Consider the following 117,147-nt stretch of genomic DNA (forward strand, 5'->3'; position numbering starts at 1 on the left):
TATTGTTTCGTATCTGTTAAAAACACAGTTGGTTAAACTTGATTTCAACAGCTAAACCAGCACAGCGGACACTGACCAGAAACAATGACGTGGTCAGAGGTCAACATTCATCACGGAGATAAAACAGACAACTCTAAAAGGACTTTTCCAATGACGACTCAGTGCGAGGAATGCCGGTTTACTATCAATCATGCTACTGATCGTGTAGGAGATCTCGCCTAAGATCTCAGGCCTTGACTCAGCTCAGCTGTACTGACACACTGTGCTGAGAAGATGCAGAATGATCTTCAAAGTTTCTATATCCTTTTGTTCTCCTCAGCCCTCCTCTGCTGACTATAATCCCACCCTTCTTTTCCAAAGTCCCCTGGGTTTTCTCAGTCAGAAACACTGCTCTCTGAAGAATCTGGAAGCACCCAGATGAGTGGAAATGGTGCCAGGGTGCTTTTCTGTCACTTTTACTGACCCAAAAACACAGCCAAGTTCAGTTCACCCCGAGGGCCCGTATAGAAAGAGACAAATAAACAACGCACTGATAAAGAACTGGGGTGAATATCTGCATCATCGAAGTTTAGATTTTTGACAGCCACAAAACATAGAGGACATGCAGGAACCTACTGAGCCACATGCGAAACTAGGCCGGACAAACGCTGAATGCTAAAAATGCCGAAAATGCCAAAAAAACAAGAACATTTAATGTTTTATGAAGAAAGTCCATCCAGAGTGCACTTATGACTTAAATTCCTAAAAAATCTGCTGTTTCCTCCCTTGCTCTAAAACAGGAAGTAGAACTTTGCTTGCCTTCCGCTCGTCTTGTTTATTGGAACCCGCCTTCCTGTTTTCAGATTCATCCTGATAATGGCTGAAAGTCCCCAGCTGAAAGCTTCTCTCTCTCTCTCTCTCTCTCTCTCTCTCTCTCTCTCTCTCTCACACACACACACACACTGTCAAATCCCCCTCATTCCTTTTTTTCCCTCCCTCCCTGCACCTCTTTCTCCCTCTTGCTGTCTCTCAGATCACTGCTAGATAAGTCATTTTGTGAGACCTTCCAATCACCAGCAACATTCAGACCTTTCAGCACATTCCAGCTGTCCGTATGCGTGTGCCGACTGAGGTGGTATTTATGTGTGTGTGTGTAAGTGTGCAAAAAAAAAGTCCCATGATTGATTAATCCAAAGTGATTGGAAGGTTCAAAGAGTCAAATGTCAAAGCGTTAGCTTGTAGGATGAGCTCAGATGTGTGTGTGTGTGTGAGTGAGATTTGGGGATTGTGCCATGTGCACCCAAGCCAAGGAAATATGCAGGTCAGTGCAGAGGGAATGTCAGGAATGTCAGTGTAATTCAAACTCTTGTCTGCCACCGGAGGCGAGTGCTACCTGGAAATACTTTTTACACCAAAAGTGGGCAAATATGGGTGTGTGTGTGTGTGTGACTTTACATCAGAGCATGGTCATGCATAAGGAGTCTTATACACGGTCGTGACAGCCCACTGGCTTCTCATGCCAGCAATCGGCGCCATCTAGGGACATGTGCTAAAGTTCCACAGTGTTTTCCAAACACCTGCACCGAAAAACAAGATTTCCCCGACTTCCCAGCTGTTCTCACATGACCTACACCTCCCGAATCCAGTTCCCAAGCTTTTAGTAAGCCTTTCATTTGATATCACAACATATCGGCCAACCCCTCCCTCCCTCCCTCCTTCCCTTCCCTGTCTGTCTGGCTTTTTCACAGCAGCCTGTTTTCACTCAGCAGCTTTGACAAAGACTGGCGAAATAATTACAGCTGGGCCTAAACTGGGTTTGTCTCCAGTAATCTCCACCAAAAACCAATGAGTGCGGACCGTGTCATAGGAAGAGGAGGAAGAGGCTGATTGTTCTGAAAACGAGAAGCCAGTGACATCATTTCAAAGAGCTCTGTTCCGAGTGTTCAACACTCGGGGTAAATGGGCAACAAAATAAACTCGCTGTAATGCACGCGGCTCGCCAGACACCAACAGAACTTATCATTTCAGGCAGAAGCCCATCTCAATTCATTGCCCATTTCCCCGCTTTCTTTTCCCTCATACAAGATGCTGCTTTAATGAGTTTATTTTCCAAAGATCAGAGGCTGCTTTTTCTGTCTGTACAAACCAGATCTGAGCTGAAACATTTGTCCCATTTCAGCCAGGATGTCTTTTGTGATGGCCCGGGGACAGCAGGAAGACTGCTTGGGGTTCTGAGGAAGTGTGAGTAAGGGGAGGGAGGAAAGGAGTGAGGGACTGGAGGCAAAGGAGAGGACAAAGACATAAGTTAACTTTATGAGAAAAGATGAACAGAACACATAAGAAATGACAGAAGGCATTAATTTAAATCAGTCAAATGTAGCCATTAGCTCAGCAAATGAAGACGTGACCTAAGATGCTCCATCGTAAGAGGGGGTCATATGAAGATGAGGTGGCTTTAATTCGCAGTGACAGCTGCTTATGAGTTATCTGGGGAAGTGTAGCATGTAAATCACCGTCTTGCTGCTACTACAACCGCTACACCCTGGAGCACTCGAGGGACAGCAGAGGAGAGGAGTACGGCTCCATGGGCAAGCAAGGGAAGCATGGACACGCAGAGATATTTACATACAGTCAGACAGACTTCCTGGCATTGTCAGCCCGAGAGCGTTGATGTCAGATCCACTCCTTCCTGTGCAGAAGGGAGAATGCTATGCGATGACAATGGGCCCAAAAACAGGACAAAGAGGAAATGTTTAAATTTAGGCCCCCTTCTTCCACCATCTCCTCTTTCACGGCTATGGAGCTCTGGAGCTGTTTAGTTTTGTGAATTCCTTCAGCCCCCCCACCACCACCACCTCCCTGCCTCTCCAGAGCTCCCTCTCCCCATTGTGTCATTTCAATAGAAGGATTTTCACATTCAGAGCAAATCCCAAAGGAGGATCAGCTAGTGAGACCAGAGTTCAGTCAATCACTTGTTTTCACTGATGTTCCTTTAGAAATTATAAGTGCTTTCTCATAAACCCACCCAACAAATAGAAGAAAAGAGAAAAAACAAAAACATACATAAATATGTGCTTAAAAAGCGAGTGGAAAACAGATGAGGGGTTTTTAATGAGCTGAAGACTTAAAATGGGATTAAAAATGTGATAAATATTATTTATAAAATGAAATGTTTCCAGCATAATTTAGCTCTAAACGCGTTGTTATGAGCCTGTTTAACTCAAATAATTACAGCTGCTCTGCTGGTGTGCAGGCATGTGTGTCTAGGTGTGTGTGTGTGTGTGTGTGTGTAGGGGGTGTTGGTGTGTGTTTCTCTGTCTGCGTGAGAGCTTTATCACAAATCAGAGTGTCGGCGTCTGTAGAATCTTACAGGGCAAGAGTTCACCGGTTTGTCCAACTCGTTCTCGGAGTCTTGAGGATAGCGGACGGACTTTACAAGCCCCAAAACACACGTGATCGGCAAAGGAGTCGCTGCAGTCCACGACTTAACTCATGGATAGAAGTTAAGCCCGCAGAGGACGGCGGATCAGTCTGGCTGACGTTAATAGCGACTGCTGTTATTGACTTTGACGACAGCAGCGACGATGCCTGTTTGACACGGAGGGGGGAAGCTTTCTGCTTTCAGGTAAGTTGTGAGCTCCAACAGCTAACTTCTCTTCAGGAAGACTCGGGAATTGTAAGGGAGAAGAAGACAGTTCGTTTTTCGCGGGTGTTACTTGACAAGCAAGTTTATGAAGTTCGTGAATTTCACAGCGAAGCCCACATCGGCTGACTTTTGCGCTATTTCCTTGTTTTCACTTTTTAAAACACTTTTAAGGTGGTTAAAAACTTAAAAGCCCGTTTTACACTTCAGTCTAGCGTTAGGCAAAACGTTAATTTTATTGACGCCATTTTTTTTTAAAAATGACTTAAACGCCCAGTGCGGCAGCCGTCTGTCGTTCACTGACAGCGGGGTAGAGCGAGCTGCTGGTGCCCTTAAAACTTTTGTGACACGATAAATACTGAAAGCCAAAACTTAGTGAAACTTAGTGTATATCTCATTACAGTATAACTACCAAGCAGGGTGTATAACACTGAGCAAAACTCATAATGCTGCTATCAGAGAATAACAGTCTTTTAAAGCCATTTTAAAAAAGTACATGAACTTTTCTGTTTAAATGCTAAAATAAATACTAGCTAATGTGTGTAATTAGACAGCGCTTGTAAAACTGTCATTTCTTCTTTTTCTAATTATTTTTTTCTTTACTTTTTGCGCAGCTACTGTTTATTTAAATAGCCCTCTGAAATGCTTATCAGTAAATTGAATTGTAAAATTGTGCTGAGAGGCCAGCTTAATTGAAACGCATCTTTCGTTGTGATCTGAAGGAACAACAGAGATTTGTGCTGGGGGGCCTCCAATTACACAAAATGCTTCCATACATTTAAAGGGATTACAGTAGGAAGGGGTGCTATTAGCATGTGGTGGGTTCGCTGTGTCACCGAGCATCTTCTTCCTCAGAGGGAGCTTATCTGAGCTCTGATGATGTCACAGCTGGAGCGGGCCTGAAATAACCACACATCTCTGTAGTGGGTGTTTCCATGACAACACATCCTCTCGGTTTAAATGGTGGATGGCAACTGTGTCTGAAATAATTACTTTGAATAATATGGGCAAAATACTGGGAAAGTGGGGCGCTGGGTGTTGACTTGTTGCACAGACGTCTGCCTCTCGCAATCACAGAATGAGACTTTGAATACTGTCATTGTGTTTCACTATTTAAGCTCATTGTATTGGTTATTCTTGAATGTTTGACCTGCGAATAAAATTTAGTTTATTTAATATCCTCCACTGATATTTCCCACATTTGTGGTGCCCATCTACAGGCAGGCATTCTGAGCGAGTTACATTGGAGTAAGGATGATATAAAATGACAAGACAGTCAGTTTAATGTCAAACTCCTGAATAAAAATGTGGTTTTGTTCCTCTAGGTGATTGAGAAAGGGAAGGGCCTGAAACATGATGTCCATTGGAACTGATAGCTGACACCGTAGAATGAGAGAGGATGGAGCAAACAGGCAACCCTGCCCTTGAGAGCAACAACCCTAATGGGTTTGTCAACCGTGTGTTTAATGTTTCTCTGGATGTGGAGAATGAGACCAGCAGTGTTTATATTCAGGAGACTGGAACAGGGCCTGCAGAGGGGCAGGGAGAGACCCAGGCTGCCTCTTCTCAGACCCCTGTCAAGGACAGACAGGAGGTCAACAGGAGGCCTCGTGCCACAGGGGGCATCTGGAGGATCCTGAACCGAAAGCGAGCTGTCTCAGAGCTGGAGAGGAGACCCCACTCCATGATTTTGCCAGGGGAGACTTCCATCCCGAAACTCTCATTCGCTGACAAAGTTCGATCCTTCAAGAAGCTTAAATCCCCAGCTGTATTCAGAGGGAAGGCAGGGAAATTGTCCACTGCAAAGTTTACCAGCTCTTTGGTGGATGAGGAGTCTTTCTGCCGTGATATTGGCACACCTCAGCAGCCCAGTGGTGGCACGCTTAGACAGCGTGGCCAGAGGCATTCGTATGCTGGCTATACAGCACAGTTTGACTGTTTGTTTGAAGACATTGACCTCTCAACTTCTATGGATGGCCATCAATCCACTGTAACGGGCGAGGCTGTGACTCAGAATGGCTGCGAACCATCTGAAAAAGTTTCCTATACTAAAAGAAGCCACAACAATTCAGCCAACTGCAACAAAACTGCTGCAGCTTGTGAAGAACTAAGCACTAGAGATAGCTCGAGGACCCACCGGAGTGGAGGAAGGAGGCACAAAGATGTGTGGAGTTACCTGAGGAGGATTTCCCTTTTGGGGAAGACCAATCCTGTGTATTCAGAGAGGAGCTTTGACTCTGAGCTTCCCTCACTGGACAAAACAATAGACTCAGACTATGGCTCTGTGGACTTTGAGAGTGTCAGAGACTTTCAGCCACCTCCCCCAAAACAGTCCGACACCAAGGGGCACTTTGGTGGTCTCTTCAAAATTTTCAACAACTTTGCAGAGACAGCTAGACGATGGCGAACAACATCACGCTCCTTCTCTCCTCCGGAGGGGGAGAAGACTCCGATGAGCTCCCCACGGGCCCCACAGCGCGCAGTGGACAATGTTCACAGTGTGTCTCTGACACTTCACAATGAAGGACTTCCAACATCCCAGCCTACCCCTTCATCACCAGTGACTAGTAAATTCTTACACTCCAATAGCTTTGATGGTGACACTCCAGCACCTGTGACAGGTGGACGATCACCTACAGTGGTCCTTAAAGCCTTTAGGCCCTGCTCAGGACCTCAGGCTGTCAATGGCCTTCAGAGTTTTGAAGTTACAGACAAACCTGCTGACAGAGAGACAAACCTCCGGTCCGAGGCCATAGTAGAAAATCATGTCCCTCATTTAGGCTTAAACACGGAGGCTGAAAGTGAAGCAGAAGTTGAAAGGGACCAATCAGATCCTCTCTGTCAAGAGGAAAATGTAGCGGGACAGACAGGAAATGAGCAGGATTCCCAAGATGCTCCGCTTGACTCCCACCAGATACAGGAAGTGAATGTCCAATCACAACAAGGTGATAAAGAGAGCACAACCAATAGCGTACCAGCATCAGATTCCACAGAGGAAATATTTAAGGTAGGTAACTTTAAATAGCTAATGAGCCACCGAATTCAAATGAATGCATTCAGTAAACAAGTGTGTACTTTGTGTTGTTAAACCACCTTTGTTTTTCTGTTATTTTTTAGAGAAAGGCTTTTTCATGTGTAAAGGGTCACGTTTTTATGCCATAACTACATTCCATTGCAGGCTTTTATTCACAATATTAACACTGCCAGAAGCATGCGTCATGTCATTACTTCATAAATGCTGAAAATATCATTTATGTAACTGCTTTAATCATGGTCATTCTTTTGCTTCTGAAAAACAAACAAACGTAGAAGCTAAAAGGGACCAGGGGTGATTTGGTTGCATGCAGGTAGCATACGTGTCAGAAAAAAACAAAAATCATTCAAAGAGCTAGACTATGACATGATTTGGGCACCTGCTTTGCAGTTGTCCTTTTGCCCCATCTGTTGGAGAAAAGAGGAAATAGTAATTGTAAAGGTGCACAACACCATAGTGGAGGAATTTGGCCTTTTCTTGCTTAGTCGGCCTTTTGTAGCCTGCAACGAAACCCCATGTTTCCCACAGAGCCAGGCGTGTGTGTGTGTGGGACTGCGGCAGCCCAGAGTTCTGTGACATCCGCGCATCATGACAGCACCCTTCCCTTCTCACTCCAGTGGCAGAATTAGTCATCTCCCTTCTAGTCACAGCAACGAGTCAGGACATGTTGGCCCCAGCTCCTAATGACAAAATCAGATATGACATCTCAGTACTCAGCACACTTTCATAGGGGCTTATTATGCAAAGGCAAGGGCTTTGGGAGCATGTGTTTTGGGAAGGGTGCTAATGTTTGGTCCCACTGTAAATTAGCAGGGTTCTACGCTGATGCCACTCTTAAATGGAAAAGATAATAGGGGCAGAAGGAGGAATTAGCAGATAAAAAGAATTCATGTTTAACAGTATTACAAGATGTAACTTAACTTGAAGCCTACTGAAGAATTTCAAGATGGAAAATGTTTTGAGCCTTAAGAAGGGCAGAATTTCACTTATTTAACCCAAATCCTTTTAAAGGGCTTAGTAAACCTGCGTGTGTTGAGAGTTCTGCTTTTTGACGTCAGTGAAAAACTAAACAAGTAAGCCTTAAAAGAGCTAGCTGAAATCTGTAGGGTGATAAATGTCAGCCTAATTAAGGTTCACAAGCCAAGTAGCTGTGGCATGAAAATGGAATAAAACACAACTTCATTTTTTTGCAGAACTGTTTGTGCCAAATGTGTACACAGATCAGCAGTAGAAAAAAAACTGCAAACACTGATTATGTATTCACACACTGACTTAACTGCAACCCACTGGCTTTGGGGGAACTTGTTTCCCTACTAATATAAGTACCATAATACTTAAAGCCTTGCTTCAAGTATTGTGGTACCTCATTAAGTGAAATTGATCTAGTTAATTCAGCCGTACACTCATGATTTTGAACGTGAGAGGCTGGTAGTTACAAAGTTTTTGCTGCTATCAGGTTTGTATCACCTGCTGTCAAGGTGATACAAACCTGACAGCAGCACAAATGTGTTTTGGCCTGTCATCAAGATAAGTTATTGAATTAACACAAGTTTGGCAAGAGCATTGCACATGGACAGCAAAAACTGTGAAGCTGTGTACACCGAGCTTTGCTAAAAAGAGCGTTACAGCTCAAAGTTGTGCCAAAATAATTTGTCACATTTACACTGCAAAGCCCTGTTTAGGGGACGTGATGGCGTGTGACAAGAAAATCCTTCTCAGTAATCACAAATTATTTAAAAATGAAATCCACATGTCTGTTGTGCTGATGTTTCCCTTGATTTGCCAACAGTCTTGGCATTCAGTTACCTACTGATCCACTGCAATTATGCTACTGGGTAGAAACTTTAAAAATAAAAAAAAAATTGAGGTATATTTTGTTGAACCTGCAGAGACATTTTTCTCAATTCCCTACACAAGAAATGCATTGTTGCACCTTTATCTGGGCCAAACTGCTGAGTATCTGTGCCAATCGCAGCTGTGTGAGCAGATTGCCAGCCAGACAGGCTGCAGTGTAAGACAGCCTGGCCCGGCCTTGCCCCACTCGAGCACAGAGAAGACCTCTGTACCTCAGAAGCGCTTGTGCCCTCGTCCTCGCCCGGCATCAGCTGTCCTGGACCTTTGGAGACCCAACCCGGACCGAGATCTCGACAGCCATTACAGTGAGGTCGGCTCACTTTCCCGAAGGAGACGCAGGCCTGCTACCACAGTGCAACACTCTCTGGGGCAGAGAGGGATGGCTTCCCGCGCCAGGCCTTGCTCTGTCATAGAAACCAGTGTTACTAGGGAGACGCAGTCCACGGAACTGCATCACAGAGTAAGATGTTAACACAGGCATTCATTCAAAAACTCACTAAAAGCAAACATATAAATATGAACATAGACACGACAAGTAGTCCCATAAATATACCAACACATGCAGCTATATAAAGTCTATGTAGGTGTGTCTATTACACATAAATATATCTCATTTTTACACTGAAAAAGGGAAAAAAGGTAGGCCAAGTCTCACTAGTAGTCTCCACCAACTCACTGACAAATATAGCACAAGCCCATAATGAATCAAAGACACACCACAGACTATTAAGGGCATCCCAGTACTGACCCAGTATTTATATACCACTCACTGTTTAGCTGCAACAATGCTCAGCCTCTGCCTGCACTTTTGGATGCAGCTTTTATCCCTAGCTCTCATACTCCCTTTCTGCCTTTCTCTCTTTCTTTCTTTTTACTTTCTTCTGTCCTCCCTTGTGGTTCCCCTTTCTCTCTCCTTCACTCTCATTCTTTTTCTGTGGCCAATTTTCTGCCTCATCGCTTCCATAAGCTCTACCTCTCATTGCCCTAACTCAGAGTCAGTTCATTTTAACCTGAGAGACTGCCTGGTTGGCATGATGTATAGTCTCTCATGGTTTGCTGCAGGGCATGCACACTGACCAATGCACCAGAATAGACTTGCTGGATGTGAAATACTTTAATTCTCTGCACAAAAAAAGAAAAAAAAGGGGGACAAGGCAGTAATGTGAAGGGCAGGAGAGAGTGTGCATTCAGCCTTGTGTGTGTGTGCGTGCATCTGAGTAACCGTGTATGGAATATTTGAGGTGTCCTGACTAGTCAGTGTTCTCCAGGCCTTGTCTCGCCCCCCGGGTGTGTCACCGTTAGAGCCCCCACACAGGGCGTCTCTCCAGCGGTGTCGCTCCCTGCCTCTCCCCCCCAGCACTCTCACTGCATTGGCCCTGCTCCTGCCACAGTCAGGTATTGTTCCATATTTTTATTTGTTTAAATATGCAGATTGTTAATTGATGTGTGCTCAATTCTGCGTGTCTTCTTGTCTCTATCCAGCAGACATGGGGCAGTCCTCATCTTCAGTGCGCCTGCGGTCTGGAGGTTCTGGTAGCTGCAGGAGGAGGAGGCTGTTAAGACCTGGGTCAGAACCGCTACAGGTCAACATAGTGAGTATGATATACACACACTTGCAAATAATGGCATTGCGTATTTTTATTTCTTTTATTTTCTTTTAGACTTTTCAGGCCTTTGGACAGATTTATTTTAAAAAAAACACTGCACACAGTGGACGGTGTGATGACTGATAGCTTCTCTCTGATACCGTTAATATTGGAGTTTACAAGGCGTTGCTCAGTGTTTCATCAGATAATGAAGGGACTGATCCGTGAAGATGGTGGCCACGTGGATTAATGGCCAAACTCTTTGGCCATTACTCATCCTGAGTTGCACACCCAACATTTCAGATGTGTTGTTTAATGTGTCGAGTGCAATTCACTCAGACCAAATTGTTAATTTTCACAGCAGATAGAGAAATAGCAGTAAATTCTAAATAATACTCTTTGCATGCTGGATTCTCTAAAAACTGTCTAGAGTGTCAGTTGTGTAAAATTGGCTGTAGAGTATGCTGGAATAACGCTGCTCGGGAGGTGAAACCAGGCATTTCGGAATCGATGCTTTGAAGTGGAAGTGGCCTCTAGAGGATTCTAGTGAAAGGAGATACAGAGTCTTCTGATACATCCTGACAGGGTAGTGGCACACATTTCTAGTGCTGGGTCCAGCAGCTCTACTTACAGAACTATAATGCACAAGACAAACACTGTTTTTTGTTTTGAAAAATATTAAGAGTAAAAATAAAACCATCCAGAAAACAAAGAAAAGGAAAACAACAGAAATAGAGGTCAAGTGTCAGGAAACCACTCCTCTTTTTGATACATGTGACCCAATATAGCAAACAGTGCCCAAAAAGAGTCTGCAAACCTTTTCATACATTGTCTGGTTGTCTTCTTTATGTTATTCTTTCTACCCCCCAAAACTGCCATGATTTGTCTAACTTTGAGCAACATTTGAGGGTTTTTTTCTACCACTAAAATTATGCTTTTAGCTTTTTGACACAAAAAAGGAAAAAATTAGGTTCCCTGATGTTTGTTCCTTTTTTAATATAACTGTGCTTTTGTGGGTACAATCCAAGTAGAAATGACTTTGGGTCTAATGAAATTTTTAATAATTTGCTCACATTACTTTTTCCAGAATGTTTTAATCTCTCTGCACTCCCAAACTCACTGTTCCTTTCACCTCTGTGCATCATTCATTTATTGTAATAATTAAAGTGCTTTAATCTGAAGCGCATCTGAGTAGCTAATTTCCAATCCTCCGCTGAGATTTCAGGTTTCAAGTCTTTGTTCCATGTGTGTTCAGTTTTTCTAGGTCTCTAAAGAACTCAATATAAACTCGTAAAATATGTTTTTTCCCCAGAAACAGTCGTTTGTCATCATTATTTCGACAAGTGTAGTGAGTGAATTATGTTTATGTGTTTTTAAAAAGCTCAAAATAAAAAAAGGCTTCTTTTCAGATCAGATGTATCCTTCAGGTCTTTAACATCACAGTTTGGATGAGACAGCTCTTAAGCCTTTTCATTGCTTTAGAGGGCCAAAATTTGAATGTAGAATCTGAATTTCCTGCGGTGTAAAACCGGTTAGACCATACTGTGACAGTCTCTTTGTTTTAAAGATTTTTCTTACGTTATATCAGAATGGAGCTACATGTTTAAAAGTCAGCTTACCAGCCTGCTTTGGGGTAAATATGGAAACTTCAACGAATATTATTTATTTGTAGTATCAGAAAAGTATTTTGTTTTACTCAGAAATCAAATAATTCAATTCTTTTAGTTGCAAATGTATATTGCTACAAGTTGCATTTTCCACATCAGTCTCAAATTTCCAGTTATTTACAAGCAGTCAATGAGGACTGACTACAATATATGAATTACATTAAGGTGTCTCTTCTCATAGCAGTAATGCTGTCTGCTCAGTTGCTGAATTATGATCCCCGGGCTTTCGGTCCTGGCATGTCTTCCCATTGAAATTTTGTAAGCTGTGCCTTTGAAGAAGTGACACTACTGCATTTATAGGCTTTGATTATAACTTTTTTCTCCTGCTGATCTAAATAGTGTTTGTGAAACACTGCGCACTGTTGCCATGACACTCACTGGCTCCAGTTCATCTTCTTGCTTCTATCTTTAGGCAGCCTTTTTAAGCGTGAGCTAAATAGAGAAAGTGTGTGGGTGAGAGAGAGAGAGAGGCAGAGAAAAAGGGGTGGGAGAGAAAAGAAGAGAGATGCTCCCTTTGTCGTGGTCCTCCCCTGGGGTAGGAAACATGGACACATAACACTGGCAGTGTCTTATGTGTGCGGTTGAGTGGTGAGAAAAGTTTATTTGGAGCAGGCTCAAACGCTGGGATCAAAAATAAAATCAGTAACGATAGCTTTATTGTCATTATAGTTACTGTTTAACAAAATTTCATATGACTCCTTAAAAAGCAAAGGGGTGCATGGTGACTTAACCTGATAGTATATAGATGATTGATAGATGGATCTCTCTGGGTCTTCATTGTTAAAAAGCTCTTGTTTGTGATACAGCGTAGTGTATATTATAGTCTTCCTGTTAGGATGACTGGTAGAGGCCGGAGGCCGCAGGCACAGAGAAAGCATTCTCACTGCAGTGGATTAACTGCTAATGCTGACGCCTCTCTTCTCCCTTTCATTTAAATGGATTTCTCCCCCAGTCAACCTCCTCTCCTCGTCTCTCGTCTCTTCTCTTCTCCTCTCCTTTCCTCTCCTCTGACAAACTCTGGCAATAGGCGTCTTTAATTCCTATGCAGATGAGAGGACAGTTTCCTGTGTGTTACTAATGCTGTGCCTGAAGCTCTGCTGTCAGCTTGTCAGTGAAGGGGACTGTCTTATTAACAGCTTCATGCAGATTAAGAGTTTCAACAGAAATCTTCTATGATTAAGTTTGGGCGAACCTAGGTCTGTCTGGACATAATCATATGCAATGCTATCTATTTATTATGAACGCATGACTCAGCAGGCAGTGGTTAGCTGGGCAAGAAATGGAGCAATGATGAAAAAGGACAACGTCCTTATGCACATACTTAAACACACGCGGGGAGTACCAGTGCTCAAAATTTCTGTTCGCTAATTTAATCGGACACACTTGCAGATTTCGTTTGTATTTGCATCCTGGGTCTTTGGCCCCCATGTGATACACCCTCTTTGCAACCCTCTGATGCACACACACACTTCACATGCTCTTCTGATGTATTCAGTATTCATCTGTCAGGATGTATGAGTCATTGCATTGACAACTTCATTATTTGGTGTGGAATGAACAGCACCAGCTAGTGATATTTCTGTCAACCACACTATGAATGTGTAGCGTTTGTTTCACCCTGGGCTTTATTTTAGAGTCCTGAGAGAGAAACCATGGGAATAGCTCCACCTCAAAATAACTGCACGTTTGTTCAGTTTGCACTCAGAGCCAGTGGCGACCTAGAATCCTTTATCAGTGTTCATTCAGCATTGTTCCTCAGTCAAGGTGCTGTAACTTACCGCAGCCACCAGCTAATGCTGTTTTGTAGGACGCTGTAAAATCTGATAAATAGCGGTGCCACTGACTAAACCCGAGTAGATGGTTGTGTCAGAGCCTCCCCAGGCTGTTTCTTCTTAAGAATGATTTTCTGCCTGTCAGGTGTGTGCATGTTGTTGTTAATGGCGCATAAATGCCCATGTGACTGTGCTTACATGTATGGGTGTGTGTTTCTGCGTGTCAGCGAGTGAGGCAGAGAGGCTAAGGGCCTTTCTCTTATATAACTGAGGAGAGCGTTGCCTTCACTCCCTACAAAACCCATTTCCACTTTTCAGATGGCTGCACGTTCCCTGGGACTGGAAGAACAGTGCCTGCGTATTAATTCTCTGAGTCACTGGTGTATCCTGTTTTACAGTAGCTCTGCATTACACTCTGTATTTTGTCAGAGCATGCATGCCTGTGCAAGTACTGATTTGCGTTCATGCTTTCTTGAAAAACACTCCACTGTTCTATCTCTCAAGCTGTGATATGTTGTTGACAGTGTGGGACAATGGAGAAATACTGGTGGATGATTTCAGCAATATCACAACATGCAGTCATTTCACCTATAAGACCGTTTCAGACCTAAAGGACTTAGCGCTTGTTATCCAGCACCAGTTGTAGTTTCATGTGTACAAGTCTTCCCTGTCTGATTTTACCCACAGCCATCACTGCTAGTGCTAGTGTAGCACCTTGAAGGTACACTGCATTGTCCTGTATAATATATAAAACCAGTTAAACTAAGTTTATGAGAGAGACTTGTAATGATGCCAGGTTTAGCAGAGAAAGCTGTAATTTGAATTGCCTATACAGAAATAGGTTAGAAAATACAAACGTCAATAAATAAAAAGTAGCTAACTTTCAATATGACACATTCATAAGGAATATGTATAAAATATATTTATTACATTTAACAATTTATTAAAAGAGCTGACCCTGGATGTATTCAGTTAATATTGATGGTCAGCTCTTTGAAACCCCTATGTTATCTGTGATTCTTTACTCTCTCTGTGCACATTTAGAGACAGTCACTCTGATTTGAATTACTTTAACTAACTTAATCTGCTGAGTGTTTGGAGTCTGAATAAAGAAATAGCTCCGGCCCTGGTCACTTTATCCTGCATTAAAATAATGAGACAGAAGCTAACTGTCTGTACAGTGTTCTCCTAGTTAGAATGTATCCTGCAGGCCTCTGTGAAAGATGGGGTGTATTTTTCTGGCAGCTGCCACTTCTTGTGTACATTATTTAGCTTAACTTTCTGCCTTTGACCTCCCTGGCTCCCAGCTACGCCACATGCGGCATCAGAGAAAACCCTCCATCACATCCACGTATTATGCAATCTCCTTGCTCCTTGTAGTTCTTCTTCTTCATCCCCCCCCCCCCCCCCCCCCCCGTCTCAATCCGCCTCCCTTTCTTCATGACCTCAGCGCTCGTCATCCCTCCCTCCATCACGTCCATCTCTGTTTTCTCCTGTGTTCACATCAAGTCCCCCCCCCCACTGCTTTCTGTGCTTGCTTACCTTCTCCCCCCTCTTCCTCTATTCCTCCCTCCAGGCATGTGAAAACACCTGCTTCCTGTGGCCTGTTGTGTGGATGTGAAAGGTTGTGTGTGAGCACAAGAGCACAAAGTTTTAGTGCGCATCCATGGCTGTGTGCAGTCGTATATTTTAGCTTTTCAATGGAAGATGGTTATCAGACAGCCTATTAAGTCTTTGATGGCAAGAGCTACCCTAACAAAACAAAAAAAAGAAATAAGGTGCTCAGAAACAGAGAACAAGCCAAACAAGTTTTCACCCAAATATGGTTTCACTGCAGAGTTTTGCATTTCAATCTGCTGTTCTGCTTTTGAACTCTTGTGGCGTGGAAGCAGTGAGAATGTAAAGTTTTCGCTCAGAGGACAGGTGGAGGTTTCTAACCATCCCTGCAGTTTGTAGCTAGTCACACATCTATGGCATGCACTGTGTGATAGTAGATTAGAGTGAAAGCATGGACTCATCACTGCTAACTGCTGTCCCACAGACTATGTGAGAAATGTTTTACAGGAAAAATCTAAACATGGACGTTTTTTTACTCCTGAAAAGCCGTACCCAACAAGCATCGCATGCAAATCATCCTGAGTTGGAAAAGTCAGGAAGAACAGGAAGGCACTTCTCTCTACATGCTTCCGGGGGGTCTGGGCTGCAGGTGGCAGCCAGTGGCTCTGATGAATGGTGACAATAACACATGCTTACTACACACACAGCCAGCACAGTGAAGTAGTGAAGCAATGCCAGTTTATACAACCAACCTAGCAAAGGCCACTTGACTTTATCCCTCACACCTTAGCTGAGGTCTCTCCAGCGACGAGTCTGTGGGCTTCATGAAACCACACACTGACTCTCACGCTGAACAGAACCATAACTAAGAAACTGCAGTTACAACAGTGCTTCCTATTGGTTGCAATGTCTCAAAAGCTGCCTCACCATTACACACTTTGTTACGTTAAGTAAATATTTTAACAGAAACAGAGTTCTCCCCTCTATTAGAAGACATTTGAAAGCGGTCATTTAAATGCATGTTTTATCACTGAGATGATTCAGGGAGGCAGCTTAATGAGTGAAAGGGATATCAAGATGATAATTTAATGGCATCATTTGATGAAATAGTCACTTCTGTTATCTTCGTTAATCGTCTTTAAAGAAACATTTTTTCTGTTTGGGAAATTACACGTATTTCTCAAAGAAGAGAGATGAAACTATCGTTACAACTCACATAAATGTGAAGCTACAGCCAGCAGCTGTGTGGCTTACAGCAAACAGTGACAGCTTGAACAAGTGCTTTCAATCTCATTAGGATTTTTTCTTAATAGAGGTGCGGGAGGATAATGCTGAGATTCATTTGTTTATTGCATTTTTGAAGCTATAAATGCACAATTAAATTACTCTGTGTTATACGGTTATGACAGTAGCGTGGTCAGCTTCTGTCACAGAAGTGCGGAAAACAGGTGAGGCGTGCATCAAATGAGTTTCTAATTTTATATGTTTCAAAAATCTTCAAAAGCTTGCTTTCATTCCACAGAGAGACTTGATGTGGCATTCCCTAAGTTCAGCCTGTGTTTATTCAAAGACTTTCCATCTTTAGTTCTGCTAGCGCTGCACAATGCTATGCAGTCTCACCAGGGACTGACCCAAAGACCACAGTCGCTGGACAGATTCAGTTTGTTTTGCAGTCTCAAGAACACACAGATACTGTATTGATTTGTCATTAAATAGCAATTCATTCTCATGACTGTATCATGCATGAGCAGGACTATTTCTCTTGAAGCTATTAGGCCCTGGAGTGTTTTGATATCACTTTTGAAATATGTATCCGTGATTTTGTCTGCCCTACTTGGCATCTATCTTACTCTATTTCTCAAATCTCTCCGTGCGCTGACCCACTGACTCGACTTTACACTAAAAGCCAAATTGAGCTGAACGAATAAACAGCTGATGCCTGAACAATGGTGACAAAACTGCGTTCAGGAAAAGTCCAGCACTTTATTTTTAGGGCGCTTTTGTGGCTGAAAGGCCTGGGAGGAAGCAGGAAGTCAGTGTGGTTGCCGTGGGGATGGGAGGAGAAGAAAAGAATTGGAGCAGACAGAAGGGAAATGGGTGTGGTGGGCTTTGCCTCCTATTAACTAAATACCTACTGACCACAAACAGATTCATTTGCTAGCACTGAAACTTTGCAGTCTTTTTCAGAGAGAGGTCATAAGATAGTGGCGGCTTTTAACCCTCTGGCCTTGTTAAAAATCACTACCCTTTCAGCTTGTTCGTGGCCAAAAATGGCCACCCCTTGTTTACGTTTACAAAATGCTATAAAATTCATATATATTAAGAAAAATTCCCACTTTTTTTGACATGATTTTTTAGATTAGTACCAGTGCTGTTCATGAAAATCAAAATTTCATTCAAATTCATAATTTTAACCCTTTAAATACCAGTTAGATCACATAATCCTAGGAACTCATAAATGGAAAAAATCACAAAACCCCAATTTTTTTCCAAATAAAACATGCCATCTGATTTACTTTCTAACCATGATGGAGGTTAGATGCATAGCAATAATTAACAGTATCAATGACTTTTATACATCTTTGTTTTTTTGTGCAGTGACAGAAAAACATAAAAACTTCCTCTCAGCTTGTTCGTGGCCAAAAATGGCCACCCCCTGTTTACATTTACAAAATGCTATAAAATTCATATATATTAAGAAAAATTTCCACTTTTTTTGACATGATTTTTTAGATTAGTACCAGTGCTGTTCATCAAGACCAAAATTTCATTCAAATTCATAATTTTAACCCTTTAAATACCAGTTAAATCAAATAATCCTAGGAACTCATAAATGGAAAAAATCACAAAACCCCAATTTTTTTCCAAATAAAACATGCCATCTGATTTACTTTCTAACCATGATGGAGGTTAGATGCATAGCAATAATTAACAGTATCAATGACTTTTATACATCTTTGTTTTTTTGTGCAGTGACAGAAAAACATAAAAACTTCCTCTCAGCTTGTTCGTGGCCAAAAATGGCCACCCCCTGTTTACATTTACAAAATGCTATAAAATTCATATATATTAAGAAAAATTTCCACTTTTTTTGACATGATTTTTTAGATTAGTACCAGTGCTGTTCATCAAGACCAAAATTTCATTCAAATTCATAATTTTAACCCTTTAAATACCAGTTAAATCAAATAATCCTAGGAACTCATAAATGGAAAAAAATCACAAAACCCCAATTTTTTTCCAAATAAAACATGCCATCTGATTTACTTTCTAACCATGGTGGAGGTTAGATGTATAACAATAATTAAAAGTATCAATGAGTTTTATGCATCTTTGTTTTTTTGTGCAGTGACAGAAAAACATAAAAACTTCCAAAAATGGCCACCCCCTGTTTACATTTACAAAATGCTATAAAATTCATATATATTAAGAAAAAGTTCCCCTTTTTTTGACATGATTTTTTTAGATTAGTATCAGCGCTGTTCATCAAGACCAAAATTTAATTCAAATCCTGACTTTTAACCCTTTAAATCACAGTTAAATTACGTAATTTTAATGATTTACAAAGGGATAAAAGCATAAAATCCCCATTTTTTTCCTAAATAATACATGCAAACTGATTTATTTTCTAACCATGATGGAGGTTAGATGCATAGCAATAATTAAAAGTATCAATGAGTTTTATGTATCTTTGGTTTTTTGTGCAGTGACAGAAAAAAAAAAAAAAATCCCTCTAATTTTGTTCGTGGCCAAAAATGGCCACCCATGTTTACGTTTTCAAAATACTATAAAATTCATATATATTAAAACATTTTTCTACTTTCATTGACTTGATGTTTTAGATTAGTATCAGTGCTGTTCATCAAGACCAAAATTTAATTCAAATCCAGACTTTTAACCCTTTAAATACCAGTTAAATTACATAATTTTAATGATTTACAAAGGGATAAAGGGATAAAGGGATAAAAGCATAAAATCCCCATTTTTTTCCTAAATAATACATGCAAACTGATTTATTTTCTAACCATGATGGAGGTTAGATGCATAGCAATAATTAAAAGTATCAATGAGTTTTATGTATCTTTGGTTTTTTGTGCTGTGACAGAAAAACAAAAAAAAACTCTCATTTTGTTCGTGGCCAAAAATGGCCACCCATGTTTACGTTTTCAAAATACTATAAAATTCATATATATTAAAACATTTTTCTACTTTCATTGACTTGATGTTTTAGATTAGTATCAGTGCTGTTCATCAAGACCAAAATTTAATTCAAATCCAGACTTTTAACCCTTTAAATACCAGTTAAATTACATAATTTTAATGATTTACAAAGGGATAAAGGGATAAAGGGATAAAAGCATAAAATCCCCATTTTTTTCCTAAATAATACATGCAAACTGATTTATTTTCTAACCATGATGGAGGTTAGATGCATAGCAATAATTAAAAGTATCAATGAGTTTTATGTATCTTTGGTTTTTTGTGCTGTGACAGAAAAACAAAAAATCCCTCTCATTTTGTTCGTGGCCAAAAATGGCCACCCATGTTTACGTTTTCAAAATACTATAAAATTCATATATATTAAAACATTTTTCTACTTTCATTGACTTGATTTTTTAAATTAGCACCAGTCCTAGTCATGAAAACCAAAATATAATTCAAATTTAGATATTATACGCTTTGAACTGGGTGTGGTTCCCAATCAGCCAGAGTTCACACCCAGTTTCACACCTTGGCTCAGGCGATTAGAGGATCATCAGGGGGTCCCTTTGTCCCTCTTGGGGTGGGGGGGACACTCCCACCTTCTTGCCATATTGCCAGAATAAATGGTCTGGAAGCTGTTAGGTTGACTTACAGCAGTAGCAACGTCTGCACCTGCATAAACTCCAGGACACGTTTACAAACAGTGTTTGTTGTTGTTTGCGCTGCAGCTGCAGGTTTGAACTGTGCAAAATGTCCTGTGATTGGGGTTTTTTTTGTTTTTGTTTTTGTTTCTAGAGTTAATATTTTGGGTATGGTCTCTTTTTATGAAAAATACAAGAGTAAAAGTGCTTTTCACATGTGCTTCAAAGCTAAGTTTGACTGGGAACCTCAAAGCTCAATATCCTGCATCCACAGGAATTCACTGCAGCCTATGTAATGTTTGATGCGTCATTATTTATTCCAGTCTATCTTGCAAATACATGTTTGTGCTGCAATGTCATGCACAAACACAAACTATCAGATCCTTAAGACCAAACCTATGTCAAAATTGTTTCATTATATTGGTCCATTGGAGTGTGGTAACCCATCAACCCCACCTAGTGGAAACCAAGAATATTACATGAAATTGCTTGCTTGGCAGAAAATGGGCCAAGGATGTCATGTGGTAGAAAAAATGAAAAACTACAATTTTCATGTGTTGAGTTTAGAATGAAAGCAATTTTACCTAAATTGCATGCTATAGTACTGCCAGTAACAAGGAATCAAAAAAGGTGGTTATAATGGGTTTCAATTGGCCAAAAATGGCCACGATCAGTAAAACAGGAACAAATTGGTGTATAGTGAATATTATTGACATTATTAAGTTGAAATGTTGAAAATTAAAAAATTTTTAAAAAATGCACACCTTTGGAAAGTTTCATTCCATTTGCATTAACAGAACAAAAATGGTTGAAAACCGAATAAAGAAAGTGGCCAAAAATGGCCAGATAGAGACCAGAGGGTTAACTAATCCAAAAATGAAAAGTAAGAATTAAAGCAAGTCTCAAAAGAGCTGATCCCAGAACAGCAAATGAGCAGCGCTTGTCTTAAACTGATATCATGTAGAATCCAGCTTTTACCCTGGGGCATAAATTACGGGTTAATGTTCTGTCATATGCAGGGTGTTTTTTCCACATTGTGCCAGCCTTGTTCAAGGACGGCAGTTTTTACTTAGCTTTATTCTAATATTATTTAACCACCAAGTTGATATATAAACATACACTGCATTAGCTGCTGTTCATTGGACCGCCGTGTTTACACAGCTACCATATTGTTCAGGGGCATCAGTATCCCCTAATGTATTCAGACCTGTAGGAAAAAAGTCTGTCTACCTATAATAAGCAGTTTATCTCAAACAGCACATGTTTAGTATTAGATTTAATAAGCATTACACATGTTAGCAATTTACACTGTGACAGAAGAACAGCAGCAAAAGTGAAAGGGATGATTTACAAGATGGTATTGAGACCTGCTGTGATGTATGGTTTGGAGATGGTTGCACTGACATAAAGAAAGGAGGCCGATCTGGAGGTGAAAGATCTGAATATGTTAAGATTTTCATTAGGAGTAAACGGACAAGAATATTAGAGAGACGGCTAAGGTTAAGTGGCTTTGAGACAAAGTTAAAGAAAAAAGGCTGAGATGGTTTCGACATGTGCAGAGGAGGGATAGTGTATATACTGCACAAAGGATGTTAAAGATGGAGTTGCCAGGCAGAAGGAAAAGAGGAAGACCTCAAAGAAGATTTGTGGATGTAGTTGAAGAATGACCTGCAGAGGGTTGGTGTGACAGAGGAGGACGATAGGGTTAGGGTTAGATGAAGGCAGATGATCTGCTGCGGGAATCCCTAAAGGGATCAGCCGAAGGAAGAAGAAGCAATTCACAGGAAATTTGTAAAGATGCTTAGGAAATGTAAAAATGCTCCTTAATTGCATTGAGTTGTTTGTCAAGTCTTTGGGTGTGTAATGACAGCAACAGTTGACTGAAACGTTATGTGACTCACTGTGTTTTTATCAAGGCTGCTGTCTACTAACTTCTGGGAATTTACACAGTAAATGAGTCTGTGTGAATGACGCTTTCTACATGCAGTTACAACTTGATCACTTGCATGCAAATGGATTGTCAACAGTGTGTCATGGACATAGTTTGGGACTCGTTAGCAACATGACACAATATTTTACAAAAACTTGTCACCATTAGAATCTTCTTCCTTTGGTGCTTAGTTTTGGCTTTTAATTTTTAAAAAATATTAAAACACAGTAAGCAGAAAAAACATTTTACAGTAATAATATCTTCAGAGAGTACAAAGTCACTGTGAACATGAACATCATGTTATAAGGTTGTATTGATCTCATATTTTTATTTTTTTATTTTTTTGCCTGTCCCGTTTGGATCTTTAGCCATCAGAATTGTTGTCTGAAAGCCAAGAAAGATGCCAAGTGGATTTACTTTACCAAGTGGATCATCATGGCCTTGCCATATTGGTCCATTTGATTGACCTTTATTATAATTATGTATTTATTTTATTTTCGTTTTTTTAAAGACGGGACAGACATGACTGGGGGATAGGACAGGGAGAATGAATGAAAGAAAGAGAGGGAGAGAAAGAAAAATAGAGGGGAGAAGAGATGGTGAGAAAGGGGGGAAGAGGAAAAAAAAACAAAGAAAACAAACAAAACACCTGGATCACCCGTATGGAGATAAAAAAAAGCCAGAAGAGAAAACAAACAACAAAGAGCAACATAATGAAAACAACACCATCACAATAAACTAGCTAACAATAAATAACAGTAGATACCTTTTTAATTTCACCTGTTGAGAATGAAAAAAGAAAACAAGCAGAAGAAAACGAGCGCAATAGAGTAAACAACATCACGATGATATATGGGAATATAACTGTAAATACTAAATATTAAACATTATTATTGATCTCATATTAAGATCTGCTGAGGTCTTGGGTTGGGTATCAGACGCCACCTCTCTGAGGACATCTCAGGCCCTCCAAGGTTTGGAGGCCTATCTCCCCCCACCACTTCCCCTGCCGGGGGCGGACTCCCTCAGACATCGGTGCGTTGGTGGTTCTTTGTGTCCGGGGATGGGTGTCCAGGTACACACCGGCTCACTCCTTGGCGGCTGCTTATCGGGGCCTGGGGCTCGCTCGGGCCACTTCGGAGGTGGGGTGCCCTCGGCCTCTCGGCCTGGGGCTCGGTCGCTCAGGCACAGCTGGCTGCCGGCGGAGCTCACGGGCACGTCACTGCAACCCCCCCTGGCTTCTGCTCCGTGGCTGCTGAATGACCCCTCATCTGGGACTCTCCTCAGCTCTTTCTGGGACAGTGGCACGGCTGCCCCTCTGTTGGTCTTCCTTGGTCTCTTGTGTTCTGGGGGCCTCTGGATGTCTGGAGTTTTGATCTCCTCCATACCTGATTCATGCCCTGGAGGACGGGGCTGTGGCCCCCCACACCCTCTAGCAGATCATTACATGAAGGAACCTTTTAAAAAAAAACAAACAAGCGTGTCCATGCTCACAGGTGTACACACGGGTGATCACACACACAAACTACACCCTTTTTGGCTCCTACCTCAAAGCACACTGCGCTGTCGATCTTACGTGCTGCACAATAATGTTTAATATTTAGTATTTACTGTCATATTCCCATATATCATCGTGATGTTGTTTATTCTATTACTCTCGTTTTCTTCTGCTTGTTTTCTTTTTTTCTTTCTCAACAGGTGATCCAGGTGATCGATATATGTATTTTTTTTTTCCTGCTTATTCTATTGGTTTTTGTTTTTTGCCCTTCTCCCCCGTCCCTCTTCTCAACTGTTTTTCTTTCCCTCCTTCTTTCTCCCTTTTTTTTTTCCCCCAGTCAAGTCTGTCCCGTATTCAGCAAGTGAAAATAAAATAAATAATAAAAGGTGAATAAAAAAATAATAAAAATAAAAAAAAATCTGCTGAGGTCTAGACAATGTTTTTTTTCTTATCAATAAACCCATAGAATAGAAAAAGGGTGCACTTTCTTTTTCACAACTCGATATACAAATGAATCAGTAGTTATAATCAGACCTACTGAGGCTGGATTTCACCCATTTAAAAAAAAATTCCCACAATTTACCTTTTATAAATTTCACTCATCTCTCCTTCAAGGTCATCTTCTGATTGCCCTTTGGACTGCTTTCCACACAGATGCTATTTTTAGATCACTCTGCTCTGTCCCCTTGCACTTGTGTCATTGGTATGCACAGTGGATCTTCCACTGTGCATGATGTGAAAACAGCAACATTTCAACTTGAATTTGAACCCTGAATTGTGTTAGCGTGGCTTAAGTAACCTATGTTTTCAGTGCACAGAAAGACGATTGTCTCCCTCAGATGCTGCAGTCTGACCCTCTAGAACGAATTAATACTGTACAACCCTGTGAATACTTCATAAAAACAATAACCATGGTCCTGGTTTTGCTTCTAACCTTAGCTGCAAATTTGAGGTTCACTGTAAAATTGCAAACCGTGCAGTGGAGGTAGTCGTGATGGGATCTAAATATAGCAGCAGTCCTGGAGAAAGTCCAGAGGTGCACGATAAGATCACCTTTGGAGTAGGACCGGATAAATACTGATCTGGTTTGGTTTTTAATGTCTGTGGGCAGAATCCCAGAACTTCCTAATCGTTACTTGGGTAAATATGAAAGGCAGTTATTTGTAGATTAGTAAAATAGACCTTTGTTTGTGTGAGCTGTTCTCTCATGGGTAAAACATGTCCCAGTGAAGTGGGGAGCCAGCAGCTGCTTCTGTGAAAGCGGTTCAGGGTCATTTTCACATGAGAGGATGAAGAGTGATGTCATTAAATTGACTGTCAGTTCGGTTTAGTGGTTGACAGTCCTGAAATTGGTGCAAGTCATACGACTGAGCAGCGTCTGTGCTCGTTCCCTAAGTAATGCACATTCACTAAGTGTAATTTCAGACTCATTTAACGTAATTCTCTGCCAGTGGGAAATATTCTGCCGTTTATACCGTCTCTTTTTTCCCCTTCTGTATATGTATGAGTATATTAGCATTGGTGTCTGTGCAGATTTAGACTTTCAGATGTGACCTTTGTTGTCTAAATGTCAGGGAGATTGGAGAGGGAGCCCACAGAGGTAGGGCAGGCTTATGTAATCTCCTCACTCTGTGTTGCACACACACAAGCAGAGAGAAGGGGGGAAAAAAGCTTGTTTGAGGACGGTTGTCATATCTCAGCTGTGATGCCTTGTATGGCTCTCTGTTCTCTGAAAGCCAAGCTTTCAGGAGCCATTGCTTTTATCAGCATGTATGTGCAGAAAGTGCCCTGGAAATTATTTATGACTTTAAAAATACTGATATATTGCACTCCTTTGGTGTTATTCTCTTAAACTTATTCTGAGGTCTTTTGATTCATTCCAAAGCTGACAGCTCAATGTGAAGTTAGAGTGTAGTTTGGAAAGGGAGTGTGTATCCGTGTGTAGGATGGTTGACTGAAGTGATTCTCCTATGTTAATTTATTCACAATTACGTCGTGCTCCACTCATAATCTGCCAACAATCCCGCAGGCTGGGATGTGCTCATGTTCATCTAAGGTATCACTGTGAACATAAAGGCCAAAATTATGTGCATGCCAATGGCAAACATGTGCATCAGATCGGAGTTTGGGCCATTTTGTCCTGTCACTTTCGATAAACTTAAAACAACTCAACACTGAAAAACATTGCACTGCACACCAGACACTAGTCTCCTTTAGGTCTGAAAGGCTTCTCTGTAGTTGTAGTAGTTGTTCCTCTCTCTTTTTCAGAGGACTTCACCTGTTTCCTGCACAAACTTCTAGCAGTTAGAGTTGATTCTGATCCGCAGAAACTTAACAGAACAACCCCACAACCACAGCCCCCCTTTCAACCATTCAAACAATATGCTCAAAATGCTCCAGTCACACTAAAAGCTATCAAACCACAGCTGCACTTGTTTATGTTGGCCATGGGTGTAAAACACTAACTAGGCTAGCAGTTACAGCCGTCTGTATTTCACTTATTTCTGTTGTAAATGTGACAGTTTAGAATATATTGCTACTGACTTTTAAATACTTTATTTCTACAGTGGGCTGCTGTTGAAATCCTCCTCATTTCCCAGTGACCGTAGAGTCAGAAAGTTGTTCTTGAGTTTTGTTACTTATGTTTCACCTAATCACAACAGTAATCATCTCAAGGTACTTTACAGTGTAAGCTAAAAAAATAACAGAAACGAGAAATGAGCAGGCATTTGGCAACAGTGTAGAGAAATAACTCCAGCAGAACCAGGCTCAGGGAGGGAGGCCATCTGCCACGAGCGGTTGGGGGGGCAAAAAGAAAAGCACAGAGATCACAAGTAACAAACAGGACAACACACAAACAAGAGGAGAGAGAAGACACAGAGAAACGACATGCAGTTGTGGCATCTAAGCACATTTGGTATCGAGGGGAGGGGATCGAAGGAGAAGTGATTTACAGGGAGCCGCTGAGCCAGTGTGGGTGGGAGATTTGTGATCTCCCTTTCTAGTGCCTGCACGTTATTACTACTACAGAAACATAATTTAAGACAATAATGATGTCACATGGCTCATTATGGCCTTTAAAATACACTTTGGGGTATAATTACAGTTGTTGTTTTTTAAAATATCCTTTATTTTTGGGAAACAGTTACTATGATCTGGTTCTTTTACAAGTGATGTATATTGTTTAGTTTTTCGCAACTCTAGCTGGGGGTCTGAGGTCTACCAGCACTGTCAGGTTTGACATATCATGTCCATAAATCCATGTTTGCATAGATCATTGTCAAACAAAGCGCATCAAATACCCAATCATTTGATGTCTAAGATATTAAAATGTAAAAACGTCCAATGGGTGATTTCTTTTAATTAGGCACCGCTTGGAACTGACATTTCCTCCGTGAGATCAGTTTCAGCCTTTTTATTGCAGCAGGAAACTGAAATAATTTTTCAAAAGTGGATACCATCGCTGAAATTTACACATTTGTCCCTCTGGAGCCATTAGTTTTATAAATCCCAATAGCCGCTTGAAGTTTCAAAGTTTTCCAACTGACCCATCATTTCTATCTAAGGAAACTGATTTATTACAGAATTTCAACCACTGGATACATTTCTTGATTTAAAATTTGATTTAAAATTTCTATGAAGTCAAATTTATAACTTAGAAACCTAAGCACCTAAGAGCTTCTTTTCAAGTAAAATAAAATGATGGCAATGACACATACAGCATGTTCATTAACGTTCATGTAGTACCAGTTTTCCCCTTTTTCCCCCTCAAAGCACTTTTTACACTGCAGGCTGCATCCACAGATACATTTTCAATGCTAACACACATCAGGGGATTCTTGGGGTTCGGTTTCTTGCCCACAGTCACTTCAGCATATAGATCCAGGAGCTGGGGATCAACTCACCAATCTTCTGAAAACTATGCAACCCACTCTAAATCCTGGGCCCCCATGAACAGGATATCTGGGGGGCATAGGTGAGAAATGTGCCACCAGTGAGGAGTGCAAGGGTCCACCCAAGAGACGTGACAAACACCATAGAAATAGTGAGACTACTGAAGACTTGTACATGGCTAAACGTGTATGATTTAACAATAAAGTCATTCAGAAAAAAATCTAGTTTAGTGGAAAAAAATTTACTTTGTTGCAACTTAATTGATTAATACTACATTTGTGGAGGCATCTTCCATTTTAAAAAAGCAACAACAGCAACAGGTAACATTAAAACAGTACAGAAATTGAAGAAAAAAATAATTGCAAGGAAATGGTGGTCTTAATTTTATCTCTGCCCTCTATGGAGAGTAGTGTCAGTGTCCTTTTATGTAAGGAACTCTTTCTTTATGGATGCACTTCCTTTGTTTTTGGAGCACTTTATTAGATACTAGAGCAAAGGTAAGTCTGCATCAGGCAGAATTAATGTAGCATAGATGTGGCTTGGATTTTGAACTGCATATGCAAAAAAGGTTGCACTGCAAATGAAAGAAATAACTTTTAAGCTTAGCTCCACAGAGTACATCTAGTCCAAGTTCTCCAGTTAAGTGCACGCTGGACCGGTCTTCACACGATCTTAGAACTTAAAACTTGAGGTTCATCTCTTGAGGTTCATCCACTCCAGCAGGACTGAATTGGACACCTTTGATCCCCAAGAAACCGTTGCATGTCCGAGAGATGGCACCTTTAAACGGTCTTCTTGCATCAGTGAGATGCGCCAGGTGCACCAGTGGTAATGCAGAAAGTGCATTTATTTGAATATCAAACCAGCTCCTGTCTGATGAATCTGCTGCCACTGATAAATTGACAGACATTATGCCAATAAAATTATAAGATGGTGATCACTTTGAGGAACATGCATCCATTACTCTGACATTTATTCTCCTTCATGCCGGGGTTGTTATTGATAAATGATAAATCACCACGGCACCACCACGATATTTTTAGATGGGGTGGGAGATGAATGAGGTTATGATTCTGGTCTCAGTGGTCGATGTAGTCAGCGAGGGGCTGGCTGTGCCCCTCCCCCGGCTGTAGGTGATGGCTGACGCCGGTAGTCTAGCGGCAGAGAGCTGATCACTATTAACACAGGACCGCCTCTCAGGCTCACAGCCGTTCTCCCTGGTCCCCCACTCACCGGAAGGCAGCTCAGCAGCTGCGAACAGCCTGCGCACAGCCTCTCTCTTGTGTGCTCTGAGAATCTATTGGCCTGAGAGACGGTCGGGTTGAGGGAAGAGGCGAAACACCGGCAGGTGTTGACTAGCGGGGAGAAATCGCGGTGCAGACTGATGACGATGATGATGGTGAGGATGATGCATCTCTTCCCGTTATCTTTATGAATCGCATCGCGCTGTGTGGAGAGAAGTAGGGGCATCTTTTCGTCATTTCTTGCCTAACTGTAATGGAGGATTTCTGGTTGCTTTGAGGCTGCGTGTCTAAGTGTGGAGAGCTGAATACCGCCCGTAACTGAGAGCACAGCTCAGCATCGGCCCGCAGCGCTGCGCCATGGCCTTGGACGTCCAGACTTGCGCGGTGTTTACGGTGATCGCGGTTCTGGTGCTTGTGAACGTGCTGTTGATGTTCATCCTCGGTACTCGTTAAATGGATCTGCGCTTGGGGCCCGGTTCGCAGCGCAGCGCACTTTCACACAGGAGAGGAGAGAACAGCAGTGCGCGTTGGTCGAGAGCGGGGACACCCGGCGCTCCATCACGGCTACGCGTTGAAATGAATGATGTTGGTACAACATAATGTATTTGTTTCTTCCCACCACCCTACCACCACCCCCACCCTCTCCCTCCTTCCAATCCTTCGTTATGTTTTGTGTCCTCCTCCCCCCCGTTTGTGATAGCTAGTGTTGTCTGGTGGTGGTCGTAGTTGTGCGGATACAGATCTGTGATGCGCTTACCTTTTTCTGTGGTGACTGGAAATTCATTTCCCCCGCATAATAGTATAAACATCTCCCCTCCAACCCACCTTCCCCAACCCCACGTCGATCTTCCCCTCTCCTCCATGTTGAATATTGTGGATTATGCGCATTGATTAATTTTATTCTATAATAATATGACTTTATGATGGGAAATGAATGTGACGTGTTTTTAAAAATCATTCTAACAACATCCTACTGCTGCGTAAGGACTTGTTTTTTCCCTCCCTTTTGTGATCCACTGTAGCCTCATCCACAATATGGCAGCTAATAGCTGTGCTGTGATATCTCCCCACAAGTCAGTATGATATTTGTAGCAAATAGCGGTGCAAGTGAGAGGTTTGTGCTGCTGATCACACACTGTAGAACATCATTGTAGTCTCGGCTGAACAGTAACCAACAGCATGGCAGGGTAGGCCTAATAAAGCAGGGCCTCATCACTCCAGGTTTCCCCCATTTTAGATTCAGATAAACTGAGCTCCCATTTCACAGCCCCCCCCCCCTCCCCCCCATATTGTGCCCTGTTTTCTCTCTTGCACTTGTAGCACCTGTTTCTGAAGCCCACACGTTATGTCACCCAGGCACTAAATGGTGACTAATAAAAAATGTATCATTATATATTTCTTTCAGATGAAATGCAGTCCAAGTGAAAAGGCTTGTCAGCTGGAGATGACAAAAAAAAAGTCTTTTTCCTTCCATTCCCTTCCAAGTGCACCGCCATAGTCTAATAAAGGATTGGAGGCAGGTGTCATGAATGTTGAATGAATGTCTGAAATAGATATTCTGAAAGCCCTATCCCAGAGCTGTCCATGACAGTCCTATTAATAGGGATGTTAGACTCGCCAGGTTTTCTGAAGATACTGTATGTGCTTCCTCACACTCACTGCTAAGTGCTGTGTGTTTTCTGTGCGTGTACAGTTAAGTGATAAATGTTGGACTGCAGTGCTGTGAGATGTGTATTATGAACACAGATACCTCCATCACATGCTGTTGCATGAGGGCTGGTGTTTTCATCTCTGTGGCTGGTACAAACGCATAAACAGCATCCCCCTTTCGGAGACCCCCGCAGGACTGTAAGCATGCAAATCGTCACAACGTCACAAGATCGTAACGTACACCGCAGTGGTTATGGGTCACATGGCCAACAAACGGAGTGCTAATTACAGATGTGATGCTCACATGTAAGTATGCGAGCATGTTAAGTGATGTGGGTGAGAGGTAGTCTCGAGTGGGTGTTATCTGCTGTGCCTTTTCAGTCTGCATCCTGCGCACATCCCGAGCGTTCACACGTTTGTAATTCCTCCAGGGCAGGTGCCTTCTAATAGAGTTCTGTTAAATGCTGTGCAGTCAGAAGTGTCAATGTGCAGATGGTGTGCACGAGTGGGACAGCGGCGTGTGTGAGGATGTGTGTGCATTTCTCACCGGTTTTAAGCAGAGCATCTTTGATTGGCTCCCAGACTCAGGGTATAAGTGTATTACATAACAGGGTTGGCAGACACAGGGAGGACGAACCGCGAGACTCACTCGGCGCATTGGAAAGAGAAGCCTCTTTCTGGAATACACTACCTTGTTACTTTACGGCTCAGGCTCTCGCGGAGGACCGTCACCTATTCCAAAACAGGGGTTCGATTATCATGATCGTATGAACCGGACTTCTCCATGCATACACTCTCCGAACAGTTACATGCCACAAACATGGTAAGGTTGGCTAAAGGCGTATGTGTGTGTGTATGCGTGCTTGTTCAGGGATGCTATTGGTACTTTGGTGCAGCTGTGCTAAGGCTGGATACAGAGGAGGATGTTGGAATGCAGTGGCTTTGCCAGTGCAGTGAATGCTGATGTGTTGCACTGCAAAGATGATATAAGCAAGTGAATCTGCTTTCTATTCGTACACATTTCCGTGTCAGGCTCCATGTCTGTGCTCTGACATGTAACAGAAAGCACTGTCACATACGCCTATATAAAGGGAAAGATTCCTCTGCATTCATTTGCATTGACCCAAATACGGGTTTTGCGGTTCAGAGATATCTGCTTAGCCCTCTGATCTTTCATGTAGGAACTGCAGTGTGCCCATAATGATGACATAGGTCATGACAGCTGATAGACACACATATAATGATGAGTATGATGAGCAAGCCCTCTCTGTGCTTGGCTCTGTGTGTTTACTGTATTATCCAGCTAGGTATGGGGCCGTGCTTAGGCGGGAACGGGGGAAGATTGATTATGTAATGCTTTTAATTTATTCAGACATGTAGAGGGAAAAAAGGATGCAATATATTGGAGAGGGCAGTACTGATCTCATTAGAGAGATGGAGGGATAAACGGAAAGAACTGAGGAGGGAGGAACACTGTGAATGGATCTCCATCCCTCTTTCCTTTGCTCTTTCTGTCTGTTGCCCGTATTACAGCAGATTGATGGGGACAAGAGAGATTGCACTTGTAGTGAATGGGGCTGAAAATGGAGTGGTGCTGGAGGGACGACGAGGGGGTGGGAGGGCAAGAAGCAAGGCTGACCTCAGTGCCAGGGCTCATCTCTTCTATGGGCTTCTTTTTATGGTGTAAGTCAAGTGGAGCTGATTTGGCTTCCACTAGTTGTTCCTTCAGGTGTTTTTTCCCTAATAGATCATTTAAATTCCCTTTCCTGAACCAGCAATGATTTTTTAATGTTTTTGAGCACTACTTATTGGTCCTGTTTCCATGGCAGCGTAACACATGTTTTTGCGGTAACCCTCCTCTCTTCCTGAAGTGGAGTGCTTTGAGATATAGGCTACAGCTATTGTTACCCCAGCTACCTGTCCAAAGTGATGCCTGGCTAAACATCTTTGATCTCCGAACTGTCTGCAGAGGCCCGTGCTGTTTTCCTTAGCATTTTTAGATTTAATTTGAAATTGCAGTTTGTGATTGATTTTAATATTTAATAGCTGAGTGACACTGCAGTTATTCGGTGGTCACTCTTTGTGTGTGACTACTCTCTCACACACGCACACGCGCCTAAATGTGGAAATATTGTGGTGCACCCTGAATTGTCCTTGCCTCATCCCATCATCTTGTCAATATCAGTGAAGCATCCTCATCTGTCACCATGACGACGGCTGTTCTTTCACTTCCAGGCATGGAAGTCTGTCCCTCCCTGTATTCACTTCTCTGCCCTGATTGGCTTATAGCCCCTGTAGCTGTCTCAGTAATCCATCAGGGTGGTGGTCTTGTCTACAGGTTGGAGGGCCCATGTAGCTGCTGAGTTTGACACACGCACACACTGTGTTGTTTCTTATAGACACACTGCAAACTCACTGCATCGGCAGGAAGGTAGAAAAGCAATTTTGTGCTAGACTGAGGTAGAGGTAGGAGGGTCATTTTTGTCTTTTACATTAGACAAAATAATCTTAGATAATTAAAGAGAAAGAAAAACAATTAGCTAAACGTATAAAATGAAAGTAGCTCAATAGGATTACGCAAAGGCCTTAAGAGAAGTAAGGAACTAATTTTGTAGCCATCCCTGTGACAGCTATTTCTGCAGGCCTTTGATAAGTCCTTACCTAGAGCCACAGCATCCCTTGTCAGGGTTGGTTAGCGCTGGCTGCTCTGCCCACAGCCCCAGGGACTGGATGCGTGGTTAAGCTCCGGACTGGAGAATGCTGATGAACACTACTGTGGAGAGAACAATTGGGACAAACAGTTGGATTTGTTCCACGGATGCATACACAGGTTTCATGCATACAGAGTAAAAACGTGGGGCTGCACGCATGCATGGGGTTGTGCTTCACAAGGTAACAGAGCTAAGTGATCAGTGTGACAGATGGTGACGCTTTAGATTGATGATTTCAGGCGCTAAAGAACATGTCTTTTAATGAGAACAACCTTTAGCTTCTCCGGTTCCCCCTAAAGATTACCGATCACCTTACGATCTCTAATTGATGCACATCAAATAACTTTGCTCATGTACGTTGCACAAATTCAATCTTTATTTTTAGTGTCGCATAATGTCCACATTATTTATTCATGATTTTAAAGTCAATAGAAAAGATTTGATGAGTCATCCTTTCATGTTCGGTAGAAGACTGCTGCAGATAAAATAACAAGCCCCAGTGACAGCATGAAGGAAAGGAGATTATCCCTTCACATTTGTTTGCTCCTTAGCATTTATATTACATTAACACATGTAATTATTCTAATGTCATAATGGGCCAATTACCGTCCCTGTGTGGAGACTGGTGCTGTGCTACTGAACACAGAATGTTTCCTCACTAACGGCTCTGCCTTTTTTGTATCATTGTTTTATTGTTGTGTTGTACTATGATCTGTGTTGGCTATTGTGCCGTTCTATTTGCTGTGCAGTCCCCGAGCTGCTAGCGGGCCCTGGCTTTGAGGGCCTATGTTTAACTCCATTAGAAATCTGAGTGGGTTTAACAACAAGGACTCACACATACCGAAGCCAAAATCTGGCATATTACTGTACTGCATTCAGTTTCAGATTTGATTCATTTACCGTTTTGGATCACGTTGGATTGTGTTCTGTTGATCAATGTTTAGTGTTTACTCCTGCTTCACAGCTTCACGTGATCAGAATAATACATAAGGTATTTCTTGTCTCTCCTTCCAATTCCTACAGTTGATAAGTGGAGGTTCAATCGTCAACGCTGAGGCGGTATGGGACCATGTGACCATGGCGGACCGGGAGTTGGCGTTTAAGGCCGGTGACGTCATCAAGGTGCTGGACGCCTCCAACAAGGACTGGTGGTGGGGCCAGATTGATGAGGAGGAAGGATGGTTCCCTGCCAGCTTTGTACGGGTGAGTTAGCTGCAGCCATGGCTGGCCAGCGACCACAGACACAACAGACACCCACACACGTACACAAATGGAGGCACATGAACATATGCACCCGAGCTGATAAATAAACATACTGGAAGGTACACATGCACAATTATTCTGCCTTACACAAATACACTTTCACAAAGCACACACATTAATATGCTTGTTCCACAGTTGCACTGTTAAGTGCTGCTTTATTTTAATAATACATAACACTGAAGAGAGGAGAAAACAGCTAGCGAGGTGCCTTTATCGGATGTTCAGGGACAAGAAAACAAAGATGCTGATGAGCCCCCCCTTTTTTTTTTGTAGCGTAGCATCACCTTCAACTTCTATCCTTGAAATCCAATTAAATTTACAACATCCTCGCATTACATCATGATTATGTAATAGCACCCATGTCTTAGTTCAGCTGAATCCAAAAACTGCACGCTGCCGCTGAATGCCTTTCCCTACTACTTTTACTTCTGCTTTCTGTAATTGCACTTCTCTTGGAATGGTGAAGCGTGACTGTACAGGAAGATGTATATTCATAGTTTAACGTTGCGATATGTTTTTGAAATTTCTTTGGATGAAAGCGGAAGGCTTCTCGCCTAAAGTCTTAGTCCAAGGCATATATTTGCGACTATGATATTTGACATCACAGCAAATTTGGAAGCAAGCATGGCAGTGGAAATCCATAAAATTGTGATGCTGCAACCCTGAAATATACATTTCAGATATAGCAGGAAAAGGCTTTTTTCTGAAAATTAAAAATTTGAAATGAAAAATATTTTAAAAAGACACAATTTATGATGCAAAGTAGAATATATCGTTGAACATTCCTGATATGGTTTAGTGTCTTTATGAAGGAAGGAAGAATTAGCATCTTTGCTGCAGTTGAAGGGATCCCACAGCAGAGCACCCACCCAGACACTTTCCATGGTCATTCCCACCTGTCCACCCTTCCATATTCACTCCTGAGAGGGCAGGGCAGACAGGCTGACTGACTGTCAACCAAAAAGTATCTTTCTGTTCTGTCATTCTCTCTTTCCAAGGTGGAACCCCACCCTCCTCAGCCCCAAACAAAACAGGTTTTCTATATCAACCCCATAGCAACTCCACGGTTCCAAAACACCACGTCAAAGGTGCGTTTTTTTCCCCAGCTTCATCTACCCATCCAGCCTGCCCGCCCACCCGCCCGCTCCAGTCTGTCCACGCAACGTGCCCTCGACATTACCAAACATTAACGTTATCACATCATTCCTCAACGGGGTCGATAGAGAGGCAGAACTGATGAGTCAAAAGTAAAGCTAATGTGAAATGTCTCCTTAAAGGGCCATTCTAAAAAAAAATTGTACAGATGTATTCACATAGAATTAGATGGATTTTGGAAAAATTACTCATGTTTTTTTTAATAGTTCAATTATGGATCATTCTCTTCAGTACTCTATTTACTATTGACTCTGACTATTTCTCAGTCTTAATGCTGTGCTACTAGTTCTCGTCTGCAGTCAGTGCTCTACCACCCGTCACTCTGCTTGTCTGTGGCGCTACATTTCTCATCTTGTGTTTGACATTCTACCCGTCGGTTCTTTGATGTTCTCTTGGCAAACTGTGTGTCATCAGGTGTTGGCTGCTGGGCATCTGAAAACACGCTCACTTGGCCCTTTCTATGAGCGAGAGTTGAATACACGATGTATGTGGATCTCTATGTGTGTGCGTGAGTGTCGGTGAAATCACGAGGTGGTATTTGAGCGTGCATGCATATGTGTAGGGGGCAGATTTTGAGTCACACATTAAATGCCCTCAGAATATGTGCTCGGTCTCTGAGAGAGGCTTTTTTATACTCTGGAGTGTTTGGCAGTGTGTTTTTTGACATGCTGGACCAAGAGAGCGACTCACTGTCTAAACTACCAGAGGACCTCTTAATGAAGCGCTGTGTTTATGTGTGGCATGTTTGGGTGTGTATGCTTTCATGTGTGACTGGTAACACATTAGGAGAGCTAATATTACTTGTTAATACTAACAATAATCATTATATATGAATATGTTGTCTAATCCTTTTTTCCCCCACCCAACCTTTAAGAAAGCTCTTTACTCATTCGAATGCATGTGGCTCTTGTGTGTGCATGAATGTATTTGTCCTCAGCTGTGGGTGAACCAGGAAGATGGTGGAGCAGAGCCAGCTGAGGGAACCAGCGAGGTACAGAACGGGCACCTGGATCCAACCAATGACTGCTTATGTCTGGGCTCACCCCTCCAAAACCGAGACCAGATGAGGGCTAACGTTATAAATGAGATTATGAGCACAGAGAGACATTATATCAAACACCTCAAGGACATCTGTGAGGTACTAAACATCGGCACACATTCATAAATCACACATCTATATACACTGCTGTTCCCGGCTTTGCTTTAATATGTCAAGTAAGAGCAGGACAGGTTATAAACTATATGGTATGAAGCTGAATTAATTAAAAAGCAGCAGTCTTTTTGATGCTACGCATCTAGTATCTTGCATAAATTCGTAACACTCCCACATTCACACTTTTATTCCAGCCATTTTTTTTCTTTCTCGTTTGCTAAACAGGCCAAAAATAATGCTTTTTTAGCTAAATGCAAAACCGCAATATGTCAGCTGTACACAGTGGTCCCAGCAGTCCAGACTAAATTTGTCATTATATTATGAATCATCCTGAAGTGACAGCTAAAATTCACACCTAATAAAAATAAACAAAACCCTGGCCATTTTTTATATTATTAGAATTGCAGCTCTTTAAAAATGCTCCCAAGCCAGGAATCTCAGTCTAATATATAATAAACAGACATGTATCCTCTATAAAGTGCACACATTCTAACATTTGAATATATTAATAACTTAATTTCTAAAATATTTAGAGCTAGTACAATTTTGCCTCTATATGCTGCATCATTTGATTTAAATGTCTTTACAACATACACTACATACAGCCTGCTTTTCCCTGGCATGTGTCTGGTCTTTAAACAGTGGTATCTAACTCACTAATCTAAGTGACAATCACTGTTATTTACTGACCACCACACTAATGATAAAAGGCACTTGACTGATTAATCATCAGCAAGTGTGAGCACCTAAAAGAAGATGTTTTGGCACTTTGCTGTTAGGGTGTGTGCTCACACAATCCCACAATCTTCCCAGCAGTAAATGTCCCAGCATATTCACTCCATCATCAGACTGCGTGATGCTCGTAAAACCAAAAAACCCCAACGCTACATCTCAGACTCTGCAGCCCCCAGTTAGCATGTTTAAAGTTCATGACAGTGCAATCAAAGAAAGACTGAACAAGTATGGCTTGTTTGCAACGTTTGCCAGGAGAAAGCCTCTTCTCTTTAAAAAGAACATGCTTATGTTTTCATAAGCATCTGAAAAAACAACAAGACCTCTGCAACAATGTCCTTTGAACAGACAAGACCAAAGTGGAGATGTTTAGCTGTAATGCACAGCACACAGCAGTGCTATATGCTAGAATAAACAGTTTTGAACTTAGACAATTTCCATCACATATTTTCCAATCATCTTTCCCTAAACTGCTCTATACATGTTTGTATTCCAGGTCATATCTAGGTAAGCATCTTGTTTAAGAATAGTTGCAATAAAGCGTGGATTTTACCTCTGCACGTCTTGCTAATGTAAACAACTTTGATCTTCCAAATATTCAAGGACACGCACGGGCAAAGGATATTTCTGAGCTGAGGAACAGATTTGAACAAGCTCACTTTTAAATAATAAAAACTGAAGTTGAAGAGCTAAAAACCAGACCAAGCAATCAAAAATACAGATGTAGAATATTCTGGATTTAAAAAGCCGGTCAGTTTATTAAAGTAAGTTGCTTTGGTGTTTTAGAAAAGTTACAAAGAAGAAGAAATTTTGCACTGCTGAATTCAAAATGATGCTAAGATTTTTTTTATTATTTAAAAAATTATTTATTAGATGCCTGTAATGTTTTTTATGTTTTTCAGATGTTTTAATTTGTCACCAGTAAATGACTTGATCGTTGAAATGTCACATTTCTCAGATACAATAATGTGAAGTCCCTGTTGTGATTATGCATATTTGAACTGAGCCTGACTTCAAGAAACAAAACAAAAAGGATTAGCATGCATATTTCACAATGACAGCAGGGAGAAGTCTGGCTATCTTATATCAGATCTGTTCCCAAAGTGCCAAAGCTTCAGGGCATTTAATTAACTACAAGCAGCCATGGCACAGTTCGAGACCTGATACTCATTTTGAAAAATGTTTGTGCTCATCTGAACAGGATCATCTGTCAAAGCCTCACTGTAGCTGTAACCGGTGTTGTTTGCAGGGCTACTTGCGCCAGTGCAGGAAGCGCGTGGACATGTTTAACGACGACCAGTTGAAGGTCATCTTTGGAAACATAGAGGACATCTACCGCTTTCAGATGGGTTTTGTCAGAGATTTGGAGAAACAGTACAACACAGAGGAGCCGCACCTCTCTGAAATCGGGCCGTGCTTTTTAGAACATGTGAGTATATTTTAGACAAACTTAGACCAAAAATGAAAGAAGAAGAAGAAGAGAATAGATTTTTCTTTTATCGTCTCGTTATCTTGTGATAATATTTAAATTGTGGAGCTAATTAACCAGCTAACAGCATCCTAAGATAAGAAGAAATTAATGTTTTAGAAACCATAATCACTCCCCTATTTATATGATTTTTCTTTTTAATTATCCTGACGATATCCATCTCTACTCCTTTGCACTACAGCAAGACGGTTTCTGGATTTATTCAGAATACTGTAACAACCACTTGGATGCCTGTATGGAGCTGAGCAAACTGATGAGGGATGGCAGGTACCAGCACTTCTTCGAAGCCTGTCGCCTCCTCCAGCAAATGATTGACATCGCCATAGATGGCTTCTTGCTCACGCCCGTCCAGAAAATCTGCAAATATCCACTCCAGTTGGCCGAGCTTCTTAAATACACCGCACAGGAGCACAGGTACAGTACGCCGAGGCCACAAATAACTTTTCAGCTGTTTCATTTGTTGCCCTTTCATAGAAATGCATTTGCTTCTAAAAGTGAAGTCATTACTGATGCACCATTTTGTTCCAGATGCATTGTGTTGCAATGCAGCTGTTGCAGGTGTTGGGTTTAAACCACTGAAGCGGTAATTATCCATGCATTAACTGAAGCAAATGTTGTTTTGTACTCTTTTTTTTCCCTTTTTTTTTTTTTTGAAGAAAACCTCTACAGACTCTTAAGTTGTCTTGAAAATACTAAATTCCACTGTTCATATATGCAGTATTCCATTCCACACACACACACACACACACACACATATATATATATATATATATATATATATATATATATATATATATATATATATATATATATATATCGAGAGAGAGAAAGAGAGATAACAGGTTAAATATGAATTGAGGATTATTTTCTTCGGGTGTTGGCACACACACAACAATCTATGTTTTTGCAGCACAGAAGCAGAGTATGTAATCTAAACATTTGCTGATGAGCTTTCATGCATTAAACGCATATGTGCGCATCCAGATGTGCAAACTCATGCGTGCAAACCCACGGAAACATGGTGTAAATGATTCAGCGTGTCTCAGTCAGCTCCAGGTCATTCACAAACCACGCGTTCTCAGCCAGAGAGGGATAGGTGCCAGCTCTGCCAGCGAGGCCTGCCAGATCGCAGTGTTTGACTGTTAGGAGCAGTGGAGAATCTGCCAGATATAGGACTCTCTCTGTCACACAAGCACACACACACACATATTATCTTCCAAAGTGAGGATTGGATCTGCAGCACATCTAAGCCAGAGGGATAAATCCAGCTCAGTTAGCAAAGACGCAGCCGGAGTTAACTGTGAATAGAGAAAGTGGCTGATTAAAATTAAATAGCAGTGTCTTTTTTCCCTTTTTTTTGAGTGTGTTCCAGCAGATTTACTACTGTTACTTGAGTTTATAACCCCACTCTTTAATAGGCTACTCTGTATCATTAACTACTACAACATTACATGCCTTTGAGTGGCCAACCACCAAGAGCTACAACACTCTTAAACACCCAAGAGTAATTATGTGTGCACTGTGTCTGTAGTGACTATCGATATGTGGCAGCAGCGCTGGCAGTAATGCGGAACGTCACCCAGCAAATCAACGAGAGGAAGAGACGGCTGGAGAATATTGACAAGATTGCCCAGTGGCAAGCCTCAGTTCTGGACTGGGAGGTATGTGTATGAATGTACCGTACTGTACTGAACAAAAGCTTAATGTTTATGTTTTTATGTTTCCCCAAATGGTGCCATTAATTCCTAAAATGTGGGGCGTAGACAGCATTTACACCCAAAGCATCTCAGACTAAAGAAAAGGGTCCATCAGCAACACCTATGCCTTTGTTTTCATTTTACCACCAGAAAGGGTCTTTGCACAAAGGGCAATAAAAGAAATCCAGCCATGGCCAGCAGCCCATAGTAGCAATGTAAATTACATTGAATTGTTGTGATATGCTACAGTAAGCTCCCCCGCCGCTGCTTTTCCCTGTGGGCTTTTCTCTAATTTTTTCATGGCAGATTCGGGTCGAGTGAGTTTAAAATACTGAGATATTTTGGCGGCATTTTCAGACGTTTAGTGTTAACTATGAGGTGCCAAACTGGAGAAAAAATGTTAAGAACAGCGATACAGAGAGATTAAAGCGGTTAAATTGCCCGTTAACGTGCTTGAGACTGACGTGTTTGAGAAAGGGAAACAAATGAATGCAGATGATTTGATCTGCAGACTCTTTTCAAGAAACTCTGCGAATCAAGCGCAGGCCTTCCTGGGGGCAACAGTGCTGCTCGTTGATAATAATTAATTTACTCTGATGGTAGTAGTTTCACTTGCAGAAATTTACATTGCGACACACACTTACTCAGAGCATACTTTTTATTTTACCACCAACAAAAACAGTAACATACAATAATAACAATAAGAATATATCATAATATATTTATGCTCTCTCTTTCATAAACAAGCAGAAGAAAAAGAGCAAAAACGCAAATTTGATTTTTTTTGGATTTTATTTTTCTCCTGCTACATTTCAGATGTGTCCTTTGTATTTAATGTGTGTATGAGACTGGATATAAAAACATTTACTTGTGCGGGTAATTTTTTTTATTTCTTTGCAAAAAGTGTTAAATAATAAAGAAAAAATAAACAAATAAAATCTTTATAACTACTTCAAGGCATCCTGGTGCATTTAAGTTGACAGATGAACACCTGTTGGGAAGTTTTAGTTGTACTTACAGTAACGTAGTGGCTTGACTTGAAGTTGAGTAACATCTTTCCTCTGCTCCTTTTTCATTGTTACACACATAGTCGAGACACAGTGAAACACAGAGCAGAGGAGACTAATAAGGCAGAGACTCTCACGTTGGGCTACAAAGTAATGACTGCAGTAAAGTAATGTAAATAACATAAATAAGGTAGTTTGTTTTGACTCGCTTTGCCAGCTGAACACTCTGGACCGCCATCTTATGTTTAAATGATGTGACTGTCTTAGTCTCTTTTTAAATGCCTGTAGGCCGACGAGTGCTTTTTTACTAACATACCAAAAAAACAGATGAGCTAGGATTGAAACACACACAGCAGGAAAGCGAGTGTTTAAAAACTGAAAAAGACACCTTGATTTTCAGAGCAGGACGTGACTGTGTTGACTGATTTCCAAAGGATTAATCCAGCAGTTTACTACTGCACTTTGCAAAGTTGGGCAGCTCGTAATAAGATTTGATTTTATTTACTAGTTGGTTTCAAGATTGGTTGGTTTCCAGCACTCCCCCTTCCTACCTGGAGAGACATTTAGATGTTTCAGCCTGTAAAAAATGTTCCATAATTCCGATTTATCCCTGATGACATGATTATGACATTATCAGGTTTAATTTCCAAGACTTCTTTGTGAACCACAAAATATATTATGTAACTGTTTCCACAGGCTGAGTGCGACTAACGGTGATGAGTAAATGAATTTTTGCTGTAGCAGGAGTATTCTTTTCATTCGTTAACTTTTTAACTGTTGTGTTTATGTCTAGGGGGATGATATATTGGACAGGAGCTCAGAGCTCATCTACACTGGGGAGTTGTCATGGATCTATCAGCCGTATGGACGCAGCCAGCAGCGAGTCTTCTTCCTCTTTGATCACCAGCTGGTCCTCTGTAAGAAGGTAAGGCTGTGTCTCTCTCTTCAACGTCTTCCCTTTATTTAAAGACTTTATTGAGTGAAAACATGCTTGGAAGCTAAAATGTAGCCTCCACTCGTGTTCTTGGAAGTTGCAAGATCAGATGGCTGGTGACAGAGACGCTTGAAGACAATGTGAATTCTTACAACCTGAGTCAAGAGCTGAAAACAGATTACATAATGCTGCATGAGACGCACCAGCCCTCGCTGAAGATGCGTTCAAATCCTCAGTGCCTTTCACAAAATGGAGCTTTGGTAGTTTAGGCTCTAATGCACCAAGGCTGTGCTCGCCTGTCAGACGAATGTTCACGCCTGGATTGACTCAATACACGCACAGAGATACAGACACAAATGCAGGCAGACACTTAGACACAAACACACACAGAGGCTGAAAAACTGAATCACGAACACACACGTGTGGAAGCAGAGGAACAATAGTTTTATCACTACACAAACACACACACAGAACAAAAAACAAAGACTTGGAGTTATATTGTCTTTCCACGCACACACAGACATCCTCCCCTGACTTGTCACATTTGAACATCTATGGCACCAGAAATGAACTCAGGTATGTCCTCAGACCTCTCTGTGTGCCTGCTGTTCTGGTCCACTAACAAAAATCTGCTCCAAGTCATTCTACATTATAAATTCCAGTCTTTGTTTTTATTCTTGCTTATCCAGCATCCTCAGTGCTACATATGTATCGGCTCCTAAGAGCCCTCGGGATGCGTGAGGAGCACATTACATGTTGCCTGCCTTCTTTTCCTCTCATCTCTTCCTTATCAGCACAAAGATGCACATTTGCCTCTGCATGCTTATTAAAAGACGTCCGATCCTTTCTTTGTACCTTCGTCAACCTCGCAGCGTAACGGGATGTTCATTTCCTCTTGAGGGAGGGGTCGCGGCGAAGAATTTTTCATGTGGCCATCTTGTTCCTGCAAATGATGAAAGTTAGAAGGGTTACAGTTATTGTGCTGCGTGTGCTCGTGGAGAGCTGAAATGCAAAGCAATAACAATATCAGTCAATTCTCATTCATTAGTTGTGTTTGTGTCTATTGCAGTATGTGTTTTATAGCTGCTGGTGTGTTGGGCTCAGGTACTCAAAAATCATGTTGCTCAGAAATTAATAGATAGAAAGTTGAAATTTCAGAACATAAATTTTGAACCTTTAACTGAAATTTCTTCTTACTAAAAAGGACATATTCCATGACCTGACATACGCCAAAAAAAGCCCTTTTCACAATTTACAACAGAATTTTCAGTTTTACACAGTAAAAAAATATATGATATTTTCTATGAATTCACATGAGATGTATTTTTTAAATTTCAGGTTCTTTTATTTCTTTATTTCCTTTACAGTGGAAACCCAATGGGTCGTCCTGAAACATTTCTGATTTAATAAAATGGCTTTTCTTTTCATGCGAAAAAACAGAGCTATTGCTAAAATCAAGCTTTTTCATCTTAAGATAGCTCAGGAATTACATTTGTAGTTGAACGTCTTCATGTGCTTAGTAAATGGACATTTTTAAAAAAGTTATTAGGCACCTTCACTGATGTGGCCCATTTAATATGAAATTACAGTGGATGCACCCTGTGATGTTAAATGAGTTTGAGACCCCTGCTATACAAATATTCATGGCGGTGTCATTTTACAGTCATTCGTCTGGTAATGTGGTGTATCTGATAATCTAGTGCCATGCGTCCTTTTTTGTGATATTAGGCAAAGAACTGAAAAATAGGGCTGTTTTCTGCGGCGTGTGAGTGAAAGGTGTCGCGTAAGGCAGACTCTCGAGATACCATGTTTGTCGGCTCCTCTAAGATTCAGCATACACACAATGACAAAAATCTATCTGCTCTTCACCAGGATCTGATACGCCGGGACATCCTGTACTATAAGGGCCGCATTGACATGGATCGCTACGAGGTGCGGGACACTATAGACGGGCGTGACGAAGACTTCAACGTTAGTGTGAAGAATGCCTTTAAATTGTGCAACAAAGACAGCGAGGAGATCCACATCTTCCTGGCCAAGAAGCCAGAGGAGAAGATCCGCTGGCTCAGGGCCTTCGCCGAGGAGAGGAAGATGGTGCAGGAGGATGAGAAAATCGGTTAGTTACACACCACTCTACACCTCCCTGTTTGAAAACTATTAGTTTTGTTCACAAAATGCTAGAACTTCAGTTTATTCTTTTGTATATTTATCACATTTACATAGATGAGATCATCAAGCACATTTTAATATTTTACTAAGAAAATCTGAGTAAATCCAAAATGCAGTTTTTAAATGGTGGTTTCATTCATTAAGGGAAAAAAGCTATGCCAGTCTACCTGGCCCTGTGTGAAAAAGTAATTACAAAGCCATTTCTAAGGCTTTGGGACTCCAGCGAACCATGGTGAGAGCTAATATTCAGAAAGCGGTGACAGTGGTGAACCTTCCCAGGAGTGACTGGCCTACCAAAGTTACTCCAAGGACGCATTAGCGGCTCATCCAGGAGGTCACAACAGAACCCAGAACAACATCAACAAGAACTGCAGGCCTCACTCGTCTCAGTTATGGTCAGCATTCATGATTCAACAATAAGAAAGAGGCTCGGCAAAATGTTCAAGGCAAAAACCGCTGCTGACCAAAAAGATCACAAAATTTTCTGTTGCATTTGCCAGAAACCATCTTGATGATCCATAAAACTAGGAAATATCTTCAAAAGCTGAACTTTTTGGAAAGTTTGAGCCCCATTGCATCTGGCGATCCTGGCTCAAGAGTTGGGAGTTCGCCTTGTAATCGAAAGGTTGCCGGTTCGAGCCTCGGCTTGGACAGTCTCAGTCGTTGTGTCCTTGGGCAAGACACTTCACCCGTTGCCTACTGGTGATGGTCAGAGGGCCCAGTGGCGCCAGTGTCCGGCAGCCTCGCCTCTGTCAGTGTGCCCCAGGGTGGCTGTGGCTACAATGTAGCTGCCATCACCAGTGTGTGAATGGGTGGATGACTGGATGTGTAAAGTGCTTTGGGGTCCTTAGAGACTAGAAAAGCGCTATACAAATACAGGCCATTTACCTTTGCTGCTTCAGGACCTGAATGACCTGCCATAATTGATGAAACCATAAATTCTTCTCTCTACCAGAAAATCCTGAAGGAGAATGTCTGGCCATCAGTTCATGCCCTGAAGCTCAATAGCACTTAAGCTATGCACCAGGACAATGATCCAAAAACACACCAGCAGGTCCACTTCTGAAAACACAAAAATTAAGGTTGTGGAGTGGCCTAATCACTTCAGCCTGAATGAGATGCTTTGGCATGACAATTCATGCTTGAAACCCTCCCCTGTGGCTGGATTAAAACAATTTTGCAAAGAAGAATGGGCCAAAATTCCTCCACAGTGATGTGAAAGAGTCATTACCAGTTATTGCAAGCACATTATTACAGTTCTTGCTGCCAAGGGTCACACGGTCAGTTATTACGTTTAGGGGGAACTACTTTTTCACACAGGGCCAGGTAGGCTTTCAATAGCTTTTTCCCTTAATAGATGAAATGCTCATTTAAACACTGCATTTGGTATTTACTCTGGTTATTTTTGTCTAATAGTAAAATTTCCCTGATTATCTGAAAGATGAAAGTGTGACAAATCTGGAAAAAAAATAAGAACGAAAATAAGAAAGGGGCAAATACTTTGTTGGAATTCACTGCAAAAAACATGAGCTAACATCAAATGGACAGTTCCCCCAAAAAGTTACATTTTTTCTTCCTCAGCCATTTATCCATTTAGATCGTTTCAGTGCAAGTTGCCTAGTTTTAAAAATACAAGTTTTAGAACTATCTGCCTTCCCTTGAATTGAATTGAGATGCAGGTAATCAAAGCTTTACAAAACAATGTTTGAAAACATTGCAGCAGCGCCCCTTCCTAGAAATCATGACCTGCATAGCCCACAATGTCTACAAACCTTGTTGTCAGCAGTTTCATGTGCGACTTGTTCTTTCCAACCAAAAGGAGCGTGGTTGTAGGTAATCAGCAGATGCAGACATCAGTGTTGTTTTCTTGTCACAAGCATGAGCCTCTTGTGATGGTTACAGGGCCATTGCTGTCTGCAGGCACCTTTTTTTTATCTCTGAGGTTTGTAGATTTTGAATCTGAAAGACCCAAGTGATAATTGGGCTTTTTCTCTGGCTGGTTGGGCTGTGATCAAAATGTAGCAGAAGGTGATAAACTACAAAGTGTTTTTCAGACTGGACAGGATTTTGTTTATTGCTGGGACTGAATGATGCTTCCTCTAGTTTCCACATACAGTAAAATTAGCTCTCAGGAGCTTTGTGAATTCCAAATTAAAGAAGTTTTACTGTATTTTAAAGTTATTTAAATAAAGCTTTTTTAATCTGCAGACCCTGTGTGAAACTTCTCTCCAGCACATAACGCTGTTGTCTTTTAGGTTTTGAGATCTCTGAGTACCAGAAGCGACAGGCAGCCATGACAGTGAGAAAAGTGACCAAACAGAAAGGTGAGGCAACAAGAAGATATCAGGTGATTTCCCTTTTTTTTTTTTCCTTCGCTGGTGTGCTCTGTCTTCTCATCGCTGTTTACTCTTCCCTTTACCTGCTCTGTTTTTTTGCTTTCTACACCTTTTTTGACACATACTTTGTTTATGGATGGACCTAGACTAGCCTTGGAAGTCTAAGTAAGCTAGAAAAGTCACGAGCGTTCACGCGTTCTCGCTATATTACTTCAGATGTATCTCCTTTTAAGTTAAATGTCTTGTCAGCCTATACATGAGACTACGTTGAAGATATGACCTGATATGAGTTGTAAAGCAGCTGTTAAGCATCAATGAAAAGACAGAGGGCTGTTTGCATGAAGTATTGAGTTTAAAGGAGGATGCCGGTGTTCATGACATGTGGGTCCTGTGTCACGCTTGCCTTGAAAATGATTTAAAACATTGCACAGAGCTTGAATTTTTCTTCTCTTACTGAGGAAAGGCCTCTTCCCACTGCACATGTTTTGCAGAAGGTGCTGAAAAACGTTTCATCACTTGTAATTCTAATGCTGAAACACTCAACACCCTGTTTTAGATTTAAACAAACTGCTTGGTTTCTGAGCCAACTACTGTTTTGTCTATTTTTATTCAATGCAGACCTTTTATGTATTTGCTTATTCGAATAAGGACTACATAGCATGAACCATGTCGCACAGCACAGCATGAGCTAATAAGTTAATTAGCATTGCTAAGTATAGAATATAAGAACTTCAGGACTCGTAACATAGCAAAGCACACACTGTAGTACAGTGCCATGAAGTGCCATATGACAGGGATCCGATTATTCGGGAACAGCAGGATTGATCCCTCTTTGAAGGAAAAGTGATCCTAATCCGGATCCATTCTGTCCCCCTTATACGAAAAATCTTGAAACCTGTTTTTTACAATTGAGGATATAGACTATATTGCCAAAAGTATTCACTCGTCTGTCTTCACACGCATATGAACATGAGTGACATCCCATTCTTAATCCGTGGAGTTTAATGTCGGTCCAACGTTAGCAGCTTTAACAGCTGGGAGGGCTTTCCACAAGGTTTAGAAGTGTTTATAGAAACTTTTGGCCATTTTTTCCAGGAGCTCATTTGTGTGGTTGGATAAAAAGACCTCCACCCTAATTCATCCCAAAGATGTTCTGTCAAGTTGAGATCGGGACTCTGTGCAGGCCAGTCAAGTTCTTCCACACCAAACTCGCTCATGACTGTTCACTGGTGCACAGTCATGTTGGACTACGTGAAGAGTTCCTAAGGGTTCAAGCCCAACTCCTGAAAAACAATCCCACACCACAATATCACGCCCACCAAACTTTATACATGGCACAATGCAGTCAGACATGCACTGTTCTCCTAGCAACCACCAAACCCAGACTCGTCCATCGGATTGCCAGACCAAGAAGCGTGATTTGTCTCTCCAGAGAACTGATCGAGCTCTCTAGAGTCCAGTGGTGGTGAACTTTGGAGGTCTGTAGCGATTGACTCTGCAGAAAGTTGGCGACTTCTACCCACGTCAACATCAAGTGACCCCGCTCTGTGATCTTACGTGGCCTACTACTTCGCTTCCACTTTGTCATAATAACACAATAACACAGTTAACTGTGGAATATGTAGAAGTGGGGAAATTTCACGATTGGACTTGTTGCACAGGTGGCATCCTATCATGGTACCACGGTGGAATTCACCAAGCTCCTGACCGCGACACATTCTTTCACAAATATTTGTAGAAGTAGTCTGCATGCTTAGGTGCTGGATTTTATACACCTGTGACCATGAACGTGATTGGAACACCTTAGTTCAATGATTTGGATGGGTGAATGAATATTTTTGGCAATATAGTGTATATAACAGTGCCTCACCAATCCTACTAGATACTTCACATGTTCCTGATCCCAAAGCTCATACTGGAACTACAAGGGCAACCTGATTACGTAATTTTTATGTATGAGTAAAAGTATTATTAGAAAATCGAATAAAATGATCAAAACTTAGCTTATTTGATTTCTTTTGTTTGATAGGGTGAGCTTCCCTACTTCCTATCCACACTTTTATATCATCACAGAGGGACTTGATTGCAGTAGATGCTGCATGTGACCGAGAGGTTATACAATAGCTTAAATGTGCAAAGCCTGCAGAGTGTAGCATTGGAATAACAGACTGGGTATTCACAGTATTCACAAAATGTAATGAGAAGAATCATCAGAATTCTTTTTTTATGGAATGGACACACACGCTTGCAGTGAATTTTAAAATACATGGCTTGATTTAAAGTTTTTGCATACAAAACGTGTTTTGTTCCCCAGACAAAATACATATGTGTGTAAATTAGTCAAACTTATCCCATTCTTTACATACTAGCATGTCTGGAGTCACTGCAGCCTCTGCTGTTGTTACAGTACCTACTGACAACCAAAAAGTACATGTTTTGATAGTGAACGACTAAAGCATTTTGAAATCATATGATCTTTTTGATTCATCCTATATTTATCTAAAGGATTGTTGAAATGCAAACAGTGACATCCAATTGATTTTAATGATCAGACATTATTGTCTGTCTCATGCAATTTTATAAGACAAATGCTGCATTCAGTGGGAATTGGCCATGTGTGGTTGTTGGTGCTTCTGGTGCAACCAGAAACAAAACAATAGCTGTTTTGGTGAACACTGAACGCTGTGATATCTCGTAACATGTTCCACAGTTGGTCATGATTTATAATAAAATAGGAAGATTATGCCTTTTCTTCTAATTTACAGATTGAAAGTGTTCTGTTTTAATGCTACATATGTGACATTAAAAATCTATGACACATGTGTGGTATCAAAAACTGCATAGAGACCTACACTTGCCACTTATCTCGGTAAAAGAAGGAAGACGTCGAACAAGTTATTCAGAATGATAATTCTCGACGAAGCATCGGCGACAAAGCACCCACATGTCCAAACTGCCGGTATCATCCTTTACTATTTAGCCATTTTAGTGCTAGGCTAGATGTTTGTACATTTACCATTACTGATGTTCTTGCCAGTTTCACAATAAGCATGACCATCCATTAATGTATTAATGAACTAATGACCACTGCTGGAATGTTCTCTCTGACATTAGGAACCCAGTAGATGTCTGTCAGAAGTAAATGTTGTCTTTTTCTAAGTGCTATATGTGTACATTGGCTGGCACAAGGTGAAGTACTCTCTTGAATTTCAGATTCATTTATAGATTTCATCTTGAGAAAGAGGGCCATGTTGTATGGACATGGTTTGAAAATGATAAAGGTATATGCATTAGAGTTCTCCTTAGAGCTAGCACAATAAGATGCCATGGCAACTGCTAAGCAGCATTGGGAGGTGTTGTGTCTAACGTTGGCATTGGAGCATGCGGTCACTGTCCAATCTGTTTACAAGCATTGTGCTGTCTATAAACAGATAAACAGGTTCCCCTAACACAAAGAGATCGAACCCTTCTAACTGCTAAAACAGCGTCTGGCCAAAAACAAAAGACACTGTTTCTCATCTTCTCATATTCTTTTCCTAAGATGCCATGGCAACTTTTGAATATTTCATCTCCAAATATTGATTGTATTTAATAATGACAGTAGCATAGTTGTGATGCTTGTAGACTGTAGCTCGACGACATTGTAGACTGTAGTTAAATGCATATTAACAGCTTTCTGTTGGCTCTATTTTCGCCACTCTTGTGTTCTCAAGTGTCGAGGGTGCTATTCAAACAAACGTGCTGTTAACAAACATGGTGGAACAGCGCCCCTCTGTCCAAATGCTCGATTTCATCGGCGTATCAGTTGTAATCTGCTGCTTCTCTTGTTTGCCCGCCACAGAGTTTGATTGAATAGCATCCTTAGTCTCCCTTGTGTCATTGCTAGAGCTGAATCTCCCAATTCAGCTTTCATCATATATTCATCATATTTTCGGGATTAATATGCAGGAATGTTAACAGTGAAGGCCCATTTTGTATGTCTATGTGCCTGTTTTTGTGGAAGCATGACTTGATGTTGTGTTGTTGTGCCTGTTCCAGATGCAGTACTGATAACATTTCCTCTTTGCTATCTGCCTCCCTCCTTCTTCTTTTTTTCTCTTTTGCTTTGTGCCCTGCACTGCCTCCTTGTCCCCTCTCCCTCCCCCACAAAACCTTCTTGCTCTTTTTTTTGTTTTTTTTTGGCGCCTGCCTTCCCAGGTGTAAACAGGTGCACGCCCCCTTCATACCCGCCCCCACAGGACCCCCTCAGTGTGGGGCAGTATGAGGTAACGGAGGACATGGCACAAGGAGAGGTTTTTGAATTCAGTCAATCCAAAAGAGGCCAGGCTCCTTTCTGGCAGAATTTTAGTAGATTAGCTCCATTTAAGAAATAGAGATACACAGACTCTTCCGATGGACCAGCTATTTTTCTTAGAAGCACTAAACACTGGATGATCATGTCCCCCCCCCCCCCCCCCTCCCATGATGAAGAAAAATACAAAAAAAAAACCCCACACGAACACGAGACTTTGAAGTTAAGGACCAATGTTAATATAGAGTGTGATTGGAAGCTGCGAGAGGACTGAAGACTTGGATTTAAAACAAAGAAAAAAACGTATAAAAAAATAAACACAACTTTACAGTTCATATATGTTAGTAACATTCTTAGTTATCATGCTTCTCCGGCTGAGTCAACTGTCACGAACTCTTCCCCCCTTTCTGGATAATCACGCCATCTGAATGTCCTGAAGTCATCGAGATTGTTACATGAGATCATTTTCAATCCATCTTCTGGAAAGAAACATGAGGCCAAACCAAGTCATTCCCAGTAGTATGATTGTGACCAAAACAAAAAAACTACAAAAAAAGCTGAGATCTTGCTGTGCTGCTATGTGAGATTGTTTGCTGCATTCTTCTGAATGCGAGACGACGACCTCAGCCGATCGCCGCGGCCTGTGAAGGACTTGCCAAGCTCGGCTGTCAACCTCACCTCTGAGTTAGCTCCATCCTGCCACTGATCACGCACCCATTGAGCCATCTCTGCGCTGCTGATGTCTGCGTCTGGACCTCCTCCTCGCACTCAGAGCTTCATTCTCTTCTCTGTAGCAGCTTGCATATAATAGCCCCCTCCTCTCTCTTTCTTTTCACAGTCTGACATTAGGTGTTCTCTTCCTTCTCCACATCCCACTCGTCCTCTCTATCTCTCCATCCACCTGCTCTGCCTCTGTGAGTCAGTGGCTCTCAGAGGAAGAGTTTCACTCTTTTGGAAACCTGCCATTGGCCGTGATGTGATGATGGGTCAGGGAACAAATCAATAGGCGGAACATCAATAGTATATTTACATCCGTTCACCAACCACTCGTGACAGGGTATTCATGTCCGATCGCGCTGAGGGGGTGTGTGTGCGCGCTGGATTTGGCAGTGAGCTTAGATGAAGCAGCTGGGAGCAGGAGATAGGCCGGCAACGGTCCGCCTGCCTTGTGCCACAGCCCCTCTCCCATCCCGCCCTCCCTAGAGACCACCCCTGTAGCACTGTGCTGACACCTGGGTGGAAAAGAGAAAAAAAAGCACAGCCTACCTCCAGAAAACGAGCGGTAAAAGTGAAGTTGTGATGCATTGGCCAAAAGAATAACATGTCAGCTGTCAAAGAAAAGACTTCGGTTAATTATTTTGTGTCACTTCCACTGTAAAAAAGCACAGCATGTACTCCCGTTTTGAGTATGAGCGATACAAATATCAACACGTCAGTGTGACCAATAAGTAAGAAGCCCATCCAGTATTCAAGGGGGTGGGGGGTGTCTAAAAAGTGATAATGATTTGTGAAGTGGACCAAAACTAACTGGGGAAACAAAAAAGTCCACTGCAGCAGTGCAAGCCGATACCGTATACGGAGGTAGAAAGGCGAATTTAAACTGTAGCATGCAGGTTTCCTCTGACACATTCATACATCTCTATAGACTCCAGCTCCAAACCTCTGCTTTCTGCCTCACCCCTCCTCACGTTGCCCCACTCCCCCCAGATCTGGCAGTTAGCTCCAGCTCTGCTTAAGTGATTTCCAAAGGACTGTGGCGTGATCAGATTGGTTTTGTTTAATCAACAAAAACGTGCGTGAAGCCGTGGTCTGCGAGAGATCCTAGCATTATAGAGTCCTTCAGCAGTAAAAGAGAAGATCTGAGGAAGTGAAGAGGAAAATTCATCGTGAAGACGTATTCTTTTTTTCCCACACTTGGAATGTAAGTGAAACATCTGTCCACGGTTTGTGACCACGTTTTGACCTCAGACACAGGAGTACATTTTGTGTTGAATTATATCACCAGATGGACAGTACATATACAGTTTGACAATTTGTGCAATGTGATATATCATTCTATATCTATCACTATTCACTACAGCGTGCTATGAAAGAGTTATATTGTTCTATGTCATTTGTTTGCCTTCTTATAGGCCTTATAACCTGTTGGAGAAAAAACAGACCTTACAATTGCTTTGTATGTTGTAATTTATGTTTTGTTTCAGTAAAGGAAGTTGAGAAATGGGTGAGTTGGCTGCTGGTGTCTGTAGAGATGGCTCCCAGTGAGATTGTTTTGGAAGATAGTTCTCCTGGCTGGTACGGCAAAAAAAGATATGGTTCCTAGGCTATCGTATCCTCAGGTCCCTTGCTATGGCCCGCTCTGCCCACCCTCCCTGCTCCCTCCAACTCCCTGCTTAACACTACCACCAGTACCAACATACAGATACAAGCATGCAGGCAAACACACACACACTCAAACACACACACTAATAATCATGCTTACTTGCTGGCCCGTTCTGCTGCGGAGAGGAGAGATGCTATCTAACAGTGCCTTCCAGCATTCCACTAGTGATTATCTATTCAGTTTCACAGGCAGATTTGAATTAGTCATGTATTTTCCCTTCAGTGCATCTCTCACTCTCTCTTCCGTTCTGTTCCCACAACTCCCGCCCCTTCCCTCATGCACACTGGGAATTCCTCGTTCCCCAGTGCACGAGAGCCGCTCGGACAGAAACTTAGGCTACGTTCACACTGCAGGTCTTGATGCTCAATTCCGATTTTTTGATCAAATCCGTTTTTTTGTCTGTTTGTTCACACTACAAATAAAATGCAACAGCAAACACGCTCTAGTGTGAACCCTCAAAGCGGCCGCATGCGCAAAAGAAGACGTCACACACAATGCGCTCTGTTTAGAACCAGACCAAACAGTATTGTTTGACTGTTTCAGACTTTACGTTTCCCAATTTTGCTTTAAGTTATAAAGTTATTTTGTTATTTACATATGGCCTAATAATGATCCTTATTGCTGTTTTAGAGGAGCGGTGCTTCAAAGGATAGTTAAAGATTTCTGTCAGAATCTGCCGATTATACAATACAAATAAAATGTTCACGTTTCTCCAACGCTGTCTTCCCAACAGTTTCACTGACATCTACACTGGATGGCCAGGAAGCGTTCGCGATGTCTTCTCTGGCGCTTCTCCAGCGCTGATAATTGGTGTCTGTCTTGTGTCAGTGACATAAAAGACGGATTTAATGCGACATGACCATTTAATTAATGACCATTCAGCAGTCACTTTCTAAAACATCAGATATGTATCGGATTCAGTACCACATACGAAAGTGACCCAGATCGGATTTGAAAATATCGGATTTGTGCCGTTCACACTGTCATACCATGATCGGATATGGGTCGCATAGGGTCAAAAAAGTGTGATTTGATGCGCTTTAACCTGCAGTATGAACGTAGCCTTAGAGGTCAGGCCACTTTTTCCATATAAGCAGATACTGTGCTGTTTGACTGAGACCCATTTAAAAATTGAAAGACGACTCATTTTCATATATTATTGCACATTTACATAGGAGCAGTTTTATTGCACATTAGAAATTTATTCCAATTTCAGATGTTTAGAAGCATCGACTTCTTTTATTGTGTATTTAACACGCTGAAAAACTGTTTAATTTGAATATATAGTAGGAAGCAGATTTCCATTAGTCAACTTAGGTTCGCGTGTCGATCTATATTATTAAAAGTGAGTTATGAATCAAGAGTCATCTATTTTACCTTTATCAGCTACACACTGTAAATACTGTAAAAAGAACAGATCATATATTTGGATATCGGTATTTTGCGTTGGAGACGAATGTTGTTCCAGTTCTAGCGTGCGGTAGATCTCAGTACCAGGTAATTGCATGCTTGTGGCATCCAATATTTTGCATGAGACTTAAGGCAACACTTAACGAGATCATTTAGTTTTGTTTAACTTCCAATTGAATCTTCTTTTCTTTTTTTTTTCCCCGGCAACCCGGAACCATTCATTTGTGTGTACCCATACCATCTCACTAAAGGGAGTTCTTTTCTCTGTCCACCTGTCTCCTGCTCACTTGGCATTACAGGTTGTAGCTTCTGTTTTTTTGTATTACTATTATTAATATTATTATTATTTATTGACACATAAGAGGGGAACATCTTTTCCTGAATAAAACACTGAACTGCTGATAGGGAAAATCAAAGGCACTGATGTTCTCTTAGCCCAGATATGATGGGTACTATAAACTCTAGCATCGTTTTAAACCCACACTGCTATGCTACAGACTGCTGGTTAATATTTTTTTCCTAAATATATGACTTTTTGGTTTGTTTTATTTTTGTGGAATGCCATTATGTGCAGAGGCAAAACGGGTAATCATTTTTCTACGACAACAGTGAACCAAATATGAGTTAGCACTGATCTTGGGTGTTTGTGTATAGATTTAGAACTGAATAAATTCGAAACCTCTTGGGACGGGCTAAAAATAATCATAATCCTGAAGAGACACACACAGTATTTCATAGCTGTTCATATTACACTCTTGTTCCTTTTAAGTACAATGACTTGACATTACAAAGCAGTTCTTTGCTTGTATTTATTGACAGCAGTATTAAACAGTACCATTTTGGCCACATGGTTTCAATGATGTATATACGCTCGTTTGAGTTTTCTTATAAAGCTATCAATCTGACCTTGTGCTCCGAGCTGAGAGGATAGCCTTCTGTGCAAATTTATTTCTGTTTTTTCGCTTTCTCTTTCCAGTCATATAACCAAGGCAGCCAAGTTAGTTGAATGCATCAGAAGTTGCACAGATTTATGTAATTCCTTCTAGTCCAGGGTGAGCCAGTAGACGCGTTCACTCACAGTTAGCATAGCAACATCTTCAGTAGGAACTCCTTGGAGTCGGTTATGCAGTCCCGTGCTGTTCCAGAATAGTCAGGGTAAAAGTCTTCAATGAGCCATATGCCGATGTTGGTGTTCAATGGCAACAAACAGAAGACTGACATCCCACATTTGGACACTATTCATTGTATATCACCATCTGGTTTCAGGGTTTGGTTTGGGGGGGGGGGTGTCTGGATTTTTTTTTTCAAGTGAAAAATGTACTCACAGAATCCATATCCTTTGTCATCATATGCAAACATTTGTCATTTTCTTTCTTGCTGGCTTTTGAGTTTGATTATTTGTTGTAGAGATGAAAAACCTGAAAAATAATGCCTATTCAATCCAGAAACTGTGAATGGGAGAGTGGAAATGTCAACTGTATGTACATTATATGTTTTGATGTAATCAGAAGCACTGGGAATATGTTGTACTTTGCTGTAAAAAAAATCAATCCATATCTGATATAGCTGTACTTTTTGTTGAAAATAAAACTACAGAACTGCGGGGGGGAGGGTTCTAGGCATCAGTCTGTGAGTGAGAGCATTGTGCTGGCCTTCCTGTCGTGTGACATCATCTCCTGTTTGTTTGTAGGGCCCATTCCTAACAGCTGACACATTAACTCCAGGATATATTATGTAAGATAAATAATATCACAGTGGTAATCACTAATCACACACACACACAAAAGAAAACTTTTTTTTTTAAATCAACAAACTTCTAAACACTAAAATTGAATCCTGAAAATAATTATGCTCTAATCAATAAGTAATGAGCGTTATGCAAATGTATTCTCCCAGCTGGAGGCACTGAAGTGGAGGCTTTTCATTCTGCTTCCTGGTGTTTTGAAGTCCAAATACACAAGAATGTTTTTCAGGCAAGATCTAAGACATCCTGTTGTGGTGCAGACAGTGTGTGTGTGTGTGTCTGGATATCTAAATAAGTAAGGTGACTACATGTGTCTGTGTAATGTTACCCGAGTGAAGGAGTGGGTTTAGTGAGGTAATATCAGAATAACAATAGTGCCTGTGAGGAGCCTGAGATTTGGATATCCACAATGTATGGTGTTACTGTGGTCTCTAGTGGCCACTGATGTTGTTACACTTCCCAAAGATACAGTGGATTTTCCAACATGGAGCCTTCCTTTTGCTTCTAAAAGCTTCATAGACATGAAAGAAAATCATCTGACTTCACAGCTATAAACAATTCGGATGTAAAACAGTCCTTTAGCTTGTTCTGGTAAAAAAATTTAAAAATGTATAAAAGAAAGAAATTTTTTAAAAAAAGAAGAAAACCATCACATGACGTCTGAGGTTTCATGTTTCAAGTAATTTCTCAGGATCAGAGGAATGTCCAAGCTGTCAATTGCAGGCTCCTTGTTAGCAAAAGGGAGGTATCCTCTGATTGCCAGTCGAGCCTGTGACATCAGAGATTTGGGGCAAACTGTTGAAGAAACAGAAAACAACATTTGTTTGCTGAGGCATTATAGCACCAACTCATAACAAAAGGCACCTTACGACAATTTAGGTAAAGACCCCACAGAGTATTAAAGGGAAAACCACAACCATCAGATGATCCCCTATGAGCGAGCGCATGGTGACTGTACGAAGAAAAAACTTCATTTGAACAGGAAGAAACCTCTGGCAGAACCGGGCTCAGGGAGGGGCAGCCCTTCTGCCATGACTGGTTCGTGTAAAGAAGAAAGACGAGAGAATATAAAATTGAATGGCATGCAGCAGTGGTGTATAAACGCATGTGAAGTGTAAAGAGTAAAGAAGAAATCCTCATTGCATCATGGGACATCCCCCTGCAGCCTGAGCCTATTACAGCATAACTAAGTGATAGTTGAAAGTCACCTGATCCAGCCTTACTATAACCTTTATTAAAAAAAACAAAAAGGAAAGTTTTGAGTCTAATCTCAAAAGCACAGAGGATGTTTGTCCCCTGAATGCAAACAGGGAGCTGGTTCCAGAGGCGAGGGGTCTGAAGGCTCTGTCTCCCATTCTACTTCAGAAACTCTAAGAACAATAAGTTAGGCTGCAGTGTGAAAGCAAAGCTCTATTATTGCAAGCTCTATCATCATGGGGTCTGATCATTCAAGATTTTGTATGTGAGGAGAAGGATTTTAAATTAAATTCAGGTGTGACTCGCTCTCACCTCTCTCCTTGAGGAGCAGAAGCAGAGCTTCGTTCTGCTTAGTGGTTTTGTCAATGATGAGTGTCGGCAGATAGACGTCTGCTCCAAAGTCTATAAGAAGCTGAATGTACTCCACCCCACTGCCGTAGCGGAGACACACCTCCATAACTGTCTTCGGCTGTTTGATCCTGGCCAACATTTTCTCATCCGTGCAGTTGTAGTTGGGGTTTGCACCGTGAAGAAGGAGCAGTTTAAAGCAGTCCAGGTGTCCATACACAGCTGAGATGTAGAGGGGCCCTCTGCACGCTGTGGCGTTGGAGGCCCATTCGGGGACTTTGGGCTTCACGTCTACCTCAGCTCCAAACCGAAGCAGCTCTCTGAGTATGTCGACGTCACCCTCTCGGGCAGCGGTCAGCACCGGTGAGCAGTTGTTGTACTGGCTGCCATTGGGATCTGCTCCAGCATTCAGCAGTGAAACTACACAGTCCAGATGTTTCCCACTGACAGCTGTGAACAGAGGCGTCTGGGCCTTCACGTCCAAGCTGTCAACCTGGATTCAGACATAAGGAACCAACAGGCTTTTTTAAAAGTAAAAACAAAGTTTGTTGATACAAGAAGTACGCCACTGATTTATCACCGCAAGTACTTTTCCCCTGAGTAAGTGTCAAATACCGTCCTGTGTGCATGCGAGTAAGTGACTGGATCACAGTTTAACACCCTTCTAAGGGAAGGTATCATTTGCACAACCCAACATCCACATGTGTGCCACCGCAAGCTGTCACCTTTACTTCAGTACGACATTGTTAGCAGCTCTGTAGCTCACTGTAAGTGAAATGCTGAACTGACAATGTTGACTCTGCTCTGCTGCTGTGGGAAATCTAACCCCCCAAGGCTACTGATTAGGCTTTGACTGAAGATAATCAATTCGTTCTGCAAATCTGTCGATAGACATCTGCTGGCTTGTGCACTGAATGCACTGGAAACAAAGAGAAACATTGTTAATAGCTTGAAAAACCCAAAGAAGCATCTAATAGAAGTTGGACTGTGTTGGACTAGCGACTCCTAGTGACTGCTTCCACACTGCACTTAAAAATTTGATCTATTGTTTGAATTTAAAAAATCATTATGCCAGCTTTAATGCCCAAATTGTAAAATGTAATGATGCAATATATTGTAATATCACACCAAATTTAATTACTCTTCCCTTGAACAAAATAAAAAGAAAGACAATCCATGATGTCCAAGTCCAAAATGTCATTTTTGTTAATAAAAAAAATGAAGGCAACTTGTTACACCCTCAACATTTCATCATCCTTTCCACAAAGTCTCACCTCTGCTCCGTGCCCCAGTAGCAGCTCCAGGCACCTCAGATGTCCCAGTGCAGCAGCAGTGCGCAAGGGAGTTACGGGGACCCCCCACCCACTTCGAGCATTGATAGACTTTCTGTAATCCTCCTGAGACAGAAGCTCTGAGAGCAGAGCTACATCGTCGCTGCTCACGGCGTTGTTCAGAGCCTGACTCTGCTCGCCGTCCTCATCCTCCTCCTTGGGCTGGAGCAGGGAGAAGATCTTAGAAATGTCCATCAAACTCATGTTGGCAGCTCGGCCCAGAACCATACTGGGACTCCGGGCTAGTTCTAGTTAAAACCCTTTCATCTGCAACAGCAGAGAAAGACCATAACACCATAACTTGTCATTCGGCTTATGTTTTGTTAAGACTCATTTTTTAACGTCAGAATAGCACAAACATGAAAGAATAAGGCTCACAAGCATACACTGCAATCACGAAATAAATCAGTTTGTGCCAACTGCAACTGCAGCAGTGTGGGATTTACACTGGGAAGACACCTACCTCACCTTGTTGCTTGTTGATGGTGTTTCCAACGGGAGAAGTCGAAACCCTTTCAGAGCTCCAATAAAACACGAGTCACGTGAAGTAAAGGTCCTTGAGGAATGCCCAATGCTTCCACTGGTGCAACGAGTTGAGAAAAGTGCAGTGTGCGCTGTGTGTGTGTATGTGTGTGCTTAAACTGACAAAGGTGCCAGAGCTCCTTTCTGGGGTGGGGTGGGGGGTGTTTGGGGGCTAATTTTAGGCCACAGATGGGCCTGACTAAACTTCCATTCTTGGAGACTTGAGTCTCATGTTTATAATTAGAAAGGTGATAGAGTTGTGACACTTAGCAATTGCCCAGTGTGACTTATCTCTGGGACATTGCTGTCTCTTTGACACAGGTCAGCGTGTGTGGCATGTTAAGCTGGAAGGCGCTGCGCTTCTATATTTCTTTTCTAAGAAGAGCGGTTATTCTGCTGCATGTGTCCTGTCATCATCCCGCTTTGCCTGGTTCACACTGAGGGAGCCATTTTGGTGAGTGTCAGCTGTGTGACTGTCAGGGTCTTCAGAGAGGAAGCCAGTCAGCTGTTACCCTGCCAAACCCACCCATGTCTTCATGCTGTCCCACGTTCAGAAGGGAGGCTCTGACACGCAGCACTCTTTCAGCAGATGGCACAAGACACCAGATTCCTAGCATTGTTCAAACCCCATGAAGAGGTTTTAATTTATTTGAGCACAAAGAGCAATTAAATACAGACGTGGAGGATTGGCTTTTAATGCAAACTTCAAGAACAGGGACTGAAAAATGGCGCAATCTCCAAGCTGGAATAAAAATGCAATAAGAAAAATACAGTGGGTTTTTTTTTGACCACAGCCAAACTAATAACATCAGTGAGACAGATTGAAAATAAACTATGGAGACCATGAAAGCAATGCGGTTGCTGGAAATGTTTAGTCCTTCACGTCACATTCCCTGCTGTGACGTATCACATCAAAAAATTATTGTGTCACTAAACTTGACTGTACTAGTTTTATAATTTTTACAATGAATACATTGCACACAAAATAGCACCAAATTTTAAACACAACAGTCCCATTTTTAAATTTCTTTTAAATAAACATATGTGTAACTAACTGCACAACATCGCTCTCTTTTTTAAAGTAAGAAGTTTCTTAATTTAAGAAACTTCATCTAGCCCTTAATAAAACAATAATGTAATAATAATAATAACATCAAGAACAATAATGTTCTGTTTTATTAAAGTCTAGAAATAGTTTCTTAATTTAATTGAATGGAAAAAAGAAAAAAACTAAATATGCTTTATCAGTACCCTTTAAATTCCCCAGTCGACCACCAGATGGCGGTAGTGGCCCGGTGATGGCAGGAAGTGCAGCTGTAGTAAAAACTAAAGAAGCGAGTGACGTGTTGGGAAAGCCATTTTCTTAATGAGCCGTGTGCCACGTTTTCAATTGTTTTACTAAGGCCTGGTTTAGCTAAACAACAATGATTGGCTTCGATACTCTGTTATCCCTCCCAAAAAATAAATAAACCCAACACTTAATTTAGCGCCATAAGCTAAACTTAGTCACGGTTAATCGGTTACGGTATTCATTTTCTTGAATGCCACTTTATCGTTTAAATAGATGCAGTGATAGCAGTGAAGCTCTTCGTCTGTGTTTGGCACAGAATGGAAGAGGAGGAAGCGCTGAGAAACTACTGCAGAACAATGATTTCTCGTGTCCGGAACAAGCGCCAGTCCCCCCGGGAGCACAAACATGGAGGAGCCAAAGGGAGCAACTGGTCCGAAACTGAGAGACAAGTTGCATCAGCGCACAGAGGGAGTAACCTCCGTGTTCTTGAACGCAACATAGACCCAGCCTCCCCTCATGTGGGTCAGGGTCCCGCTGTCCCACACGCCCCCTTTCAACTAGTTACGATGCTGAGGATCAAAACCTTGAAGGAGGAGATGAGACGGGTTATGAAACATCCTTGTGTGACTCAGTTTCGCCCTGTCTGGATGTCATTACGGCTGTTCCAGCCTTCATGTGCTCTTATTTGTTGACAGGCTGCAGAGGTGGAGCTGCACGGTCCCACTGTGTGCAGCGTGTGCGCGCAGGAACAGGCTTCACTGGCCTTGAAAACCTTTATCAGGAGGAAAAAGACACAACTGCAGATCCAAGCCCTGAAGTGCAGACTAAACACGTTTGGGTAAGTGACTTTTAAGGGGTGATCATCTTAAGCTAACCCGCCAGTTTACATGCATGTCAGAGTAACTGATCACATCTGTTATCCGATTCTGTTTTTTTTTTCCTCTTATAGGATTGGACACTTTAGGGGGAGTTGGCACAGAATCTCTCAAAGCCCTCCAATGCCCCTCTCTGGATCTGAGAGGAGCTACTTGGCAAAGATATGCAGGTCACAGCAACCTGGGTTTCCTTAGCAACCGCTAAGGAACGTGGAGTTGCCCTGGCAACAGATGAAATGAGGGGTTACCCTGACAAAAAAGCTACAGGAACTCATTTAGGAGACCTTGCTGTCCTTTTTCAGACAGATAGCTGCAGACGGTATTAATGGAGCGAGGGACAGTGGCGTAAGTGCAGTCGAACATATTCTTGCCTCTTTATTTTCAAACACAGGCTAAACCCACCCACTTGCACTGCTCGGCAGCAGCTGTGTTTACATTCACACCCCTAAATAACACAAATGTCCAGCCTTTGTTTTGAGTGTAATAGTGGTGGTTGGGGGGAAAAAGTGCACGCTAACAGGGTTATTACAAAACAGCAGTTTATTTTCTTATCATTGTATTAAACACACAACACTATTCTAAGCAAATGAGTCTGGCCTTTTTTTCCCTCCAGTTTTGGTGGTTACTGAAACACTGTAAACATTAAAACAACACTGTGTTGCATTTAACTTTTAAACCTATTCGATTTTATCTTGGCACAAAAAAAAACAAAACAAAAAAAACACAACAGACAGCCGTGGCAGCAGGCATGCACAGCAAAAGAAACTAGAAAATACAGTAAAATATCTAAGGCAATAACCAATAGCAACACGGGCAACATTATTCAGACAAGTTCAAATTTTCTGCATTACTACAATTACAATTGTCAGGTGCTAATAAACTACCATGGAAGTCGTACATTACATATAAACACATCCAAAGCACTGGAAAAACTACAAAATAACATTACTAGATGCTCAACCAAATCTTGACAGGTTAGGAGCAAGTTACTAAGACAGTTTGTTAAACTGGGGGGACTGTGTGGAAACTGGAAACACAGACCTGTCAGACCAGTCATGTGGACTGTACACGGCTGATTCAAGGTCAGTGTCTTGGACCAGTTGTCTTTATACTCCTCTGAAGCTAAAGGTGGGAGTCTACTCATCTGGCTTCCTCTTGGGCTTCTTTGGGTTGCGGGAGCGGCTTTTAGCCTTACATAATGGACAGATGGGAGCGTTACGATGAATCTGCTGGTGGCAAGACAGGCAAGCCTGGAGAAAGGTGGAGGTGGTTAGTGCGAGAACTTAATTTGAGGACTTTCTTGTGTTGTACAGATAAGAAGCACCACAGGTTTCATGCAGCTACGTAATCCATCGGCTAGTGTCTGTTGACTGAAGCACCACTAAAGAAAGACAAGAGTGAAACTCGTCAACTTGTACAGAAATAGCCACAAGCAATGAAAAGTGGGCAGGTCACAAATTAAACTTATCTTTTGTCCTCAAAGCTGATTTTAGAAGCAAGAAAAATGGGCAAGTGTAAGGATTTGAGAGAGTTTGACAAAAGGCCAAATTGATGGCTAAATGACTGGGTCAGAGTTTAAAAAACTGCAGCTCTTGTGGGATGTTCCCAGTCTGCAGTGGTCAGTATCTATGAAAAGTCCGAGGAAGGAACAGTGGTGAACCACTGACAGGGTCATAGACGGTCAAGGATCACTGACGCATGTGAGGAGTGAAGGCTGGCTTGTGTAGTCCGAGCCAAGAGACGAGGTCCCGTAGCTCAGACTGCTGAAGAAGTTAATGCTGGTTCTGACAGAAAGGTGCCAGAATACACAGGGCATCACAGTTTGTTGTTTACGGGGCTGCAGACCAATCAGGCTGCCCATGCTGACCCATGTCCACCACCGAAAGACCCAAGATTGGCATTAGAACTGGACCACAGAGTAATGGAAGACGGTGGCCTGGTCTGATGAATTAGGTGTATGTGCGTTACTTACCCAAGGAATACCTGACACTAGGATGCCCTATGGGAAGAAGGCAAGCCAGCAGAAGCAGCGCAATGCTTTGGATATTGTTCTGCCAGGTTGGGTCCTGCCATTAATTTAGATGCTACTTTGACCCGTACCACCTACCACTGTTGCAGACCATTAACGTGTTCTGCCACAAAGCAGAAATAGTTCAGGAATGGTTTCAGAAGCACAACAACGAGTTTGAGGTGTTGACTTGGCCTCCAAAATCGAGCATCTGTGGAACGTGCTGGACAAACAAGTCTGATACATGGAGATCCCACCTCTCAACTACAGGAGTGAAAGTATCTGTTGCTATGATACCACAGCACACCTTCAGGGGTCTAGTGGAGGGTCTGCGGGTCGGAGCTGTTTTGCCAGTAAAAGGGGGACCGACCCAATATTAGACAGGTGGTGAGAATGTTATGCCTGATTGGTGTATAAATAGCTGAAGTTTATGTCAGTTAAATTCACAGTGCTTTGGCATCATTATGTGTGTGTAGGTAATACCTTCATAGGTGGAGGTTGCTGTCTGAAGGTGGCTGTCTGACGGGCGTCTTGCTTCCTGGACACCTGAAGCTGCTGTGCTGCGGCTGCGGCGGCAGCAAGGGATTCTGGAATGGCAGGCTCATGCGTCTCCTTCTGCCACTCTGCCTTCTGCTTCTCAAAGTAACTGTTCAAAAGGAAAAGTGAAACGTGGCTAGCAGTGAGTCCTATTTAATGCTTATGAATCATATTCCAGTTGAGATTACCCCATCTACACCGTGCACCACGAGACGAGGGGCGGCAAAAACTGAACAAAAGGAAGACTTAAATTGAACATTATAGTGGAGCTCACACGTCCTCTTTTTATGCACAACTTTGAGCAAAAGCACAGTCGCTGTGAGACTGTCTGCATGCATACAAACGTGTGTGTGTGTGTGTGTGTGTGTGTGTGTGTGTGTGTGTGTGTGTGTGTGTGTGTGTGTGTGTGTGCAGGGGAGGGCTGGGAAAGAAATGTGGCCTTGGACTTTATGCTTGACTGGCTCGTTTTCAAAAAAAAAAAAAAAAAAAGTGATATCCTATTTCATTACGCTCTGATTTTTCTCAAAATAAGTCTGCGATAGAGCAGAACTTTGAGCATTCACAAACCAAACTCAATGATCTACCAATGCTCCGAACAATAAAGATCATTTGCAAGCACCACATTAACACACACATCGATTCATGCGCTAAAAGTTTATGTGCCATTTTTGTTTTCATACAAGTTAACACCTCAGTGTGAGGTTGTCTTGCTATTATGGAGGTGTAGCGTGCTCATTTGTGTGCTGAGACATCACTCTTATACAGTCTCTTTAAAAAAAAATACCCAGCAGCACCCCACAGGCCTGTGAGGTGGGATTTAATTTTCTCAGAAACCGCTCCAACACAACTTGTGATACAACTACATTGGCTACTATTACTACTAAGTACGGTTACTCAACAAAACTCGAGCAAATGGTGCTTCAAACGTCTCCTCAGACATCTCATGAATCTTTCTCTCACTGTGGTGACTTGTGTGTATGAAAAGCACTTAAGAACAACAGCGGTATAAGCCAGAACTTGCATTTACCAAGTACTAAAGTTGGTATTCAAGTATCTCATACATTCAGGATGAACATGAAGGAGCATGCCACTAAGAAAAAAGGAAGATTACCACCTGGCCAAAAATGAATTAATCAGCTAAGCTTCCACATAGCACGCGGCCAAATTAAGAATCCAAACTGCCAACAATGTCAGCCTGCTGAATTTCCCCAACAGCAAATATATTGACACCCTTTTCTTTCTTTTTTTTCCCCCCCAATGTGCTTTTGGGGCGATTGTGGCTCAAAGAGTTGGCAGTTCGTCTTGTAACCGGAAGGTTGCCGGTTTGAGCCCCGGCTCGGACAGTCTCGGTCGTTGTGTCCTTGGGCAAGACACTTCACCTACCGCCTACTGGTGATGGCCAGAGGGGCCGATGGCGCGATATGGCAGCCTCGCTTCAGTCAGTCTGCCCCAGGGCAGCTGTGGCTACAACTGTAGCTTGCCTCCACCAGTGTGTGAATGTGAGAGTGAATGAATAGTGGAATTGTACAGCGCTTTGAGGGCCCCAAAAAGCGCTGTATAAAATGCAATCCATTATTATTATTCATTAAGTTGAAAAGTTTTTCCTTGCATAGGGAGGAATGTCACATACTGCGAGAGAAACACCAGATCATCATCAGTCTGGTAGAATCATTAGTGAAAATACACAAGTGTGATATCTCCACTGAAGACTGCTTTTCTACAGCTGTGCTAGCACAGACCTGAAAAAAACAACATGAGCTTTTGCAGTATTAATTTAATCACTTTAAAATATTTGCACCTATACAGCAAAATGTAGAGGATACAATAAACAAAGCCAAAGCTGTGGAATACTTCACTTCCTAGCCCAAAAATGGGATCCACTGCACTATTAGGACAATTAACTATGATTTCCTCCACATCGTAAAATGTACAATCACCTACTGTTGATGGATGTCAGCCTGCAGTTTGTGCTGCTGGGAGTCTACTTATCAACCCCCCCTTCCACCCCCACCCCGCCAAGATGTACCTCTGGTGTTGTGGATAACAGGAACTTTTTGAAGCAAGAAATTTCTGTCAGCATCTGAAACTGGAATCTAGACAAGTGGAATTATTTTATATTAGACTTAAATGTCTGAACAGGCTAACAAATCTGTTGATCACAAGAATACCTATCTGATGTTTAAACACCTAAGTGTTCAAAGGTTCCTGCTAAGACAAGAAAATTTGCCAGAGACTCTAAAAGTGTGTGAAAAAAAAAAAAAGGTAAATACTGGTCTTTAGAGTTTTAATGCCAGTTTCTAATAACCCCTATTTTAGGTGCCAGCTTCTAATAGCACATTTTTCCCAGTTACTCTTTATATAGTCATGCTGATTCTGTTGAGGTGATTTAACTTGCCAGTCTTTACAAATAACTGCAGTTGTTCCTCTGTTGCCATCCAAATACAGTCTAGGGATGTCACCAGAAGTGATACTTACAACAACTTTAAAAAATGGAAAGACTGAAAATGTCCTGGAACTTGTTTTTTCCTTCCCCAATTCCATATGTGCTGTAGGTAGCATAGGCCTAAGTGTTTGAATCTATCTGTACAAGCTAAAGAAGAAGGAGGCAGACACGCTCAGGCATAGGAATACACGTGGAAGATGTGTTGCAATGGCTCCACCCAGACTTACTGATAAGAAAGGCAGAGTGGGGTACAAAGATATTTTGCGGAACTGTTAACTGAGTTCCCAAAACGCAATATGTAAAAAACGTTACTGTTACTTCTTTACTGTAATTCGAGAACCGAGAGAGGAATACTTCCAATTTAGCGAAGCACCTAAAAGCCTGTAACTAAGTTTGATTTGCATGAACATCCAAAGCATGACTACACCTCATATTACCATTTTGTTTGAGACAGCTGGCACAATTGTTTTGGTATCCATTATTTTCATAGACTACAATGTTGGCAATGGCTTATGTTAAATGTGTGGCACTTGTAGGTTGCTTTGCTTTCAATCTTCTTTCCAGTTCATCCCAAACCAGCTTGATGGGGTTTAAGGTGAGAGACTGTGCTGGACACTCCATGTTTTCAAGCTTACTACCTTATCCTTGTTTCCTAAGGTGGTCCTGGCATAGCTTGCACTTATGTTTTGGATTATTTTCCTGCTGTACAATGAACTCCTCACCAACTAGGCGCATTCCAGAGGCAACCGCATGGCGCCGCAGAATGCTATGGTAGCCGTCTTCAGGGTGTGCCTCTCACTCTCTCACAAAGCAAAACAGCCACAGAACATTATGCTTCCTCCTCCATGTTTGAAAGCTGATGTCACACACTGTGGAACCATCCTTTTGCTTAAATCCTCAGTGATGAACTGAATATTTAAAATTTTTATTCATCAGTCCATAACACCTTCTTCCAGTCTTCAGTAGTCTATTGGTGATGTTTCATGGCTCAGACAAGCCTCTTTTTCTTATTCTGATGTCTTAGGTTTCTGATGGCTTTCATGCTGCAAATCAACTTGTAAAACCTGCAACATGAAGTCTTCTCTTCACAGATGAAACTGAGATGTGCCTACAACTGCTATTAGGCTGTGTTTGAAGCTGTGTTCCTGTGAGCCGCCTAGCAAACCAGCTGTTGACTCTCAAAAACCTGTCTCCTGATTCTGTTGCAGTTTCCCCCAGTTTCTCAGTGCTTTTTGATGGTGAAGGAAACCGTACTCGCTGACACCTTGACTTTCTTCGCAATTTCTCTGTAGGAAAAACGTACACTTTCAAATGTTATGATGGTCTGTCTTGCATTGGTAATTGCCTTTTCCTCACCATTTTTATAGCAACACACTACTTTCTGCAGTACAATACTGTTCAAATAATGCTCACGCAGGTACGACACCACAGTGTGTGTACTTTTATGGAGACATATGGAGTTGTAAGTAATCAAGAAAATTTGGGACACCTGTAGGAATCGGTAGCACTAACTTTGAAAGCTCAATCAACCTCCATTGCTGCAGAACAGCTATAAATTGTTAACCCATCTCTTGTTCCTTGAAAAAAAACTTTTTGGATAGCTGAAATATACAATATTTTCAGTTTTGGATAACCTTACTTTAAAAAAAAAAAACTTCAGTTAGTTCATCACTTACCTCTGTACCATTTTTTTTTTTTTAAATATGGTGTTCTAAGACTTTTGACCGGCAGTGTATATAAACTAAACTTAGTATAAACCAAATACTCCAAATATTAAAAACACTAAGGATGGCCACGAGACCACACAATGAAGCAGTATTCCAGGAAATCAGCTGCCTCGCCACTGGAGCATGCCAAATTTCTGCCCTTAACCCTTTAAAGCCGGTCAGAGCGGGCACACTCTGTTTTGCGTAACTATTTTTAAATCCCGGTAGCTCTGCAACCACATAAGCTAGCGCAATAATTCTTTTTGCATATGAAACCGGAGGAGTTGTACTTACATCTTATGCCATCAGCTTGTCCTAGGTCACAGTTTCCTTCCACATAAAGCTTTGCAAAAACTGCATAAAAAGCGCTTGCAGCAACAAAAACATAATATTCCAGAAACACGCTTTGCCAATTCGATCAGCTGTTCATAACACTTCCTACGTTGGAATAGACGTCAGCGCAAACTTTTGCATGTCCGCCATTACCTGCCCGAAACCAGAAGTGATGTCATTTTCGCGGAAATGTAGTTGTTTTTTTTTTACCATCAAGGCCTCATGATCCTATACTGGTGTTTTTAAAAGTTATCTTTGACTTTATGACTTTCTGTGTCGTTTCTGGGATGCTTAGGACTCATATTGCACTGCTGGAAATAGTTTATTTTGATGCATATGCTGCTTTTTTGCAAATTTGCAGTATAATATTTATTTTCATTTTTCCTGCAGTATATAAAAATTGGTGTATTTCAAAAATAAAACTATGAAGACACTCAAAATAAATTTCCTGTGGTAGGAAACTATTTTGTGCAACTTTTTTGTATTTACAGTTTTGAGAGATACGCCTCTTAAATTTCTCTAACTAGAAATATATGTTAAAAAAGCAAAAACGATTTTCAATTTTTTTGTAGTTTATTGCACTTTTTTGCAATTTATGTAATTACTATGCACTTAATGCATACATATTATTAAAATCTGGGCTATAATGGTTGTATTGATGTATAGCAACTTGAAATGCTCCCAAAAATGGCACTACAGCATGTAAAAATATAATATAAGCTCTGGCGGACTTGGTTCTATGGTAGGTCTTAAAGGGTTAAAATAATTTTCTCCTTCTTTTTCGCACTTGTGTTTTAGCACTGTCAAGTCTTCCTTTAAGGACCTGCTCCGCCATAAAATGGTCTTTTATCTCAGCAGTTTTCTCCAATGACTTAACTACTGTGTGATGGTACTAAATAAGCTAAGGCACAGAAGTCACAGGAGAGCCATTACTCTGCCAATTATAGCCACATAAGTCACTGACTGTACTAAGTTCACCATGTTTGGGGCAAACTAAATTTTCATTTTCGTGATCAGGCCGATTCTATCATGAACATTACAACTGTTGAAATACTATCCTGTTTGCTCAAAAGATAATGTCTTGGACTTCGATAACTATGTAATCACTTGAATAGACTTTGAGCCTGATGCTTAGATAATGCTGTTTGCGATCCAAAGCCAGAAGTAAATCTTCCTTTCTGTAACTACTGCAATCTCTGTTTTAATTACAGCAAAAGTAGAGCAATAAAGCAACAAGAACAATAAATGTTTTTAAAGGCTAACTATTTTATGTCTCATCCTGGTGTTATTTTCTTTTTAAGTACTGACAGCAAAATTTTTCTAATCTTAGAAATTTAGGAGTATGTGTTTTTAGATCTCTTTATTGACATTCCCTACCCTTATCAAAATACAGTGAGATGCACTGGACTGATCCCTCTGTGTGAATTAATTCATCCCAATATACATTGGGATGTATTGATTGGGTCCTCTAGCCCCGTCAGCAATACCTCAACAGAATCCTGCTCATTTAAAATAGTGCAGAAACCAAATTGCTGTCTGTCCTTTGGTTGTGTGTGAATATTTTTATGTGCCACATTTGCCAAAAAAATAAAAAATAAAAAAATAACAACATGCCTTTGCACAAACCACTCCCCATTAGTGACTGGATAATGCAATAATAAATTTCAAGTATGAATTCCGCTGTTGTTTCATCCCTCTGACACAGTGTCTCTGAAACAGATCCTGTCATCGGGGTCATTAATTACAAGTTGGGGCCTGCTGTGTTTCATGATTAATGTTGAACACCTGTGTATCATTATTACCTGAAGCAACAGACTCTCTTAGATTTGAACTGGAGTGTTTTTGTTTCTTTTTTACCAAATGGAAAATTAATTTTTTTTAAAGGGCATCCATTTGAAATTCAATGATTACACGAGGTGTTCCACAAGGTTCCACTTTTGGACCTTTTTTTTTGCATATGCAATAATAAAGTTAACTACTAATTATGATTCTGGTTACTTTTGGGCATTGCAAGTGACAACATTTAAATGTGTAAATACTTCTATTTCATTATAGTAAAATGACTACAGGGTTTCTATTAGACTTGATGGCTGTGATAAGGGTGTTAAGGTTTAGTGATTGTGGTTGGTCAGATCCATGTGTCCTTCTGAATGCAGGAAAAGCAGCCAAAGAGAGACACCAAGGAATTTGCTAATTCAATCTCTGAAGAGGATGAGCTTTCCTAGCATACTCATCTGTAGTCTTAATCCATCAGCTGCAATCCAGTGTCAAGTATCCAAAGGTAAACAGGTAGCACCTCCACAAAACATAATGTCAGTCTGTTAACATCACCGAAATACATTAGCTAAAGTGAGATTGTCACCTTTTCCTGAAGTTTTATTCAAATGCTGCCTGTTCAGATTTGGATACTTGAGACTGGAAACATCTGGTCATTTATTTCCCACACGTAGCATAAAGAAATGGTGTATGTATATAGAGTACTGTGCAAAACTCTTGTTTTGTGCCTTGTTCGTTTATGTTTTGTTGGGAAATGGGAAATAAGTGTAGCGATTTAATGAAACATGCAAGTATACAAAACGTTTTTTTACCACTTTAACTAGCTTTAAAGTCAATATATTGTATGAAAATCTTTACTTTTCAACAGAGCCTGAAATCACTTCCTTGAAATTTGAAAAAGTAATACTTCTCCAGGCTTCTTGAAGGACATTCCAAAGCTCTTCTTTGGTTGTTGGCTGCCTTTCTGTGCCTTGTTTTGTGGATCAACACAAGGCTTACAAGGCACCAGTTGAAAGGGCCAAATGCAATTCCCACTAATCAGTTTCCTCAATTTTTTTTAAGGACACAAATATGCTAAGTTATTGGCTAATATCTAGGAATCAGCTTGTCAGTACAAAAATGCTATTTTATGCCTGTCAAACTGTGGTAACGATGGTATTTTTGTAGATTCAACTAAAAGAATCGGTTGCTAGTAATCATTTAAAATTATTGTTTTGCTAATTTATCTATTATGTGTAGATACAGCACTGGTTTGTCTGGTTGGGTTAGGTCTCTATGCTTGAATGATTCAGTGTTCAGTGGCTTAACTAAAAAATAAACAACAGTCCTTTGAAAATGGGCAGGTAAGGCTGGGCTGTATGACCACAAATCAAAAGTCACAAGTCACATCCATGACAGCTTTGATTGATTTTCAATCAGTTGTCCAGCCCTATGTACAAGGACTAGAATGCAGCCAGTATCCAAAGAATAAGTTTGAAAAACATTCTGAAAACCTGGAGAGCTATTGCTCAATACCACTTTACAAAAAGTACAAGAAAGTCTGGGTCTTTGAAAGGAAACTAAAGAAACAAGAGGTCACTCAAGTCTACTGTTCCAGCAGGAAATCATATTTAATGTTGTTTACGTGATGCAGCTTCCCTCTAAGTGGACATAAGTTGGTGGATATTAGCTGCACAACTAAAACAATATGAAGTCATAACATTCTCACTAAATTTGTATTCAGTTTTTCAAACTGCTGTATTTTTTCTACCTATGACACACTGTAGATCACATTGTCTTTTAACAGCACTGCATTCATTGTTATCGTTTCCATCCTGTTGCATCTAGACAGCAATATATCAAGAGGGCAATAAACAAACTCAACAGCTGAACTACCGAACAAGTAGTAGTATGCACTACTACTTAATGTTGACAAGAAAATTTGATAAGATTTACTGCATAAATATTATGACGTTGGATGCACTGTGTGTGTGTGTGTGTGTGTTTTTACTGACTCCAAGGAGAGCTTCTCCTCTTCTTCATTCAAGTTAGGGAGTCTGTGTAGACCTAAAGTCATCCTCAGGGCATCAACATGCTCCTTCAGGGGTTTGTACTCATCATGCAGGCGCCGAGTTGTTTCAAGCAGTTTATTGAGGTCATTCTCCGATTGCTTGATGGTGCTCTCCATCTAAAAGTACAAGCAAAGCAAGGGCTGATTTTTGAGAAATGCACATGTAATATACTCAGCCTAAGCTATCTGTAGTAACATATAACCACTGGAATCTTTCATCCTGCTACATAACACCAGCAGACACTGCAGTGACTAGAAGTTGTTGTGAAATCACATGAAAGTTCAACAGTGATTTAGTGGCACTTACTAGAGAACAGCACCCACTCACCACATTGATATCTGCATGGATGAGGCGCAGCTCCTCCACATGGGCCATTTTTTCTTGAAGCAGGAGATCCATTTCTTGTTTGTACTCTTTCAAATGTTTCTCCTCAGACTCCAGAGCCTCAAACTCAATCTTCAGACGAGACTTAATCTTCTGCATTTGGATAGTCTTATTCCTGCAGGCAGTGGGACAAGGAAAAAGACATGAGCTGCCAGGTTGTCTCAGTCACTCCTATGCACATGGCGCAAAAGATTTTAAACATAAAGCAAACACAAACACATTTCCATCTGCTTTGCGGTATTGAATTTGTGCATATTTCTAAGCTCTAATTGCAGTAATGTTATGACCTATTTAAGTGAGCCTGCACTGTAATTAATTCCTACATAATTACTGTATCAAAGCGTTATAGCAAGGGAAACATTACTTTGCACTACACTACATTACACTGACAGCCTGCTAAGCTAAGGAGCTAGCTGGCAGACAGTAACAATTAGCAACGCACATCTGGCATCTTGTTGTCACACATCTGGAATGTGGATGCACATGGCTCAAATATGCGGTTAAATTACAACTTGCTTATATGTGCCACTTCAGTCAAAAACAAGTTAACACAGAGCTACACTCGCTCAAACCTGTTTAAAGAGAGGACACCGAGCAGGTCGGCTAATATTAGCTAGCTCAGTAACAAAAGCGAAGCCAAATGGGCTTTTACCTTGGTCGGCTAATGTTAGCTAACATAGCGTATACTTAGTACGTGCCAAACATTCAGGCAACCTTTAACTGTATCCGACATCTGAGTTTTACCGTATCTCCAGGATGTTCTCCAGTTTGCACATTATTTCTTGTTCGTCTGCCATCGTTCACCAGTCACTAGTTGTTCAGTTGGCCAGCTCAGTTACCCGCGAGGCCAGGGTGGTCCCCTTGTTGATAAAAACACAATAGCCAACGCGAGCGCGCACACGAGCACGCGTCCGTACTGTAAAAGCGTGGCTATGTAATGACAAGTGGAACCGCGAGCCCCCTGCTCCAAGCAACCCCAAGCAACCTGCGAGACACTCAAGTACAAACTGTCCGCTTCCTCTCTCTAAAGTAACTATATAAAAGCTATTTGAAGAAACTCACGGTCAGCAAACAAAGCACAAGAACCACACACACACACACACACACACACACACACACACACATATATATATATATATATATATATATATATATATATATATATATATATATATATATATATATATATATATATATACTTGTGACTGTGTTAACCTTTCACTGAGGTTCAGATGGATTTGATGTACTCATCAGAGTCTTATTCAGCTAAATCATCATGCAGTCATTGTTCACCACCTGTTATAAATATGGCTGTGCCTCAAGTTTCCAGCTTACAAAGTAGCACTGGCAGTGGGAAACATGGCATCAGATCTAAGCCAAAATGTCAAAGTCTAAAGTGCTATTTCTAAGCATTAATTTGCAGTACTGAATCCATAGCATGCACAGTTTTTGCGAGTAAGACCAGCTTAATAGTTTAAATTAAGAGAGTAATTTCTGAAAACTTGTTCATGAAATTAAGAATTTCTCTATTGTACTTCCCAAGCTCTCCCGCGGGGTTGATGCTTGTTATGCTCCATGAAAGTGTGATGGGGTTGAGGTTAGGTGACTGTGGAAGAAAAGCGCACAAAAGACAGCACTCTCTGGTCTTCTTTCAAGTAGTTCTTGCACAGCTCGGAAGTGTGTTTGGGCTTATTATGGCACTGCAGTATGAATCCTTTTCTACAAAGTTGCAAGCCAGAAATTGTAGCATGTCCCTAAATAACTGAGTGCTACTCTTTGGTCAGACTGTCGCTGATTTTGTGCAGGTGTCAAACTCTACATTGCTCATGGTTTCCCTTTGAAATTTTCTGCTGGAAACTGGCAGGACAACCAAATTTACCTTAGCCAAGGAGGTTGTGTGATTAGTTTGAGCTGCTTGTTCTAATTTGAGATAAGGTTTTATCAAAAAGTTATGGAAATAAGGGGGGGAATGGGAGACATTATCATGATGTCTTCAAGAAATACCAGAAACTAATCCAGATCAAGATATCCTTTTGGATCTGGGAGACTAAACTCATGTTATGAAGGAAATTTTCAGTCTTGGAGGAGGTATGCAGTCCCAAACTTCTCTTATTATACCACAAGAACAATGGCTGGAAACTCATTTCCTTTAACAAGGCTCTGATGAATCCCCCCGAGTGTAATCTGAACACTGCTTCAGCAAAAGGGATGCAAATCAGTGACTTCTGACAACGTGCACAAGGGGGTTAGAGGGATCAGTGCCATAGAATTACTTAAAAACACACTGCTGGTGTTTAAATACTGCAGAAACATAACTTTTTCACTTCACAAGTTTAGATGTTTCTAACTCTTCAAACTTTCTGTACTTGGTTGTGTGTTTGTAAAGCTGAGAAAAATGTACTTTTGAAAATTTATGATCTTAGAGTCTATGGAGTGCATAAACAAGGAATATTTAATATAACTTTTTTTTTGGGGGGGGGGGGGGGGGGGGGCTTATTGCAGTTTACTTCCAGGTGAAGTAAAAAACAAACACTCTTCCCTTTTTAAACTGTATGCCATAACAACATATGTGTTGAACATTTCTGAGAGGATTAATAGATTAGAGGAATGCACTGCCGCATTCACTGATACTGAGAAATAATGGCCTGTGGTTAGTTACTGGTGATTTGTATCCGTCTACAGACAGGTTTGGCAGACGCACATCATGCCTCATTGAGATACTGCGAGTGATACAAGGTCAAAACCTCAATGATTCATGAAGAAAAGCGTAGACAGTGGGTGAAGGCTGCCACTTTAAAACCTGTGGGCCAGGGCTGCCACTGGATTAACTAAATGAAAAGTACTTGGGAATAATACAATGGCCCATTCTCATTCAGTATAATCCTTGCAGGTATTGCAAGCAGTTTCATATGACTCGGCAGCAAAAAGGCAACTACAAGCACCTCTCTGAAGAAGTGTTTTGGCCATAGGTTAAAACAGAATACAAATGTCAACTGTAAGTAATCTGACTTTTATTATCTTTCTATATTTTTATTATACTGCGCTACATAAGTGGCAATTGGACCTCGTCTGTAAAAGCTACAAGATTCTTAGAGGTATTTTTAGTGCAGCTCTTATCAAGCTGTGATATTAAAAAGGTGTTTCTGATTATTTGCATTTGTGTTCCTGCATGTATCGAAGCTTATTGTTTCAGTTTTTTTCTCTATACAAACAAAACAGTTGCAAAGTTGAGCCTTCTGTTCTTTCTTTCATGTGTAGCCAATTCACTGAAACAGTGTGTTCGGTGAGACTATCAGCTGTGCGACATTGTTATTGTTTCTGTCATAATTAAATCAGGTTCTAATGGAAGCTTAATAAAGCTTTAAAAAGCCTTACGGGGAATAGAGCAAACAATTTCCCCCCCACGTTGGTGTTTTTTTGTTTTTTGGCTATTTTACAACTCAATCTATACCAGGGATGTCAAACTTACATTTTAGATTGTAGGCCACATACACCCCACTTTGATTGGCCTGGAAGAGTGAAACTCCCCTTTCTGTAGGTCTAAAGAAGTTTAACTACACATTTAATCTCTGAGTTATCTTTGTTTGATACATGATAAAGAAACGCTGCTGTAGTAAGTGAGAGAAATTTGTCAGCTCTTTGTGCTTAAATTGTGAGAAATACATGTGCAAAATTACAGAAAAGCATCTAGCAGCTCATTGGCCGGACTGTGCTGTAATTATAAAGCAGAAAATGTTTGTTAAGTCACAGAAAATGTTGTTTTTACTGTCGACAAATTTGGAAAAAACAGACATTTCAATAGTAGATAGTGAAAAAACTGTTGTTTAACTACTTTAGTGTAACATGAGGGATGTCTTTATCAGGAGAAAAAATATAAAACGTCTGAAAATACAGTTAAGATTTAAAATGTATGCACTCCTTCACATTTTCCAAAGTCAGCTAGTGGACCAGAGTGGAATCTTTATTGGCCCCCAAACTATATGTTTGACACCCCTGGTCTTTATCAACAACCGCAAAAAATATGTGCTATATATATGGTGTCGCTGCTTTGACCCATCATTATAAATACTACTAAGGCATCATGGAAAAAACCCAACATGTTGCAAGTTAAGTCTAAAATACACTGTGGGCTTCGTTTTTTGATTGTAGTCCCCACCAACCTCTTGCGATTGGATGCTCCTGGTTGAACAGAAGAATGTAAGGAACACTCTCTTTTTTTTTTTGCTGTAAAAGAACCAAGAAATTTAGCATTTAGCATTTTTTTTAACAAACAATGTTAGTACAGATTTTGTAGTGCTCTTTTTTTTCCACCCAGTTGCTCTCCATGCTCCTTGATGCTTCTCCAGTGACGCAGATGAATGCACAGCAGGGAGCATTTCCCCCTGTATCTCAGTGAGAGTGTTTTTCTCTGGCAGATAAATGTCCGAGTTACAACCATGGATGCAGAGCTGGAGTTTGCCATCCTGCCCAGCACAACTGGCAAACAGCTTTTTGACCAGGTATGCCGTGCAAGTACAGTCAAAGACATCATCTGACTTGCAAAAGCACGACTTTGATTGTGTTCCTTCATGTATTTAGATAGTGAAGACAATCGGGCTGAGGGAGACGTGGTTCTTTGGGCTTCAATATAAGGACAGCAAAGGCTTCTCCACCTGGCTCAAGCTGAACAAGAGGGTGAGGTGAACGAGATGTAAATTTTTTCCACTGTGTCATATTGTGAGGCTAATTATTAGCTACTTATTCATCCCTCTGCTTGTAAAAAAAATCAATAAATCAGGTGACTGCTCAAGATGTGAAGCGGGACAACCCTTTGTTGATCAAGTTCAGGGCCAAGTTTTACCCCGAGGACGTCGCCGAAGAGCTGATCCAAGAGGCAACTCAGCGGCTCTTTTTTCTGCAGGTTGGAGATGAGTACATTTACAAAACCCCCGGCTTTTGAAAGGAAGGTTGTGTAAATTTGCACCAAAAATCGCAATGATGAGCATTCCTAGTCATTCTAATTCATATGGAACCATTTGTTTTTTCCATTAAGACGACTCACACCTGTCAGTTTATTGCAAATGGCAAATTTACTGAAACATAAGAAATATTTGCATTTAGATATAAAAAAAAAAACAATAGGAATAATACACATTTCAGTAAAAAGAAACAGCAGGTTTTGCATTGTTTCCATAAGAGAGTGCTTGCCTTGGAAAGTGTGCATTCGGGTGCACTAGTTAAAGACAAGAATACACAGGATTTCTCTCTGTGTATTTACACATTAATACTGCCATCCTTGTCCTACTATGAAATGGGTTATTCGTGAGTTTTTGTTCTCTATTTTAGGTAAAGGAGAGCATCTTAAATGATGATATATACTGTCCACCTGAGACTGCGGTGCTCTTGGCCTCATACGCTGTTCAGGTCAAGCTCGGAGACTACAGGGACGATTATCACGTACCGGGATATCTCGCAAAAGAGAAGCTGCTGCCACAGAGGTAGTACATCCTGTGAATATTAGCATTAGCCAGAGTTCACCTTAATTTCGAGTTTCTGCGACCTTAACTCTAACTGGCGTACCTACTCTACTGACTGAACCAGGGTTTTGGAGCAGCACAAGCTGAACAAGAGTCAGTGGGAGGAAAGAATCCAGGTGTGGCATAAAGAGCATAAAGGGATACTCAGGTACTACAGTTTTACTGCAAAAAAAAACAAAAAAAACCCAAAAGGTTTGAATACACTTTTTTTGCACTCTGGTGTTTTGTTCATAATGATACTTTCTTCCACACAGAGAAGATGCAATGTTAGAGTACCTGAAGATAGCACAGGATCTGGAGATGTATGGGGTCAACTATTTCAACATCAAGAACAAGAAAGGCTCAGAGCTGTGGTTAGGGGTGGACGCACTGGGGCTAAACATCTATGACAAAAAGGACAAGTGAGTCATAATTCATAAATGCCTCTGAGACATTTACATACGTCACAGCCTGTTAATCTTGCTGTTCACTGGTCCATCACAACCACTGGCATTCATGGTGGCCAGAAGACTTTGCTTTTCTTTATTCTACAGACACCATTTTTTTTTCATTTGAATGAAATGAGCTACTTTTTGTCGATTTTTCTATCCATATCATCAAGTGCCTGAAAAAGGCTCTACCATGTATTTTGGTTCTTGTTTGATTATCAAATTCTATCATGCTAATATGTTAAAGTGATTGTGAAGATATTTGCATGCTGATGTTAGTGCTAAAGTCACAGAGCTCCTATCAGCAGGCAATCAGCTTCCGTCTGTTTTGTATTTTCAACATGCTAACATCTGTTACATTTCCTGTACACCACAGTATAATGAAAAACCACACACCATTTTTTTTTTGCAGGCTGACTCCAAAGATTGGCTTTCCCTGGAGTGAGATCAGAAATATTTCCTTCAACGACAAGAAATTTGTCATCAAGCCCATCGACAGGAAAGCTCCGGTATGCGAAACGGTATCGTTAACGGTGGCAACATCGCCTTCCATGAAGCTAAACTAAAATCTGGCAACAACCTCTCTGTTCAGCTTGATGGTGTGCTTATCGTAACTCACTTCGTAGATGCTCATGGACGGTATTAAATAGTCTTTCCTTGTGTACCAGTGAGGGTACATAATATGTTAGTATTCAAACATAGGCTTTTTTCACGATAATTCGCTGTGACTGTAAACAGGAGGTGTGAGCGAATCCCATCTTTTTATTACTGCCAAAATAAAAAATTTGCAAACGCATAAATTACAGCAAGTAGTGTAATGAGCTTCTGCTTGATCTCATTTACAAACATGAGTTTAGACCCTCAGTCCAATTTGCCTTCTGACTGCATGCAGAGACTTGGAAAGTGCCCAAGAGTTTAGAAAAACTAATGCTTTCCTCAAAAACAAAACTATCCTTTTTGAATATTTAAACCCATCCTTGATGGTAAAATGGATTTGATGTGCTAGGGGCCTATCACAAACCAATCCTTGGACATTCAAAGATTGCTGCGTTCTGTTTGGTATAGGACTTTGTCTTCTATGTACCTCGTCTTCGCATCAACAAACGCATCCTGGCATTGTGCATGGGGAATCATGACCTGTACATGCGCAGACGCAAGCCCGACACCATCGAGGTGCAGCAGATGAAGGCCCAAGCTCGTGAGGAGAAGAACAAGCGACAAATGGAGAGGTAAGAAAGTGGTGGTGGTGATGGTGATGGTGGTGGTGTTGGGGGGGGGGGGGGGGGGAGTGAATAATGAAAGTTTATTTTTACAGTTTACAGTGTGTTCTCTCTGCTTTAAGAAAGGACTGTCAGGAGATGATGTTTTTTTTCTTTGGATGTGTATTTATGCACAATTCTCCTGTCAGGGCTCTGCTCGAGAGTGAGAAAAAAAAGCGAGAAAATGCTGAGAAGGAAACAGAGAAGATTGCTCGGGAGACCATGGAGCTGATGGAGAGATTGAGACAGATTGAGGAACAGACAAAGCGAGCTCAAGATGGTCTGACGACTTTCTGAATGCAAATATTTCTTAACTTTGGTTTTATGTTAAAAAAAGAAAAAAACACTGAAGCATGGCTGTGTGAATTTAAACATTTTATATTTTGTGATTGTAAAGCTTAAAGGGGCATGTTTGGGTGTGCTGGGACGGATGTGTGTTGGATGTGTCTGTGTGAACGTGCACGTTTGTTTCAGAGCTGGAGGAGCAAACTCGTAGGGCGCTTGAGTTAGAGAAGGAAAGAAAAATTGCTCTGGAGGAGGCTGAGCGCCTGGACAAAGACCGCAGAGCTGCAGTAGAGGCTAAAGCAGCCCTGCTGCACCACTCTGAGACCCAGATCAAAAATCAGGAAAACCTGGTACAACTGCACACAGCAGCCTTTTATTCATTTTCAGTCAAATTCACAGAATCATATATTGACGAACCTACATACTGATTCAATCCGTGAAGCTAGGAAAGAGATTGTTTTATAAAATCTGATTTTTAATTTCAATTTCAGTTAAATGCAAAGTGCATGCAAGCATACGTTCTCTCCTACACATTGCACTAAAAGAGCACAATGACCTAATACCAGGAGGGCTCTGAACTCTCTGTCCATTCCTAACTATTGTTGTATAGGCCACTGAGCTGGCAGACCTTACTTCTAAGATCTCTCAGCTGGAAGATGCAAAGAAGAAAAAGGATGAAGAGGCGAAAAGATGGCAGAAAAGGGTGAGGGTAAATCAAAGAATCATGAGAGAAATCAAGAAGGGTTTCAAGCTTATACACATATCTGTCAACAGACCTGTGTACAAAAGACAAATACAGTGTTACCCACGTCACTGCGTTATCATATACAGTATATCTATCTATTTCTCTATCTAGCTATAAATGCTATACTGCAAATACTATAATGTAATTGCATGAAACACGTAAACATGAAACAGATAATACAAACCATAAACTGTACATCACCATAGTTCTTTATTTATTCTGCTAAGGTCTGGCTTCTTTGATCACCTAAGAGATTCTATGAAAAACCTTTTAAACTAGCTGTGAGTCCGCATAGTCTACTATCACATAGCACCCATGCCTTAATACTAAAAAGTATGTTGCTATGTTTATAACATAAATGATTTACAGTATAAATCATTTATAGTTTATACTGTTTATAAATCATTTATACCAGATGTGTAGGCATTAATTTATTTGTTGATTTAATGTTGCAAAAACACCAACATAGATGTCAAATAGTCCAAGTGTTTTGTGTTTGATGAGGGAATCTGAAGCATTAACAATTTAGTCATTAATTTAATCATAAATGTCAAGCAAAATAATAAATAGATGTCATGGTCAGCTATTTCAGTGATTGTACATCCATAAGGCCTTTTTAAAGAATGGGACTCCCATGTTAGTTATATTATAATAGTGAATAATTACATCAATTATTCAGTTACTTTTAATGTAACATCCAACCCCAGCACTTCAGTACGAGTCATGTCTGTTAACAGGCAGTGATGGTAGAAGCTGATTTGGAGCAAACAAAAGAAGAGCTGAAGTTCTAAACTCATGGGTGTCCACATCCAGGATTCGGTCCATTCTAACATCCTCGACCACGATGAGACGGATGAGAGCAGCGCAGAAGCGAGCGCTGAGCTGACTTCTCCGGGGATGGTCCGAGATCGCAGCGAGGAGGAAAGAGTCACAGAGGCCCAGAAGAACCAGAGACTACAGAAAAACCTAAAGGTGAGGTCAGCTGAACACAGTCAAATGTCTGTCTAGTAACACATCACCTAGTCTGGTCAGAGGTCCTATTCAGCTACAGGTTAGCAGTCATGGATTGTTTAAGAGAGCGGACGAATTATTCACAAAATACCCTCGATTTCTGTTGTTGTTGTTGTTGTTTTTAATTGAAAAGCTTTAGGTTCTCTGAATAATATTCTGTAAATTAGAAACCACTCAAGCTGAATGCTGAGACTAATGTGACAATGAGTAAATGGCCAGTTCGTGCAAAATGAGTCTGGATTAAAATGAGCCCATTCTACCAATGTGGGAACAATTCACACAAACACACACATGCAATCAATTCTAATACCTTTTGCATTAATTAGTAAATCCAAATGTTACAGTTTTTCTTGTTGACACAACAGGATTTGAAGTCTTTCAAAGTCCTTTGTCCTCTGCACAACCTAAAGCATTTCTCATTCTTTGTTACCGTTTGCAAATTTTAGCACATTTAAGTAAAAGACTCAGCGTAATTGTTTACAGGGTGAAAAACTGTCGGTTGTATAAACCTTTGTGATTGAAATAGATTATGTACTTTTTCTCAGTTTAATGTCTTTACTCTCAAATATGCTGGTATTATGTAATGGTGTATGTACACAGTGTTAGACATCACATTCAGAGCAGTCCTACTGAACAGACAAAATCTGCCCCAAAGTAAACATATTTACAGAGCATATGCACAACAGAGAGCATGGTCGCAGTGTGGGACCATGCACGGACTGCTCAGATGAAGATTTTAGGAGGGAAACAGATTGCCCAAAGAAAAGGAAGAGGAGTAAAAGGGTGTGACAGTGAAGAAAGGGGAAGACAACAGTGCATGTGAAGACGCAGAGACATGCAGATGGCCATCCTCCTGTTAGACTGCATGTGAGCAGTTATTACTGTTTAGTAGGTTTTAATTAGTTTTTATAATTTCGTTTTGACATTCTATTTTAGTTCAGTTTTGTTCCAGTTAGTCTCCACAAGGGGGTTTCAGGTTAGTTATTACAGGTTGAAAATGTTTAGTTTTAGGCTTGATGGATGCTCAATCATCCAGGTAAGTAAATCCCAAAAGGTTGATTCTGAATAGAATGGAATAGAATGTCTTTATTGTCATTGTCACAGGTACAATGAAAGTGGTCTCCGATCGGTGCACCATCCATAAAATTAAAATGAAATAAAAACAATAAAGATAAAAATAAAAAAAAACTTAAAGTGCTAATAAGAATAATATAGCAGTTTGAACAAACAATTCCCGTACATTCAAACACACATACCTTACTCAGTGCATAAACCATATAAGCTGCATAATGACCATTATTTTGTAGCAACATTAAGACATGTTATTCCAGTTGTGTAAAAGCTGTGTTAGAGTCTGTCTGTCCTTACATTGATTGTTCTGTACCGTCTGCCAGAGGGCAACAGTTCAAACAGGCAGTGGCCATAGTGAGTAGTGAATAGTATCTCTTGTAATGTTCTGGGCTTTTTTTAAGACAGACAGCTGTGTAGTAGTGATGGGTCGTTCGCGAACGAAATGGCTCTTAGAGCCGACTCTTTGAAGTGAACGAAGCGAGCCGTGAGGTTTTTTTTTTTCTCTCACCCTCTCTCGCCCTTTTTTCCGCTAAACTCCGCATGCGCGGCCTGTACTTTGCGCTGGGCAGAGGGGGGAGGGGCGTTAGTTACACTCGCAGTGGCACAGGAACAGAGCCAGAGAGAAAGAGAGCGAGGGACAACAACGTCACATTAGAAAGGTATAGTAATCATCCACAGATGATAAAGGATTCAGAAAGTTTATTCATGCAGGCCCATATGACAGAGAATGTGCATCTTCTTTTTGTTTTAATATTTTAATTTATATTTAATTGTGTTGTGGTTTGCAGTGTTTTGTGTTGTTTCACGTTAAATTTGTTTAAAAGGAAAAAGCTGAAAATTTAAATAGTTAAAAGTTTAAAATGTAAATAGTTGTTTTTTGTATTATATGATTTATTTATTACATTTTATGTGGAGCGAATAAATAAAGTATATTTACGGTGGCCCTTAGAGACAAAGCACATACAAACTCCAAAGCACGTACAAACTCCAAAACACGTACAAACTCCTAAGCATGTACAAACTCCAAAACACGTAAAAACTCAGAATCACGTACAAAAGACAACAGCAGTGCTCCAGGATGCTAGGGCGCAGTGTTGAGCTTTTGTTACCTCGTGGCTACACAAGCCAGCAAGTATCAACAACCGGATTTGGTGTGTGGTAGTAACAGGTAAATGAATTTTTTTTTAAATTATTTGAATAAATATGAGTGCTTGTGTATAAATACACAAACAATACACACATGCTTTCAATTGTGTAATTTAAGTGATCTAGTAGCTCTGTTTTGGAAGTTCAGTTAACGCTAGAAATGTGCTTTAGAGTTTGTACGTGATTTGTCTCTAGGGGCCACCGCATATATTTATATATAAACATATATAAATAAAACCACTTTTTTTTTTACGTTAGTAATTCCTTTTCTGCATAGTTTTATATTATTGTTAATGATTAAATAATTAAAGCAACAAAACAACCTGAAGAGCTGGTTCGGAGCCGAAAGAGCCGGCTCTTTTTAGTGAGCCGAGCCGGAAATCCCATCACTACTGTGTAGGTCTTCCAGCGTGGGGAGAGGGCAGCCAGTGATCCTTTGGGCGGTGTTAATGACCCTCTGGAGTCCTTTTCTCTGAGCCACTGTGCAGCCAGTGTACCAGGTGCATATGCAGTAGGTTAGTATGCTGTCAATGGAGGCTCTGTAGAAGGACACCAGCAGTCTCTGTTTGATGTGATTCCTTCTGAGAATTTTCAGGAAGTGCAGTCTGTACTGGGCCTTTTTCAGCAACTCATAGGTGTTCACACTCCTGGAAGGGTTCTCCTCTATATTAACTCCCAAGAAGCTAAAGTCTGCCACCCTCTCCACACAGTTAATGATTAGTGGTGTTCATCTGCATGTAGTGTTTTCAGTGGGAGAAACGTTTCGTCACTCATGCAAGTGACTTCTTCAGTCAGCTGATTGCAGGTTTCCCCAATCTTATAAACAGTACATTTGCACAATGAGTGACCAGCCCACTGAATGAAAGATGGGCTGTGAGGTCAGTTCCTTGATTATTAATATGCAAATTGTCATGACCATTGATCAACAGCCACTGATCAAATCCCATGAGATCCATTCACAGAGAGTTGGGGAATGGCTCCAGTCACAGCATTGTACAATGGTGAAATATGTACCCTTAGGCCCTCTCCTCGATTCAGAGATGGTCTTTCTCTTTTCACATAAATGGCCTCATTGAGTCCGCGCTAAAACCAGCGTTCCTCCCTGTCCAAGATGTGTACGCTCAGAGTGTCCACTGGCCTGTAGGTGTAAATAGACTGCAGAGTCCTGGCCTGACGAGGTAGCTCTTTTGTGTTGTGCCAGCCGCTTCGCCAGATGTTGTTTGGTTTCCCCAATGTATAAATCCTGGCAATCCTCCTGGCACTTAACAGCGTACACTATGTTACTCTGTTTGTGTCGGGGGACCCGATCCTTGGGCTGGAACAGTTTTTGGTGGAGCAGGTTTTGGGGTTTAAAAGCTACGGAAACGCTGTTTTTAGAAAAAATGCGTCTCAGCCATTTCGATACTCCTGACGCGTGGACACGTACAGGAACATTAAGGGTGTTCACTTTTGGCAGCTTATGAGCAATGATCACTCAGCTTTGATCTGATGTTGTTTATCAATGGACATGACAGTTTGCATATTAATAATCAAGGAACTGACCTCATTGTTCATTCATTCGGTGCTAGTTTCAGTCATTGTGCAAATGTACTGTTTATAAGGCTGGAGAAACCTGCAGTCAGCTGAGACTGAAGAAGTCACTTGGACGAGTGATGAAACGTTTCTTCCTCTGAAAACGCTACGTCCAGATGAACAAAATCAACCTTTCAGGATTTTTAGTTTTAGTTTAGTTTGAATTAGTTTCAGTGTTACTTTTAGCTTTTGTAGTTATTATTTTATAAAAGCATGAGGCAGAGGGAAGATATAGCAATAAAACCATACATTTTTGAATACATACATTTATTTTATTTTAGTTAATTTTACAAGTTTTACAAAATAACTTCTGTTAGTTTTTATTTTCATTCTAACTTCCATCAAATATTTTTCACATCTAGTTTTAGTTTCTACTTAACCAACTATAACCTTGCAATGGACAGCTTTAGAGGTGAGGTCACTGGGACTCCGTGACCGAAACAAGCAGCTGTAGTGTAGCACAGAGTGTGCCGATTATTATTTATTTGCTTTTTAGTCTTAATAGTTAGGTTTTTTTGCACATTTTATTTTGGTTTTTTTTATGTTTTTTCTTTACTGCATCGCAATATGTTGAGTGGCCATTGCATTGTGTGCCTCCAAAATAAACACTTTGTTCCTCTCATTATATGCAAAGTGCTCCTTTGCTTTAGAAAACACAATGTAAAATCATATGCATCTCAAACCATCAGTATTTCCTTTGATACACAGCGATCAATGTCAGTGTAGGACAAGACTGGAAGGATACGAGTACACTGTCATTATCGTAGAATATCAGCAATTGTTTTACCACTTTGGTGTCATGTTAAAGTTACTTGCCCTGTTGCTCTATTTGTTGACACAACTTTGGATTCTGAAGCATGAAAATAAGCTTTTAAGCAAGTTATGGCTTTTGTAGTTTAACTAATTTGTGTATCAGCAGTGTTGGGGAGTAACGGAATACATGTACCGCCGTTACGTATTTAAAATACAAAATATGAGTAACTGCAGTCAAAAAAATAGTTCATTGGATGAACGTAATTTTATCTTGCCACTTATATTCCATCTAAACAAATCATGTTATATTAATCCATCTTGGTTGTGTTGTGTCAACACGATATATGTGTGTAGGTTTAACATAATATTAACATTAACATTCAATTAATTTGACTTTTGTTCAATCAACATGTTTGTACCACATTAGTCTAATTAGATTTATTTAAATTCATCTTATATTGTTTAAACACTTTGGCACATCAAAAGTCAGTCTTGTTACATGAACTAGTAAAATATTTGTTTGTTACACCAATGGTAATCTTGTTGAATGAATGAAATGTAACTTATGTCTGTAGTACATGTTGTATTCATATTACATAATGTTCAACAAAAAAATTCAAGAGATTTACAGCAACTTCCAATCCACCCATCTTCTTATCTTTATCTGGGCTGCAGAGGTAATAGAGTAACAGGGGCAGGGTACAGACTGGACAGGTCGCTAGTCTATCATACAGAGACGAACAACCATTTGCACTTCAACACCTTTGCGTAATTTAGAATAACCAGTTACCCTTACAACTGCATGACTTTTAACTGTGGAGGAAACCAGAGTACGCAGAGAGAACCCACTGCAAACTTCGCCACATTGTGGATTTGAACCCAGGATCTTCTTGCTCTGAGGCAACAGCACGAACCACCATGGCATTAATCTGTCAATACAGACTTAACAAAACTAAGAAAGCTATGCTTGATGATGCTTTATGTCATTGTCCTTGACAAGTTAAACCATAAGAAATAGTAACAGCATACACGTGGTGTGGTTGTCTGCCTCTTGTAACCCCAGTGATTTTTCTGTGGTTTGACATCTAATGTGATCTTGTGAATTTCGTGAGTCGACTCAAAAAATGAAATTGGGTGGTTGTTACATGCACAAGATCCAAACTTGTAATTTGAACTAAATAATTCCATGTTTCTATGGTGAACGTAATTAAATCATGTAGCATCTGCATGAAATTCAGCAACTTAATTTGTTCTTGTTGAGATGACATGATACAATCCAGTAAGAGTGGCTGGATCCAGGCAACTAACCACTCTTACTAGATTGTATGATGTCATCTCAACAAGAACAAATTAAGTTGCTGAATTTCATGCAGATGTTTGGGTTTTGTTTGACAGCTACGTTCTGTTGTTCCAGGCGGCAGCGTTACGGTTGCCATGGTTACAGGGTGATGCTCTCTCTCTGCGTGTTTCCTGGGTGAGAGAGCGCCTGTTGTTGTTGTGCTAAGCTAATAGGCAGAATGCTACAGGTATAGCTCTAAAGAATGTAGCATCATAGGCAGTGTAGTCCGTGCTGCAGGGAGAATGGACTGCCATACCCGCTATGTGTCTGTGAGCGAGGGAGGGAGAAAAAGGAAAAGGGAGCTGGAAGCATGTAAATATAATAATAACCACTGCAGCCAAGACGAGTGCCTGACGAGCCCAGTTGTAAGTAAGCTATTAAGACTCGACTGTACACCATGTTCGTGTTTTCCTCCAAAAACAATAAGTTCTGTTGGAGCAGCTTTTCAACACCTCTCTCTGTCTCTCGCAAGCAAAGTTGACCCAGACAACAAAGTAAAGCTAGTTTTCGGCTACGAGCCCGACACAGAACCCACCGTATTAGCCAGAGGTCCCTTTACTACGGTTCGGAGGCGCGGGCCTTCAGTAACAGTAATAAATCACAGCAATAGTACATTCACGTAGTTGTAAACAGCATGATAATATATTAAGTAATCCAAAGTATTCAGAATACGTTACTCTCATTGAGTAACGTAACGGAATACGTTACAGAATACATTTTGGGGCACGTATTCTGTAATCTGTAATGGAATACATTTTAAAAGTAACCTTCCCAACACTGTGTATCAGTTATAATATTTTCAAACATGTTTCAAGAAATGTGTGAAAGCGATTGTGAAAAACTGCAAACTTGTAAGTGCCACTTGGTGAATATTCAATTCAATACAGGTTTATTTATATCGACCCAAATCACAATTTTATATTGTGAGGTCAAGACCCTGCAATAATACAGAAAATAGAGAAAACACCATCAATCGTAAAACTCCTGGCGACAGTGGGAAGGAAAAACTCCCTTTAAAGAAGAAGAAACCTCCAGCAGAACCAGGCTCTGGGAGGGGCGGGGCCATCTGCAGCTGCAAGTTGTTGGTTAGGGGTAGGGGACAACACAAAGACAAGATGTGGAAGAGAGCCAGAGATTAATAATAACTAATGAGTAAACGCAGAGTGGTGTGAAAGAACACAGAGTTAAAAAAGGTGAGTGAAGAAAAAACACTGATTGCATCATGGGAACTCCCCAGAGCCTACACCCATGGCAGCATAACTAAGCGAGGATTCATGGCCACCCGATCCAGCTCCAACTATTAACTTTGTGAAAAAACTAATTCTAATCTGTTATTAAATTTGTATTGGTGTTACATACTTTGTAGTAAGTGGCTGAGTTACATTTTTAGATATTATTCATTTGACATTTAACAGTGGGACCACACCTCAAACCGTCCTTTTCCAGCAGCAAATGTCCGCTGCAGCCATTTTTTTCTCGTTTCCATGTTCCACCTTCCCTCCCAAATTCTCTCTTAGTCATGCTTTTCGATAGATATCAAGCCAATCCTCAGTGAGCCTCATCCTCTAGTGTAGATTGTTGTTCTTCACCTAGCCATCATGTTCATTTTAAATAACCATTGCAATCTCGTTTGGGGTTGTGAACTCTTACCTACTCCACCAACCAGCTGATTGTTCTTTCCTACAGTCTGAAAATCGCATCTTTAGTTCCTGCTGTCCTGTTGTGCTGTCACAAACATTTAAACTAGTTTGTTAAATCTTCTGTACATTTTGTTGACACATTTGTATGGAGATTTTGACTCTGTTGTAAAGACGGGCCACATAATTACTGCCACAAATTGTGTTTCACCAGAGCTAAGTGCACTTTACATAATTAAACATTGTTGGGTCGGTACATTATCATTCTTTTGTTTTTATTCAAGTTGCAAATCCCGTCTGTGCCCCTATCTCACAGACGTGACGAGAATTGATGCTGCATAGACAACGCAACACAAAAATAGACTTTGTAACTGGGCACAATGGAGTGTTTTTTAGATGGGATTGAGGGGGAGTCTAGGGGAGTGGGGTAAGGCTTGTGAATAGTCTTGTACTTTCAGGTAAGAGGATTTTATTCACTTTGTGTTTGTGTTCTTTTTTCCCCCAGTTCCTGAGCACCGAACTGGCTCGAGCTGTAGACGAGAGCAAAAAGACCCCCAATGACCTGATCCACGCTGAGAATGTGAGGGCGGGCCGTGACAAATACAAGACCCTGCGTCAGATTCGTCAGGGCAACACTAAACAACGCATCGATGAGTTTGAGTCCATGTGAGCGGGAGTGCTGTCGGCTGGCTCAGCCTGCAGGAGAGACTAAGTTCGGATGAGCTGGACACACACAGAGATTTTAGAAGTGTAGGGGAAACATTATCACGTTAATCGTAAATTAAGCTTAAGAATGACAGTTTGAACCCGAAAACAAATTATATTATAGACAATGTTGACGATTTCTTTAGTAAGTAAGTCAGTGAGAATGTAGCAGCTGTTCTTCTAGATGCATTTTTAATTTTGCACACACCCACATTCCCACTTCTCATTTATAAACAGGTTTGCTGTTGCCCTTATCAGTCTGATTACATCCTACTGCACTTCCAATATGTCCTATTGAAAACCTTATTAATGTTGATTAATTGAAGCAGTGACATTTAAGGCAAATGTTTTTATTCTAGCAAAATGTGAAATCATATTTTCTTTATCTTGGAAATAGAAGTAAAAAATAAAATAGAGAGAGACACAACTGATGTGGGTTGGGTGCATTATTTTCCACATGAGCAATATTGGGTGTCTAATGAGTACATCTGCTGCTGGTTATCAGTTTTAAATGCATGTTTGTGTAATATAATGTGATATAGGCAATGTTAACTTGCCACTGTGGAGCAGGGATGTGGCTGAGGGGGGCTTAAATTCAACTGGCCCTGTCAATGAAAACAAGGGTAGAAATGAACCTTTTTGGTATAAATGCACCTTTGTAAGCATATTTATAAAAAAACAAAAAAAAACAACTTTATTTGATGATTTTGATTTTTATGATATGAGAAATGAAAACAAATTGCTGTAAAAATAAAAATCTTACAACATAATTTTACAGTATTTCAAAAAATACAGTAATAATCTGTAAACAACAATGCATTCTGGGAGCTTGGATAAAGTCTATACTGTAAAATTCCATATTTACAGATTTAAAATAGTCGTGAGAATTTTCAGCAATGCGTGGAGGGATTTCTAGTGGTGCTAAGTGACGTATTTAATTCATTTGTTATTTTAATATTTCACTCTTTGTGTTTAGCAGCTTTAAATTCGACATTTTGGAAAGTAATGTTATATCACCGCTCATTCTCTGCTAACAAGGTTAAGGTTAGCTTGATTGTTGCTGATGTAATCATAAGTGAATACAGAGGAGCTGTTGGCACTGATGCACAAATCAGGAATTTAGTTTATGGTTAAATTAATAAAAGTTGATGTGCTCAGCAAGTAATACTAAACCTTTTCATTATATTTATTTTAACAGCATCTTTAGGTTTTTACATAATTGTCCTGTAAAACAAATACAGCATCATCCTGTAAAAAAAAACAAACTACAGGGCAGGCAACCCTGCTGCCATATTTTACTCTAAATTTTACAGGGTTTGTCTTACAGTGTTCATTAAGTCTTTTTTACTCTGCAAAGAGGAACTTAAAAAAAAGATGAGTGCACAGATTTTTTTTTTATTTCGCCAACTCAGTATAATAAACCATATTTCTGATTAAAACTGGACAGAATTTTCTTGTCTTGTCCTGCAAAGCACAACATTTTTGATAGGATTTTCTCATTTCCCATGTGCCCACCCATGTGCCCTCCCTCTTGTGTCACCCCATTAAAAAAAGGGTCTGCCCAACTTCTTCTCCTCCAGCAATCCAAAAAGGAAGCTTTCCACAAACGCCCCAACCCAATCTAGACCTTTTCTATATACTGGGTAAAATTAATTTGCAGTCCCCAGCTCCTGTCGTGTGCTGAGTCATCACAAGCTATCCAAAAATAAATAGTTGAAAGCACTGCGTGACTACCTATCAGAGCCTTCACTGACCACCCCATTGTTTTTAGTTGTTATTTTAATATGGTTTAAACCAGCGGTCCCCAACCTTTTTTGCGCCACGGACCGGTTTATGCCCGACAATATTTTCACGGACCGGCCTTTAAGGTGTCGCGGATAAATACAACAAAATAAAACTAGTACCGGTATCGAAAAAAAGAAAATTTATTCATAACACACGTGAAAAGACCAAGGAAAACCGAGTAAACAATAAAAATGATAACAAAATAACGCTGAAAACCGATAAAAACCCTGAAAACTATACATTTCACACCTGAGCCTCAACTCTCGCGGCCCGGTACCAAACGACTCACGGACCGGTACCGGTCCGAGGCCCGGGGGTTGGGGACCGCTGGTTTAAACCAAGGGCGTAGATTTGGCATGGACGGTAGTGATGGGATTTCCGGCTCTTTTTAGAGATCCGGCTCTTTCGGCTCCGAACCGGCTCTTCAGGTTGTTTTGTTGCTTTAATTATTTAATCATTAACAATAATATAAAATTATGCAGAAAAGGAATTACTAATGTAAAAAAAGTGGTTTTATTTATATATGTTTATATATGGCCCCTAGAGACAAATCACGTACAAACTCTAAAGCATATACAAACTCCAAAAAGCACGTAAACTCCAAAACACATTTCTAGTGTTTACTGAACTTCCAAAACAGAGCTACCCAGATCACTTAAATTACACAATTGAAAGCATGTGTGTATTGTTTGTGTATTTATAGACAAGCACTCATATTTATTCAAATAATTTTTTTAAAAAAAGTTCATTTACCTGTTACTACCACACACCAAATCCGGTTGTTGATACTTCCTGGCTTGTGTAGCCACTAGGTAACAAAAGCTCAACACTGCGCCCTAGCATCCTGGAGCACTTCTGTTGTCTTTTGTACATGATTCTGAGTTTGTTTGTGCTTCTGAGTTTTTACATGCTTCGGGGTTTGTAAGTGCTTCTGAGTTTTTACGTGTTTTGGAGTTTTTACGCGTTTTGGAGTTTGTACATGCTTAGGAGTTTGTACGTGTTTTGGAGTTTGTACGTGCTTTGTCTCTAAGGGCCACCATAAATATACTTTATTTATTCACTCCACATAAAATGTAATAAATAAATCATATAATACAAAAAACAACTATTTACATTTTACATTTTTAACTATTTAAATTTTCAGCTTTTTCCTTTTAAACAAATTTAACGTGAAACAACACAAAACACTGCAAACCACAACATAATTAAATATAAATTAAAATATTAAAACAAAAAGAAGATGCACATTCTCTGTCATATGGGCCTGCAGGATTTCTGAATCCTTTATCATCTGCAACTGAAAATAGTGGATGATTACTATACCTTTCTAATTGTTGTCCCTCGCTCTCTTTCTCTCTGGCTCTGTTCCTGTGCTACTGCCAGTGTTGCCAACTCCTCAGTAAGGAAAATCGCTATTGGCTGTCCTAAAAGTCGCTAGAAGTCGCTAAATGATGTCATTGCCTAATTTGCATAATTGGTCATGCTAATGTAATTGTAATCTATGTTGTTGGAGAGAGAAATAACATCGTGGAAGAGACATAAAGTGAGTAAAAAACGTCCTAAATGCATTTAAAATTTATTTAGAACTACAAATTAAATTTATTTTAGCAATTATTGTTTTTTTAGTGTCACAATTCCAACCCTGCTTCTTTACCCGGGCTTGGACCGGCAAAAGTGACCCGAAATAGGCACTCTGGTGGAGTTACTTTGTGTGTGTGTGTTTATAAGTAGTTTTAAACCTTGTGATCCACAAAACAGCATAAGAGTAAAAGAGTAAAAGAAGAACTGACTGCGTTACAGCACCCGCTGCTTGTTGAGAGTAAAAGCGATATGCGCTTTCACGTCTTTTTTTAGCGGGTCTGAAAACTCGCTAAATATAGCGACAAAGTCGCTAAGTTGGCAACACTGGCTACTGCGAGTGTAACTAACGCCCTTTCCCCCTTTGCCCAGCGCAAAGTACAGGCCGCGCATGCGGAGTTTAGAGGAAAAAAGGGCGAGAGAGAGGGTGAGAGAAAGAAAAAAAACCCTCACGGCTCCCAATAAGGAGCCGGCTCTTTGAAGTGAACGACGTCAGCCGGCTCACGTCGTTCACTTCAAAGAGTCGGCTCTAAGAGCCATTTCGTTCGCGAACGACCCATCACTAATGGACGGAAGGGACATGTCCCCACCAATTTCCAGCGATTATTGAATTGTCCCTACCAATAATTTGATCTCTTCGAGTAAAGAAAAACAAACCCAATAGAAAGAAAAAAAAACCGATCTGTCAGCGTCTCATTCAGCCAGCGGTGCAGAAAGAGTTAAATTACGTTCTCTACTGGAGTCCTACGTCATGTGACAAATATGGCCAATGTGATTGGCTGTGCCTTTCAGGGATCTCTGTTTAGTTTTAGCAGCGGCAAGCCTGCGCTGCGAGGAGGAGAGGAGGATGGCAGCAAAAAGGAAGAACCTGGATATAAAAAAGTATTTTGGAAGCTAACTGCACAACATGCAGCACTATTAGTTATCTCAGTCTCCCAGAGTAGCATTTCTAATTTTGATTGAAACTGTCAGAGAAAACAGCAGCCTCGAGCAAGCCAGGATACTAGTTTACAGAGGCTGTTAGAATTATATGGCTAACGTTAAAATGTTGGTGACACAATAATTTCATCCTAGTGGTACTGACATATTCATAGGGTTAATTTTTGAGACAAAATATCATGAGGTAATTATGATTTTGCAAATATTCCACCTTGTAGTGCAGTTTGCACAAATTGTTTTAAAAATGCACTCAACCTACAAACATTACTGATGAGTCAAGATCTGCACAAATTTACAGAAACACTGAAGCAGCTACCCATTTTATTCTTATTGTCATGTATGTCCTATTTGTCAGGGGACAGAAGAACCAACACAAAGCTCAGAGAGTAATGGTGATACAAGATCACAGGTGGAATTGGATGATGACTTGATGGTTCATGACTGTATTTGAAGCACATGTGTGACTGCATGTATTTGGAATGTCTCACTGTTATTTATCAGGTGACAGAGGCAGCTCTGCCATGTTGTAGCTCGGACAGAGGTGAAGAGGTGAGGTCACAGGTGACTGACTGATGTTTTGGTGCTATAGATTAACTAGTATTTATTATCATGACAATTGTTAGGCTGCTGATGTAAATTGATTCATTAGTGTATATTTGACGAAGAATCTGAATTGACATGTCTGACTTTTTATATGGCACGAATCAATGTGTTATTTTATCAGGTGGCAATATGTCCTAGTGCAGTCAGGGGGGAAGAGCCAGGGCCAAAGGTGAGGCAAAGCAAGCACATAATAATACTTTTAATCTGAGGATAAAACGCATGTACTGAGGCTGAAAGAAACTTCAGTGCTCTCAGAAGACCAAAAAGATGGCAAACAATGACTCAAATGAGTTTAAACAATGCTGCTGTATGTCCACCAGGAGAGACTGGACAGTATAGATGTAAAACAAATGTGCCAGCAGTTAATGAGAGGAGAAGGCATGTGTTTGGCGGCTTCACATAGTGGACATTGAGTTGTTGTGTGGGTCACCAATAGTCCATGTCTGTTGCTGTAACAGTAGCTCATGTTTAGAATAAAAAAATCCCAGCTCACTGATTTGATCGGAGCAATATTGCCTAAAATGTTGCATAATTTTGCTGAGAGATCTTTTACTCTGTGGTAATCTTAGATGAGTAGTTTTATGGACAAAAACCACCAGGTCATTCAGTGTTCCCTTAGTGCTAATGTATAAGAGATGTTGGTGTAGTATAACTGAAGTAATGATGTTAAGTCCTTCAAGTCATATTCTTTTATTGTCATGACTGTATTTGAAGCTATTTTTATTTTTGTATGATACCTGATTTATATCAGGTATCATACAAAAAATAAGAATTATCCAGATTATTTTAAAAAAGATAAAGATATTGTGCTTGATAAAACTAAAGACATTGCAAATGAATTTAATGATTTCTTTGTAAATGTTGGCTTTAATTTAGCAAAAGAAATTCCAGAGTCAAGAAATAATAACGACCTAAATAAACATATTACTCAGAATGTGTCCTCCATGTTTATTGGTGTTGTAACTCATAGAGAAATAATTAACATTGTGAAGACATTTAAAAATAAAAAGTCCACTGACTGTTTTGGTATTGACATGATATTAGTTAAAAGTATTATAGAATATATAGTGCAACCTTTCGCATACATTTGTAATCTGTCCTTTCAAACTGGTGTATTTCCCTCACAAATGAAAATAGCAAAAGTTATTCCAATCCATAAAAACGGAGAGAGAAGTCAGTTTACCAATTATAGGCCAATATCACTGCTCCCACAGTTCTCAAAAATTTTAGAAAAGTTATTTGTTAATAGACTTGATAAATATATTGAGAAGCATAATCTCCTAAGTGATAACCAATATGGCTTTAGAGTGAAAAGGTCCACTTCGATGGCAGTGATGGAACTTGTAGAAGGGATATCTAATGCTATAGATAATAAGGAATATACTGTTGGTGTTTTTATAGACTTAAAAAAGGCGTTTGATACGATTGATCATTCTATATTAATGAATAAACTAGAGAGATATGGCATAAGAGGGTTAGCATACAAGTGGATGAAAAGTTACCTGGATGACAGATATCAATATGTCGAATTCAATAATGTAAAATCTAAGCAGTTGAAGGTAACTTGTGGTGTTCCTCAGGGCTCTGTGCTGGGCCCTAAATTATTTATATTATACATAAATGACATATGTAGCATTTCCAAACTGTTAAAATGTGTATTGTTTGCTGATGATACCACTCTGTATTGCTCAGGTAAAAACCTAGAACAGCTTCTGACTACAACGGAAAAGGAGTTAAATATATTAAAAAACTGGTTTGATGTAAATAAGTTATCATTAAATATAAAGAAAACAAAATTGATTATTTTTGGCACTAGACAAATGAAAAATGTATCTAAAATCAGGGTTAATGGAATTGAAATTGAAAGAGTGTACAAAAATAAATTTCTTGGAGTGATAATTGATGATAAGCTGAGTTGGAAGTCTCATATAAACCATGTGAAAACAAAAATGTCAAAAACCATTGCTATTCTCTATAAAACAAAGCATGTCCTGAACAAAAAATCATTATACACACTCTATTGTACTCTGTTGCTTCCATATATGACTTACTGTCTGGAGATATGGGGTAATGCATATAAAACGAACACTCTTCCTATTTTCAAGTTGCAAAAAAGAGCTATAAGAATTATAAACCAATCAAACTATATAGAACCAACTAACATTTTGTTTATTAATCTGAATACCCTGAAATTTTATGATTTAGTTGAATATAAAATGGCACAGATAATGTATAAAGCACAAAATAACTTGCTTTGCCCCAGTACTCAGAAGCTGTTCAAAGTCAGAGAGAGTCAATATGACTTAAGGGGAACAGATTTCTTTAAAAAAAACAAGATAAGGACAAATATAAAGCAGAGATGTGTTTCTGTTAGAGGAGTTAACCTGTAGAATAGTTATGACAGTGATTTAAAAAGGTGTAGTTCATTTTCCTTGTTTAAAAATATGTTTAAAAATAGAGTATTAGAAAAATATATATATCAAGAATGAAAAGAGCAGAACAAAAACAAAAAACAAAAAAACCTCTTGATTCTTTTGCTTTGATGTAGTTACTTACTAAGGTGGAAAGTTTTCTGTTTTTTTGTTTTTTTCTTGTTTGTTTGTTTGTTTGTTTTGTTTTTGCTTTGTTTGCCTTCTCTCACCCAACCGGTCGCAGCAGATGGCCGCCCCTCCCTGAGCCTGGTTCTGCCGGAGGTTTCTTCCTGTTAAAAGGGAGTTTTTCCTTCCCACTGTCGCCAAAGTGCTTGCTCATAGGGGGTCATATGATTGTTGGGCTTTTCTCTGTATCTATGAAGCGCCTTGAGGCGACATTTGTTGTGATTTGGCGCTATATAAATGAAATTGAATTGAATTGAATTGAATTTTATTATTTGCTTCGAGCCCTGTGTACAGGAGCTGCATGCTAAAAGATCTTTTGTTAAAAGGGTTGGCGTAATAAGCAAATGCTTCAGCCAATACCTTTTGATTAGCCTTGTCTCATGCTTTCTTGCTTTGTGGTAAATCTTTGTTCTGTCTTCACTGAGATATTTGAATGCTAATCAATAAAAAAAACATATCACTCATATGGAATATGGCTGAAGTAAACTAACAAGTCTAAAATACCTAGTCAGTCATTTGTTTAATAGTAATTTAACATTATATAATTCACATATATGAATTGTAATTTTAAATGCTTTAAAAGCATGTAGAATAGCAAGTATAATTCTCCCTTTTTTTTTTTTTTTTAATCAAGAAGCAAAGACAAAAAGGAAAAAAAAGAAACAGGGCAGGGTTCGGTGGTTGAATCATCCGTCCCCACCAATGCCAAAACCAAATCTACACCCTTGGTTTAAACACATCAATGATTGTGCAGTCTGGTTTGTTCTTAACCTGACTGTCTGTGTGAATCAGACCGACAAACACCAGCAAGCTTATATAACTCTAAGTAGGAAAACAAACTACTGCACAGAGTGCTTGCAGAGAAACCCGACGCTGAGCCTGAGCCACACATGAAACGTACTAATACATGTAATGATTAATCGTGGCTATGCTCTTGAGACGCCATTAGATTTGCACGTAAAATAGTGAGAGGCACGCAGCTGGGTTTTAACCCTTAAGAACCCAGACCTATTTCTGCTTTCATGAAAATTACGGGGGTTGTAAGTTATATCAAATGAATCATATATAACAGCGGTCCCCAACCCCCGGGCCTCGGACCGGTACCGGGCCGCGAGAGTTGAGGCTCAGGTGTGAAATGTATGGGTTTCAGGGTTTTTATCGGTTTTCAGCGTTATTTTGTTATCGTTTTGATCGTTAACTCGGTTTTCCTGGGTCTTTTCACGTGTGTTATGAATAAATCTTCTTTTTTTCGGTACCGGTACTAGTTTTATTTTGTTGTATTTATCCGCGACACATTAAAGGCCGGTCCGTGAAAATATTGTCGGGCATAAACCGGTCCGTGGCGCAAAAAAGGTTGGGGACCGCTGATATATAACACATTTCTGAAGGTTTTTTTGTAATAGCTCCACCCACTGCCCCAGATCTGAAATGTCACATATGCGTCACATTGGGCATACAAGGTACATTTGTTCCATATTTAGAAAGTAATTCTGTAAACACTTTCTTGCTTTTAAAAACAGAATTTCCTTTTTATTTTTAAATTCTTAACATGGATAATGATGGTAACACTTCTTGGTTTACTTCAACAAGCTTCTTGGAAAAAAAATAAAATAAATCAGCCCAATGTTGGAGGTACAACTCGAACTCTCTTGGGTGGTGGAGGTGGTGATGAGATGTTCTGTGATGGGCGCCCCCTGTGTGATTTCCAAAGGTAAGGCTTGTGGCAACTTCTGCCTGGAAGCTTCTTTGTTTCAGTGGCTTTTGGACACCAAGTAGCTTGCAGTCACGACGGTAAATCAACCATGCGTTGACAACACCGAGCATGATGGTTTGCCAGAACTTGTAGAGATACCACCTCCGTGACTTCATGTGGTACTTGTACCTTGCAATGCAGGCGTCAAGCAGGTCAATACCTCCCATGAATGTGTTGTACTCCTTCACAATGTGTGGCCTTTTGACCTCAACAAATGCCTTGCCCGATTTGCTCCACGGACTGTATCTTGAGGCTCAGTTGCACAATAGGATGAGATGAGGGTAACAGATTTGTTGTCATACCACTTCACAATAATCATGCTCTCCTCCTTATTCACCCTGGCATCAACAGATCCTCTGCCTCTCTGGGCAAGACTTTTTTCATCTTCAAGCTGCCAACCTGCTAAGCGATTTCCACGAAGTGTTCCTACAAAGTAGATCTGTCGCTGAAGAAGTGTGAGCACAAGTGGGGCTGAGGAGAAGTTATCAGCAAAAACTTTGTAGTTTTGCTCAGCTGGCAGAGTTTCACACAACTTCACCACAACATCTCCTCCAATCCCAAGTAAAGTCTTCTTCCCAGTACCACCTTGATAAACAACAAAATCACGGAGCATACCAGAGGATGAGCACCGGGCCCAGATTTTCAATCCCCAGGGGTGGGGCTTTCCCTTCACATACTGCCTTATTGGGCTGTGTGTCCCCTTGAAGGGTACCATTTGCTCATCAACAGAGTTGTACTCCTCTGGGATGATATCCAGGCATTGTTTGCGAAACATTTCAAGCCATGGACGGATCTTCCAGCACTTGTCTTCTGCATCTCTGTGTAATAAATCTGTATTGTCAGTGAAATGTAGAGATCCCAACAGGGTTTGAAATCGGTTGCGGGACATGTTATCTGCTACCATAGGACACCTGGTGTCATTTTCCCAGTATGCTCGATTTCCAGGTATTTGGAAAAAATAATTGAATGAGCTAAACTGACTAAGCAAATGATCAGTTTTTGTCTTTTTGTGACAAATATGTGACATCAGTTTTTTTAAGAAAATTTGGAGTTTAATGCCCGATGTGACATATTTGTCACAGCGATATTTAACAAACTGATTCTAGATCAAATTGTTTCAGAAATATTACCAAACTAGGTTACAAGTGACCTATGACATCTTATCTAAAGTTTAGAATTGCTGAATGAGTAAAAGCTTACCTTTGCAAAAAGAAAAGAAAGTTTTTAAAATTAGCATAGTGGTCTCATTTGCTAACCAGGTGGACCACGACTTTGAAAATGGTGTCTTGAACACCCAGAGTGCCTCACTTGTCACATGACTGAACTAGTTTGTGCAGTAGACGTCACTTAGGGACTTTATTAGTTAAAAGTCAAAGTTAAACCATTATAAATAGTTTTTCTCTAAGTGTAAGGGGGCGGTGACACCAGTGTCATTGTGGGTCCTTAAGGGTTAAAATTGCTAAAAGTTAACTTACACTGGGTTCATTAATCACTGTATGAAGAAGAGTCTGTGCCAAAACCAATTCTCACTATGCTGGTGTTTTTCTTTCTTTCTTTTTGGTAATTCGTGAGGTGAATTTTAATCCTGCATTGAGAAAAAAAATAGAAAGTTACTATAAAAGTGTCGAAAAGCCCCCGTCATTTGTAAATCTGACCGGCGGGACGTCCCTTCCCTTTCGTAACTTACGTCGACGACTGATGTGCATTTCCCATCCGCCTAGACGCACGAGAGTAGTGTCACTGGGTAGGCGTTTTCTAGTCTGGAAAGTGTTGTTTTGTTTGTTCGCCGCACACCCAGTGCACTCTAACTCCGAGAACCGGAGCCGAAAATGTCCTTTCACTCGGTTTTGGAAGAAACAAACTCTTTAACGATGAATGAAGGGGATCGGTTGGATACTACCATCTATGCGTGTCCGGCTTATGAGCTCAGTAAAGCGGTGTCGGTGTCTTTGGGTTTGGATTCGGTGTCTTCTCCGCCCAATAATATGAACCAGAGCTCCAGCAGCGCCTTCGCGGAATGCGACTCCACTGTGGCGGATACTTCTCGGGGAGTGCCAGAGTTGAGAAGGACGGGAAATATGAACTCGGACAGCAGCCTGCTTGTCCTGGGTGACAGCAGCCTTAGAGAGGACGACTTTGGAGAAGTGTGTCAGGGCATACAGCAGGTGAGCTGTATGGATCTGTTCGGATCGGGCGAAATGGACGGTGCGCAAACTGTGACGCGTGGCTCGGTGATATCCAGATACGTCTGCAGGGAGTCAGATGTGTTTATTAACCCCACGCTGGAGCTGCCCGCGACCCCTCAGGTGGCCGAGGTCGTACCCTTAAAACCACCTTCGTCTTACTATGCCAGTTCAGACCTATATAGGGATTTCCCACCGCAAATGTGGTGCGCAAATGAGCGCGCATACATCGACCGATCCCAGCCTCAGCCACAGCCACACAGGGGAGATTCAGGGGAACATAATTTTTTGTGCAAATACTGTAATTGTGGGCAAGCTCCTCGCAGAAACAGGCAGGAATGCCGCTGTATCTGGTACGGTAGAGGTGAGCAGGGTGGCATGCGAGCGACGGCACAAGGATATGGCCAAATGGAAAGTTACCCAAGTGCGATTCCTCAGGGGCAGAGCACTTTCTCCACTATCAAGAGCGAACCTTCGGTGTGGATGAATTGCACAGATCGCAGTTTAAGGTAAAGATCAGATTCGAATTTTGTGTGCGTCAGGTCAAAAGGCCATTCATACTGAGTACAGTACATTCAGTACTACCGATCCCTCCCATCTCTCACACGTTTCGTTAATGAGAAACACACAGCATGAGCATCGTGCCAGTAACTGCGCTTCAATCAACCCGCTTTGCAGTCGGGCTTTGGTCATTTTGTCTTCTAAAAGGAGTGCTGTAATGAGTTTAGGCGTAAGTTCGCAGATGTTTAACGGTGCACTGTCTTTCCCAATTTCATGCTTAGTTTCTTGAAGTTTCTGTGAGAGCCACAAAGCACAAGCTAATTGGATAAGTGTCAGCACAAATAAATCAAAGGCAGCGAACACGATTATTATGTATCGCTATCAGCCATGACTTCTATTGATACTCTGTGGAGTCCTGAAATGTTCAGCAGCACTGAACCCTTTGTCCTCCAACAGCATGGTGTGCTTTTTTTGTTTTGTGTCTTTCTCTAAATCATGTTATAGCATGCAGCTACAGCAACTTAAAGTTTATCCTATTCTTAAGATTTTCCAGAAATGTCCTTATAAGCCCTGGGACTGCAGCAGTAGGAAATGTATCAGTGTCCCTATAAAGAAGAGATACAGCACCTGTTTCTGCTTCTAGAAAGAAAGCCTTTTATTTTATTACAAGTTGCGGATTCATTAAAAAAAAATTCACTCTGGCATGTGTTAATCACAACATTTACTTTGGAGCAAACTGACTCCCTTTGCTGACAAATTGTCAACCACATGATGGAAAAAAATTAATTCGATTGGATTTTAGGGAATTGGCATGATAACGCTCAGTGAAGGCAGACCTACTAACCCAAAACCGATAATGTCTGTGTGAGTGCTTTTTAATGTCTGCTGCAATTCTTCATCAGTGTCTTCCCTCAGTTTTAAAAAGGGTTTAAAAACTGAGGGAAGACACTAAAACAACACCATCGTGTGTGTGTGTGTGTGTGTGTGCGCGCGCCCAGGCATGAGGATTTTTTTCCAGGTGTGTATCTGTCAGAAAGGAGAGTGTGTCAAGTGTGCGGAGATGACGCCTCGGGTTGTCACTATGGAGCAGTCACCTGCGGCAGCTGCAAAGTATTCTTCAAGAGGGCCGCTGCAGGTGGGTGCAACACACACACACACACACACACACACACACACAATTACTCACTCACTGATTTTAATTTCTTACACCCACTTGCTCTCTCCTGTAGACAGGGCACAGTGACCCTGACATTATGAGGTCGAGTTATTTGTTATCAGTAAACGCCCACATATCGTTGCTATGAGTGGAAGCCTAGGCATTGTTGAACTCGCACTCCTCATCCCCCAGCACTCTTGTGTGCCTCCAGGTAAGCAGAACCACTTGTGTGCCAGCCGAAACGACTGCACCATCGACAAACTGAGGCGGAAAAACTGCGCGTCATGTCGCTTAAAGAGATGCTTCATGTCGGGAATGAGCCTTAAAGGTGAGCTGCCAGAGATGAGGAAATAATGAGACATAAATAAAGGAAAGTATTTTGCAGTTTTAAAAAAATAGGTCAGCGTGGTCAGATTCCTTACATTTATTAGATTAGAAGCCCTCCAGCTCAATTCCAACAGAATCATCTCTCCAGGTCGCAGGCTGAAGGGAACTGGGCAGGCGAGTAATGGAGAAGAGGAGCAACAGCCAGCCAGCTGGGGACACGGAGAAAAAGAAGGGAGGGCAGCGAAGAAAGATGCAGTCTTGGAGTCCAGAAATGCAGCTCTCAGGGCTCAAGGTGGTATGGATTAGTTGCACAGAGCTCAAATGTCAGGTTTATTCAACGCTAAATTTACTTTTGCCAGAAAAGACTCGATCTTGCCACACTTTCTGCTTCATGTTGTTTTTATCTACATATCTCGAGCAGCTTCCCAGGCCCTGGTTGCGGCCATCCCCCCACCCCTGCACTCCCGCCTGTCCCTGCTCAGCATCCTACAGGCTATTGAGCCTGCTCTGGTCAATGCCGGGCATGATCCTGCCCAGCCAGACAGCCCTATGTCCTTGCTCACCAGCCTGAACGAGCTGGGAGAACGGCAGCTGGTAACTGTGGTCCACTGGGCAAAGGCAATACCAGGTAAACCAATCTGAGCCAAGGTAATTAATTCCAAGTAGCTCTTCCAGAGAATCCGGTAGGGAGCACATTTCCATGGCTGCTTCCATTTTGGTTTCTAGTCAAACATACCACTTGCATTCCTTGTTAAGCAAAACCCTGAAAGATCAGACTTGTAAACAACTTTGACTAAGAGAGTGGATGGTAAATGAGCAGTTTGAGAAGAAATAAGCGTAATTCAATCAAAAATTACATTAGAATTCCCTGCGGTTTGGATGAGCAGTACCACTGTTAGGAAATGTATTTAATCTGCCAGCACTGAGCAAGGCCTCAGTATCTAGGTCAAAAGATGAGAGACCTTTCCAGAAGTTTGCGCTGGTTTAGTGTCCATGCAAAACAAACAAAGTTGTTCAAATATTAGCCACTAGAGGGGGATGTTTCCCATTTAAGCAAAAAAGAAAAAATACAGGAAGGCTGAAAATGGCCATCATTGTATCCATGTTTGCCTCAACAGTTATTTAATTGAGCCAAATCAGCTGATTTTTTTTTTAATAATAAAACTGTTAATGCTTAACCCTGAGGAGAGCTTGATAACAGCGTCTTTTGTTAACAGGGTTTCGGGACCTGCATATGGATGACCAGATGTCAGTGATTCAGCTGTCATGGATGGGGGTGATGGTGTTTGCCTTAGGCTGGAGATCCTACACGCTGACTAACAGCTCTATGCTCTACTTTGCTCCAGACCTGGTTTTCAATGAGTGAGTTTCAGCAAATATTCAATTTAACATCAAACAACGAATTCACAAAAAAGGAGACACAAAATCTTTATCAAACTAAGAAATGAGAAATTATCACTGTGGCATGGGGTTTTCTGGAATGCCATGAGACTTCACTTGTCATCGTGAAATGCGATGAAAGGCACGGCGCAACACTTTTCTGGTGTTTTTCGGCAGGAGGAAAACAAACAGCGAATGTCTCTCCGGGCATGCCAGCAAACCCGCCACTTTGCATTTGATAAATGCGGCAGGCAGAGGAAATCGCCTCAAATGCTTTACTCTTTTTCATCATCGCATAACCATTCATCAGTGTCCAACAACTTCCACTCTGACAAGTTTTAATTTACACTCCAACCTCACCCCCTCGGCCCCTTATCAAAATGTTTCTGACACCTCAACTCCAGCCTTTGTCTTTTTCTTTCTTTCCCAAAAGAAACTCCGACAACAAAAAATTGCTGCACATGAGTCCCCCCCCCCCTCCCAGGCTGTTATCAGTAAATTGTTGTGTCAAAAAGAAAGAAGGTATGATTATGTTCGCCAACCCTCAGGGCAGCTCTGAATTGGTCAGTGTTTTGCGTGACATTAGCAAAACATTCATTCTGTCTGTGTTACACCCCTGTCGCTCTATTAGGCTGCTTCTGACCTGCATAGTAATGGATACGCCTGCCCTTGTTGCTGACCCTCATTTTTCAGTGCCTCACTGTCATTCTCTATTTTCCGTTATCCATCTAACTCGTTTTTCTCACCTCTGGTGCCTTTTTTCTCTCCTTTTTTCCCCCCATCATGTTCCCAATAACTACTCCTTTCTACATTTCTCACTACGTGACCCTTCTCCTGCGTCACGCTTTTTCCCCCCTTTTTTCTTTTTTATCCCTCCTCACAGCCAGCGGATGCAAGTGTCCAGCATGTATGAACACTGTGTGAGGATGAAGCTACTATCCCAAAGGCTGTGCATGCTCAAGGTTACCCAGGAGGAGTTCCTCTGCATGAAGGCCCTGGTCCTCCTCAGCATCAGTGAGTCACCCGGGACCATGAGTAATGACGCGAATGTCAACTCAACATGTGAAATACAACTGCAATAGAGTACAGCCATACTTTAGAGAATTGATGGGATGGATAAAGTCTGTGAGAGTTACTGTTGTGTTCTGGCTTTGTGGTCACAGTGCCAGTGCAGGGCCTGAAGAGCCAGAGTTGCTTTGACAAACTGCGGACCTCCTACATCAAGGAGCTAGACCGTTTGGCCAGCCACCACGGAGAGACCACCCGCACGCAGAGACTGTTTCAGCTCACGCAGCTGCTGGACTACCTCCAGTCGGTAATACACACAACCGCATTCCAAAAAATGCACCATGCTGTGACACTGGACATGGATGCACATGTCATTTTTTTTTTAGAGTGAGTGCAAAATAATGCTCCTTCCTCTCACACAAAATGAAAGACACAACACTATACAGGCTTGCAATACAACTGTAAACCTATTTTGAACACACAAGCAAGATTTGTATTGTTTTAAAATTTCACAGCTGGATTAATTCAACCGAGTCTGTTATTCTCTATTAGCTACTGTGTATCTTTGTTTCGGATTATATGATAACCTGGATTTGAGATTTGCTTCCTTGAAACGCCTAATCCATAACAGCCTACCATGATAATTAACAGTTATAAAAGAATAGTGGTGCCGGATGCTGCTGTATTAAAGCCAATAAGATGATTTCCATTTGTAGATGATTTATATGGACTGAAGAATAACCCAGACACAGTAAATGAACAGTCATGTGAAAAATAAAGTTTAAAGAGGCCTTTACTGCTTTGTGAGTAGCTCTGTGAAAGCGTTCATGTGTGTTAACACAATGCCACAGTCTTCCCAGGAGTGGACGTCCCAGCAAATTTTCAAACCTCAGTGAGAATGTTACATGGCAGCACAATTAGAGAAAGACTGAAAAGGTATAGCTTGTTTGGAAGGGGTGCCAGGAGAAAATCTTCTCTCTAAAAAGAACATGGCAGGATAGCTTAATTCGAAAAGGTGCAACTGAATATTTTGCTTCTGAAGATTTATGGAAACAATGTTTTCAACGTCAAAAATTCAACTGGAGATGTTTGGTCATAATGCATAGTACTCATTTGGGCTTGTTTTGCAGCCGGAGGACCTGGACACATTGCAGTGATTGAGTTCAACATGAACTCTTCAGTATACCAAAGCTTTCTAGAGTCAAGCACAGCAACAAATCTGCAACAGAATGGCTCACAAAGAAAATAATCAAGGTGTTGCAAAGGCCCAGCCAAAGTATAGACCTTAACCTGACAGAGATGGTGTGGCAGGACCTAAGCAAGCTGTGCTTAAACAATTGCCTGCAAACCTCAAAGAACTGAAGCAATGCTGCAAAGAACAGAGGGCCAAAATTCCTCCAGAATTATGTGAGAGGCTGATAAAGGTCATACAGAAAATTATTATTTTGAGTTATTGCTGCTTAATGTAGTTTTACAAGCTACCAAATTATGGGCTGTTTTCACATGACTGAATACAGAGGTGGCAAAGGTACAGACTTTCTTTACTTAAGTAGAAGCACAGATACATTTGTTAAAAAAACAGTAAAAGTTGAAGCACTGAAACAACTTTACTCAAGTAAACGTGAAAAAGCATTTTTGGACAAAGGCAACTGAACTTTGCACTATAATAATATAATAAAATAATGTTAGTACATGAGAATACCAATGCTATTGAATCTAGAGTCTAACTTTAAGAAATCCACTCAGTTTCAATCTGTTGTGCAGTGAAAGGGAATTAAAATAATAATAACTTGCAAACATTGTAGAGGGTTACTTTGCCTCCATATCTAAACAGTGAAATGAGAACAGTCAGGGGTTAAAGTGAGATTCAGCAGATCTGTGCAGTGTGTCAGCATAGGACAAAGAATCAGACCTGCTGTAAGTACTATGTCTGTGATCAGCTGACCTGCTGCTCTTTGTAGATTTACACAACTGAATTCAACAAGATGTAAACAGTTTCACAAGCTATCTTCACTGATGAGTATCCCCTACACTGACACTATACTGTTTATACTTTCTACTACACAGTATACATTTGGTATAAAGTTGGAATTCAGTCAATGAATCTAAACATCATCATCTTAACTTCAAATTTATCTCTGTTACACTTGAACCTAACACCGACCATGAGCACCACAGCCACGGTGCAAAAGTCCAACACAAAGCTTTATTCTGGTCGAAACTACCTAATATTTTCATGCAACACAAAATGAGTTTAGCTTAGTTTGTGTTGCAGGACATTTCACAACATAAAAACACATAATTTATCAAAACATATCATATGCAAATCCAATATGTGATTAAAATGAAGCTTTAAATTTGCAGTTTATCAAGCATTACTGAGTAGCCCTTACCTTCAAACCTCTGTTCTTCCTGCCCTGTCTTTCTTATCTTAGCTGATAGAAACGTTGAATTTGAAATTACCACCTTTTAACCACCAGAAAACCAAAAAACATGTCACTTCCTTCCTGCTTTGTCCTCCTCTGCAGCGCTAGCTAGATGCTGTACCGCGTACCGTGAACCTGCACTTCTATCGGTCCACTTTAACCCAGAGTATAAACGCTATAAATTATCATTTTAAAACAAAAGTAACGAGCCTGATTTGAAAATGTAAGGAGTAGAAAGTTCAGATATTTGTTTAAAAATATAGTGAGTAAAAGTAAAAAGTTGCTAGAAAAGGTATTAAGTATAAAAAGTATTTGTACTTCCTTACTTCCAACCTCTGACTAAATTTGACTGCATCTGACTGCTTTTTCTACTCTCACTCAAAAAACTTTTCGCTACAAGCCACATGTACCTATTCACACGCAAAACACTTTAATCTGTGGCCATAATTTTGACTTGACGTCATAAGAGTAGTGTTAAAACTCGAAACAAATGCATAAGCAATAAAAAAGCAGGTTCATAAAATTTACCTTTATATGCGTGACCATGCAGAAGGTTGATTAACGAGTTTCATTATCATTTCTGTCAAACATTTGTGCACATATATACCCAATACCAGCAAAATCAGCAACACCTGAAAAGAATTTTAAAAAGCGCTTTTTATTATATTTTAACAAAATATAGAAAGGTCAAGTTGTGCTGTGACCTTCAGTAAAAAAAAGAAAATGGAAAGATTATGAACCAAAAAAAAGGCATAAAAGTCCAAGTCCAGGCATTTGAGGTAGATTCGAATGAATAATAAAAGGTCTTTAATTTAGTTTAAATTCACCCTAAATAAGACACACGCTGATAGCCATCAGTGTATTTAATATTTCTAGATTTATATTCTGTTTATTTTGTTAATAATATTTTTTCCTTTTTACCTCTAAGCCGTAAAAGACTGATGTGGTATTGTAGGTACGCAGGTCAGTGTTGGGAAGGTTACTTTTAAAATGTATTCCATTACAGAATACAGAATACATGTCCCAAAATGTATTCTGTAACGTATTCCGTTACGTTACTCAATGAGAGTAACGTATTCTGAATACTTTGGATTACTTAATATATTATCATGCTGTTTACAACTACATGAATGTACTATTGCTGTGATTTATTACTGTTACTGAAGGTCCGCGGCTCCGAACCGTAGTAAAGGGACCTCTGGCTAATACGGTGGGTTCTGTGTCGGGCTCGTAGCCGAAAAATAGCTTTACTTTGTTGTCTGGGTCAACTTTGCTAGCGAGAGACAGAGAGAGGCGTTGAAAGGCTGCTCCAACTGAACTTATTGTTTTTGGAGGAAAACACGAACACGGTGTACAGTCGAGTCTTAATAGCTTACTTACAACTGGGCTCGTCAGGCACTCGTCTTGGCTGCAGTGGTTATTATTATATTTGCATGCTTCCAGCTCCCGTTTTTGCTTGATGACAGCTCGTACTTTTCCTTTTTCTCCCTCCCTCGCTCACAGACACATAGCGGGTATGGCAGTCCATTCTCCCTGCAGCACGGACTACACTGCCTATGATGCTATATCCTTTAGAGCTATACCTGCAGCATTCTGCCTATTAGCTTAGCACAACAACAGCAGGCGCTCTCTCACCCAGGAAACACGCAGAGAAAGAGCGTCACCCTGTAACCATGGCAACCGTAACGCTGCCGCCTAGAACAACAGAACGTAGCTGTCAAACAAAACCCAGACAGTCCTGACCCGCCACAGTATGAAACAGGGAAATACCGCCATGTAATCCATTTATTTCAACAAAGTAACTGTATTCTAAATATAACCTTTTTAAACGGTAACTGTAATGGAATACAGTTACTCATATTTTGTATTTTAAATACGTAACGGCGGTACATGTATCTACTTAAAAACACATGTAGTTTTCCTGTTACGACTTCTCAATGTGCATTTTTTGCATTTTTATTTTCTTTTTATTTGGTGAACTTTCTTTTGTTGTTGTAATACACACTAATCACTCATCTCATCCTTACTGAGGTTTAGGAGGGGAAAGTGTGTTGATGTAGATGTGCAACCACTAGGGGGTGTAAATGCACTACTTTTAACCCTTTTAAGGATTTTTTTTTTCTTTTTGTACTTTTATCTCAATGATGAGAACAATTAGCTGTCAAAGGAAAAACCCCTTATATCATTATATGAGTATGACCAGAAGAGTTAAAGCGCTATGTGGAGAGGAGCCACAACAGTTTGAGCCTCCTGTCTTTCACTGTAGGATTTACCTTTAAATGCTCGGCTTTGTGGCTTTTGAGCTGGAGGGCAGCCAGAGATTGTCTGGAAGGGCCCTTTAGGAAGAAGATCAGAGTTGATGAGGACTCCTTCAGCTTTGCCCTGTCTGTGGAGCTTAGTGTCACAATAAGTGTTATCTCCTAAAACCGCCTCTTAAGCTGTGCCATGAAAGTCTCGTTTGTTTTTGTTCATTCGTATTATTATTTGGGCATTTTTAGTCTTTATTATACAGGGACAATAGACAGCATCTACATGTTTTCCACATTACATATTTATTTATCTCTTTGTTTCTAATAACCCCACCACATGTATGTATCATGTTTTTGTCTCTTGACTTAGGTTGTGAGGAAATTACACCAGTTCACCTACGATCTGTTCATCCAAGCTCAGTCCATGCAAATGCATGTCAGCTTCCCAGAGATGATCTCGGAGATTGTGAGCGTCCACGTGCCCAAAATGCTCTCTGGGATGGTCAAGCCCATCCTTTTCCACAACACGGCCTAGTGAGTGAGAGTCTCCAAGACTGTCTTTTCATCAGCCACACCGACCGGAAAGAGTTCTCAATGATTTTTACGCTTCTGTCCTGAGAGTATGGTGCAGTCAAGGTGTAAGCAGGTGCTAACAGAAGGGCAGACAGCACATTCTTCCAGTCTAATGTAGTCTGATTTCATCTTCTCACTTCTTCTTCTTATTGCCTGTTTGAATGTATCCCGCACATACACAAATGCTTTTTGGGGGCTGATTAAAATACTTGCATGCATTTCTGTCCACATACTAACAGTGAACCTCATAGCATGTGAATTTCTTCGGCTCTTCATGTGGATAATCACAAACTCTTCTGGGGCCTGCGGTGCAGGGGGACAAGTTTGAAGGCAGCACATCCCCGTAGCTTGTCTGTGTGCATTAGCATGATATTTTGAACTAGCTTTTTTTCACAATGAATGTTACTGTGTGCACCTGAGATGAAAAAAGAATAAATCAGTGACTGACAGTTAATAAGCGGTTGTGACGTTCATGCTTGGAAGCAAAGCTATCTCGCCCGGAGGCATATAAAAACATTTTTTGACAGCTGTCATCATCTATTTAAAAAAAATATCGGACTATTAGATTTCTATTTTGTCAAAATGAAAGCACTTTCAAGGTGCGACTGCAGCGTCACCAATTTCAAATGTATATTTATCCATTTTTGATGCCAAAAAGGTCACAGCAGTCACAGTGAAGGACGTAATTGGACAAAATGACTTCATTAGTCGATAAACACCACGGGTGACTTTATTTTTTTTTTTTTTATCAGGAAAAAAAAAAGGTTTTTCAGTGCCAAATATTATTAAAGTAAAGTTTATTCACAGTGGACGTTTCATACTGTTGTAACTTTTCTACAGTTTCCTAAAGTGTTCTTTGCAAATGCTTTGTTGTGTATTACCATGTAATCCTCGTAGCTTATGACAGTTTTTGCTAAAGGTCTAGCCAAGAACCCGCTCTATTGTTGCAACATTTACAGCTTGACATGTAATAAAACAAAATAAAGCCAAAGTCTGAGTGCCTACCTGCTGGGTTTTTCTTTTTTGCTAATCTCATTGTCTTGATGATTATACGGGTGAATATTCCAGTTTTTCCCCTCCGCCTCATTCAATTCAAGCCCGCGAGGAGTTTAACTGGCTGAGCAGGGCGAAGGAAACATCAGGCAGACATTTCTACTACTGCATTACCCACAGTCGGGATTATCACACATTCTCCATCCAGTCAACTAATACATTACAGCAGAACACGGCACAGAGCTGGATATTTAATAGCAGGCCTGGAGGATTTCTTTCATCAGTTGAGCCTGTCTGCCAATCAGTAACTCCAGCCTTTCGCTACCATCTAGTGGCGGCTGCGATAACCTGCACCAGTGAAATGAAACTTGGCAGTTGTGTAGTAGCACAACATCTGTTGGAACCATTGACATTTGCTTCGTAATGTAATTGGACACGGGTTCACTCAATGTTTGAGTGAGGTTACCATTAAATAGACCGAGGCACGAGAGTGGACTTGAGTGCATTAAAGGGTAACAGCAACTAAAGGCTGCATGAAAAGCATGATTAAGGATTGAAAAACTTAATATAAATGTTGAGTTTAGGACCTTCACATTTAACCAGGCTGTGATGTTGAAATCACTGATTTAAAAAAATGTTTTTCTTTCCTTTTCCAGAGAAAGACTCAGGTATGAGACACTATAAACAGTATATATAAAGCATTTACATAACGTCTGTAAGTCTAGATAAACAATGAGATTACTTTAAGAGCTGGCTCGTTTTAGTTACGTGGTACATTTGAAAGCATCATCCATAAAAACGAGCTGTCTGGGTAACCTCTGCCGCCATTTTTAGTCCCATTTCCTGAACCACCTCTTTCAGCAAGTATTTGTCCCTCTCATAAATGAATCGGAGCTGAACGAAGTCGGGATTGAAAGACACGCTGAAATATCACTTATTTCTAAATACGTCCCTTGCTCGGCGTGCCCCTGTGGCTTCCCTTGAAGGGAATTGCATCTGGTAGGTTTGCAATGATCAAAAATGTATGCGCTGAAGTCGACATTTGAACTTAGTTTGGATTCCATTTGATTTTTTGTGTTTCTCCGAGTCTGTTCCGCATCAATATTACATGTCTGCTCTGCGAGAGGAGGGGATTTTTTTTCCGACGACCACAGAAAGCGCAGTGACTCTGACCACAAACAACAAAAGTTAAAACTATTTCCTTATGTGTAGAAGATGGAAAGATTAACACGAGGAAAGACAAAAAGGGCGCCCAATTAAAAGAGAAAGGGCGCGCCGAGCTTGACCCCAAAGTAACTGAACACCCACAATACCAGAGTGGTGGGGAAACGCGCTTTGCGCTTGGTACAATACTTTCTTTGCCAGAGCTTATATAAAACTCAAGCGATAATGTCTTTAACACCAGGTTACTGCAACTCAACTGCTACGGTGACCGGAAACCAATTAGATTGTGGAGGTGGTAAGATGACACCCCTGAATGGGGTGTTTCAGTGGCCTATCTAATGGAGGGTGATTCCTACCCAAGCACCAGTCCATTAACAACCAATTAACTTCCTATTAATATTTTACCAGACAGGGCCTCTCATCCTGACATGTTTTTAAGGAGCTTTTCCCAGGAGTGTTTGAACATGAGCAGCTTTTAGCGCAGCATAAAGAGGCCTGTGTAATGGGCTGGAGGAAGAGGAGTGGCAACCTGATAGCACTGAGAGCAGAGGAGGGGAGAGAGGAGAGGAGACAGACTTCTGCAGCTGGTCTGCCCCGAGCCGAGCCAAGCCTGAGCAGGGCCAAACGTACAGAGAGGGTGTAGAGGGGGGTTGCAGTGATAGGAAATCCACGAATTTTGAGACTGTGACACCACATCAGACATGATGAGTAATGATCTTGAGCGTAAGCGTGTTTTAACGGTTAAAGATGTCAGCGATGAGCGTTTTTGCTGTTTGGTCAAAAAAGAAGAGAAGGGGGGAAAAGGCTGAGTAGCAGTTTTGCTTCCAGGACCATAAGTGCTTCTCACCATCACGGGGTTCATCGTAAAATAAGTCTTAAAGAGCAACATTCCTACTACCGATCAGCCCTAAACTTGCTTTATGCTGCGTAACGCTGGTTTTTGTGGACATTTCAAACTAGTTCATGGAAACTCCCTGCCTTCAGAGAAGAGGAAAGCGAGAGAGAGAGAGAGAAAGGCCATTATGACTATAGCCTGCAGCTACTCCCAACGGATAAGGCATTTGTCTTCACTTGAAAGTATGATTTATTTTTCCAGCAGTCAGAAGGGTTATGTTTGTCACCGCGCACTGAAAGGACTTTTGGAAATAGCAGCAGAAATGGGGAAAAAATAATGTCTGCTGGTTTTCTAATGTAGTCTTGATGTTTTCTAAAATGCTTCTCCCTTCTATGGTTACATCGCCTGTGATCGCTTTCAGTCTTCATTAACTTTAGTTAATCATACTGAACCTCGCGTCTAATTTATCAGAGGGAGCGTTTAGTGTGTGTGAGCTGATGATTAAGAGAAAGAGGGATATGTGGGAAGGGGGGCGGAGGCGACGTGGTTGTATCAGGTTCCTCCACTGGGTGTAGATGTGGTCTTAGATTTCTCTCCGGGCTGCTGATTAGCCGTGCGTACGTGTTTGCGTGCGCGCGTGCTCAAGTGTGAGCGCGCGAGCCGGGAGTTGCACCGGAGGAGGAGACGAGAGGAACTTCGGCTTTAATTTCCCCCAGCTCCAGATATTACACCCCCGCGCGCTCCTGTTTTTATTGGAACGGAGACCAAAAAACACCAAGTGTTTATGATGCATTAAAACATGGCGGGGAACTTGAGTGTGGAATTGTAAATCTATACGTTTGGCCCCGTCTCTCCAAAGCGAGCTTAATTCTTTTATCGAGGATTTTGGCGTGTTTTACAAAGACTGATGATTGTAGTGCTCCGTGAAATCATGTTTATCATCTTAATGTGGAGGACAGAGGTGAGAGAAGCAAATGGAGGCAGAACTTTGGAAATAAAATGGGTTGTGGTTGAAGCACAGAAGGAGAGAATTATTCTGCATTCCCCTAATGGACATTTGAACAAACAGATAGGTGAGGAGACCGCATTACATTCTATTAAGACCACTTTTGTTGTCAGTGAACTGTTAATGATGTACAAAGGGAGTTTTGCACCTCTCTCCAGGACACTGCGAGCTTTGTGTTTCTCATTATTCTCAGGAAAACGCCAACAGCTTTTATACCTGGAGACACATTAGCTGGCTCTAATTAGAGTAAATATTCTTCTGGTATAACAGCGGTATTGCCTCACCAATCCGGCAGCGATTAGCTCTGTGTTTTTCTGCAGGGCTGCTTATTCATTCCCGGCCCCTCTCCATCTCTCATTCTTTTTTTCTGTCTTGATCATTGCTTTCGCCTCTTCCTCACTCTTTCCCTCTCCGCACTCAATTTACGTCTCGTCTCTCTCCGCCGCTCTCTCTATCTCTCCCTCCCTCCATCCTCACAGCAGGCATGTAGCACCGCTAGCTGTGACAGAATCACACTGCCTGCCCATGCTCCACACACCTCCCAAGTTCATTCATATCTGTACACACAGGCCATCTCTTGTAGGCCCTCATACCGCCTATGTCCCAGCCAAATGCAATGTGACAGCGCCGCCAAAGCCCTCATTTAGGGCCATCACAGGACAGATTTCCCCTTCCAAGGCTCCCGTCTGCAGCCTGATAGATGGTACCCCTGCTTTTTTCTTGCGCGTGCATCCTTCAGTGTTGTTATTTTGTGGGCGTGTGTGCTTTTACATCCCTACATTCATCTACGTCTGCACCTGTGTTAGTCTTTGTGTTTGCAGCAGGCCTGACTTAGAACAGCAACGTTTCCCCTGTCAGTAGTGATCGCTGAAACAATGTGTTATAATATTACCGGGCTTTGCTTCCACTTACTCACACGCAGTGTTTTTATATCTAATGCACTCTGCATACGTTGTTCTGATTTCGCGCTTAACTTTCAGAGCGCTGCTCAGTTTTAAGTGCACGCTTCGTGCGAGACCCTCCATTCCTGTGGCGTGCTTATTGGCGCACCCTTGGGGCGGGCACATATCTAGTTGGGGGGGAGGGGGGGATGCTGCAGCACACTTTAGTTGGCGTGCACACTTTCTGGTATCTTGTCTTTTCTTCCCTCTAAATTTTAGACTAAGAGTGGCCGCCCTGGGCATCAGTTCTGTGTC

General features: G+C 41.0%; 5 protein-coding genes, 1 long non-coding RNA gene and 1 pseudogene across 14 annotated transcripts; 5 read left to right on the forward strand and 2 right to left on the reverse strand.

The window, feature by feature from the left end:
* The first annotated feature begins 3,283 nt into the window (after nucleotides 1-3,283).
* arhgef9a (Cdc42 guanine nucleotide exchange factor (GEF) 9a) lies at nucleotides 3,284-56,486 on the forward strand. 7 transcript variants are annotated; one of them, XM_085171673.1, is made up of 16 exons: nucleotides 3,284-3,604; nucleotides 4,948-6,629; nucleotides 8,632-8,970; nucleotides 9,779-9,905; nucleotides 9,993-10,102; nucleotides 33,887-34,066; nucleotides 35,125-35,214; nucleotides 36,219-36,419; nucleotides 38,416-38,595; nucleotides 38,837-39,069; nucleotides 40,187-40,316; nucleotides 42,153-42,284; nucleotides 44,166-44,409; nucleotides 46,718-46,786; nucleotides 50,012-50,079; nucleotides 50,996-51,111. In XM_085171673.1, the coding sequence occupies exons 2-16, from the start codon at nucleotides 5,022-5,024 to the stop codon at nucleotides 50,999-51,001; spliced, it is 3,717 nt and encodes a 1,238-aa protein (XP_085027799.1). In that variant the 5' UTR covers nucleotides 3,284-3,604; nucleotides 4,948-5,021; the 3' UTR covers nucleotides 51,002-51,111. The 7 variants fall into 7 exon arrangements, with proteins under 7 accessions (XP_085027799.1, XP_085027771.1, XP_085027781.1 ...); XM_085171645.1 differs by lacking the exon at nucleotides 50,012-50,079 and having other exon boundaries at nucleotides 9,996-10,102; nucleotides 50,996-56,486; XM_085171655.1 differs by lacking the exon at nucleotides 50,996-51,111 and having other exon boundaries at nucleotides 50,012-50,989.
* On the reverse strand, nucleotides 55,407-61,088 carry asb12a (ankyrin repeat and SOCS box-containing 12a). Of its 2 annotated transcripts, none has more exons than XM_085171711.1 (4): nucleotides 59,971-61,088; nucleotides 59,446-59,769; nucleotides 58,136-58,664; nucleotides 55,407-57,421 (listed from the first exon to the last, which is right to left on the reverse strand). In XM_085171711.1, exons 2-4 carry the CDS (start codon nucleotides 59,728-59,730, stop codon nucleotides 57,276-57,278), a joined length of 960 nt encoding a protein of 319 aa, XP_085027837.1. In that variant the 5' UTR covers nucleotides 59,731-59,769; nucleotides 59,971-61,088; the 3' UTR covers nucleotides 55,407-57,275. The 2 variants fall into 2 exon arrangements, with proteins under 2 accessions (XP_085027837.1, XP_085027831.1); XM_085171705.1 differs by having other exon boundaries at nucleotides 59,966-61,088.
* Nucleotides 61,089-61,257: 169 nt separating this feature from the next.
* On the forward strand, nucleotides 61,258-68,874 carry LOC146524291 (uncharacterized). Its single transcript, XM_085171735.1, has 4 exons — nucleotides 61,258-61,920; nucleotides 62,011-62,146; nucleotides 62,256-65,101; nucleotides 65,150-68,874. The coding sequence occupies exons 1-3, from the start codon at nucleotides 61,633-61,635 to the stop codon at nucleotides 62,393-62,395; spliced, it is 564 nt and encodes a 187-aa protein (XP_085027861.1). The 5' UTR covers nucleotides 61,258-61,632; the 3' UTR covers nucleotides 62,396-65,101; nucleotides 65,150-68,874.
* On the reverse strand, nucleotides 62,713-74,431 carry zc4h2 (zinc finger, C4H2 domain containing). Its single transcript, XM_085171725.1, has 5 exons — nucleotides 74,173-74,431; nucleotides 73,372-73,543; nucleotides 72,988-73,160; nucleotides 64,682-64,844; nucleotides 62,713-63,440 (listed from the first exon to the last, which is right to left on the reverse strand). The coding sequence occupies exons 1-5, from the start codon at nucleotides 74,223-74,225 to the stop codon at nucleotides 63,327-63,329; spliced, it is 675 nt and encodes a 224-aa protein (XP_085027851.1). The 5' UTR covers nucleotides 74,226-74,431; the 3' UTR covers nucleotides 62,713-63,326.
* A 1,486-nt stretch (nucleotides 74,432-75,917) lies between these two features.
* Nucleotides 75,918-91,322, forward strand: LOC146524293 (moesin a-like; annotated as a pseudogene). The gene is made up of 15 exons (XR_014875924.1): nucleotides 75,918-76,423; nucleotides 77,578-77,625; nucleotides 77,844-77,927; nucleotides 78,007-78,102; nucleotides 78,206-78,328; nucleotides 78,754-78,905; nucleotides 79,009-79,092; nucleotides 79,199-79,345; nucleotides 79,785-79,881; nucleotides 80,438-80,601; nucleotides 80,781-80,911; nucleotides 81,106-81,266; nucleotides 81,527-81,619; nucleotides 82,399-82,633; nucleotides 90,696-91,322. The product of XR_014875924.1 is annotated as a moesin a-like (transcript).
* On the forward strand, nucleotides 82,640-88,154 carry LOC146524294 (uncharacterized). The gene is made up of 2 exons (XR_014875925.1): nucleotides 82,640-84,169; nucleotides 85,299-88,154. It is a non-coding gene; the product is annotated as an uncharacterized LOC146524294 (long non-coding RNA).
* Nucleotides 91,323-101,728: 10,406 nt separating the features above from the next.
* On the forward strand, nucleotides 101,729-114,060 carry LOC146524295 (progesterone receptor-like). Its single transcript, XM_085171811.1, has 9 exons — nucleotides 101,729-102,842; nucleotides 103,833-103,969; nucleotides 104,202-104,318; nucleotides 104,466-104,609; nucleotides 104,739-104,945; nucleotides 105,535-105,679; nucleotides 106,581-106,711; nucleotides 106,861-107,012; nucleotides 111,751-114,060. The coding sequence occupies exons 1-9, from the start codon at nucleotides 101,980-101,982 to the stop codon at nucleotides 111,913-111,915; spliced, it is 2,061 nt and encodes a 686-aa protein (XP_085027937.1). The 5' UTR covers nucleotides 101,729-101,979; the 3' UTR covers nucleotides 111,916-114,060.
* The last annotated feature ends 3,087 nt before the right edge of the window (nucleotides 114,061-117,147 follow it).

Source organism: Neolamprologus multifasciatus, chromosome 2 (genome assembly GCF_963576455.1).
Source record: "Neolamprologus multifasciatus chromosome 2, fNeoMul1.2, whole genome shotgun sequence".
Classification (NCBI taxonomy): Eukaryota; Metazoa; Chordata; class Actinopteri; order Cichliformes; family Cichlidae; genus Neolamprologus; species Neolamprologus multifasciatus.

What these genes read in the sequence shown, in the direction of transcription:
- arhgef9a (XM_085171636.1), top strand. Translation starts at nt 5,022, where the DNA reads ATGGAGCAAACAGGCAACCCTGCCCTTGAGAGCAACAACCCTAATGGG. An exon ending in ACCTCAAGGACATCTGTGAG is followed by an intron (nt 36,420 to 38,415) that starts GTACTAAACATC and finishes TGTTGTTTGCAG; the next exon opens with GGCTACTTGCGCCAGTGCAG. An exon ending in AGCTGGTCCTCTGTAAGAAG is followed by an intron (nt 42,285 to 44,165) that starts GTAAGGCTGTGT and finishes GCTCTTCACCAG; the next exon opens with GATCTGATACGCCGGGACAT.
- asb12a (XM_085171711.1), bottom strand. Translation starts at nt 59,730, where the DNA reads ATGGTTCTGGGCCGAGCTGCCAACATGAGTTTGATGGACATTTCTAAG. An exon ending in TACTGGGGCACGGAGCAGAG is followed by an intron (nt 58,665 to 59,445) that starts GTGAGACTTTGT and finishes GTCTGAATCCAG; the next exon opens with GTTGACAGCTTGGACGTGAA. An exon ending in TCTGCTCCTCAAGGAGAGAG is followed by an intron (nt 57,422 to 58,135) that starts GTGAGAGCGAGT and finishes TTTCTTCAACAG; the next exon opens with TTTGCCCCAAATCTCTGATG.
- LOC146524291 (XM_085171735.1), top strand. Translation starts at nt 61,633, where the DNA reads ATGGAAGAGGAGGAAGCGCTGAGAAACTACTGCAGAACAATGATTTCT. An exon ending in TGAAGGAGGAGATGAGACGG is followed by an intron (nt 61,921 to 62,010) that starts GTTATGAAACAT and finishes ATTTGTTGACAG; the next exon opens with GCTGCAGAGGTGGAGCTGCA. An exon ending in CCTGAAGTGCAGACTAAACA is followed by an intron (nt 62,147 to 62,255) that starts CGTTTGGGTAAG and finishes GTTTTTTTTTTC; the next exon opens with CTCTTATAGGATTGGACACT.
- zc4h2 (XM_085171725.1), bottom strand. Translation starts at nt 74,225, where the DNA reads ATGGCAGACGAACAAGAAATAATGTGCAAACTGGAGAACATCCTGGAG. An exon ending in TCCATGCAGATATCAATGTG is followed by an intron (nt 73,161 to 73,371) that starts GTGAGTGGGTGC and finishes TTGTACTTTTAG; the next exon opens with ATGGAGAGCACCATCAAGCA. An exon ending in GAGGAGAAGCTCTCCTTGGA is followed by an intron (nt 64,845 to 72,987) that starts GTCAGTAAAAAC and finishes CCTTTTGAACAG; the next exon opens with TTACTTTGAGAAGCAGAAGG.
- LOC146524295 (XM_085171811.1), top strand. Translation starts at nt 101,980, where the DNA reads ATGTCCTTTCACTCGGTTTTGGAAGAAACAAACTCTTTAACGATGAAT. An exon ending in TGCAGCTCTCAGGGCTCAAG is followed by an intron (nt 104,610 to 104,738) that starts GTGGTATGGATT and finishes TATCTCGAGCAG; the next exon opens with CTTCCCAGGCCCTGGTTGCG. An exon ending in TGCTGGACTACCTCCAGTCG is followed by an intron (nt 107,013 to 111,750) that starts GTAATACACACA and finishes CTCTTGACTTAG; the next exon opens with GTTGTGAGGAAATTACACCA.